General features: G+C 33.6%; 15 protein-coding genes and 1 pseudogene across 22 annotated transcripts; 3 read left to right on the top strand and 13 right to left on the bottom strand.

Moving 5' to 3' along the window:
* Positions 1-8,970: 8,970 nt before the first annotated feature.
* LOC117916703 (2-methylbutanal oxime monooxygenase-like) lies at positions 8,971-10,972 on the bottom strand. Its single transcript, XM_034832850.1, has 2 exons — positions 9,997-10,972; positions 8,971-9,882 (listed from the first exon to the last, which is right to left on the bottom strand). Exons 1-2 carry the CDS (start codon positions 10,939-10,941, stop codon positions 9,232-9,234), a joined length of 1,596 nt encoding a protein of 531 aa, XP_034688741.1. The 5' UTR covers positions 10,942-10,972; the 3' UTR covers positions 8,971-9,231.
* An 8,937-nt stretch (positions 10,973-19,909) lies between these two features.
* Positions 19,910-20,311, bottom strand: LOC117917034 (4-hydroxyphenylacetaldehyde oxime monooxygenase-like). The gene has a single exon (XM_034833262.1). It carries the CDS (start codon positions 20,309-20,311, stop codon positions 19,910-19,912), a length of 402 nt encoding a protein of 133 aa, XP_034689153.1.
* Positions 20,312-25,753: 5,442 nt separating this feature from the next.
* On the top strand, positions 25,754-30,484 carry LOC117916154 (zinc finger CCCH domain-containing protein 25-like). 3 transcript variants are annotated; one of them, XM_034832042.1, is made up of 5 exons: positions 25,754-26,052; positions 26,207-26,316; positions 26,412-26,599; positions 29,294-29,715; positions 29,797-30,484. In XM_034832042.1, exons 1-5 carry the CDS (start codon positions 25,880-25,882, stop codon positions 30,110-30,112), a joined length of 1,209 nt encoding a protein of 402 aa, XP_034687933.1. In that variant the 5' UTR covers positions 25,754-25,879; the 3' UTR covers positions 30,113-30,484. The 3 variants fall into 3 exon arrangements, with proteins under 3 accessions (XP_034687933.1, XP_034687934.1, XP_034687932.1); XM_034832043.1 differs by having other exon boundaries at positions 29,294-29,706; positions 29,788-30,484; XM_034832041.1 differs by having other exon boundaries at positions 29,294-30,484.
* Positions 30,485-31,350: 866 nt separating this feature from the next.
* LOC117916155 (putative serine/threonine-protein kinase) lies at positions 31,351-34,570 on the top strand. 4 transcript variants are annotated; one of them, XM_034832047.1, is made up of 7 exons: positions 31,351-31,990; positions 32,143-32,282; positions 32,611-32,723; positions 32,868-33,078; positions 33,272-33,524; positions 33,632-33,782; positions 34,134-34,570. In XM_034832047.1, the coding sequence occupies exons 2-7, from the start codon at positions 32,207-32,209 to the stop codon at positions 34,485-34,487; spliced, it is 1,158 nt and encodes a 385-aa protein (XP_034687938.1). In that variant the 5' UTR covers positions 31,351-31,990; positions 32,143-32,206; the 3' UTR covers positions 34,488-34,570. The 4 variants fall into 4 exon arrangements, with proteins under 4 accessions (XP_034687938.1, XP_034687936.1, XP_034687937.1 ...); XM_034832045.1 differs by having other exon boundaries at positions 31,352-31,990; positions 32,086-32,282; XM_034832046.1 differs by having other exon boundaries at positions 31,352-31,990; positions 32,108-32,282.
* Positions 34,571-34,932: 362 nt separating this feature from the next.
* LOC117916153 (pentatricopeptide repeat-containing protein At2g29760, chloroplastic) lies at positions 34,933-37,864 on the bottom strand. Its single transcript, XM_034832040.1, has one exon. It carries the CDS (start codon positions 37,655-37,657, stop codon positions 35,426-35,428), a length of 2,232 nt encoding a protein of 743 aa, XP_034687931.1. The 5' UTR covers positions 37,658-37,864; the 3' UTR covers positions 34,933-35,425.
* A 9,394-nt stretch (positions 37,865-47,258) lies between these two features.
* On the bottom strand, positions 47,259-48,243 carry LOC117917035 (UDP-glycosyltransferase 71E1-like). Its single transcript, XM_034833264.1, has 3 exons — positions 48,170-48,243; positions 47,502-47,953; positions 47,259-47,419 (listed from the first exon to the last, which is right to left on the bottom strand). Exons 1-3 carry the CDS (start codon positions 48,241-48,243, stop codon positions 47,259-47,261), a joined length of 687 nt encoding a protein of 228 aa, XP_034689155.1.
* Positions 48,244-49,581: 1,338 nt separating this feature from the next.
* Positions 49,582-51,254, bottom strand: LOC117915794 (UDP-glycosyltransferase 71K1-like). The gene has a single exon (XM_034831482.1). It carries the CDS (start codon positions 51,152-51,154, stop codon positions 49,745-49,747), a length of 1,410 nt encoding a protein of 469 aa, XP_034687373.1. The 5' UTR covers positions 51,155-51,254; the 3' UTR covers positions 49,582-49,744.
* Positions 51,255-65,003: 13,749 nt separating this feature from the next.
* Positions 65,004-66,688, bottom strand: LOC117917036 (annotated as a pseudogene).
* A 1,860-nt stretch (positions 66,689-68,548) lies between these two features.
* On the bottom strand, positions 68,549-70,211 carry LOC117915886 (UDP-glycosyltransferase 71K1-like). Its single transcript, XM_034831627.1, has one exon. It carries the CDS (start codon positions 70,174-70,176, stop codon positions 68,698-68,700), a length of 1,479 nt encoding a protein of 492 aa, XP_034687518.1. The 5' UTR covers positions 70,177-70,211; the 3' UTR covers positions 68,549-68,697.
* An 18,945-nt stretch (positions 70,212-89,156) lies between these two features.
* LOC117915865 (UDP-glycosyltransferase 71K1-like) lies at positions 89,157-90,745 on the bottom strand. The gene has a single exon (XM_034831600.1). The coding sequence runs from the start codon at positions 90,662-90,664 to the stop codon at positions 89,255-89,257; it is 1,410 nt and encodes a 469-aa protein (XP_034687491.1). The 5' UTR covers positions 90,665-90,745; the 3' UTR covers positions 89,157-89,254.
* A 2,534-nt stretch (positions 90,746-93,279) lies between these two features.
* LOC117917150 (UDP-glycosyltransferase 71K1-like) lies at positions 93,280-94,986 on the bottom strand. The gene has a single exon (XM_034833400.1). It carries the CDS (start codon positions 94,947-94,949, stop codon positions 93,504-93,506), a length of 1,446 nt encoding a protein of 481 aa, XP_034689291.1. The 5' UTR covers positions 94,950-94,986; the 3' UTR covers positions 93,280-93,503.
* Positions 94,987-113,203: 18,217 nt separating this feature from the next.
* LOC117915569 (pleckstrin homology domain-containing protein 1-like) lies at positions 113,204-114,049 on the bottom strand. The gene has a single exon (XM_034831154.1). It carries the CDS (start codon positions 113,966-113,968, stop codon positions 113,537-113,539), a length of 432 nt encoding a protein of 143 aa, XP_034687045.1. The 5' UTR covers positions 113,969-114,049; the 3' UTR covers positions 113,204-113,536.
* A 932-nt stretch (positions 114,050-114,981) lies between these two features.
* LOC117916219 (probable NAD(P)H dehydrogenase (quinone) FQR1-like 3) lies at positions 114,982-117,828 on the bottom strand. 2 transcript variants are annotated; one of them, XM_034832141.1, is made up of 5 exons: positions 117,590-117,828; positions 116,743-116,843; positions 116,529-116,622; positions 116,158-116,423; positions 114,982-115,454 (listed from the first exon to the last, which is right to left on the bottom strand). In XM_034832141.1, the coding sequence occupies exons 2-5, from the start codon at positions 116,766-116,768 to the stop codon at positions 115,205-115,207; spliced, it is 636 nt and encodes a 211-aa protein (XP_034688032.1). In that variant the 5' UTR covers positions 116,769-116,843; positions 117,590-117,828; the 3' UTR covers positions 114,982-115,204. The 2 variants fall into 2 exon arrangements, with proteins under 2 accessions (XP_034688032.1, XP_034688033.1); XM_034832142.1 differs by lacking the exon at positions 117,590-117,828 and adding an exon at positions 117,466-117,576.
* A 394-nt stretch (positions 117,829-118,222) lies between these two features.
* Positions 118,223-123,950, bottom strand: LOC117916218 (anthranilate synthase alpha subunit 2, chloroplastic). 2 transcript variants are annotated; one of them, XM_034832140.1, is made up of 11 exons: positions 123,659-123,950; positions 123,184-123,368; positions 122,779-122,968; positions 121,898-122,049; positions 121,322-121,437; positions 120,977-121,223; positions 120,832-120,888; positions 120,450-120,602; positions 119,141-119,221; positions 118,891-118,977; positions 118,223-118,695 (listed from the first exon to the last, which is right to left on the bottom strand). In XM_034832140.1, exons 1-11 carry the CDS (start codon positions 123,891-123,893, stop codon positions 118,372-118,374), a joined length of 1,827 nt encoding a protein of 608 aa, XP_034688031.1. In that variant the 5' UTR covers positions 123,894-123,950; the 3' UTR covers positions 118,223-118,371. The 2 variants fall into 2 exon arrangements, with proteins under 2 accessions (XP_034688031.1, XP_034688030.1); XM_034832139.1 differs by having other exon boundaries at positions 123,184-123,377.
* A 5,856-nt stretch (positions 123,951-129,806) lies between these two features.
* On the top strand, positions 129,807-133,100 carry LOC117917037 (60S acidic ribosomal protein P0-1-like). Its single transcript, XM_034833265.1, has 6 exons — positions 129,807-129,924; positions 129,985-130,181; positions 130,726-130,794; positions 132,301-132,399; positions 132,472-132,864; positions 132,954-133,100. The coding sequence occupies exons 1-6, from the start codon at positions 129,807-129,809 to the stop codon at positions 133,098-133,100; spliced, it is 1,023 nt and encodes a 340-aa protein (XP_034689156.1).
* Positions 133,101-133,789: 689 nt separating this feature from the next.
* LOC117915902 (cell division control protein 6 homolog B) lies at positions 133,790-140,640 on the bottom strand. The gene is made up of 17 exons (XM_034831645.1): positions 140,364-140,640; positions 140,085-140,187; positions 139,760-139,980; positions 138,952-139,026; positions 138,770-138,879; positions 138,478-138,584; positions 138,280-138,339; positions 137,843-137,916; positions 137,366-137,416; positions 136,904-136,953; positions 135,978-136,110; positions 135,329-135,418; positions 134,811-134,873; positions 134,632-134,727; positions 134,441-134,530; positions 134,215-134,328; positions 133,790-134,118 (listed from the first exon to the last, which is right to left on the bottom strand). The coding sequence occupies exons 1-16, from the start codon at positions 140,535-140,537 to the stop codon at positions 134,296-134,298; spliced, it is 1,530 nt and encodes a 509-aa protein (XP_034687536.1). The 5' UTR covers positions 140,538-140,640; the 3' UTR covers positions 133,790-134,118; positions 134,215-134,295.
* Positions 140,641-143,341: the final 2,701 nt, after the last annotated feature.

A 143,341-nucleotide genomic window follows, 5' to 3' on the forward strand; every position in this document is an offset into this window, starting at 1 on the left:
ATGAAGGAAAAGAAAATAAAAACCAAAAAAAGAAAAGAAAAAGGAGAAATGATATTTTGGATAAGTCTAAAAAATCAACTCCTTGAAATAGTTAATTATTGATTTTAAGTCATCATTTTTTAAAATATATATCATTTACATTTATTCAATCATTTCACCTCTTTTTCTTACTTTATAAAACATACAAGGATCTATAATATAAAGAAAAAGTGACAAAGGCAACATAAATAATGTCTTTTTGTTGGATTTAGGATATAGTTAAAAAAGGATAACAAAATCAACATAAATAAAGATGTTTTCTTGCAAACCATGTGAACATAAATGAAGAGACGTTTTTGTGAATCACGGGGACATCTTTCACATTACAAAAAAGTACTATTTAATAAAAATAAATGCAGTATGGTATGATTGCTTGATCACTATAGTAAGCCATTTATTAAAACCAAATTCTCTATTAATAGATAATGAATTTAATACCATGTTTAGGAAAATAATAATACTCTATTAAAGGGACATGGTTAATAATTTTCACTACATGAAATATTATTGATGGATGATGGCTAGGCTTTTAGACTATCTCAAAAAATACTTCATATGATGATTTTAAACTATCTCAAAAAGTAATTAATCTACATGAGTCTCATAAAGCATGCATCTTCAAAGTTATTTGGATGTTGATTAGGTATAAAACTGGATGAAGTGTCAACCTCTAGATCTTCAAGTTTTTCTATACATCGATTAGGTTAAAAATGACAATACTAAATCATCCACCACCGTTACATTATTTATTCTGTTAGTAATCTCATTTCACGGTATTGTAAAAAGTAAACATTAATTGTCTAATATTTTTTGAAAATAGATTTAAATTTTTAACAATTTGGCTATTGTAAACCTAAAATTGAACCAGATTGATTCAATCCATGATTTTTCATTTAAAAAAATAAAAAATAAATCAAATCAATATGAAAGTTATACAAATAAACTCATAACATGTAATATCCATTTAGTTATATTATGGATTCAACGTATATTCTTCACATTTAAATGGATCCTAAACTACACTTACATAGCTTTTTTGTATGGGTTGATTCATATAATTGAAATAAACTATAACAATAATTATTCATATCATTGGGTTATAATAATACAATTTGAAATGAGTTGTAATAATATGAGGTGATTTATTATAATAATATTATTTAAACTTTTTGTCTACAATATTCAATTATATAGTTGTTGGTTTTAGTCCAAATTAACAATTATTATTAAACCAAACTAAATTGAATTGATCATTTAAATTTCTAAGTTCAATTACTCAATTCTTAATGCATAAAAACTTATTATAACATTGGTTCCATATGCCTTTATGCTAATTCATTTCATAGATCTTGTCACCAAACGGCCAAATTAAAAAGGGAGCTGCCTTTTGATGTGTGAGCCAGGTATCTCTAAAGGGACCTACCATCTTGTGGGCGAATATCATACCAAATCAAAATTCCAATTGCCTAGTTCAATCAAATGTTATCAAGCCGATTAGTTTACCACTTTTTACGCTATGTTGGGTTTTAGGAAATTTGAGGGAATATGTAAGAGAAATAAAAAAATAAATAAAAGAAAGGAAAAAAAAAAAGATTTAGTATTTAATTTTTTTTCATGATTCTTTAAACTCATTTTTCTTCATTACGTATAAATTAAATAATTTTAAAATACATAAATTTCTATCACTTTTTAATTATATTTTATTTTTCTTCATATTTCTTTTAATAAAATCAAATATGTAAAAATCATTTTTCTTAACAATTTTTTTCCTTTATTTTTCGATATTTTTTAAGAACCAAACATAGGTGTTTTATTTAGCCTTGGTTAGAGTCATTTATCTAAATATCTATACCAACAACATCATAGATGAACAATTTTTCTCATATACGTTGATGTGAAAGATATAAAATCACATGTGTTTCAAATAGAGAGAAAAGACGAAAACACATGACTTGTTCAACCATATATATCAAGACTCCATAAAAAATAACATGTATTTCACATATACATGCATGTGGAGGAATCTCTCACATCAACATATATATCAAGACTTATTTAGCCATATCAATTGAAGAAATTACAATGGTAGAACACTACCAAGTTGGAGAAACATGATAGACCCATAGTTCTGGGAAAGTGTCCAAAGGGAACGGTAAGACCATTAACTTAGTTGGTGCAAGTTGCCTATGATGGCAAGTTTTGAAGGGCTTGGAGGTGTAGTTGCTCTTTCTACTACAGCTCTGTTTTCCCATTTTTGAACGAGAATGAAACAGATGACAGAAAAAAGGACCACACTGTGTAACTAGGGTAAAATCATAATTTAATTAATTAAGAAAATAAAACTTTGGGTTAATTAAATATAGTAAGGCTTTAATGTTGAGCTTTGGGCTTGAGTTGTAAGGATAGATTTTGGGGCTTTGAAAAATAATAATAAATCAATCAATCAGAGGATGAAATTGTCTTTTCCCATTAGAAACCTAAATATATAGATTGGGTTATCCCTTAAATATGCATAAAAGTTAGATCATAGAAGTGTTTTTTTGTATGGTTTTGAGGTATAGAAGAATTGGACTTAATAAAAGGTTAAATAAATTATTTAAATGATTGGATGCTAGAAAAACATTAGACTAAAAGTCCTTAAGGAAAAAAGGTTGAATAATTGTTTTAAAAAACAAGTTAAGTGAATAAAAGAAATGAAAATTGGATATTTCTCTTGGAATATTAATTTACTAAATTTTGGTATATAATTAAATAATAAATAAATATATACTTAGGGTATAATATTTATCAAAACTTTAATTTGAAGGATTTCTTTAAATCTCTCAAGTGATTCATAAGAAATTTCTGCAACATTGTTCTTTGGATTTACGAACTTAGTAAGGGTTGATAGTGCAAATAAGTCATTATATAATTCTCTACCTATTTTCATCTATTTTTAGAAGTATCAAAGTGTTTGAAATTTCCAAAGTAAATCAAGGAATAATTTTCTGAAATATATTTTGATTTGTTCCTTAATTTATTCAATAAATTGGGAATATCTTGTGATTTGTTTATTGTCTTTTAAGTGAATTTTAATGTTTAATTTATTATAATGATTTTGGAAACTCTAGTAATCAGTGACCCTAGTCAATAGAAAATAAGTTGTTAACCTTTATTACCCTTAATGGAGGTAGTAATGCAATGCAACCCTAGACAATAATGATGTTATTGGCCTTTGATATGCCATTTATTGGAAACCATTTTATCCACTAGTAAAAGGAACATTTTGAGGCTAATCACCTCATGCAAGTGTTGTGCCAACGGAAACTTTAATGCAAACAACATTAGTTCAAGAACATAAAAATAAAACAATTCATACAAAGGTACACAAAGTTTTAACATGGTTCGACCAACCATGCCTATATCCATAGATGATAGAGAATCTTTTCATCATACCATAGAGAATATTAGAAAGCACGAAACTAGATACAATTATTGGGTTTTCGAAACATCTCATGTTTCCTCACTCCTTGTATTTACACCTTAAACTATGAGTCCCTCGTTCCACCAGATGTCTCCTATTCTTCCTTACATTTCTATCTATCTCGTACAAGTCTCTACAAACACATCTCCATCTCATGACCTTTTCTCCTGATGACCTAAAATATTTATAAAGACATTCTTAATAAATTTCCTCATTAACTATAAGGATATCTAATATTACAATGATACATCAACTTAAGAAATATTTTATACAATATTCTTTATAAAAAAAAGAATTTACACTAATTAGAAATTTGGGACACTTTTCAACAATCTCCACCTTGGATCAAATTCCATTAAGTCAATCTTCCATATTTCCATGATATACTCTTTTTGTATTATATCTATCCCAACAAAAGAGCAATCAACTCCACTTTCAATCAAAATTCCTTTATAATCTTTTGGTTTTTTAGAAATCTTAAACTCAGGCTCACAAAAAGATAAAACAATCAACACAAAGGTACACAGAGCTTTAGCATGGTTTGACCAACAATATCTACATTCACAATTGAGAGAAAAACTTTTTGTTGTACCATAGATAATATTACAAAGAATAGAACCAAATACAACTATTAGGTCCCCAAAACATTCCATACTTTCCCACTATTTATATCCACACCCTGAACTATGAGTCATTCCACTCCACCGAGTGCCTTCTATTCTTCCTCACATCTCTATCCATCTCGTATAATCTTTATAAACTCATATCTCATTCTTTCGTATTTCTATAATATAACCAAACACGAAAAAAATAATTTTTCTCAATATTTTTTTTCCTTCCTTAATATACTTTTTGAGAACCAAATATAACCTCAATGTTAAATAAGCCTTGGTCCAAGCCATTTCTCAAAGTGACTGTACCAACAACATTAATTATAAACAATTAATTTTTCTCATATTCCTCCTAGTTTCCTGCCATGGATTTCATTTCTGTGCTAGAATTTTTGCTGTTATATTCAAAGGAAAAAGGTAAATAACTAATTCATGGAGTTATATTTAAACCTTTTATAGTGGTAGAAATCATGCTTTTATAAGAAAGAATCATGACTCATGTGTTAATTTGATATTTATATGGTTTTTTTCAGTTCTTTTTTCTTATTTCTTCTTGATATAACATCACGTGGATTTCAAAAAGAGAGAAAATATCACAAACTTAAACACATGTGTTGAGGAAAAGATCAAGGGAAACTTGTGTTTTGAAGCTGCTATTTGGGAATTATATGGTTTTTGGAACCCAACAATGGGAAATATGAGAATCAGCTTTTAATATGAAAAGTATTATTATTTTGTGAACTCTGAGCTAACTCTGTCTTCTATGCCCAAATTGTCCCTTCATTTCTCTAGCTCAGCATCCTTAGCACCATCCCAACCTCCATGTCAACAAGACCATTGAAATTTAAAAAACAAAAGAAAAAAAAATACTAAATTCTGAATTTTTAACTTCTCAAAAAAAAAAAAAAAAGACCTAACCCGAACACCCAATTTGAATGTTTTCCTTTCTTATTTTTCTTCACTCCCAACAACCCAAAATTTCTCTCATTTTAGTTCAAAAACCCAAATCCAAAACTCCAAGGTGGTGTCAAAATGCGTCTTTTGGCGTGTCTCTGACTGAAACGCCTTAGTTGGGCGCTTGCCTTGAGCCCTAACCACAATTGACTCTTGTCTAGGAGCCATGGGAGTCCAAGAGAACTCGGGAAAAATGAAATGGAGCTCAGGTGGAAAGAGTAGGTACCCAAAAACTGAAACCCTAACCTCCAAATGCTTCTTAGTCTCGCAAATTTGTGTCCAAAATAAATCTATCAACAAGAAATAGGACCAAACATCTCTTTTAGACTACTAAATCGGTGAAGACCTTGAAGAACTAGAGGAAGCGATGCAGAAAATGAAATGCGGGAGACTCTTAAAGTATTGGATCCCGACGAATCGGTTGACCGGTCATCGACCAGGAATAAAAGTCTACTGGAAGAGAGATAATGTTTGTTCCCCTTTGGTATTTTGGTGATTGTACCTTAAGTACTACCTTAATAGCCCTTAGGTACTACCTTAACTAACCTTAGGTACTACTTTAGTTAAACTTACGTACTACCTGTGTGAAGGCTCAGAACTTCACTTGTGGATATTACTTAGTTCATTTGTGACCCTTAGAACATGCCATTTTGTGATTAATAAGTGTGGTCAGTTGGTTTACCTATGATATTTTGGTGACTGTACCTTAGGTACTACCTTAATAACCTTTAGGTACTATATATCTTAATCCACTTTAGGTACTACCTTAACTGATCTTAGGTACTACCTTATTTAAATTTGCATACTACTTGTGTGAAGGCTCAGAACTTCATTTGTGGATATTACTTACTTCATTTGTGACCCTTAGAACATATCATTATGTGATTAATTAGTGTGGTTAGTTGGTTTACCTATGGTATTTTGGTGACTTTACTTTAGTTACTAATTTAATAGCCCTTAGGTACTACCTTAATCTACTTTAGATACTACCTTAATTTACTTTAAGTACTACATAAACCGACCTTAGGTACTACCTTAACTGATCTTAGGTACTACCTTATTTAAACTTACATACCACCTGTGTGAAGACTCAGAACTTCATTTGTGGATATTAATTATTTCATTTGTGACCCTTAAAGCATGCCATTATGTGATTAATTAGCGTAGTTAATTGGTTCACCTTTGGTATTTTAGTGATTATACCTTAGATACTACCTTAATAGCCTTTAGGTACTACTTTAATCTACCTTAAGTACTACTTTAACCGACCTTAGGTACTACCTTAGTTAAGTTTGATTTGTTATATTCTGATTTTTTTACTCAATAATAATTGTTATTATCCTAAAATGTGGTATACATGTGTGAATTATGTACGTTTTGTACTATCTTTTGCAAAAGTAATTCATAATACCAACTATGACAACTACAATGCTAGCTATTTACCCCATTTGCTCAAATTTGACCTATTTCAACCGAGTTATGCTTTAGAGATTCATGGAACTGAGCTGCTAAAGCTAATCCGCTGCTACAAGAAACTTCAATGACTGTGGGTACTAGCTTTTAACCTAACTATCATCTCTAAAAATCAATACTCTTTCTTTATTGAGATGTATGACAAGTTCCTATGATTTATGCAAATATTGGATTGCACTGGAGAGACAAAGGACTAGGAGTTGTAGCTTCTACTTCTATGGACTTTGTAGATGTAGTCTGACCCTTCCACATTTTTATTGTTATCTAGTAGTTGTACTTTGTTTAGGTGAATTGATTCTTATATTTTTAGTTAATCCAAATTTAGGGATATGTTGTTTAATTTACCAAAGATCTCTTGTTTGTAATTCTCATTATCATATATAGATGTTGGTTAAGATTTGCCTATTTCCTCAACAACAATAATGGAATGAATCTTGTGTAACTTGTAACAATATTTTTGTGTAACCTTATAAATAATACTTTTGAGACCAAGAAAAATTATTATCTTAATAGGGTTATTGATTTATCAATAAATGAATATTTATTAATTTATAAAAAGTATTATATTTTTATTTTATAATATTTATACATGTATGACTTATAAATAAGGTATTCTAATTTTAATAAAAAAAAAATAGATACCTCAAAGATAGGTAGACTCATCAATGGACCCTTTCTCCTCTTGTTTTCCATCTATTTTTTCATGTCCGTCATAGAATAATAAGATGGTTAAATATTTTTTATTTTCTATCCAATTATTCTTTTGATTTTGGAAAAAATTATCTTTATCAATATTAATTTGACCAGAATGAAGACAAATTTACCCAAGCATAGAATTACGACCAAAATATAAAAATAATAATAGAAATAAAAAAAACCTCGTATGGTTTGAAGCATCTTGTTTTGGTAGTTACCCATTATTAAAACCCATGAAGTCTGGGTAGCAAATGAAGGAACTAAATCTTGTAGCAGAGATGATATTGATCCTTCAAATGATTCACATACATGAATAAATATGGGTTGGTATAAGAAACAATAGTTGTTTCATCATGGACAGTTTTTATTATTTGTCTTTCTATGCTTTCATGATTTAGCCACAAATGTATTTTTTTCTTTATTTCCCGTGTTCACCTTCAGCTCATTCAATTGTCTAGGAGCGGGTTGGTGTCATTTTCAGTTTTAGACATAAAACCGGTCAACCGATTAACCCTTCTCAATCAAGGTTGGTCAAAAGATGCAAAACATATTTTCTCTCTTCCAATAGCATTAATCACAAAATGACATGCTCTAAGGGTAACAAATGAAGTAAGTAATATCCACAAATGAAGTTTCAAGCCTTCACACAGGTAGTACGTAAGTTTACTAATGTAGTACCTAAGGTCGGTTAAGGTAATACCTAAAGTAAATTAAGGTAGTACCTAAGGTACAATCACCAAAATACTATAGGTGAACCAACCAACTATACTAATTAATCACAAAATGGCATGCTCTAAGGGTCACAAATGAAGTAAGTAATATCCACAAATGAAATTCCGAGCCTTCACACAAGTAGTACACAAATTTAACTAAGGTAGTACCTAAGGTTTGTTAAGGTAGTACCTAAAGTTGGTTAAGGTAGTACCTAAGGTCGGTTAAGGTAGTACCTAAAGTAGATTAAGGTAGTATCTAAGGGCTATTAAAGTAGTACCTAAGGTACATTCACCAAAATACCAAAAAAGAACAAACATTCTTTCTCTTCCAGTAGACTTTTCTTCCTGATTGAGGATTGATAAACCAATTCGTCGGGACCCAATACATTAAGAGTCTCCCGTGCTTCATTTTCTGCATCGTTTCCTCTAATTCTTCAAGGGCTTCACCGATTCAGTAGTCCAAAAGAGATGTTTGGTGCTATTTCTCACCGATAGAGCTATCTTGGACACATATTTGCGAGTCTAAGAACCATTTAGAGGTTAGGGTTTCAATTTTTGGGTACCTACTCTCTCCACCTAAGCTCTATTTCGTTTTTCCTGAATTCTCTCGAACCCCCATGGCTCCTAGACGAGAGTCAGCTGTGGCTAGGGCTCAAGGCAATCGCCTAGCTAAGGCATCTCAATCAGAGGCATGCTGAAAGGTGCATTTTGACACCACCTTGGAGTTTTGGATTTGGGTTTATGAATTGAAATTAGAGAAATTTTGGGTTGTTGGGAGTGAAGAAAAATGAGAGATTTTCCAAATGAGAGAAGAAAGTATTCAGATTAGGTGGTCGGGTTGGGTGTTTTTTTTTTCTTTTTTGAGAAGTTAAAGATTCATAATTTAGTGTTTTTTCTTAATTTTAGTGGTCCTGTTGACATGGAAGTTAGGATGATGTTGAGGATGTTGAGTTGGAGAAACAGAGGGGCAATTTGGGCATAGAAGATAAAGCCAGCTCAGAGTGCACAAAAACGATAATACTTTTCATATTAAAAGTTGATTATCATATTTCCTATTGTTGGTTCCGAAAACCATATAATTATGAAATAACAGCTCCAAAACACAAGTTTCCCAAAGCTCAAAGCAATCCGACGAGCAGCTTTATCATAAGAAGGGGAACTTCTGGATAGAGGATCTAATACAGTGATTAAAGAAAGATAATATTATTCTTCCCCAACTCATCATCATTGATGGAAGAGTGATGAATGCTGGAGACTACTACCCTCCTACCACAGCTTTCAGTCACATAGGCTCAGTGCAACTGCAACCACATCTCCTAGCAACAAGGCAAAGAGGTTTCTTCCTGCCAGCAGTGATGCCACCCAGCTCTTCTTCAAGGCCAAGGTCCTCTATCTTCATCCCACTGGGAAGTTCCCAATCAAAACAGTAGACCAGATTTGCTAATGTGAACTCTGCGGTGATGACTCCCATGTTAGCTCCAGGGCAAATCCTTTTGCCACCCCCAAATGGCAATAGCTCAAAGTGCTTCCCATAAAACTCAATCTCACAGTCCTCAAACCTCTCTGGGTAAAACACATCTGGGTCCTTCCAGCTTTTGGGGTCTCTTCCGATTCCCCATGCATTGACTAGGATCCTTGTTCCGGGGCAAATGTCATATTCTCTGCTGCTGCTTTTGTCGTGGATCTTGAAGTAGTCCATTGTTTCACGGGGGATTAAGAGTGGGATTGGTGTATGTTTCCTCAGAGCTTCTTTGATTACCATTTTTAAGTACTTGAGATTCTTAAGATCATCTCTTTCCACTCTTGGTTTGCTTCCAATGCAGCTCCTGACTTCAGCTTGTAACTTGTTCATCACCCTGGGGTTTGCCATGAGCTCTGACATTGTCCATTCCAAAGTAATTGCGGTAGTGTCTGTGCCACCAAGAAATGTATTCTGGAAAATAGAATACATTTTGGTTATCTTGATGCTTGAAAATTAACAACTAAAAAAAAGATAAATAAAAATGCAACCACCCAGAAAACAACAGCAGAAAAAGAAATTAATTACCATGAGCATGGCCTTGATGTGATCATTGGTGAACTGAAATGGACCTTTCGGATCTTCCAAGAGCCGTATGAAGACATCAACCAGGTCTTCTTGTTCTGGTTTTGGCCTGGTAGGATCAAGATGATCATTAATCACCATTTGGAAGTAACCATCAAGGTTTTGGAAACAGTTCTTGCGCTTGGCTCGGAGTCCAGACATGGCATCTATGATCCACCCTCCTGTTGGGAAGAAGTCCTCAGCTGAGAAAGCCTCCAATACTCTCATAGCCTCCACAAGAACATCATAAAACTTCTGGTTCCGAAACTGCTTCCCTTCATAACTCTTTCCAAAAGCAAAAGCACCAAGAATGCCATCCGCAAGATGGAATACCTTCTGTGTCACATCAACTGGGACAGGTGAAGCTTGGGAGATAGAGCTGATCAAGCGACCAACCTCTACTTCCCTCGCATGCCAAAGCGACTCTGCCCTCTTCGGGCTCAGAAGCTTAGCACTGAAAAGCTTCCTCATCTCTTTCCAGTGATCTGAGTATGGGGCGAAGGCCAGGTCCAGAAAATTGTAAGAAAGCAGCTTTGACCCTGGAGACGAAGGCCTGCTGCAGCAGCAGTTGTCTCGGGTTCTCAAGACTTGTTCAGCCATATCAGCTGAAGAGATTACAATGGTGGGAATGCTACCTAGTTGGAGAAACATGATGGACCCATGTTTCTGGGCGAGTGTCCAAAGGGAGCGGTGATGCGGTTTGCTTAGTTGGTGCAAGTTGCCTATGATGGGAAGTTTTGGAGGGCTTGGAGGAGTAGTTGCTCTTTCTAATACAGCTATGTTTCCCCATTTTTGAACGAGAAAGAAACAAAGGACAGAAAGAAGGACCACACTGAGTGTGAAAAGCCAGTCTGTTACAGAAGATGGAGAAAAGACCTCCATTACAGCTTCTGCGATTTCCATGGCCATGAAGCTCTATGAAACTGGTGAGTGATGTTTGTGCTTGGTGTCCCTTAACAATGGAAGCCCAGTTATTTATAGTCGCTAAATTTTCCTCCACTTAGCTAACAATAATTGAGGGAGCCAAGCTTGAGATAAGAAAAGTAGGCGGCTCTATGAAACATGAATTTTTATATTTTGTTTCGACTAAACTAATTTTGGGTTTTTATATTATCATTGATCACTCATATAGTTGTTGGTTTTAGTCCAAATTAACAAAAGAAAAAATAGTTCTTTTTTGTTATAAAATCGAAACAAAGTAAATCGAGTACTTAAATTGATTATTATTATTAAACCAAACTAAATTGAATCGATCATTTAATTTTCTAAGTTCAATTATTCAATTCTTAATGCGTAAAAACTTATTAGATGACTTGGTTTGAATTTGATACTCAAAACCAAACGATGCACTTCCATCACCAAGGCTCCTATGATATAACATAGCATTATAACATTGGTTTCATATACCTTTATGCTAATTCATTTCATAGATCTTGTCACCAAATCACCAACTTAAAAAGGGAGCTGCCTTTTTATGTGTGAGCCAGGTATCTCTAAAGGGACTGCCATCTTGTGGAGGAATATCATACCAAATCAAAATTTTAATTGCCTAGTTCAGTCAAATGTTATCAAGCCGATTAGTTTACCACTTTTGACGCTATGTTGGGTTTTAGGAAATTTGAGGGAATATGTAAGAGAAATAAAAAAACGAAAAAATAAAAATAAAAAGCAGATTTAGTATTTAATTTTTTTTTCATGATTCTTTAAACTCATTTTTCTTTGTTACGTATAAATTCAATAATTTTACAATACATAAATTTCTATCACTTTTTAATTATATTTTATTTTTCTTCATATTTCTTTTAATAAAATCATATATGTAAAAATCATTTTTCTTAATAATTTTTTCCTTTTTTTAAAAACCAAACATAGGTGTTTTATTTAGCCTTGATCAGAGTCATTTATCTAAATATCTATACCAACAACATCATAGATGAACAATTTTTCTCATATACGTTGATGTGAAAGATATAAAAACATGTGTTTCAAATAGAGAGAAAAGACAAAAACACATGACTTGTTCAACCATATATATCAAGACTCCATAAAAAATCACATGTATTTCACATATACATGCATGTGGAGGAATCTCTCACATCAACATATATATCAAGACTTATTCAACCATATCACCTGAAGAGATTACAATGGTAGAACACTACCAAGTTGGAGAAACATGATAACCCATATTTCTGGGAAAGTGTCCAAAGGGAACGGTAAGACCATTTGCTTAGTTGGTGCAAGTTGCCTATGATGGCAAGTTTTCTATACATCGATTAGGTTAAAAGTGACAATAGTAAATCATCCACCACCGTTACATTATTTATTCTGTTAGTAATCCTCTTTCACGGTACTGTGAAAAGTAAACATTAATTGTCTAATATTTTTTGAAAATAGATTTAAATTTTTAACAATTTTGATATTGTAAACCTAAAATTAAACCAGATTGATTCAATCCATGATTTTTCATTTAAAAATTAAAAAATAAATCAAATCAATATGAAAGTTATACATATATACTCAGAACGTGTAATATCCATTTAGTTATATTATGGATTCAATGTATATTCTTCACATTTAAATGGATCCTAAACTACACTTACATAGCTTTTTTGTATGGCTTGATTCATATAATTGAAATAAACTATAACAATAATTATTCATATCATAGGGTTATAATAAAACAATTTGAAATGAGTTGTAATAATATGAGGTGATTTATTATAATAATATTATTTAAACTTTTTGTCTACAATATTCAATTATATAGTTGTTGGTTTTAGTCCAAATTAACAATTATTATTAAACCAAACTAAATTGAATCGATCATTTAATTTTCTAAGTTCAATTACTCAATTCTTAATGCATAAAAACTTATTATAACATTGGTTTTATATACCTTTATGCTGATTCATTTCATAGATCTTGTCACCAAACCACTAAATTAAAAAGGGAGCTGCCTTTTGATGTGTGAGCCAGGTATCTCTAAAGGGACCTACCATATTGTGGGGGAATATCATACCAAATCAAAATTTCAATTGCCTAGTTCAATCAAATGTTATCAAGCAGATTAGTTTACCACTTTTACACTATGTTGGGTTTTATGAAATTTGAGGGAATATGTAAGAGAAATAAAAAAATAAATAAAAGAAAGGAAAAAAAAAAAAAAAAAACAGATTTAGTATTTAATTTTTTTTTTCATGATTCTTTAAACTCATTTTTCCTCATTACGTATAAATTCAATAATTTTAAAATACATAAATTTCTATCACTTTTTAATCATATTTTATTTTTCTCCATGTTTCTTTTAATAAAATCAAATATGTAAAAATCATTTTTCTTAACAATTTTTTTCCTTTTTTTTCGATATTTTTTAAGAACCAAACATAGGTGTTTTATTTAGTCTTGGTCAGAGTCATTTATCTAAATATCTATACCAACAACATCATAGATGAACAATTTTGCTCATATACGTTGATGTGAAATATATAAAATCACATGTGTTTCAAATAGAGAGAAAAGACAAAAGCAAATGACTTGTTCAACCATATATATCAAGACTCCATAAAAAATCACATGTCTTTCACATATACATGCATGTGGGGGAATCTCTCACATCAACATATCTATCAAGACTTATTTAGCCATATCAACTGAAGAGATTACAATGGTAGAACACTACCAAGTTGGAGAAACATGATAGACCCATATTTCTGGGAAAGTGTCCAAAGGGAACGGTAAGACCATTTGCTTAGTTGGTGCAAGTTGCCTATGATGGCAAGTTTTGAAGGACTTGGAGGTGTAGTTGCTCTTTCTACTACAGCTCTGTTTCCCCATTTTTGAACGAGAAAGAAACAGAGGATAGAAAAAAGGACCACACTATGTAACTAGGGTAAAATCATAATTTAATTAATTAAGAAAATAAAACTTTGGGTTAATTAAATATAGTAAGGCTTTAATGTTGAGCTCTGGGCTTGAGTTGTAAGGATAGATTTTGGGGCTTTGAAAAATAATAATAAATAAATCAATCAATCAATCAATAAACCTAAATATATAGATTGGGTTATCCCTTAAATATGCATAAAAGTTAGATCATAGAAGTGTTTTTTGTATGGTTTTGAGGTATGGAAGAATTGGTCTTACTAAAAGGTCAAATAAATTATTTAAATGATTGGATGCTAGAAAAACATTAGACTAAAAGTTCTTAAGGAAAAAAGGTTGAATGATTGTTTAAAAAAACAAGTTAAGTGAATATAAGTAATGAAAATTGGATATTTCCCTTGGAATATTAATTTACTAAATTTTGGTATATAAATAAATATATACTTAGGGTATAATATTTATCAAAACTTTAATTTGAAGGATTTCTTTAAATCTCTCAAGTGATTCGTAGGAAATTTTTGCAACATTGTTCCTTTGGATTTACGAACTTAGTAAGGGTTGATAGTGCAAATAAGTCATTATATAATTCTCTACCTAATTTTCATTTATTTTTAGAAGTAGATCAAGGAATAATTTTTTGAAATATATTTTGATTTGTTCCTTAATTTATTAAATAAGTTGGGAATATCGTGTGATTTGTTTATTGTTTTTTAAGTGAATTTTAATGTTTAATTTATTATAATGATTTTGGAAACTCTAGTCATCAGTGACCCTAGTCAATAGAAAATAAGTTGTTAACCTTTATTACCCTTAATGGAGGTACGTAGTAATGCAATGCAACCCTAGATACTAATGATGTTATTGGCTTTTGATACACCATTTATTGGAAACCATTTTATCCACCAGTAAAAGGAACATTTTAAGGCTAGCCACCTCATGCAAGTGTTGTGCCAACGGAAACTTTAATGCAAACAATGTTAGTCCAAGAACATAAAAATAAAACAATTCATACAAAGGCACACGAAGTTTTAACATGGTTCGACCAGCCATGCCGACATCCACAGATGATAGAGAATCTTTCCATTATACCATAGAGAATATTACAAAGCATGAAACCAGATACAATTATTGGGTTTTCGAAACATCTCATGTTTCCCCACTCTTTATATCCACACATTGAACTATGAGTCTCTCGCTCCACCAAGTGTCTCCTATTCTTTCTTACCTTTCTATCCATCCCGTACAAGTCTCTACAAGCACATCTCCATCTCATGACCTTTTCCCTGATGACCTAAAATATTTATAAAGGTATTCTTAATAACTTTCTTCATTCTATAAGGAAATATAATATTACAATGATATATCAACTTAAAAAATATTTTATACAATATTCTTTACAAAAAACGAATTTACACTAATTAGAAATTTGGAACATTTTTCAACAATCTCCACCTTTGATGAAATTCTATTAAGTCAATCTTCCGTATTTCCATGATATACTCTTTTTGTATTATATCTATCCCAACAAAAAAGCAATCAACTCCACCTTCAACCAAAATTCCTTTATAATCTTTTGGTTTTTTAGAAATCTTAAACTCAAGCTCATAAAAAGATAAAACAATCGACACAAAGATACATGAGGTTTTATCGTGGTTTGACCAACAATATCTACATTCATGAATGAGAGAAAAACTTTTTGTTGTACCATAGAGAATATTACAAAGAATAGAACCAAATACAACTATTAGGTTTCCAAAACATTTCATATTTCCCCACTCCTTGTATCCACACCCTGAACTATGAGCCGATCTGCTCCATCAAGTGTCTTCCATTCTTCCTCACATCTCTATCCACCTCATGTAATCTCTACAAGCTCATCTCTCATTATTTCGTATTTCTATAATACAACCAAACACGAGAAAATTATTTTTCTCAATATTTTTTTTTTCCTTCCTTAATGTACTTTTTGAGAACCAAATACAACCTGAATGTTTAATAAGCCTTGGTCCAAGCCATTTCTCAAAGTGACTATATCAACAACATTAATTATAAACAATTAATTTTTCTCATATTCCTCCTAGTTTCTTGCCATGGATTTCATTTTTATGCTAGAATTTTTGTTGTTATAATCAAAAGAAAAAGGTAAATAACTAATTCATGGAGTTATATTTAACTCTTTTATAGTGGTAGAAATCATGCTTTTACAAGACGGAATCATGATTCATGTGTTAATTTGATATTTATATGGTTTTTTCAATTCCATTTTCTTATTTCTTCTTGATATAATATCACGTGGATTTCAAAAAGAGAGAAAATATCACAAACTTAAACACGTGTGTTGAGGAAAAGATTAAGGGAAACTTGTGTTTTGGAGCTACTATTTGGGAATTATATGGTTTTCGGAATCCAACAATGGGAAATATGAGAATCAGCTTTTAATATGAAAAATATTATCGTTTTTGTGCACTCTGAGCCGGCTCCATCTTCTATGCCAAAATTGCCCCTCCGTTTCTCTAGCTCAACATCCTTAACACCATCCCAACCTCCATGTCAACAGGACCATTGAAATTAAGAAAAGAACACTAAATTTTGAATCTCTAACTTCTCAAAAAAAAAAAACACCTGACCCGACCACCAAATTTGAATGTTTTTTTCTCTCATTTGGAAGCTTTCTCTCATCTTTTTTCACTCCTAACAACCCAAAATTTCTCTCATTTCAGTTCAGAAACCCAAATCCAAAACTCCAAGACAGTGTCAAAACGCGCATTTCGGTGTGCCTTTGGTTGAGACGCCTCAACTGGGCACTTGCCCTAAGCCCTAACCATAGCTGACTCTCGTCTAGGAGCCATAAGAGTACAACAGAATCTGGGAAAAACAAAATGGAGCTTAGGTGGAGAGAGTAGGTACCCAAAAACCTAAACCTTAACCTCCATATGCGTTCTAGACTCGCAAATCTATGTCTAAAATAGCTATATCAATAAGAAATAACACCCAACATCTCTCTTAGACCACTAAATTAGCAAAGCCCTTGAAGAACCAGAGGAAACGGTACGGAAAATGAAGCGTGTGAGACTTTTAAAGTATTGGGTCCCCACGAATCGATTGACCGATCCTCAACCAAGAAGAAAATTTTATTGGAAGAGAGAGAATGTTTGATTCCCTTTGGTATTTTGGTGACTGTACCTTAAGTACTACCTTAATAGTCCTTAGGTACTACCTTAATCTACTTGAAGTACTATCTTAATCGACCTTAGGTATTACCTTAATTAAATTTGTGTATTACTTGTGTGAAGGCTCGAAACTTCATTTGTGGATATTAATTACTTCATTTGTGACCCTTAGAGCATGTCATTTTGTGATTAATTAGTATGATCAGTTGGTTCACCTAAAGTATTTTGGTGACTATACCTTAGGTACTACTTTAATAGCCCTTAAGTACTATCTTAATCGATCTTAGGTATTACTTTAGTTAAACTTGTGTACTACCTATTTCAAGGTTCGGAACTTCATTTATGGATGTTACTTACTTTATTTGTGACCCTTAGAGTATGTCATTTTGTAATTAATCAGCGTGGTCAGTTGGTTGCAATTGATTATTGTATTTTTAGTTAATGCAGATTTATGGATATGTTGTTTAATTTACCAAAAATCTCTTATTTGCAATTCTCATTATCATTTATAGATCTTGGTTAAGCTTTGCCTATTTCCTCAATAGCGACAATATAGTTACCAATGGAATGAATCTTGTGTAACTTGTAACATCATTTTTGTTTAACCTTACAAATAATACTTTTGAGACCAAGAAAAATTATTATCTTAATAAGGTTATTGATTTATCATTAAATGAATATTTATTAATTTATAAAAAGTATTATATTTTTATTTTATAATATTTATATGTGTATGGCTTATAAATAAGGTATTCTAATTACAATAATAATAATAATAAATGGATACATCAGAGATAGGTAGACTCATCAATGGACCCTCTATCATCTTGTTTTCCATCTATTTTTTCATGTCTATCATAGAATAATAAGATGGTTAAATATTCTTTATTTTTTCAATCCAATTGCTCTTTTGATTTTGGAAAAAATTATCTTTATCAATATTAATTTGACCAGAATGAAGATAAATTTACCCAAGCATAGCATTACGACCAAAATATAAAAATAATAATATAAATAAATAAATAAAAACCTCATATGGTTTGAAGCATCTTGTTTTGGTAGTTACCCATTATTAAAACCCATGAAGTCTGGGTAGTAAATGAAGGAACTAAATCTTGTAGTAGAGATGATATTAATCCTTCAAATGATTCACATACATGAATAAAAACAGGTTGGTGTAAGAGATAATAGTTGTTTCATCGTGGACACAGTTTCCATTATTTGTCCTTCTATGCTTTCATGATTTAGCCACAAATGTCCTTTTCTCTTTGTTCCCCATTTTCAATTTCAGCTCATTCAATTGTCTAAGAGCGGGTTGGTGTCATTTTTAGTTTTAGATATAAAATCGGTCAATCGATTACCCCTTCTCAACAGAGGTTCGGTCAAGAGATTTAAAACATCTTTTCTATCTTCCAATAGCATTAATCACAAAATGGCATGCTCTAAGGGTGACAAATGAAGTAAGTAATATCCACAAATGAAGTTTCGAGTCTTCACATAGGTAGTACGCAAGTTTAACCAAGGTAGTACCTAAAGTCGGTTAAGGTAGTACTTAAAGTAAATTAAGGTAGTACCTAAGGTACAATCACCAAAATATCATAGGTAAACTAACTGACCACACTAATTAATCACAAAATAGCATGCTCTAAGGATCACAAATGAAATAAGTAATATCCACAAATGAAGTTCGAAGCCTTCACACAGGTAGTACGCAAATTTAACTAAGGTGGTACTTAAGGTTGATTAAAGTAGTACCTAAGGTCGGTAAAGGTAATACCTAAAGTAGATTAAGGTAGTATCTAAGTGTTATTAAGGTAGTACCTAAGATACAGTCACCAAAATACCAAAGGGGAACAAACATTCTCTTTTCCAATAAACTTTTCTTTTCGGTTGAGGACCAGTCGATCAGTTCGTCGGGACCCAATACTTTAAGAGTCTCTCGCGCTTCATTTTTTACATCGTTTCCTCTGGTTCTTCAAGGGTTTCACTGATTCTATGTCTAGAAGAGATGTTTGGTGTTATTTCTTGTTGATAGAGCTATCTTGGACACAGATTTGCGAGTCTAAGAAGCATTTGGACATTAGGGTTTCAATTTTTGGGTACATACTCTCTCCACCTGAGCTCCATTTTGTTTTTCCCGAATTCTCTTGGACTCCCATGGCTCCTAGATGAGAGTTAGCTGCGGCTAAGGCTCAGGGCAAGCACCTAACTAAAGCGTCTCAATCAGAGGCACACCGAAAGTCGTGTTTTGACACCGCCTTGGAGTTTTGGATTTGGGTTTATGAACTGAAATGAGAGAAATTTTGGGTTATTGGGAGTAAAGAAAGATGAGAGAAAACTTCCAAATGAGAGAGGAAAACATTTAGATTAGGTGGTCAGATCGGGTGTTTTTTTTTTTGAGAAGTTAAAGATTCAGAATTTAGTGTTTTTTCTTAATTCTAGTGGTCCTGTTGATATGGAAGTTGGGATGATGTTGAAGATGCTGAGCTTGAGAAACGGAGGGGCAATTTGGGCATAGAAGATGAAGTCAGCTCAAAGTGCACAAAAACGATAATACTTTTCATATTAAAAGTTGATTCTCATATTTCTCATTATTGGGTTTTGAAAACCATATAATTCTCAAATAGCAGCTCCAAAACACAAGTTTCCCAAATATCAAAGCAATCCGACAAGCAGCTTTATCATAAGAAGGGGAACTCTGTATCATGGATAGAGGATCTAATACAGTGATTAAAGAAAGATAATATTATTTTTCCCCAACTCATCATCATTGATGGAAGAGTGATGAATGCTGGAGACTACTACCCTCCTACCACAGCTTTCAGTCACATAGGCTCAGTGCAACTGCAACCACATCTCCTAGCAACAAGGCAAAGAGGTGTCTTCCTGCCAGCAGTGATGCCACCCAGCTCTTCTTCAAGACCAAGGTCCTCTATCTTCATCCCACAGGGAAGTTCCCAATCAAAACAGCAGACCAGGTTTGCTAATGTGAACTCTGCGGTGATGACTCCCATGTTAGCCACAGGGCAAATCCTTTTGCCACCCCCAAATGGCAATAGCTCAAAGTGCTTCCCATAAAACTCAATCTCACAGTCCTCAAACCTCTCTGGGTCCTTCCAGCTTTTGGGGTCTCTTCCGATTCCCCATGCATTGACTAGGATCCTTGTTTCGGGGTAAATGTCATATTCTCTGCTGCTGCTTTTGTCGTGGATCTTGAAATAGTCCATTGTTTCACGGGGGATTAAGAGTGGGATTGGTGTATGTTTCCTCATAGCTTCTTTGATTACCATTTTTGAACGAGAAAGAAACAGAGGACAGAAAGAAGGACAACCACACTGAGTGTGAAAAGCCAGTCTGTTATAGAAGATGGAGAAAAGACCTCCATTACAGCTTCTGCGATTCCATGGCCATGAAGCTCTATGAAACTAGTGAGTGATGTTTGTGCTTGGCGTCCCTTAACAATGGAAGCCCAGTTATTTAGAGTCGAAAAATTTTCCTCCACTCAGCTAACAATAATTGAGGGAGTCGTGCCTGAGATAAGAAAAACAGGCGGCATAGGGATAATTAATTTATTTAAGTCACACGGTGTTATTTTGCTGTCAGCGCCGGAGAAAGCGAATGATTTTTGAACAAAGTTGTGTTTAAATGTCCCATTCTTGGAATGAGGAGCCCTCACGTTAAAAATCTTTAAATTGCGATGTTGGCACTTTTAATATAAAAAGTATTTTTTAAATAAAAAAATTATTACATATGAAGAAATTTACAAAACATTTCTAACAAATTTAAAAATCATTTATGATTGAAAAATCAATTATAATGATGCCAGAAGACGTATTTCATAGATGATACATAAATCACTTTTAGTTATATAAATAAAAAAATTTAATTTTTTTTTTTTTTACATCTTCACAAATGTTAATTAATTGATTGGGTAAAGCATTTCTCTTTAGTCATATAAATAACAACACAAAATGATTTATAAAGGTTCATTTTTTAAGTGTGTTGATAGATGTTTTGGTAATGCAATCATATCTTAAATCTATTTTTTTCTACCCTTAGAAAATAAATCAATTAACAGGTGACCATTAATATTCTAAACTCTCGTATACAAATCATTGATATGCTTGCAACTTGAATGGTTCAATTCAATTGATCGATTCATTCAAATTCAAACCCAACTTCTTTTTTATAGTATGTTTGGACAATGAATTTGTAATTTCACTTAGAATTAGGTAAAATATATCAACTTAGAAAATAATATGTTTGAGCTCTCATGAATCACACAAAATTATTAATAAGGACATAGATGTTAAAATCAACCAACATGAAGGGTGCATTTCATTAACCTTACATCCATCATACCTTTTCAAGCATGTTTTAAAAATGGGTACATATACTCATGATACGTTACTTTTATGTAAATAGTATATATACACCACCCTTTCATATGTGGGTCAAAAGAAGTTAACGTCTGTTTTATTACTATTTTGAAAAACAGTTTTTAAAAACAATTTTTGATGTTTTCAAAAATTAAATTGCGTTTGATATTTGAATTTTGAAAAACATTTTGTTTTTAAAAACAGAAAAAACATTTTTGATTGAGTTAATAAAAAAATATTTTTTTAGAACAAATGAAACAAAAAAACATGTTTGAAAGTTGTTTTTTTTTTTTTTTTAATTTAATGTTTTCTTCATAACTCTTCTCTATTTATAGAACAAGATATAAATAAAGAAAATTTCAACAAAAGATAATAATAAGAAGGTGATGGATTTGAATGGAAATCAAATTACATTTTTAGTTTTTATTTTATTTTAAATTTTGATTATATTTTTTTATTTTAATTACAATAAATAAGAAGATGAAATATTTTAATAATAAATTACTAAATATCACATTAACGATGAGATAATCTCTTTCAATAAATGGTTAGATTTTTTTAATAAAGAAAATAAAAGGTTATAATTCAAACTTACAACTTTTGTTACCACTCTAAATTGATTCTAGAAACATTTGATACAAATATCTAAAGGAAATATTGATAATTATGTAAAATCAAACATATTTTATTATTTTAAATACTAGTAAGAAATATTATTAGTTTAAGGATTTATGATTTATAAGGATATATTTTTTTAAAATTTTCTCAACTATTTACCTTTTTTATCTCCTATTTTCTACTAAATCTTATCCCTCTGACACCCTTTCTAATTATTCTGATTTTTAAAATAAAAATAATAAATTTCTTTTAGACATAAAAATAATTTGATAATTAAATTAATATATAAATATAAAACATTTTCAACAAGTTTATTTATTTATTTTTTAAATTATATTTTCTTTGATTAACTTAATATTTTAAAGATAAAAAAATTATATCCATTTTTCAATTGATTTTTATAATTTTAAAAACTATATGCATTTTTTATTATAAAAATTATTTTTTTAATCATTTTTTATTTTCCTTTCAAAAAAAAAAAAATATCCTTTTCAGACCTACCTCTTACCCTAATTTTCCATTTGTACATTCTTCTTCCTCTTGAGATCTCTCTCATCCATCTCTCCTCTCACGATCTCTCCCTCTCGTTCCACATAATCCACACTCCTCTCTTCTTCTTTCATCTCAGCACCTCCATTTCCCCACTTCTCTTATCTCTCTCACACGCATATATTCACCTACCTCCGTTGCCCATGTGAAGTTCAGATTATAGTATTACCACCATCACCAATAGTGTAGCCGATCAATTTTCTCATTTAGAGAAGGAAATTGGAAAAGAAAATTTTGAGAGCACAAATTTGATGACTTATGGGTTTGTTCTCTATGTGTGGATTTGAAATTTGATTAAATTTGTTGTAAGATACATTTTTTGAAGGTTTGTGATTTTTTTTTTTTTTTTTGTATTTTTTTTCTTTAGTTCACAGTGTAGAAAACAAGAAAACAAATTGAGATTGTTATCCAAAACCACCAAATTAAAAACACATAAAACAAATTTAAAAACATGGGAAATAATTACAAAATCAAAAAACAGTTTTCGAAAACAATAACCAAACAACCCTAACTTTTTCACTTAAAATATATAAAATCTCTATTATGATGGTAGACAAAAACTATTGGTTTGCCTAATAAGCTTCTTTACACAAATTGCACATATTACGTTTTATATTTTATCATGTGGAATAGCACTACTCAAATGCCTAATTATTGGAATGTTAATGAATGATAAGAGGCTTTTGTTCCAGAGAGATGTTATTGCCACACCTTTTACATAGGCTCATTACACATTAGGTGTCTCTTACACTTCAAGACAAAGAGGTGTCTTCTTGCTAATAAAAAGAGCACCAACTATTTAACCACGGTCTTGGTTAACCTTGGTTTTAATGATAACAAAATAAGGTTTGAGTGTAATATTGGATTGTAAACCCTGAACAAGTTTTGTTGCTCTTCGTTTCGGACATCGAGGATCGAGATGTCTGGTCAACTCATGGGGATCGAGTTGCCCATCAACTCACGAAGGTTGAAGGGGACAACACCCCTTAGAGAAATTTTTTTGTGTTGATTGATAATTTTGTCCCTATTATATATATTTAACTTTTTTATGTTTAAGATTTTGTTTTTTCAGTTACTGCAATTAAGAGATTTTTTTAGAATTTCATCATTATAACTCTTTCTTTTCATTTTGATTAATGGATTGTTAAGTGTTGGTGCACTTCGTGAATGTAGGGATCACATTGATTGTCGAATCACATTAAAAATCTTATATTTCTCTTTATTTTTTACTCATGTGTATATGTGGTTTAGTTAACATGTAATAGTTATATTTAAGTTTTATAAGCACAAGAAATCCTTGGAACCATTAAGAAGAAGATATACATGAATTAAAAGAGGATTTCAAGAAAGGGTGTTATCAAGCTTATCATTATAATATTTTATGTAAGACAATAGGTGCATTAAGATAGGGCCGATTGCATAGTTTTGTTAAAATACTAAAACATTTGTCCATAAGTTTTTAATTGATTTTACTTTTTTATCATTTGAATGAAAGTTGATTTGAGGATGGAAAGACCTACCTATTAGGAGAATACCTTGAACTTCAAGCTTTTCATGAAAATCTTTTAAGAATTATTATATATAAAAAAAACTGACTTAATCAAAGTGCCTTAAACTTGTAAAATTCTCAAGATATCAATTAAGCTTTTGTTAAAAAGTAGTCTACATATTCATATGGGTTAGTTAAAGAAGATCTTAATTAGTCCCAAAAAAATGCATAAACTTTCAAAAATATTGGATTAAAGTACATGTGGATGACCAGGTAATCATCCAGCAATCATGTGGATGTTTAAGTGATCATCCACTTGCTATGTTTTGGTAATTTTTAACTATTCGAAGTCATGTGAACGACCATGCGGTCTTCCAATTGGCAATGTGAATGATTAAGTTGATGTCCATATATGTTTTTTAGCCACCAATGACTCTTTACACTTCATTAAATGCTACAACGGTTATTGTGCATATGACCATGCAGACGTTCACTTTTGGAAAGCCCATTTCTAATGGATAGTTTGATTTTTTAACACTTACATAAAATCCCTATACTTCATTTATGAAAGAGAATTTAGTTTCAAATTATTATTTAATCATCTATAAAATGTTTAAGAAAATATTTTGAGTACATTGGGATTAAACTTGCACTCCAATATTCTTAGTCCACCTTTTAAAGTCTAGTTTTCTTTATATCCTTGAACAAAAATTTGTAAATTAAGAATTCATGTTAAAAAATTAATTTTTTATAAATTGTGTGGTAAGCTAAAATATGAGGTATCACTTAAAAGAAAAATCTAAGTGTAGGTACATTTAGGATTTGTCAAAGTATGGGGGACCATTTAAAAGATATGATTAATAATAAATAAATTTAAAATTTAAAATTCTTATTAAAAAATTTCATTTCATTAAGAATGAGTAAAAGATATGATATCAATCATTATTAATTATTGAAAATTAATAACTCAAATTAAGTTTTAAATATTAAATTATTTAATATTTTAAAAAGTATCTTTAGAATTACTATAATAAATTTGAATTTTACAATAGTAATAAGCAAAAGACTAAAAATAAAATAAGTGTAAATAACAAATTCACATGTGGGTTTTTATCAAAAAATATTATCACTCTTAAAAACATTAAATAATATTCTTAGAATTTGATAGAATTACTATATTAATTTTGAGTTAGAAAATTTTATTTGAATTAATAAAAAAGAAAAAAATTATAAATCACTATGAAAAATAAAAATAAATTCATATATAAATTTCAACTTTTATCCAATATAATAAACTAAATAAAAGTAAATTAATGACTCTTATATATTTATTTTGGAATAAATGAAATTAATATATCAATAATCAATTCATTAATTTTATAATAAATTTATATTTAAAATATAATTTTTATATTTATAAAAAAAATGCAATACGATATTTTACATTCAACGAGTAACTATCATATATTAATAACTTTATAATATTATTAATAATAAATTTATATTCATTTATCTTTCAATAATTTCTGAAGGGTTAAAAAATATTAGTTGAATTTTAAATTTATTATATTCATGCATACTTAATAAATGAATTTTTCAAAATGCTAGGTTTAGGGTTTTAAATCCGTCTCCCCCAAAACTTCCTTTTTATTTCAGTCTTCGATGTTCAGAACTTCCTTCTTCAAACTCTACCATATCTTGTAGGGTTTCGAGTCTCAACACCTTCCAAAACCCTAATTTTCAAGTTTTGGATCGTAGCAATGAACCCTTTAACTCTTGTGAAACGGATTCAGAAGATTAATTCACAAGAAGCTGCCTTAGGGATTTCGGAAAGCGCTTCATGGCACGCCAAGTACAAGGAATCGGCCTACGTGTTCGTTGGCGGCATTCCGTTTGACCTTACGGAAGGTGATCTCCTCGCAGTTTTTTCCCAGTAAGTGTCCTCATCGAGCTCAGTTTTTCTTACGGAAATTGAAATATTTGATGGTTGTGAAATGGAATTTTTTTTCAACCAATTGTATTCCTCAATTCATCATTTACTCGGCTCTTGTGGGAACTGAATCATTTTTTTATTGGGAGTTTTATAGATATGGAGAGATTGTTGATGTGAATCTTGTTAGAGACAAGGGGACGGGAAAATCCAAGGGTTTCGCCTTTGTTGCATATGAGGATCAAAGAAGTACAAATCTTGCAGTAGGTCAGTATGTTCATAATCATCAAATATTGTTTTCGGTTTGCTTTTTATAATTACACAGCTGCAATGCTCATCCCGTTTTGGACTTTTTTCGGCAGATAATTTGAATGGTGCACAGATTCTTGGGCGAATTATAAGGGTTGATCATGTGAGCAACTATAAAAAGAAAGAAGAAGAAGACGAAGAGACAGAGCGGCAGAAGAGGGAGGCTCGGGGCGTGTGCCGTGCTTTTCAGAGAGGTGAATGTACTCGTGGAGCCGGGTGCAAGTTTTCGCATGATGAGCAAGTATGTTTTGTAGTCCCTGCAGACCAACATCATTTCTCTTCTATTATCTAGATTTTTCTTACTTTATCTGCATTTTGACCACATTAAGAGTAGAAGTAACTAGCTTACTAGGATTTCTACTGGTTTTATTAAGTCTGTTCATGAATGAAAAGTGGATTGTGCTCAACAGAACATAGAATGAATAAGCTTATTTTGGAACTAGGGATCATTTTCATTTTCATTATTTTAGCTGACATCATAGAACCCTGGTGATAGTCTCTATCATCTCTGATCATTATTACATATATAGCCAAGCAGTTGCATGCCTGCAGTCTCTAGTTCTTATTATGTAACTAGCCTTTCACTAAGGGTTCCCGTCATTGTTCATTTTTATAAAACATATAGCACATGTGGTTAACGAAGAATGATCCATTTATGACCTGGGTCTAGTTTCCCTTTTATAGTGCATTTTTGTCACTTTTGATGGTATACTATAGTGTTCAATTTCATTTTTATTGTTTTTCCTCCTTTATGGTTGTTCTTTATATGATTTATTCCCAAAATGTCTAAGCATGTGTCGAACTTTGCCATTCAGTCAACAGGTCTTTAGCTAGAGATATGACATTTTTTTGTAATGGTCAAAATTCAGAGAAAAATATGATGAAATTTGTCCTGCTGCACAGGATTTAACCTTTTCATGGTTGTCGAAATCATGGAGGTTGGTTTTGCAAGGATTGGAGGTAAATGTGTATTTGATTTGTGACAAATTCATCACAAGACCTATTTGTTGCAGAGACCAAGAGTTAGTTCCTCAAGTATATATATTGTTGAAAATATTTGTGCTTGTGTGCATTTAGTCCACTTTATGCAGTTCACAAGGGAAATGAATGAGGAAATTTCATAACTAGGTTGAGGGGATGGGAGTTTTCAGACCATGGTATAGAGAATGATCCAGTTTACTGTCAGATAAGGGTACTGATGCAGAAATGTGGTATTGTGTGCCGTACCATGTTGGGATTTTGGAGGGATTCAATTTGAACTCATTTTAATATAAAGGAAGATGTTAGATTATGCATCATATTGAAGGAACTCAATTATCTCTATTGCTGTTTTTTGACTATTATGTTTCCTGGAAAGGAACTTGTTAGTGTTTGACAATGAAAAGTTATTGATCCAACGATTGAAAACCTTTTTTTGTATGTAATTTGTGGTCTTGGTTTAACGTGTCTATAGTTATGAGTCCTAATTCTCTTGTTAACTTCATTGATTGGTTAGGCTCAAAGTAAGTACAGGTAATGTTTTTGCTTCTTTCCTTTTCCCTCTGGGTTGAGCCTTTAGGCTTTTACTGTATACTTTTTGTTTACTTTGAAGGCGCTATTTTTGGCGTCTCCTCTTTCCTATATATACTATTTATCTTTACCTATCAAAAAAAAAAATTTATGTTTCCTGATCCTCCCAATTATGTTTGTCTAGTCTGCTTTAAGTAGTTTAGAAGGGTAGTGAACATGGAAATTTCATAACTAGGTTGAGGGGATGGGAGTTTCAGACCATGTTATGGAGATTGATCCAGTTTCCTGCCAGAAGGTTTCTGATGCAGAAATGTGGTATTGTGTGTTGCATCATGTTTGGGATTTTGGAAGGATTCCATTTGATCTCATTTTTATATAAACTAAGATGTTAGATTATCCATAACATTGAAGGAACTCAATTATCTCTATTGATGCTTTTTACTGTTGTGTTTTCTGACGCCAATTGCTTGAAGCAGGATTGTGAATACATTCTGTGAACTTGTGTTGTACTTGGTTCTTGCATTGGACTACACATCCTGTTGAATCCCATAGTCCTTGGTTGATACCCCTCAGTATTGGTTGATTGTTAAACAATCAGCATGTGATGTTTAACGCAACCAGTTGTGTCACCTAAGTTGTGTTTGACTTTACTAGTATCCCAGGTACCCATTGATCTGGACCTTTTAGTGGTTAAGCACTAACTTGTTGTGGAGTCAAAAAGTTGGTGTGGATTTGATTAATTCCTAACTAGAACAATCCATATTTTATAATATAAGCTGGGGGATCATGGGATGTTTATGAAGACCAAAAGCTTGGTTTCAACTTTACTATGATTGGCTTGTAATGCGGAGTTGTACTGCAGTTCAGCTTGATTTGAAAAATGGTGTGTTGAAACCAACACTATGTTGGTTTCTGCTTGAACAAGATAACTTGAGGTGATTAGACTTGTTCTGGCTCATTGCACTATCCACAACCCCAAAAGTTCATGGTTGCTGTCAAGAAAACTGAAATGCATTGTACTTGAGAATGCTCACAATTTGTGAATTATGGCTCATTCAAAATGCTACCCTTCAGATTGAATGATTTAGTTTGATGAGTTGGATCATGAATAATCATACAGGAAGACAGATGTGATTTCGTATATTATTTGAAGCTAGGTTTTTTTCTTTGTTATTTTTGTTTCATTTGGTTTCTTTTTCTTTTTTCTTTTTTCTTTCCTTTTTTTTTTCCATTTGTTTTTTTGTTCTTACTCTCCTATCTCTGAATTTTCTTTCCCTTTTTTTTTTTCTCAGGATTCCATATCTTCATGCAGTCTGTTATTCTCAGTTTATTTCTTTGTATGATGCAATTCAAAAATTGAACTGTTTATTGGCTGCTCTATAGTCTCTGAAGGTGCTTATCCATGCCTTTTGTTTTGTAAATCCAGAGAGCTTCAAACACTGGTTGGGGTTCAGAGGATAAAAGTTCCAGGTGGGGACACGACAAGTTTCAGGGTTCAACAAAGAGTGATGGAAGACCTAACAGCATACCAACAAATCGTGTTCATGAGCCTACAGTTGGAGAAGGGCATAGATTTGGCAATAAGGATGCAAGAAGTTCCCGAACAAAGGGCAGTGAGGGGGGAAGAGAAAGCCATCATAGAAGAAGTGAATTGGATATAAGAGACCAAGATGGCAGAGGTCTTGAGAGACAAATGGAACAGAAGGAGAAGGAATTGAATTACAAGGAAGACCAGGATAGGCAAACTACTGAGAGGAGGTCTGGAAGGTCTGATTCAAATCCAAGTGAAGATCATGATAGGAGGGGGGAAGACCAGGATATTAGAGCTACTGAAAGAAGGTCCAGAAGGCATGATTCAAATCCAAGTGAAGATCATGATAGGAGGGGGGAAGACCAGGATATTAGAGCTACTGAAAGAAGGTCCAGAAGGCATGATTTTGAGTCGAATCCGAGAGAAGATGATAGGAAGGAAGAAGACCGGGATAGGCGAGCTACTGAGAGAAGGTCCAGAAGGTCTGAATTTGAGTCAAATCCAAGAGAAGATCATGATAGGAGGGAGGAAAAGAGATCAAGAAGGCATGAGTTGGAATCAAAGCCAAAAGAAGATCATGATAGAAGGGAGGAAAAGCAATCAAGAAGACACGAGTCAGAATCGTATCTAAGAGAAGACCACCGAGATGAGAGAGGGGACAAGCGGTCAGGCCATAGCAGAGATACTGCTTCCCATCGTCATAGAGAGAGATGATCATCCGCATAAAACAGCCATAACATTCCTGAGTGAAACTCACATAGATAGGATCCTCTCTGGTCTTGGAAGCAGAAGCTGTTAGTTTGCTGGGAAGCACTTGTGTGCACCATGATTATCTTCATCCTGTCGTGAAGCATGTGAACCTTTCTGGTTGCCCAAGGCTCCTTATTTTGTTTGGAAATGATTAACCAGCAACCATGGTTCAGCTTCACTGACATTTACTACCTATAGAGGTGTGTCCTCATCAGATTGTTTTGTGGATATTTTCATTATTAATTGATGTACGCTTTAAGTGCAGTTCTGTATGAAAACAAAGTGAAAATATCAATTTTTCTTTTATCAACCATGGAACATTTGGGTTCCATATTATGTTGTTGGACAATGAGGTACCTTTTCAGCGACAAGCCTGGAGAGCTCACGCCAGAGGCAATAGGCTACAAGGCATCATGAGCCTCCTTTGTGCTGAGACCCCGGGAATGTAAAGTGGACCATGACTGGGCCCAGACCTGAAGCAACCTTGGGCTTCTAGTCTATGTGATCTTATTCCTTAATGAGGACCCAAGGTGTCAGGGTCTTGAATAGTAGCCTTATTTACATTGCCTTATAACGGCTATACGACTATAACCCCTCGATCCATCACCATTCACCTTTAAAAGTTACCAGACTCTGGTGTCCCAAATTAATGTGTTCAGTCACACTTAGAAATCACCCCCACAATTTGGTATCCCCAATTCATTGGCCCAAAGCTTTGAATTCTTCATCTAGCGTCTCAAAATCCTCTTGATTCAACTTCAAAGAGGCTTCAATGGTTGTAAGTTGTCACTGGATGTGGCTCAGGGTGGTATCATATGCCTCATTCCTTGCCTTACAACTTATAGATTGAATCTTCCTAGAAGATCAAGTTAGCTGATCTAACTCCTATTTTGATTTGAAATGGTCACCGGTCTGTCTTGCACAGAGTGCCATCCTATGATAAAATATAACAAAAGACCTTTTATCATACGGTGACACTGACCCAAGCTGTTGTGTCCTTGTCTGAGCCAACTCATGTTGCATGGTGATGAGTCTTCTGTGTCCTCTTTTTTTGACTAATTTTGCTTTGCTTCAAAGAATGTCCAAAACTTCTCTACCCAACTCCTTACTTTTCGTACTAAACCTATCCACTTGACTCAAGGGAGCCAGCTGGTCATACAGTGTATTAAGGATCAATATGGGGTCATGCATGAACTCAGGAGAGAACATCGGCCTTCAACAAAGATGAAGATACCCTTCAACACTTGTGACCCTTTAACATAAATCATTCTAATAGATGACACCAGAATAAAGGTAGTGGTACAGTTTTGGTACCAATTTTTCATGATAAAACTAATTGGTTATCTGTTGAACTGCTCAACTACTGAAAGGGAAACCAAGGTCTTTGCAGCCAGTCCAAACGTTTTTTCAAAAACAAAAATTACGCTGTAAAGTCCTTCACCCTTTAACCGTTTTCACATGAGAGCTCATTAATGAACATGAGAAGGGTTATGGCTCTTCCATCACCATCACTGGTCTTTTATCATCGATGTCCCAGCAACTTGGGTTCATGCGTCAAGCACTTTTAGCCCTCCTAGCAGGAAACTTATCCAAGACAACTCATTTTCAGATGGTTTTGGAGCCTTCATTTCAGACCAATGATCATCCCTATCTCCTTATCCTCTTCTTCCTTCTTTAAACCATCACATTTACCTTTAGCAATGTCTCCGTCATGCTCTCCCTTTTTCAAGGTTTCAGTAATGCGTGGTTTGCTTCTCGTGTTCAGTTTTCACAATTCTAATCGTGCATGTTCTCTTTTTCTTGCTGATGTGATATCTTTTGTGGGCGTTTAGTCATCCTGCAGTAAGTTTCTAGCTTTCCGACTCGGTCTACTTGTGTATGAATAATCACACTAGCTTTTGATTTTTCTTCTATGGCTTGTTCTTCCTTTGGAAAAGTCGTCTATTTTTGTTTCTTCAGTCTTTACGACACTTCCTCACTGCTCCATGTAAAAGGCATTTGAAGGAAGAGATGTTTTGAGGGATTGGGGGGTAGCTAGAGAGCTGTAATCGGATAGCAATGCATTTTAGCTCCTTCAGTGTGATGAAGTTGTGTAAAATGAAGAATGGTGATCACCATCAGAAAGAAGCAGAAGGTATGAAATTCATCTTACTTCTCTTCTGGGCCAAATTGTGACTGGAATTTTCATCATGGTTTGTTTGCAAATAACAAATTCTTTCTAAAATGATTACACCAATTCGGGAAGTCTTGCCGTAACTATGCAACTAGATTGTTTTATAACATTTTTCAGAATTAATGCCAGTTGGCAAATGATTCATCAATTCATCGCATTCTAGTTTTCTTGGTTGGAGTAAGCTCCTTTTGATTTTATGGACTGTTGGACATTGATTTTGTTCTCACTAGCAGTTCACCTAGTTTTATTATTGTTGCTATTTCATTTTTGTGTATTTGTTTTTAAGCAGAGATTGCTGGTAAAAATGTGAGGCTCTTTTCCTATAATGCATTGAGATCAGCAACACGGAACTTCCATCCATCTAACCGAATAGGCAGAGGTGGCTTTGGAATTGTTTATAGGGTGAGGCTGATCATCTTTCTGTATCCTTCATATCTATGTTTTTGCCTCGATCAGAACAGAAATGGAATCACTGTCGGTACAATTTTGGTATTGTCTATGAAGATTTGTCCTTGAATTACTGTATTTTTTTGCTTATGTTCTTAGGGAGTTTTGAGGGATGGAACTCAAGTTGCTGTGAAGTCTCTCTCTGTTGAATCTAAGCAAGGAAAAAGGGAGTTCTTAACTGAGATTGACATGATTTCAAATATACAACATCCATGCCTTGTTCGACTTATTGGTTGTTGTGTTGGGGGTGGTAGTCGAATGCTGGTCTATGAATATCTGGAGAATAAAAGTCTTTCAAGTGCTTTACTCAGTAAGTCCATTAACTTTCACAGCCCAGAAAAATTTGAATTTTAAGGTCCAATGTCTGTTGAAGACAATGACTTAACACATGCTTATGTTTGTGAGTTGAATTACTCCTAAGAAAATCTTTGTTGTCTTTACCTTGTCCTTTACCTAAGAAAATGAGAGGACTCCAAGATTAGGCTAAACCAACTTATGCACAGCATCTGCTATTTCAGGTTCGAAGTCTAAACGAATTGTTTTAGATTGGCCTAAGAGGGCTGCAATCTGTACAAGCACCGCTCACGGTCTTGCATTTCTTCATGAGGAAGCTGAACCCCGAATTATTCATCGAGATATCAAGGCCAGTAATATACTTCTTGATGGAGACCTTAATCCTAGAATTGGGGATTTTGGGCTGGCCAAACTTTTTCCAGAAAATGTCACTCACATTAGTACTAGAGTGGCAGGAACCATGTAAGCATATACTATGCACCATAGGACTGAGAAACAACGTCCATTTGTTTACTATTGTTATTGGTATTACCCCTACTGTAATGTATCTCCTATCTGTATGCATGCAGGGGATACATGGCACCGGAGTATGCATTGTCAGGAAGGTTAACAGAAAAGGCTGATGTCTACAGTTTTGGTGTGCTCATGCTTGAAATTATTAGTGGTAGAAGTAGTAGCAAGGCTGCATTTGGGGAGAATCTTCTGGTCCTAGTGGAATGGGTACGTATCCATTCTTATCCAAAAAACCATGAGAAGTTAAACTTTCTTCTTTACCCTTTTCAGATGACATCATTCTCTGTTTCTGTAGAGATTCAGTCTTTCAGATACAAAAATTTTCTGGGCTTTGGTCTTATTCAACTGTTTTACATGATACAACCAAATGGAAAATTTTAAACTCTTCAGCCAAACTAATTTGATTCTATGGAGTGAATCAGGGACACAAGATATATGATTTCATAGCCTATAACTATTGGGATTGCCGAATTCACTCTCCAGCTATACATATTTATGTTGTTTTTAAGCAATATATGATGCCTGAGTGCCTGATGAGTTGGGGTGCTGATGATACAGACATGGAAACTGAAGGAAGACAACAGTCTGTTGGACATGGTTGATCCAGAACTGGTTGAGTACCCTGAGGATGAGGTTTCATGTTTCATCAAGGTGGCACTGCTGTGCATCCAAGCGGTGTCTTGGCAGAGGCCCACCATGACGCAAGTTCTGCAAATGCTCTCCAAAGAGGTCAGCCCGGATTCAATGGCGCTAACACGGCCAGGCTACTACAAGCATTCAGATGGTGGGATTGGCCATTCATGGATGACTTCTTCTGAGGTACCAAAAAGAAAGCAACTGATAAATCCCCTTGTTACTTCGACCCGTGTAAGCAGCTGTTCTGTAAGCATTACACAGGTGCTGCCTAGGTGAAAGAATTTAAGACTAGTTCCCTGTGAACAGGATCTCATTCATTTGCTTCTTTCATTAATGATTATTTCTTTCGCTATTGGAAAGCTAGGTTGATCAAAAAGAAAAAATGAGAAAAGGAAAAAAGTTTTGGCCATGTATAATCGTTTCTACTAGTTCTCATTCTTGGCTTGTTTGTCACCTTAATGAGCAGAAACCGCTTTCTTTGATTCAATCCCAAAAGATTTCATCAATTAGAGGAGCCTCTTCTTCTGTCTATTCCCCAATTGGCTACTAGCCTGCTCATGAAGTAGGATGCGTTGGCCTACCTTTATCCTGCTGGATTTCCTAAGCTGATGAACAAACATATGAAGTTATTCACATAATCACAAAATTTGGTGAGGGTCGTTTGTGTTGGTGCCACTTTTCTTCTACACAAGCATCTGATGCCAACTTTACTAAAAAGGGCTTTTCAAGTGCAACAAATCTCTTTTACTAAAAATAGCTTTTATGCAATGAAAAAGTTAAAAGACATGTTAAATGACATTTCACTTCTAATAAAGTGCTTCTTGAAAAGAATTCATGGGAAAAAAGAAGCAACACAGGAGTTACTAAATCAACAACTCATCTCCTCCAAAAATTAGCTTGACCTAGTATTCCTTTGGGTCACCATCCAACCACCAACCAATCTAAAGCTTAATGGAGGACTTCAGGGTAGAATCTTCCAGATGACACCAGTGGAAGAGAAGGCTTGAATCATACCTTTCACCTTTAGCTTTATAGAAAACATGGGATACCATTGTTCCCCAAGACTTCAACTGAACTTGGGCTCTTGGTGCTTCTCGAATGTAAATACTCTTCCGAGCACTAGTAACATCATAATGGGACTGGGTGAAATCTTCATAACTAATTCTTCCATAATCGACAACAATCCATACTCTTGAAGAATAATTCTTTCATAATCACCAATAATCCATACATGAGCAATGCCCTTCTCTGAAATGGTGGAACCTATACCGGTCTCTCAAAAGAATCTCTCTATCATAAAGCTTGGACACAAGCTTCGCAACTGAGTGGCAGTCCCCACAAACTCGGAGATTCTTCACAATTCGAATTGGTTGAGATTGGCCTGTACTAATAAGCCCAAAAGCAATTGCTAACTTCTCACTGTGAAGGAATAGTGCCTGCTCTTTCACATCATCTTCTTCAACAAGCTGTAGTAGGTGGGACTTGTTTGGCACATATCCAATGGTTTCTAATCTTGCCACAATCTCATCCAGCTTCGCATAGATTTTCTTGGATGAAGGATGGGAATTATCTCCCACTAGAAACTCATGAACAATACCATCAACCTCTATTGAGCTACAACCTGGTTCTTTCTTCAGTCCAACATCCCTCATAAGCTTCCTTAACCCAGAAACTCTATCCCATTTCCCTGCTTTAGCATATATATTTGATAAGAGTACATAGGCTCCATGATTTCCAGGCTCTAACTCAATCAGTTGGCTACAAGCCTGTTCAGCAAGTACTACATTTTCATGAATTGTACAGGCTCCAAGCAGGGCCCCCCATACAGAAGCAGCTGGGGCCATTGGCATTTTCTCTATCAATTCCACAGCTTCTTCCAACAGGCCTGCTCGACCAAGAATATCAACCATACAAGCATAATGCTTGACTCCAGGCAAAACCCCATAAACTAGCTCCATTTGATTGAAGAAAGTCCTGCCTTCCTCCACTAATCCCGCGTGGCTACAAGCACATAGTATATTAGTAAAAGTCACAGCATTGGGCTTGACCTTATCCTCTTGCATTTTTGAAAACAAATCTATTGCATCCTTGCCATGCCCATGCATTGCCAAACCTGCAATCATGGCACTCCAAACAAACACATCTTTCTTTTCCACTGAATGAAATACCACGAGTGCCTTCTGCAGATCCCCGCACTTACAGTACATGTCAATAAGTGAGGTAGTGAGATGGCAGTTTAACTTCATTCCCTGCTTCTTTATGTACACATGGATCCATCCACCTAAATCCATTGCTCCCAACTGAGCACAAGCCGAAAGTGTGCTAACAAGAGTGACCTCATCAGGTTTTGCAGTTTTGCTCAGCTGCAATTCATGGAAAAGCTTCAAAGCCTCCTTTGGCTTACCACACTGTTCATAGGCAGATATGAGGGCATTCCATGCAGCAATATCTTGATTAGGCATTGCATCAAAAATACCCTGAGCCGCATCATACTCCCCTATTTTAGCATACCCAACGAGCATAGTTGTCCATGAGACAATATCCTTCTCCGGCATCTTATCAAACAATCTCTTTGCATCCTCAACACTCCCACACTTTGTATACATATCAAGCATAGCATTACTCAAAGTCAAGCTCTCACCAATCCTGTTCCTCTCAATATACGAATGCACCCACCTCCCAAACTCAAAGTCCGACTTCTTGGCACAAGCTGACAAAACCCCCACCATTGTTATGCCATTAGGTTTCACATTCTGCGTCTCCATTTCCCGAAACAACTCCAATGCCTCCTCCGGACAACCCCCCTGCACAAAAGCTGTAATCATCGAATTCCAAGAAACAACATCCCTCCTAGGCATATTCACAAAAACTCTATACCCCAAACCCAACTCTCCACACTTGGCGTAAAAATGAATCAGAGAATTAAGAATGAAGACGTCCGAACCCAGCAACACCTTAATCACCATTCCATGAAAAGCCTTCCCTGTAAACAACTCCTCAAGTTCCGACGCGGCTTTGATCAGAAAAGGGAAAGTGAATTTGTCAGGAAAATCAGGAGATTGATGAAGCATTCGTAAGAAGATTAAGAGGCTCTGATGGGGATTAGAACTGGAAGCATAAGCGCGAATGAGAGTGTTCCAAGTGTAGAGATTTGGGTGGGGAATTTGGTCGAACACTTGCTGGGCATAATCGAGGCTGGGGAAGGGAGAGAGAGCGGCGGCGGTGATGAGTCTACTGGCGGAGAAGGGGTCGAAGAAGAGACCAGTACGGAGCATCTGGGCATGGATTTGCTTCAATTGTTTCGTTTCGGAGCATTGGTCGATGAGTGAAAGTGTCGGGTGGTTGGCGAAATATCGGTCGTTATTGAGGGTTATGGAGTTGGGGTTTGGGGTTGGGAGGGAGTGGGAACGTGGAAGAGAGACGAGACAGGGGTCTGGGATTGCCATGCATCCTCCTTGTTCCAAGTTCCAACCACCGTTTCGTTTTTCCTTTAACTAATTTTCTCTGGTCCGGTTTTTGGTGGACATCATCTTTGTTATTCAAAACAGGTCAGTGCGACACCGTTTCGTCAACCGGAGAAAACGAAATTTCCAACACATCTGCTACAATATTTGAAAAAATAAAATCTTAAAACACTTTTAAGCGCATCAAATAACCAACGAAGATGCATATGCACACAAAGTATGTCATTAAGATTTTTGGATGACGTATGCCAACATAGCTTTGTAATCAACTACAATCAAAGATGAAACCATTATGATAGCTCCTTGTTCTCGTCGAGGTATCAATATCAAAATCAGGAATGGATTATGAATATAGAGCAAAACAAATTCTAAATAACTTTCTATTCTTGATAATGTCGACAAAGAAATAAAAATATTTATATTAATCCGTTCAAATCAATTTCGTAATTTCAACATGCACGACACAATCTTTTATTCTATCCACCCCTAATTTATATTTTTATCAAGTCCAATATACTTGTGGTGTGGTAGACCACATTCGTACATGTCTCGCAACGCCCAACACCCAGTCAACTCAACCATTTAACAATGAACACCTTTTTTTTATTCTCAAGTTAAGGAGAAAAACCACGTGATTAGATTAAGCGATACACTAGTCAATGGGGATGATATCAGTGATCAGCCGTCCAAGGAAATTAGAGGAAGATCCACCCTCCATCATAGCCTTCCTACTCATCTCTCCCATTTCCTTCACCTTCCTCACCATGCTATCATGCTTCATCACACATCTTATCGTACCATCTATCTTTTTGGCTATTACCACTTCATCCCCACGCTATCTATGGTCTAGTCTCATCTCCACTACTAATCCCAGTTCCTTCACCAGTCCAAAGACATTCAACTGTTGTTCTTGTTGTAAACTTCAATATCAACCCAAAACCAAAAATCTCATGTTAAATCATAAAGAAAACATGTCGATTAGATTAGAGAATGTAGACAAACCTGAATCCATTGTCGGTCTTGAAGAAATATGGTTCTTCTAAGACAATAGAGGAGGAAACCACCTTTCTGTTTTCTCTCTTATGATGGGAGGCAGGAGAGGGAACGTTTTGTATTTTTGGAAAAGAAAACTAAAGACACCAAAAATCAATTTCCTTTTCCCTTTTATTAATTTCCTCTATGCCTTAGGGACCATACCCATTGGGCTGTTGGGCCACATGTATCTTAGGTCCATCATGTAAGACACATGTGACTTGGGCTCTATACATAAGGTGACCCATACTTAATAAATATAAATTGAATATGTATAGATAGCTTAATCATAAACAATTATTAATATATGTGAGTCCATAGTTATTCTAACAATCTTCCACTTGGACCACATATATTACCGAATAATGTTCTTGATAATACTTTATTGAGCTCATCTTTGCTATCTTATCCAAATATCCTTAAACAATCTGGTCTACTAATTATGTTAACACGGGATTAAAGCAATCTTCGTTAATCATAACTATAACTAGACTCATCAATGATCACAACATTAACAAATTGGCAACATCGATCAAGTATGGATGTGTAGCATGGAAATTATATAAAATGAGATCTTTAATATGTCTATTTCCAATTGGTCCTACTTTATGACTAAAAATAGTCAAATTCCATTTTCAACACTTAATGCTAAACTGCTTCTGAAAGTCATCATTTCAATTCAAAGTATTCAAATTTAATAGTCTTTAAAACTAAAGTTTGTACAGATAACACAAACATAACAATACATCAAGAAAACAAACACAAAACCCAAATACAAACTCCCACTATACTGACGTATCATTAATATGTACAACACCCATATGTGTGACATGCTCATGAAATACTTTGGTTGGCAAACCCTTAGTGAGCGGATCCACAATCATGAAGTTTGTGCTTATGTGTTTGATTGATACTTGAAGACTCTGAACTCTTTCTTTTACAACCAAGAACTTGATGTCAATGTGTTTGGACTTTGACGAACTTCGGTTGTTCTTATAATACAATTCAGCAACCTTATTATTACATCTGATTCTCAATGGTTTCTCAATCTCATCAACAATGCGCAACTCAGTGATAAAATTTCGAAGTCATATCCCATGGTTTGATGTCTCATAGCAGACTATGAATTCTGCCTCCATAGTGAAGGAAGCAATAAATGTTTGTTTAACGCTTTTCCATGAAACTGCTCCTCCAGCCAACATGAAGATGTAGCCTGAAGTAGATTTCATGTTGTCAAGACATCCCGTGAAATTGGAGTCCAAATATCCCACGATCTCTAAATTATTAGATGTTCGATATGTGAGGATATAATCTTTAGTTCTCTGTAAATACCGCATAACTCGTTTTGCCTTTTTCCAGTGATCCATACTTGGGTTACTTAAATATCTGCCCAATATTCCAACAATGTACGCAATATCCGAATGCGTACAAACTTGTGCATACATGAGACTTCCTACTGTCGAGGCATAGGGAAACCTCTCTATATCATTCCTCTCAAGTTCATTTCTTGGACATTGGTGCAAACTAAATTTATCGCCTTTTGTCACAGGTGTGTCTCCTGGTGCACAATTGCTCATGCCAAACCTACTTATCTTATCAATGTAGGACTTTTGTGATAGCCCAAGTATACCTCTTGAACGATCCCTATAGATCTGTATACCCAGCACAAAAAATGCATTACCAAGATCCTTCATGTCAAATTTACTGGATAGAAATCGCTTGGTTTCATGGAAAAGTTCCATATCACTACTTGTAACTAGAATATCATCTACATATAGCATCAAGATAATGAATTTGCTCCCATTGAACTTGAGATATATGCATTGATCAACAATATTCTCCTTAAAACCAAATGAAGTAATCACCTGATCAAACTTTCGATACCATTGTTGGAATGTCTACTTTAAACCATATATGGACCTTTTTAATTTGCATACAAGTTGCTTTGAATCGTTAGACTCAAAGTTCTCCGATTGCACCATGTATATTGTCTCATCAATGTTACCATTAAGAAACGCAGTTTTAACGTCCATTTGATGCAATTCTAAATCATAATGAGCCACAAGTTCCATGATGATTCTAAAGGAGTCATTTGGCAAAACCAGTGAAAATGTCTCCTTATAATCAATGTCTTCCTTTTGAGTAAAACCTTTTGTGACTAGGCGTGCCTTATACCTTACAATGTTGCCTTTTGAATCTCGTTTGGTCTTAAAAATCCATTTGCAACCAATCGATTTTACACCTTCAGGCAACTTTACTAAGTCTCAAACACCATTGTTTTTCATTGATTTCATCTCATCCTTCATGGCTTCTATCTACTTTTTAGAATTAGAACTTTGTTTGACTTGACTAATTGAAATTGGATCATCTTCATACAACATAATCATCTGAAATTGTACTTCTCCTTTCTCTAGTGGATCTTCTCAGTGGCATTTGTACTTGAGGTTCTTGAGGTTGTTGAGTTACCTCTTCATGAACTTGAATTGGTTCCACAACTTGAGTAGGAGGAATTTCAGGTGTGTCTACAATTTGTATTATTGGTTGTATATTCTGGATAGTGTCATCAAACATAATATGACCATGTCCAGTTGCAATAATAGGAATATTAACAGACTCCTCTTCAAAGACCACATTTCTTAATGGCTTTCTCTCACTTAACTCAACATCCTCAATGAACTTAGCATTGCCCATTTCAAAGAAAAACCTAGTTAAGGGATCATAAAACTTGAAACCTCTCGACCTTTCAGAATACCCTACAAAGTAGCAACTCATAGTTCTAGAGTCTAATTTTTTTTCATTTTTTGCTTGTAAGGCCTAGCCTCAGCTAGACAACCCCTGACATACAAATGCATAATACTAGGTTTCTTGCTAGTCCATAGCTCATATGGGGTTTTGGCTACTGCTTTGCTTGGGACTCTGTTCAAAATGTAAATTGCAGTTTTGATAGCTTCGCCCCAAAATGATTCTAGCAAAATAGAATGATTGATCATACTCTTTACCATATCCTTAAAAGTACGATTTCGTCTTTTTGCTACACCATTTTGGCTTGGAGCCCCTAGCATGGTGTACTAAGGGACGATACCACACTGCATCAAATATTTGGTGAATGACCTTGGATGTTGTTCACCAAATCCTTCATATCTACCATAATATTCACCTCCACGATCAGATTTAACGACCTTTATTTTCTTGCCTAGTCGGTTCTCAACTTTGGCTTTAAAATTCTTGAACACATCCAATGACTAAGACTTCTCATGAATCAAATAAAGATAGTCATAACGTGAGTAATCATCAATGAAAGTGATAAAATATTGTTGTCCATTCCAAGAAGGAGTAGGAAATGGACCACAAATGTCCGTATGTATCAATTCCAAAACGTCACCACACCTATTAGCATTTTTTTTCCTCACATTTGTTTGTTTACCCTTAATACACTCTATACTGGATCAAGAATTCCTTCTAACACAAGCCTTTGAATACGTTGATTTGAAATATGACCTAAATGTCTGTGCCATAACATTGATGAATTCTCATTTGTTAACTTTCGCTTAATGTCATAATTACTTGAATGCAAGGTTTCATTACCATTAGAAGCATTTATGTTCAATTTGTATAACTTATCTATTAGACTACCAGTACCAATAACACTTGAATTTAGATAAAGACTAACCATTCCATTTCCAAATGAACAAAAATATCCATATTTGTCCAAACATGAAACAGAAATTAAATTTCGTCTAAACGTCTCCTCTAAATCCAAAATACAACCGGAATCTAACTGTAATCTAAAAAGACCAATAGCCTTCACTGCAGCCTTGTCATTTCCCACATAGATGTATCTTTCACCATAAGTTGGGATTCGACTCCTTAGGCAACCATGCATCGTGACACTTATGTGAGTAGTTGCACTCGTATTTATCCACCAAGTGTCAATAGGTACTATAGCTAAATTGATTTCTAAACAAACAAAATTGAGAAGTGTACTTTTCTTTTCACGCCAAGCGGCGTATTTATTACAAGCCTTCTTCATATGACCAACCTTCTTGCAAAAGAAACAAGTGATCTCCTTATCTTGTTGCTTTTGCACCTTTTGCTCAGATGTCCCAAAATATGCAGTTTGTTTTCCCTTATTGTCCCTCTTTCCTTTCTTATTAGTACCATGTCCTTGAGATGTGGAAGCCAAGTGAGCACTTTCTATCTTCTCTTGTTTCAGTCTCTCCTCCTCTTGCACACACTGAGCAATAAGCTCATTCAGAGTCCATTTTTCCTTTTGTGTGTTGTAACTCATCTTGAATGGACTAAATTGTGTAGGCAGAGAGATCAAGACCAAGTGCACGAGTATGTCTTTTGACAACTCTAACTTTAGTGTCTTGAGTTTAGTCACAAGATTAGACATTTCCATAATGTACTCCATTATATTCTCTTTCCCTTTGTACCGCATGGAGACATGCTTACTAAGAATAGTGCTTGTCTCGACCTTTTCATTTGCAACGAATCGGTTTGCTATCTGGTCCAAGAATGTTTTGGCTTGGGACTCCTTAGGTATTGCACCCCTTATAGCTTCCTAAATTGAGTGCTTCATTATTATTAGACTCATCCGATTGGATCGCTCCCATTTTTCCATAGCAGCCCTTTGCTCAGCAGTGCTAGCATCAGTAAGGTTTGCAGGGCGATCCTCCCTTAATGCATAGTCCAAATCCATGCACTCGAGCACAATCATAACGTGTTCCTTCCATTTCTTGAAGTTTGTGTCATTAAGCATAGGAATGTTATTAACATTAGCAGATATAGAAGATGTTGAACAATAACAATAAAGCTCACAATTAGTCACAAAAATATCATACATATATGAATAAATAAAAATTTAACATATATATATATATATAATGCATGTGGGCCCATCACAAGATACCTAGCACAAACATTTATATTTAGTCTTTGGACAAAAATATCAACTTGTAATTGGTATTCTTTTACAAAATTAGTTCATAAATATTGACTATAGAACCAAAGCAATATGTTTGTCTTTAGACTAACATATAGTATGCAAGGTAAACTTTATATGTCACACATTTATGACTACTTTATTTATTATTATATTAAAATAATATTCCTTTGGGCTAATTATTTTACACAATAATAACATGTTTACATATTTCAAAAATAAATAAAATTATATAATAAAAGTTACTTTGGCAACAAATATACATAACTCATTTATTTTAAAATATTAAACACAAATATAGCAAGGCAAGGTGTATCTATATATATATATATATTGTCCTTAGATTTCAAGAGTCCAGGGCTTTTACGTGTACTCTTTGTTTTAAAGAGGAAAAATTAAAAAAAAAAAAAATCTTGTCTTGTTGTCTTATTCCTAAAGTTATATAGTAAATATATCCAGGTCGAAAAGTAAATGAATTATAGTTCCAAGGATATGCAATGATGGTTTAGACTATTCCATAGCCATAATCTCTACACACTTTTCAACTATTATTCAGACTATTTCATAGCCATAATCTCTACACACTTTTCAACTATTATTGAATCGTATCCTCAAAAGTGGCGTTTGTCTATTCAGGAGCCACGTGTCCAAACACAATTAGAGAACCATGCAATCGACACTGCAAGCACCACCAAGGTTTTCCGGCGTAATTGATTACTACTCAAAAAGTGCTATTTGATAGCTTGTAATTAATCCTTTTAAACACTTTTGAGTAGTAGTTAGTGCCTTTTAACCCAATTAGCATGTTAAGGCCCCTTTCAATCAATTCTAATCAAATTGTGTAAGTTTTGGTGTTTTTGTTAGTAAATTGATCACCAAAGCATTATGAGATTGAGGAGAGTTTTATGGAATCCTTGGCAAGCAATGGGAAGCTCAAATTCATGAAGAACCAAGATTTGGAGCTCCATAGCCCTTTGCTAAAGTCGTTCAAAGTATGCAAGGAGAGAAGCAAAGAGGAGAAAAGCAAAGAAGAAAACAGAGGACAGCAGCTGCAGTCTTCTTTTGCACTTTTGGAGCACTTCCCGAAGTCCATTTTCTACATGCTATATACCATTTCAAAGCTCAGGAAGTCAAGAATCCAATGCTTCAAACCATGTGCAATTTGGATCTGAAATGAGGAAGTTACAGCCATTGGAAGCCAATCACTCCAAGCTGAAGGAAGGCTTCAGAAAAGTGCTGCGGAATCAGCACTTTTGTTGCGGAATGGTTTCGCAGCCTTTTTGCACAGTGCCATGGATTTCCCCTGAAGCTTCACGCCGCGATGGAAGCCAAACACCACATGATGGAAGTCCACTTTGCTAAGGTGTTGAAGCAGCTGGCTGCTATGAAGAAATTTCGCAGCCCTTCTTGTGCACCTGCGAAATCTCGCAGACCTCACTTGTCACCTGCGAAGTGGTCCTGAGTGCTTCCCGATATTTGTAACCGACACTTGGGGATATTTTTCATTAGATTTTTGTTGCCTAAATGCCCAAATTCTCCTTGTAAACCACCAGTGATAGAATTCCTTAGTTTTTAAGTTAGGAATTTGGCAAAAATATCAAGGTAATAGCTATCATTGTAATTGTGGTATAAAGGGAGCCCGAGGAGCCTGTGCTGTTGGTTGGATCCTTTGTACAGTTTTGGGAAGAAAGAAAAATACAGAGCACTTGCTCTGTTTTTCCTATATATTCTTGTCTTCTCTTTCATATTCTTTTTCTTGCTAGCCAAACATTCTCTGAGATGTTTTCTCAGAGGATGAGAGGCTAGACTCTTTGTTTCTTGGAGCTAAGGTAACCGGGTAAGTTTCCACATGCATAAATTGGAAGTTTTGTTGTTTTAGTGTTTAATGAAGAGAAAGTGTGCCTGTTGATGGTTTTTATCTTTTTAGTTAACTTAAAACTCCTTTAAATCACCTGGGCCAACACTTGGTAAGGCAAGTGATCTCCATCCATGGAGATTCACTAGTTTACCCCTTGCGAGCCTTTGGGAGGTGACTTGAAGGTAGGATTTTCTAGAATTGCCAACACTTGGTAAGCTTTTGGACTCCAAGGAGACATCCATTAGTTATCTCTTGCGAGCTTTTGACGGGTAATCCAAGGTTAAAGATCACCTTGAATGGCAAGTGCTAGGTGAGAGGTATGAGCCATTGCAAGGTGCATCAGTGAGAGGGATTTAGTGTTTGAACCCATTAATGGGAAGCATTTGTGCAGCACCTGTTAGAGAATTGACTTTATGTTAATTCTCTAATATGAGGAAAAGAAACAAGTGACCGGAACTCTCCTTTTTGTATGATGAATCTGAGCCTAGTGATCTGAAACTCCAAGAAACACTTTTCTTTGTAAGTAAAATCAGCCATTGTTTTTTGTTAGCTTAAAACCTTTCCTTTTTCATTCAAGCATCTTTATGTTTTCCTTTAAAGCTAACCTTGAAATGAAAATGCACCAATTCAGCTTTGAATTAGTATCATTTGTGAAGTGAAAACCCATCCCAGTGAACGATTCTAGAGCCACTATGCTATAGTAGCTTTGTCTTTGCTATCCTAGTATATGGTGTAATAGGTTATAAATTTTGTTGATTAATCCCTCAATCAAGGAGCACCAGCTGGACACGAATCAGCTGAGACACCAATTAGGCATGAATCAGTAATCGCTGATTAGGTTCGCCGGCGCAATCACTAGCTGGGTTTGCCGATGCAATCGCCGGTTGGGTTTGTCGGCGCAATCGTTGGTTGGGTTTTTTTTTTAATTTTTGTTTTAGATTCAGAAAAAGAACCCAACCTAGAAAAAATTCCCAGATTTTGTCAAGAAATTTCTTGCCATAATATGCCATATGGGAGAAAAATCATGTAACTTTGAATCAACATGCATTTCTTAATGATTCAACATGTGTGGCTCTGATACCACTTGTTGTAAACTTCAATATCAACCCAAAACCAAAAATCTCATGTTAAATCATAAAGAAAACATGCCGATTAGATTAGAGAATGTAGACAAACCTAAATCCATTGTCGGTCTTGAAGAAATATGGTTCTTCTAAGGCAATAAAAAAGGAAACCACCTTTCTGTTTCTCTCTTGTGATAGGAGGCAGGAGATGGAACGTTTTGTATTTTTGGAAAAGAAAACTAAAGACACCAAAAATCAATTTCCTTTTCCCTTTTATTAATTTCCTCTATGCCTTAGGGACCATACCCATTGGGTTGTTGGGCCACATGTGTCTTAGGCCCATCATGTAAGACACATGTGACTTGGGCTCTACACATAAGGTGACCCATACTTAATAAATATAAATTGAATATGTATAGATAGTTTAATCATAAACAATTATTAATATATGTGAATCCATAGTTATTCTAAGAGTTATGCATACATGGGTCAGGTTGCCATCGGCCCATCGGTACACTGTTCCATATGTTCTCTAAGATGGAGTTCCACCCGTAGTAGGATACGAACCCTCCTATAGCTTTGTGGGCCAGGACTTCCATTTGCGGTGCCCAACCACAAATCATTCTCCTCTCTCCGATTCGATCCAGGAACCCCTCAGGCAAGATCTCGCCGAGTTCCATGCCATTAGAGCTTCCACCAAGTTTGCCATCCAGCCTCAGCAGATGCCCAGGAGAGCTTGTGGCCGCTACGCTCGAGCCCAAGCGCGATTTCCCTCACTTGGGGCGCGTCGAAGTTACCCATGCTTCCAAAGCAGAGGAACACCACAAACAATTCCAGCTGAGCGTCTAGCCACCCAATGATCTTACTGTGGTCAACCCAGTCTGAACCGGAATGAGCCGTACCCCCAAAGTTAAGAACCGGTCCTACCGTGTACACCGGGGGGAGGGGGTTTGACCATCAGCGAACGACTCAACGGCGTAAGGCTCCAACTCAGAAACATATTTACTATAATGCCCTTAGCCTCTTTGAACCTCTGTGCAAACTTTATGAAAGCAGCGTAACCACCATGCTTGTTACTCACGGCTTCAGGCAAAAAGCGAATAGGGACTGGGTTAACGAAACTCGGGAGCTCCAGATCAGGATCCGAGTCTTCAAACTCAGTGCCGATTTGGCTATGGCGAGTTGGGGGGGAGAGCATGAGGCCAAGAAAACCAGCACCGAAGGTGAAGTATAGGTAAGAAGGGAGGCCTAGTTGGTTGGCCACATCAATCATGGGAAGCCAAAAGAAATCAAGGACTAACCCGGCGAGTAGGACTGACTCTGGGGAAGAGCGAGATGACATGAGGTGGGTGATGGCGTATTTGACGTGAGAGATGTAGCTTTCAATGAAAAACAATGTGTAGTGTTCAATGGATTTAAGGAAGATATCATGGGGTGATGGGATGGAGGGTGATCGATATGAGGGAGGTCAATGAAATGGAGACAAGTTTCAGGGGCAAGAAGAGATTTGTTGTATATATCCGGATAAGGATTGAGTGATCAACTCATTTGGAGGATGGTAACAGAAAAAGTGATCGTCCGTGTGAATTAAGCACTTTGCGAATTCCACGGCGGATATGTGGTGGCCAGCGGCGGGAGTTGGGACGAACACCAGCTCTGTTTTCTTCATCTCCGTTGTCTGCTCTTTAATCTTTCTACTTCCTACCCCAGGTGCAAGAATATTTAACCTCCATAATTTCTGCTAAATCACATGATCATACCTCCACACATTCAAGATAGCGCAATCCCTTGTCATAAAGAGGAAAGAAATTCCTATATCAAACTTCAGAGATATTTTATTTAGAAGGCAAATTGTCAAAGCCCTTAAATTCTAGGTATCAATATTGACAATATCACGGTCCCAAATGTGTATGGAAGAGGACCCGCAACCTAAAATATCTAAAGAATGATGTGACACTCTCTGGACTTCATTGCATAGGCAACAAGAACGGGGAAGTGGATAAGAAACGAACATGAGAGGAGGGTGCGGTTCCTCTCCCTGCCAGCAAGACACCAACAAATTGAGCTCCATTGGTTTCTTGTAACATTACGGTTCATGATTCGTCTTTCAATCCCTTAGGTAGATATTCTATAGTTTATTTTCATTAAAAATAAAAATAAATAGCATGTGGAAGGGACATGTCTTTGTTATTTAAATTAATTATGGTTATAATTGAGGGTTTGGCTAATATATTAAAGGACTTTTTTTTTTGTACCTAACAAAATCAATCATATGGTGTGAAGTATATATTTTTAGGTTATATTTTTTACATCCTTATTTAATTTATTTGTATCTTAATATTTTGATCTTAATAAGTTATATCCTTATTCAACCATTAGATTTTATCATATATATATATATATATATATATATATATATATATATATATTATTCATTAAACACCACTACGAAACTATAGTATTTTCCAATAATTTAACCAAGTGCCTTATCTTATTGATAGTTAATTAAAGTGAAATGACTCATTACCTAAATTGTATAAAACATGTATGCAAGAAGAAATATTTGAACATTTTTTTTCAAATGATTATTTTTGTTAGATTTAGAGTGCGTTTGATAGAAATTCTAAGAAGCGTTTATAACATTTATAACACTTGAAAATTTTCATCTTTCAAGTGTTAAAAATGTTATAAATACTTCTTATAATCACTGTCAAACGTATTCTTAAAATACACTTTGATGGTGATTTTTAAAAATGTTTCTAACCATTTTAATAGTTAGAAAATGTAAAAATACTTTCTAAAATCACTATCAAATGGGTTCTTAGTATAAGGTGTTTTATATCTGGTTTGTTTGTAGTTATAACATAAGAGTACGTTAAGTTAAGGTGGTGGTGATTTGTTTTAAATTTAGAATTTGACTATTTTAAAAACAATAGATTAAAATATAAAAATAATAATTAAAAATAAAACACCTAGATATAAAATTAATTTTTAAACATACAAAATATAAGTTAGAAAGCATTCCAAATTCCAAATAGGTCTTTATTCTAAAAAATAAAATACAATTAAAAACTGTTCTCAAAAATAGTTTTTTGAGAATAATTTTATGGAGGACCCTTAGTCACTTCCAAACATGTGGAATTGATAATAGAAAGATAAGCAAGTACTAGTTACTGGGTATTTATCATCGCATGGATCAACCGTTCAAACGAATTGTATGAAGATCCACCCTCCATCATAGCCCTCCTACTCTTCTCTCCCATCTCTTTCACCATCTTTCTCACTGTGCTATCAGCCTCCATCACACGTCTTACGGCTCCATCTATCTCCTCCGCCATCACAACATCTCCGTCGTACCTGGAGTCTAATCTCATCTCCACTGCCAATCCTAGTTCTTTCACCATCTCAAATTCATTCAACTTTTGTTCTGCGTAAAGTGGCCATGTGACTATTGGCACACTGTTCCACACACTTTCTAAGATTGAGTTCCACCCGCAGTGGGATACAAACCCAGCAATGGCTTCGTGGGCCAGAACTTTCACTTGTGGTGCCCAACCGCAGATCATTCCTTTTCCTCCGATCCGCTCCATGAACCCTTCTGGCAACATCTCATCCAGATTCGTGCCTTCACTCGGGCTACCGAACTCCCCATCTGGCGGTGGCCGACGTAAAGACCACAGGAACCTGTGGGTGCTGCGCTCAAGTCCAAGCGCGATCTCTCTCACCTGGGGTACATCAAAGGTGCCCAGACTCCCAAAGCATAGGAACACCACAGAGGATTCCGGCTGAGTGTCAAGCCAGGCCATGACCTTATCATGGTCAGCCCGATCTGCACTAGAATGGGCCTGACCCTCGAGATCAAGCACTGGTCCGACCGTGTACACTGGAGGAGCTTGGCCGTCGGAGAAGGAACCCACTAAGAAAGGCTCCAACTCAGTAAATGTATTGATTATAATGCCCTTAGCCTCTCTAAACCTCTGAGCAACCTTTATAAAAGAGGCATAACCACCATGCTTGTCCCTCAGTGCTTCAGGCAAAACGCTAACCGGAACTGGGTTTATGAAACCTGGAATCACCAACTCAGGATCCGCGTCCTCAAAGGCAGCGCTGATTTGTGTATGGCGGGTGGGAAGGTAGAGCATGAGGCTAACAAGAGCAGCACCAGAGGTTAGAAACAGATATGAGGGAAGACCCAGTTCATTGGCCACATCAATCATTGAGATGCATACAAAATCAAGGACTACCCCAGCGAGAGGCCGAGTTGATTTGAGGTTGATGATGGCGTCTTTCACATGAGGAATGTAACTCTCGATGTAAACTGACAGGAATTGTGCAATGGATTTTTTAAGGTAAGGTGGAGGGGGATCCTGTGGAGGGAGATCGATCAAACGGAGACCGGGTTCAAAAGCAAGGTGTGATTTGTTGTATCCATGCGCGTCGGGGCCGAATGGGGAGTTGATGGGGAGGATGGTGACTGAAAAACGATCATCCCTTTGGATTAAGCGTTTTGCGAATTCTACAGTTGATACAAGGTGACCGCGGAATGCTACTGGGACAAACACCAGCTCTGCTTTCTTCATTGCAATTCTCAGTTGTCTAGTCTCTTCTTCTTACTTCTCTCCGTGCAGCGACCTTCTTCCTTGATATTTTTCCTGCTAATCGGTTGTTCCCACTTCCCACCTTTATTGACTTTGACATGGAGAATTGTGCTTGGGCCACATAATTGCCCAATGTCCTCCCATCACACAAATTCGAATTCAAAACTTAATGATAAAATAGAAAGGTGAATAATATTTCTATGGGGAACTATGTAAACATGACTTGTTTACAAAATCCGGATGAAAAGAAAACCCCAAGAGTGCATTTTAATGTCTTACCTTATATTATCCTAAAATGCCCTTATATGTGATGGTACATCATTCAATTAGCAAAGGTACCTTAAGTTTAAAAGAGTGTTACTTTCATAGCAAAGTAATATTAGTAAATTGATAATTATTTTGTAAATTGATCATATTTACATAATTCCCTCTGGTTCAATTAAAAAAATCCCCTAAAATACCCTTTTTCCTTAAATAAAAAAACCATATTCTCGTTTTTTTCTATCTCTCCATTCTCTTGTTTATTTAGTAGTAAGACCAAATTGAATGATTTTCTAATCATTTTTCTCTAACAAATTAAATATTAGAGATAAATGATTGCAAAAATTATTATCAAATACATTTTAAAAGTAAATATTTTTTAAACACTCATCAAATATTATTATTTTTTTTTCAAAAAATACATAATATATAATAAATATTTTTTTAAATACCTTAAAAAATTTTAAAAAAAAAACCTTAGAAACTTACTTAATGTATAATAAATATTATTCATTATTTCAAACCTACATTATTTCGATTTTTTCTTTTCTTTTTTTTTTTTGTGTTTCTCACTTACAAAATAATAAGCATGTTGTACATTTTTTTTCATATATATTAAAAAAATTAAACACCTTATAAAATATATTTTTTTTTCTAACTTGCAAATTAGACACATGATATTTATTATTTCTCAAATTGTTACGAAATATATATATATATATATATAGTAATTGGCAAAATTAAAGTCTTTAAGATATTCAAAATTTACCCTCACATTAAAAAAAGATGAAATTAGATTATAAATTATTTATAATTTTTTGTATTCAATTTTAAACTTTTTTTTATAAAACTAATATTTTTATTATTGAATGAATTTTATAATAAAATTTCATTTTAAAAAAAAAATAAAATAAAAGCACTTCTTTTGAATTAAATCCTTTTAATATAAATCATTGATACAGTAAAATCAAAATTATAAAATATCAATTTCAATTAATTTATAAAATTCAAATTTAATAAATTTATTTTAACAATTTAATAACTTTTTTATTTCATATTTATCCATTTTATAAAATAAGAATTTTTGTTAGTAAATTTTTTATCCTTAGTTCTTTCATGTAATAAATAAATATTTTAAATAAAAATCTATTTTTATTTATTTATGAGAATTACACTAAATCAAAATGCATTTTTAATTGATTTATATTGAAATTAATTATTTTGTTTTTAGTTATCTAATATAATAAAATTAGAATTCAAAATATACTCAACTTCCTTATATCATAAGAATTAATTTTTATTAAATGATTGATTAAAAACTAAAAATTATTATTCTATATTTTAAAATACTATTGATATAAAAAATGAATATGAAATTAAATAATATATTATTTTTATTTATTATAAATTATATATTTTAATAATATAAAATATCACTCTTAATCTCCCATTACTAAATTGTTATCATGCAAAATTCAATATAAATACAATTTTATTTAGTTATGAATAAAATAAAAAAAAGCCTCCAACAAGAAAGTAACAAGTTTTTTACCTATTTCATTTGTAAGCTCCAAATCAAATGTCACAATTAAATATACAAATTCAAGGGTCAAAATTCTAAATTTAGTATACATCGGGAGAACTATAAAATTCTCCTAGCAACCACTCTTCATTTTATGTGTTAAGTGACATGACAACTCTTTGAAGGGTATTTTGATCTCTCTATAGATTATATCCTTTATATCAATTATACGACTTAAAAAGACATTTGGCCCACTATCACCAAATGGACTCTGTGAAGCACATGGTGTCGATAGCTCCTACATAATATTCATTATCCAATAAGTGGCCTATTGAACATTGCATGGTTGATATTATCCGATACCTTCTTAGGTTTTTCAAACTATGATTTAAAAATTTATCATTATTGATATGATTGTTTTTGAAAAAATGGTTTTGTAGACCCCCATTTGGGGCCTTTTCTTGCAGATGCTCATTTTGCCATGTGGAAGAGCCTTGCTCAACCACGTGTCTTCTTTTGAGAGGACAATGCAGAATCATATGGTGTTTTTGAAGTGCCAATGGAAGGTTGACAGGTGGCATGAGGTTCTGCAGGTTGTTAGAGGGGCAAATCCGGGAGAGAGAAAAGGGATTCTGCATAGTAGTGTTGCTTTTGGGGGTGGCTGTTTCTGCAGGTTGTTAGAGGGGCAAATCCGAGAGAGAGAAAAGGGATTCTGCAGAGTAGTGTTGCTTTTGGGGGTGGCTGTTTCTGCAGGTTGTTAGAGGGGAAAATCCGGGAGAAAAAGAGGGTGATATTGGCAGAGAGCAGAGCTTTTGGGGACGGAGGGTGAGAGAGAAAGCTGAGAAAAACAGAGCAGGTTTGCTAGAGATGGAAGAGGAGAGCATGGTGGGTAGTAGCGGGAGAGTTTTAGAAAAGAGGATTGCTAGAGAGTGAGGTTTTCTTTTTGGAGGATTTTTGGAGTTTTTAGGAGCAGCCGGCTGTAGAGGAGAGTTTTGAGAAAGGTTTGGCGAGTTAGGAAGGAATTTGGGTTCTTCTCCTATAGGAGTTACAGAGGAAAAAAGGGGCGTTCATAGAGGAAGTTTAAAACAGAGGAGAGGGGTTGCAGCTGGCTTGAAACCAAGCAACATTTTGATACAAAGGAGTCGTCCGGGTTTAGTTATCTAAAACTTTAAGTTTTCTACTGTGTTTTGTTTCTTTCTCTTCTTTCCCTTCATGTATTATTATTGAGATGCGTTGTTGATCTTGGGAAGATTTATGTTTTGTTCTCCATGGCTGATGGTTCCCATTTTTGCCCTATTTTGTGTTCGAAAATGATTTTACCTCCTTCATGACATTTAAAAAAAATAAAATAAAATCCTTTGATCCACCTGTTTTCAAGCCCATTAACGAGGAAATGAAGTGTGGCTTTTTAATACTTCAGATTATTTTCTTCCTTTTCGCTCTGCAATCACTAACCTACCCCACCTAAATACCTATAAACCCATTCATTCCACTTACATCCGAGAACCATTGTGGTTTTCTTTTATTATTATTTTCTTGCTTTGGAATCATCACATGGCAATAAAGTCAATGGAAGATTTTTTTGTGGGCCATCCTGGAATGTACATGCCCATTTTTATTTTGGTCTTACACGTTTTCATTCTAACCTCCAAGTTTTACTTTAGTTTATCTCATTATTATTATTATTATTATTATTATTATTATTTTCTAAATTCCATCTTCATATAAATTTTTCAAAAAGTCTAGTTACTAAATTTAATTTTTAAAATATCATCTAAAAATAAATCTTCAAAAAATAATAACAATAATTATAAATTCCGGTTTTCAAATTCTAATCCCCAATTCCCATAATTCTAATTTTTCACACTTATTTATTTAATCATTATTATTTTCGTTATTATTATCATTATTTTATTTATTTGTTTGTTTATTTCCTTTAAAAATTTCAATCATTAAAATTTAATTTTTCAAAATTTCAATTTCTTTCAAATTTAATTCCTAAAGATCCAAATTCCAAACAAACTCTAAAACTCCAAATTTCTAGTGATCTTCGATATTCTAATTTTTCAATTAAATTTCAAAAATCTAATTTTCTCCCGAATAGTTTTAATTCCGCTCTGACTTTCAAACAATCTTCTGCTCCTCTTGACTTTAATAAGCATGAACGAATTTTCCGTAATTCCGAATAATGAAATTTATGGGATTAATTCATGCAATATAAATCGGGCTTTGGTGGGGGCCCCACATATGTGATTTATGATTGATTGATTGATTGACTGATTTGATTATGATACATGATTGATATATCCTGCTCTCTGACATGCATGCTATTGTTCTTTAATTGTGCACTAACCCCCTCTCTTGATAGCGCATGATGGTTCGTTGCCCAGGTACACACTCATTCTCACTCTGGTTAGTCTATATGTATTTTTTGACTCTCATATGTGCATGATCGCTCAAGTATTCATTGATTTTTCTCATTGATTGTCATGTAAGCTTCATTTTATTAGTAGAGACCCGACTTTAGGGACTTAGAGGGGTGCTACGGTCTTTACCGTACCTTCCCGATAAGTAACCTGACCCCCGAACCCGATCCGGTTTTTCACAGACCACCTTTTCCAAAACAAGGAGTCACACTTAGGGTTTTTCTTTCTTATTTTGTTTACCCTTTAAAAATAAAACAAAAATAAGTGGCGACTCCAAGTCATTTTCTTAAATCAATAAAAAACAATCATTTTTCAAAATAAAAATCGAGCTCGCCATCGAGTGGGAAACGCATGAGCACGAAATGCGGGGTCCACAGGTTTAAAAAATAAAACGAAATAAATAATAATTTTTTAAGAATAAATTAAAATTATTTTCACTTATTTTAAAAATCAAAGAAAACTATCAAGGTATAATTTTAACAAAAATTATAAAAAAAAAAAATAGATAAAGTAACTCAATTATGATCTCTCTAAAATATTTTTTTTCTTATTTTTTAAACTTTTCTATTTTTTTATTAGGTAAATAAATTTAAATCAAAGCATATTTGATACATAAAATTTACTAATTTTTAAATATAATTTAAAATTAAAAATCCAATCCAAGTTAAGAAACTTATGACAGATCAACTAATATTAAAAAGAGGAGATCGAGGAAGAATATTCAATTGTTTCCTTTCCAAGCATCGGTTGTGGCTGAGAGGGAGTGGTGATACGAAAGAGAGACAAGGCAATGGTTTTCCTCCTCGTTCCAACTTCCAATACACCAATTGGTGTTTACCAAACTTAAAAAATCGAATTGAATTGAGTTTAACTAGGGGTCTCCAATGGGCGGGCCGGGCCATGCAAGAATGGTAGGCCCACGGCCCGGCCTATGAGCCCGCGGGTTGGCGGGCTGGTGGGCGGGCCTTTTTATTAAAGCCAAAATGAAACAAGGGAAGGGAGAGGGGGGGATTCGAACCCCTCCCCTCATGGTTAAATCTTGAGGCTTTAACCAACTAAGCTACATACTTTTTATGTTTATTAATGGACTTAGTTATATGTATATAAAAATAAAGTATATTATTTTTAAAAAAAAAATTAAAGGCTCCAACGGTCACATGACCGTTGGAGCCTTAGCTCCATCCCATTATTCCCATATGACCGTTGGAGCTAAGCCTCCAACGGTCACATGGTCATTTTTTATTTTTTATTTTTTTAAACCTTCCTATAAATACATCTTCTTCCTTTTCATTTTTTCATCAAATTATCTCTATTTCTCTCACATTCTACAATATTTCAAATTCTTTTATTTTTCCATCAAATTATACAATATTGTTGGTGGTGCAAAACAAGCATTGGTGGCTCCAAGAGTTCAAATTTGCTAGGAATTTCTGCATCGGTTCTCTAATTGAGTAACATACTTCACCCCTACTACTTTATTTTTTTGTTACATTTTTTTTTATATTTATTACTTTATTATTTTTTGCATAATATTTTATCAATAATTATAATATGACAAGTGCTTCTTCATCTAGTCCATGTGATGAAATATCATCAAACAAAAAATTTACTTCAAATATATTTTTTTGATAGAATAGAAATAATTTTAGAAAATAATAAAAAAGAAATAAAAGCAAAATGTAAAATTTGTAATAAATTTCTTACTGGTGGCTCAAATGCAGGCACAAGTCATTTAAAAAGACATCATGAAAATTGTAAAACTAAAAATAATGTAGATATTAGAAATTATATGCAATTAGGTAAAAATGAAAGTGGAAATTTAAAAACATTTTCTTATGATGAGTCTAACTGTCGTGAAGAAATGATTGATTATATAATAAGAGCAGAACAACCTTTCAACATGATGGAAACTCATGATTTTGTAGGAACAATTCAACGAGGTATTAATCCTCAATTTAAAGGTTGGTCTGGAAATACAGTTAAAAGAGATATTATGAAAAAAATTTATACACAAAAAGAAATTTTAAAAAAAAATTTTGCAAATTTTGAAGGAAATATTTGTTTAACATCTGATATTTGGACATCTTTAACTCACACTGGTTTTTTATGTATAACTGCTCACTACATTGATAATGAATGGAAATTAAATAAAAGAATAATTTCATTTAAATTAATAAATGCTCCACATAGTGGTAAAAATATAGCATCTTTAATAAATGATGAAATTATAGATTTAGGCATTCGTGATAAAATATTGACAATAACATTAGATAATGCTGCTAATAATGATGCAGCAATACATAGACTAAAACTATATTGGCAAGTAAAAGAAGATCATGCTAAAATATTTCATGTGCGTTGTTGTGCACATATTTTAAATTTAATTGTAAAGGATGGATTAAAAAATGTTGATAGTACATTGGAAAAAATTAGAGGCATTGCATATAGTATTAATAGTTCTCAAGTAAAACATGAATTATTTTTTCATTGTTGCAAAATGTTAAATATGAAAAGAAAAAATATAAATTTGGATATGACCATTAGATGGAATTCCACATATAAACTTTTACAAAATATTACAAAATATAGAAAAGTAGTCGAATTATATGAAATACAATTAATTAATAATGATTGTGAAGTAGATATTTATGCATTAAATGATTATGATTGGCATATTGCAGATCTTTTAAGAGATCTTTTTGAAATTTTTGATACTTCAACAAACATTTTTTGTGGTGTATATTATCCAACTTCAAATCGAGTTATTACGCAAATAACTAATATTTTTCTTGTATTTCAAAAATATTTAAGTTTTGAAATATTTAATGATACAATATTTGCAATGATAGAAAAATTTAGAAAATATTGGGGAGAAATACCCTTAATTTTTTATATTGCTTTAATTGTGGACCCTAGATTGAAATTTGAAGCTTTGGATGAATGGTTAAAAGTTATTTATTTTAATGACCAAATAAAAATTGAAGAAATTAAAAATGAAATAAATTCATTATTATATAATTTATATAACTATTATAAAGAAAAATATGGTAATGATATTAATACTATTAAATTACCACCTACATCTACAAACTCCTCATCTTTTTATAAAGGAGCTCTAGAAATGTTGAAAAGTCGAAAAAAGACAACAAATAGTTCTCCAAATAATACATCTGATTTAGATAAATATCTTAATACTGATACAATTTTATTTGAAGATCAAGAAGATTTTGATATTTTAATATGGTGGAAATCACATCAACACAAATATCCTGTGCTTTCTATAATTGCTCGTGATGTACTAACAATTCCTGTGAGTACAGTTGCATCAGAAGCTGCTTTTAGTGCAGGTGGAAGAGTAGTTAGTAAAAAACGATGCAACTTAGCGCCAGATGTTATTGAAGCAGGGATATGTGTGAAAGATTGGGAAATAGCAGATAAAAGGATGTACGATTCCATTCGAGAAACAGAGATGCTTGCCGATATGGAATGTTTAAAATTATCAAGATCTTCATGGATGCATGATAGTTCGCCATCACCGCCAGAAAATAATGACTAAATGTATATTATATTTTTATTTTTATTTTTTTGGTTGAAAAATACAGATGATTGACAAATAAATAGGTGTCAACCTAGTTGGGATGTATTTATTTTGTAGTGATGTAAACTTTTCCCACATTTTCAAATGTAATTATACATTCAATGAATAAAATTTTGAAATGAATATTTTTTTTAATAATTTTTATTTTTGTAATTTTTTTTTAAAGGGGCGGGCCTACGGGCCGGGCCTACGGGCGGGCTGGCGGGCCGAGCCTAAACTTAGGCCCGCGGCCCGGCCCGCCCAAAAACGGGCTCGGGCCCGGCGGGCTTGGGCCAGGCTTTAGCCCGTCGGGCCGGGGCGGGCCACGGGCCGCGGGCTTTTTGGAGACCCTTAAGTTTAACCAATTGGACCATCGATTGGAGCCTCCTAAAACTGAGTTGAACAAGCTATTATTTACCCCTTTTTCCAAAACTCGGTTGTTAGCCCAAATCATTAAGCTCAAGCCCATCTCTTCAACCTGTGTGTGTATGTATATATATTTGCAAAATTTAAAATGAATTAAATATTTATGTTTTATCTGTAATAAATATCAAAATTATATAAATAAATAAAAATTAATAATTTTGATGAAAGTAATTATTTAAGTATTGAAATAAAAAAAATCCTATATTGACTTCTTTTTTTATCATCTACATTGTTTTTGACTTTCTAATCAATAATAATTTAAAGAGTGAGTCTCCCGAATTTTCATAAAAGTTGCGCCTTCCACTAAAATCACTTTCCTGCAAAATAGTTTTTATTTTATTTATTTATCCTTTTTTTTTCTCCAAATTACCCCCAAATGTACAGTACATCAAAGCCTTTATAAGTATATAAATTATATTAACACACTTCTAGCGTGCATTAAGTCACGAATTATTATTATTATTATTATTATTTTATTTTAGGTTTATTCATCTAAAAACTTAAAATTTCCTAACTTTCAAATTTTCTCAATTTTCATCAATAAATCAACCCATATCTTAATTTTTCAATATTTTGATCTTAAAAGAAAAATTAAATAAATTGACTTTGGTCTAAATTGAAATTTTTTTAAGAATATTGAATGTGTTCAAAACTAACTAACGAATCTAATATATTAATTTAGAGATTAAAATTTTACCTGAAAAAATCCGACCTTCAAACCTTCAGTCCTATGTTTTACAATTTTTTTTATTTTTTGTTAATAAGGTTTTCTAAATAGAAAAGACAGAAAAGAAAAAAATATATAATTTATACCTAGGATTGTTAATTACAAAATGACCTTTCTACCCTTACTAAAAATATTTAATTACTTTTTTTTTAGTATTTTACCCCCAAAATTAATTTGGTCATTACATAATATATATATATATATATATATATATATATATATATATATATATATATGTGTGTGTGTGTGTGTGTGTGTGTGTGTGTGTGTGTGTGTGTGTGTGTGTGGGCGCGCGCGCGTGCGTGCGTGCGTGTGTGTGGATCCTGCGTTTCTACGCACGCGCGCACGTGTGTGTGTGTGTGGGCGCGTGCGTGTGTGCATGCGTGTGTGTGTGTGTGGATCCTGCGTTTCTACGCATGCGTTTCCATTATGGCGAGACTCGCTTGTTATTTTTAAAATTGATTTTTAAAAGTTGTTGGAGTCACCACTTATTTTTGTTTTATTTTAAAAGGGAAAAACAAAATAAGAAAAAAAAACCCTAAATGTGACTCCTAAAGAAAAAACAGGTCTGTGAAAAACCGAGTCTAGGTTTAAGGGTCAGGTTGCCTATTGGGAAGATATGGTGATAGATCATAACACCCCTCTAAGTCATAAGAATTAGGTCTCTACTAATTAAGTTAAAGCAAGTGTGACAATTGATAGATTAAATATGGATACTAAGATAATATCAATCTAAAAATAATCAAATGAACAAGAAAAGCAATGTAGTGAGCTAATTGTTTCATGAAAAACAAAGGTTAGTAAATGAATACAGAATAATCGCATATGTCACAAAGCAAAGCAAGTCAATCAAACATAGCAATCAATCAACGAACGAGAAAATCTCTTATGTTAGGCCCCGCCAAAGCCCGATTTATTTTAGCATGAATTAATTCCATAAATTCCATTATTTTGAATTACAGAATTTTATTCATGCTCATTCAAAACATGAAAATTGAAAATTATTAAAAATCAAGCAAAATTTTTGAAAGGTGCTTGTTGTAAAGAAATATGGCAACAAATTTTATTAAAAAGGGAAAATATTTCAAATCAAGGAAAAAAAAAAAGATGCATGCCTAGTGGAAAATGGTAGCAATTGATTTATTAAAATTGGATTTATTTAAAATAAAGAAAGAAAAATTGAAGAATTAAAATTATTTTAAAACAAGATTTTTGAAAATCAGTTTTTGAAGGCATGCATGAAAATATAGGGAGTGAGACGCGTAGGCTTTAAGAGTGGCCCCCCAAAGATGGCCATGCATGCCATGCTAGAGAGAGAGAGAATGGGTCCCAAAGATATAGAGAAGTTAGTAGAAATGAGGGCTTGTCCTTTTGAGTTTGATCATTCATTTTGTCTTCTCTCCTTGTGCCACATGAGAATCCAAGCTTCTACCATCACAAGTTGACATAACATCCTCCTCGATTGGTGAGCAATTTCTTAAATTTTGTAGGCTCGGAATTAACTACATATCCTGCTTAGGCATCGGGTTCAGTTCAGAATAATGATTTCCTTTTTTACTGCAAAAACCTCATCCCATACACCAGAGGAAAACTCTGTTGAGACCCCATTGATCACGTATGGGCTATATGCAGCCACATACCCATAATCTGATCCCATCTCATCTCTCAACTGCCACCCAACATATCCAACAAAGAATATGAAATCCTCAGGCTTAAGCACCCTTTGTTTCACCAGTTTTCCAGCTTCATCCAGACTCTAGAGACCCACCGAAGCGCAAGGAACAATCAACAAAGATGGTTTTCGAGTCTAGATTAGTAGCCTTCGTCCAAAGCAAAATCAATTGGAGATTTACTGGAAGTCTCTGAATAGGTAATAATGTCATGTTAAACAATAGCCAGTGTCGTGTGGAAAATGAGAAGTGCTTGGTGGGCAATGTGGGTTAGGTTGATGGTGGTAAGTATGGTATGAAGGATAAGTCGAGTGTGGTGTGGTGACCAATTCAGTGGGTACGAAGGATCGGGGCAATGGTGAATTGGCTATAAGGTGTTTTTTTTTTCTTTTTAGGCACAGAGTAGGTACGAAGTTATGTGGCTTAGGATTCAAATTCGATAAATGAGGTATTTTGGTGGAGGGTTATGGATAGGCTTTGGGGTGGCTATGAATGCTATTGGTGTCAAGCCAACTAGAGTCAAGTCTATCCGACTTCACTGGAGTTAGGCGGACTTCTTCTCTTCTTTGTGCTTTTTGAGGAGTTCGTCCAACTGCACTAGAGTCAAATAGACTTCTTCCCTGCATAAAAGGATGTCTGGACAGGTGGTCCGGATAGGTGACCAAAATTCTCTATTGTACCAAAATATTTAGCCTTTTTACATAGTAACTCTGGTCAAGAAAAAACTAGAGAAAGAGTCACTACGGCTTTTGTAGTATTCCGGGTATCGTCTCCAAGGACTGACTTATGAAAATTGTCAATACTAGAATAAATGAATTGTTTTTGTTTAAATCCTAAAGTGAAAAACAATATGTGAATAATGTGAAACTAAGTAAAAGAAATTAAATTAATAAAAAAAATTAATATTAATTTTAAATTCAATTGATTCAAGTTTGGGGTTTTCCACAATCCAACCTATGGTATAGAAATTAGATAAAACAAGGGTCTTTTAAGTAATATAATCTTAGGGTTTTGGGATCCTTGGCCACTCGCGATCAAGTTGAGTTCTATAACTCAAAATTGCATCTGAAACCTAATTTTTCCTTTTTAAAACAGATTACTAAAACCATCAAATGAATGAGATTGATTACCAATTTAAGATTTGGCTTTTTAACCATTCCTACTCCTTATAGCTTTGTTTAGGGGCAAATAACGGTAGGGAAGACGAGGATAACTAATGATCAAGAATTACCAAGAATCACTAGTATCAAGTAATAACCTACTGTATCATTTCCTAGCCCTTAGGTTTTCATGCTTCAAGCCCCAAGTTGGCTCTTAGCCTCTCATGGGGGTGATGTCACATTCACAATCCATAATAGGGTAAAAATCCATAATTTGAATCAAAAGAAACTAAAAACAATATATTTTATAAAGAGGAAAAATAAAACAAATCAAAGTTCTCATCTTCTTCCACCTTCAATGTCAAAAACTCCGGAAAAAAAAAAAAATCCAAGATCCCTAAAACCTAGAATTGAGAGAGTTTATATAATATCATCAATTACTTAACATGTGGCACACTCTCATTGGCCACTTATTACAAAATAAATTCCTAAAAATGATTAAAAATAATAATAAAATGGTGATTTCTAGTTATGTGGGGTCCACTTAGGGCGGATGAAGTGCCTTAGATGCAATTCCCGAGGTAGAGGAGGCGGAACATCAAAGTGGCAGTGGGTGAATTCGAAATTGGTGTCATCTCAAAGTGGATTTCGAATTCATAAGTTGAATTTCGAAATCATTTCGAAATGACCCTCCAACTTGGTGCAGTTGTCTTCAAATGGCCATAACTTCTTCATTTCAGGTCCGATTTGCACACCGTTTGAAGCATTGGACTCCTGACTTCCCGATCTTCCAAACGATATATATTATGTATATAATGGTCTCCATAAAGTGCTCTAAATTTTTCCTCAAAGTCAAATTATATAATACCATCAGATTTTTGAGTTCTAAATTTCCATGCAGCTGAATCTTGCTTCATGCCTCATTTCCCATGCTTTCTTGCCTTCTTTCTTACTCCATAATGGTCATTTCTCATCTTCCAAACTCATGATATCCTCGTCTTGCCTTTGCTTACGTTCTATGAGTCTTGACTCACTTATTTCCTCATTTAGCCCTTTCTTAATCTTTCAAAATCTAAAGTCATTCAATTTACACCATTTTCTTCTCTTGAACCTGAGATAAGTCTCCAAAGTACAAATTAAACTCATGGCTAAGGCCTTAGCATTAATTTAGGTCAAGTTGGGTGATTTGAATGTCCTTTGGTGCACAAATCATATCGAATATGTGCCATTAGAGCACATATTTTGGCTCCAATCAGCAGATCCCTTTGAAGCTTAAGTCAAGCAAGGATAACTTTTAACTATTTTGTGAGAGAGAATGAGCGTATATGCGTGTGTACCTTATTCATGATTTTTAAGGGGTTTATATAGAGCTTATGACATCATTGTTGTAGTGCTAACTATGCACTCTAGCCTTTCTTGTAATGATGATTGCCCTTAGGGCGGCTGGCCAATCATATCAAATAAGGACGGCTAACTAGTGCCAACTGCTAACATACCAAAATCTCGAACTATGTAGCTAACTATCCATTTAGCCTACCAATGTATGGGATTGTATGTAACAATTAATTGACATTGACTATTGGGTGTAAATAGAGTCTCGTCCGTCACTCAGATGTCAGGTGTCTAGGCTAGTGCTCAAACATCAGGCGTGGTTGATCACGCACGCTAGAAATCTTGAGGACTTGACCGGACTAATTTTCCAGTCTAAGAGTCTAGTGAGCCCAGCCTATCTAGTCTGTCTGGGCTTGTGGAAGAAAGGAAACGTCTCACTTCTGGTGTTAGACAGAACTTATCTTGGTCCAAACGGGGTGATCCCAGATGGGTTATGTGTTTGTCATAGTCGGCCAAGGGGTCTTAAGTTTGAGAAGGACATGTGGAGGGATGCCCCCCCACACATGTCATACGAACATAGAAATGAGAAAGACGACAATGAGACCTGATAGAGATGCAACTACTGGTTGTTGTTACTCAGGACATGAATGGGTTCTATACAGAGGCTTCAATTCCGAGAAGCGAGTATAAAAAGCACTCTAAAGGAGCCCAAGATGAGTAGAGCTAATTGGGGATGGATGGGCTTCTACACAATTTGGTATGGATCTGGATTGGGAAGATACGATGAATGCTAAACTCGTAGATGTGCTGTTATGGAATCGGGATGAATACAGGCTCCAAGCAGGGCCCCTTATATAGAAGCAGTTGGGGCCATTGGCATTTTCTCTATCAATTCCACAACTTCTTCCAATAGGTTTGGTAGACCAAGAATATCAACCCTACAAGCATAATGCTCGACTCCAAGCAAAACCCCATAAACCAACTCCATTTGATTGAAGAAAGTCCTGTCTTCCTCCACTAATCCTGCGTGGCTACAAGCACATAGTATATTAGTAAAAGTCACAGTATTGGGCTTGACCTTAGCCTCTTGCATTTTTGAAAACAAATCTATTGCGTCCTTGCCATGCCCATGCATTGCCAAACATGCAATCATGGCACTCCAAACAAACACATCTTTCATTTCCACTTAATGAAATACCACAAGTGTCTTCTACAGATCCCCGCACTTACAGTACATGTCAATAAGTGAGGTAATGAGATGGCAGTTTAACTTCATTCCCTGCTTCTTTATGTACACATGGATCCATCCACCTAAATCCATTGCTCCCAGCTGAGCACAAGCCGAAAGTGTGTTAACAAGAGTGACCTCATCAAGCTTTGCAGTTTTGCTCAACTGCAATTCATGGAAAAGCTACAAAGCCTCATTTGGATTACCACACTGTTCATAAGCAAATATGAGAGCAGTTCATGTGGCGATATCTTGATTAGGCATTGCATCAAAAATACCCTAAGCCGCATCATACTCCCTTATTTTAGCATACCCAATAAGCATAGTCGTCCATGAGACAATATCCTTCTCTGATATCTTATCAAACAATCTTTTTGCATCCTCAACACTCCCACACTTTGTATACATATCAAGCATAGCATTACTCAAAGTCAAGCTCTCACCAATCTTGTTACTCTCAATATATGAATGCACCCACCTCCCAAACTCAAAATCCGATTTCTTGGCACAAGCTGAAAAAACCCCACCATTGTTATGCCATTAGGTTTCATATTTTGCATTTTCATTTCCCGAAACAACTCCAATGCCTCCTCCGGACAACCCCCCTCCACAAAAGTTGTAATCATCGAATTCCAAGAAACAACATTCCTCCTAGGCATATTCATAAAAACCCTATAACCCAAACCCAACTCTCCACACTTGGCGTAAAAATGAATCTGAAAATTAAGAATGAAGACATCCGAACCCAACAACACCTTAATCACCATTCCATGAAAAGCCTTCCCTGTAAACAACTCCTCAAGTTCCAACGCGACTTTGATCAGAAAAGGGAAAGTGAATTTGTTAGGAAAATCAGGAGATTAATGAAGCATTCGTATGAAGATTAAGAGGATTTGATGGGGATTGGAACTGGAAGCACAAGCGTGAATGAGAGTGTTCCAAGTGTAGAGATTTGGGTGGGGAATTTGGTCGAACACTTATTGGGCATAATCGAGGCTGGGGAAGGGAGAAAGAGCGGCGGCGATGATGAGTCTACTGGAGAAGAAAGGGTCGAAGAAGGGACCAGTACGAAGCATCTGAGCATGGATTTGCTTCAATTGTTTCATTTCGGAGCATTGGTCGATGAGTGAAAGTGTCGGGTGGTTGGTGAAATATCGGTCGTTATTAAGGGTTATGGAGTTAGGGTGTGGGGTTGGGAGAGAGTGGGAACGTGGCAGAGAGACAAGACAGGGGTTTGGGATTGCCATGCATCCTTTTGTTCCATCGGATTTTTGATAAGAGTATGACAGTTTTAAAAAATAATTCCTAAATTATCGTAGTGGGAAAAATAATTCCAAATTTACCATAGTAGGAAAGAGAAAATTAATTGTAAGTGAAAAATTGTCTCTTTAAAAGACGATTTATGAACTTTTAAAAAATTTATAAAAAAAAAAAAAAAAATCGTCTTTCCAAGACATGATTTCTAAAATTCTACTTTTTTATATGAGAAATCGTCTCTGAAAGAGACGATTTTCACATGAGAAATAAATTGAAGTGAAAAATCATATCTTGAAGAGACAATTTTCACAAAAAATAATAATAAAAAAATAAAACCAAGTGAGAAATTATTTCTTAAAGAGACGATTTCCATACAAAAAAAATATATATGTGATAAATTCTCACTTTAAAAAAAAAAGGGAAATCATCTCTTAAAAAGACGATTTTTACACAAAAGTGGGAAATTCTCACTTAAAAAAAAAAACAAAACAAAACCTTAAAAAATCCACTTTTTCATTCTTTATTCTATTTATATAATAATACAATTATTATAAATATATATTATAAAATTAATTAATTTATTTACTAAATTCAATATATAAATAATATACTAAATAATTATTTAATAAATTAATAACAAATTTTTTTAAAACTCATTTTTCACATAAATTGATAATGGTTTTTTTTTTAATTCCAAAGTAAGAGAAAAAAATAATAAATTATTTATCTTACATTAAATTTAGTAAATAAAATTAATTAATTTTATAATATATATTTATAATAATTGTATTATGGTATAATTATAATAAAGAATGAAAAAACGGATTTTTGAAGGAGTTTTTTTTTTTTTTTTTTGAAGTGAGAATTTCTCACTTTTAAAAGTGGTATGGAAATCGTCTCTTGAAGAAACGATTTTCCACTTGGGCTTTTTTGATTTATTATTATTATTATTATTATTATTATTATTATTATTATTATTTTATTTTAAGTGAATTTCTCATTTTTGTGTGAAAATCATCTCTTCAAGAGACGATTTCCACTTGGTTTTTTTTTCTTTTAATTGAGAATTTCTCACACATATAAATATTTTATTTTTTATTTTTTTTGTGGAAATCGTCTTCTTTTTTTTTTTTTTATTGAAACCGTCTCTTGAAAAGATGATTTTTCGAACTTATAAATTATTTTCTCTTTCCTATCTGGACAAAACTACGGTAGATTTGAAATTATTTTTCCTATTACGATAATTTAAAAATTATTCCTTAAAACTACCGTAATCTTATAAAAATCCTTGTTCCAACCACAGTTTCGTTTTTTCCTTTAACTAGTTTTCTCAGTTCCTGGTGGACATCATCTTTGTTATTGAAAACAGGTCAATGCGACGCCGTTTCATCAACCGAAGAAAACGAAATTCCCAACACATACGCTACAATATTTGAAAAAATAAAATCCTAACACATTTTTAAGCGCATCAAATAACCAACGAAGATGCATATGCACACAAAGTATGTCATTAAGATTTTTGGATGACATATGTCAATATAGCCTTGTAATTAACTACAATCAAAGATAAAAGTATTATGATAGCTCCTTGTTCTCGTCCAGGAATGGATATATGTCGTATGGAATTTTAAATATAGAGCAAAACAAATTCTAAATAACTTTCTAGTCTTGATAATATCGGCAAAGAAATAAAAATATTTATATCAATCGGTCCAAATCAAGACGCAATCTTTTGTTCTATCCACCCCCAATTTATATTTTTATCAAGTCCAATATACTTGGAGTCATACCCACTTGGAAGTTGGAACTCCTTAAATCAGAATTGATAAGATAAAATGATGACTTGACAGTTCATCCTCATAATATCTAATATATAATTGTGGTATGGTGAACCACATTCGTACATGTCTCGCAATGCCCAACCCCCACTCAACTCAACCATTTAACAATGAATTCTCAAGGTAAGGAGAAAAACCACGCGATCAGATTAAGCAATACACTAGTCAATGGGGATGATATCAGCGATCAGCCGTCCAAGGGAATTGGAGGAAGATCCACCCTCCATCACAGCCCTCCTGCTCATCTCTCCCATTTCCTTCACCTTCTTCCTCACCATGCTATCATGCTCCATCACACATCTTATTGCACCATCTATCTCTTCCGCCACTACCACTTCTCCCCCACTCTGTCGATAGTCCAGTCTCAATTCCACTGCTAATCCCAGTTCCTTCACCAGTCCAAAGGCATTCAGCTGTTGTTCTGCATACATGGGCCAGGTCGCCATCGGTACACTGTTCCATATGCTCTCTAAGATGCTGTTCCACCCGCAGTGGGATACGAACCCTCCTATAGCTTTGTGGGCCAGGACTTCCATTTGCGGTGCCCAACCGCAGATCATTCCCCTCTCTCCGATTCGATCCAGGAACCCCTCAGGCAAGATCTCGCTGAGTTCCGTGCCATCAGAGCTTCCACCGAGTTTGCCATCCGGCCCCGGCAGACGCAGGGCCCAGAGGAACCTGTGGCCGCTGCGCTCGAGCCCAAGCGCGATCTCCCTCACCTGGGCCGCGTCGAAGGCCCCTATGCTTCCAAAGCAGAGGAACACCACAGACGATTCCGGCTGAGCGTCTAGCCACCCCATGATCTTACTGCGGTCAACCCGGTCTGAACCGGAATGAGCCTGACCCCCGAGGTCAAGAACCGGTCCCACCGTGTACACCGGGGGGGTCTGACCATCGGCGAACGACTCAATGGCGTAAGGCTCCAACTCGGAAAACGTATTTACTATAATGGCCTTAGCCTCTTTGAACCTCTGTGCAAACTTTATGAAAGCAGCGTAACCACCATGCTTGTTACTCACGGCTTCAGGCAAAACGCGAATCGGGACTGGGTTGACGAAACTCGGGAGCTCCAGATCAGGATCCGAGTCTTCAAACTCAGTGCCGATTTGGCTATGGCGAGTTGGGAGGGAGAGCATGAGGCCAAGAAAACCAGCACCAGAGGTGAGGTATAGGTACGAAGGGAGGCCTAGTTGGTTGGCCACATCAATCATAGGAAGACAGAAGAAATCAAGGACAAACCCGGCGAGTGGGACTGAGTCTGGGGAAGAGCGAGATGACATGAGGTGGGTAATGGCGTCTTTGACGTGAGGAATGTAGCTTTCAATGAAAAGCAGTATGTAGTGTTCTGCGGATTTGAGGAAGAGATCATGGGGTGGAGGGTGATCAATAGGAGGGAGGTCAATTAAATGGAGACGGGTTTCAGAGGCAAGAAGAGATTTGTTGTATATATCTGAATGAGGATTGAGTAATGAAGGCATTTGAAGGATGGTAACAGAAAAGCGATCGTCCGTGTGGATTAAGCGCTTTGCGAATTCTATGGCGGATATGCAGTGACCAGCAGCGGGAGTTGGGACGAACACCAGCTCTGCTTTCTTCATCTCCGTTGTCTGCTCTTTAATTTTTCTTCTTCCTACCCACATATACAAGATGCCACAATCCCTTTCACCGCATCATACCTCTTACCTTGCTGATATTTTTCCTGCTTGATGGTCCCACGACTCCCACCTTTATTATCTGCTGGCCGTAATGGTGTTGATATGGCTGATATTATCCCGTACCATCTCAGGTTTTCCAAAATTCTTTTTCTAATAAAATAAATAATTTAAAATTTTATGCATTATTCATGGTTGTTTTTTAAAATAATTTTTCCAAGAATAAATTAAAATTATTTTCACTTATTTTTAAAAATCAAAGAAAACGTGTGAGAAAAATTGGGATGTTTCACTGAAATATCGACGAAAAATGGAAAAATAGGTGCGCCCAATTTTTCGCCGGAAAATCCGATATATCGGACGCTCCTGCGGTCAACGCTGCCCAGCTACCTACGCGTCAAATTTAAAGTGGCTGCCATTTTAAATTAAAGTAGTGGCGAAAGGGACGCGGCCCAGCTACCCACGCCCTTCAAATTTATAGGGGCTGCGAAGGGGATTCGAACCAGGCCAAAAGGCCTGTGCTCAAGCTTGGTTGTAGACCAAGTTCTTATTTCTTAATATCCGATAATAATAAATATGTTAAATTTCATTATTAAAAAAAAATTAATTATTTTATTTTCAATTTTATTTAATTAATTAATAAATATATGAAAATCATCATTATAATTTTTTTAATAAATATTTTTTAATATCATTTATATAATAATAAAATATTAAAAAATTCATATATGCATCATCATTTATTTTACATTAGAATACATTTTGAATTAAATAAATTATAGTTTAAATGTTAAATGCATCATCATTTATCTCATTAATCCTATTTTTAAAAAATTAATATCATTTCACTTTTAAAATTTTTTTTGTTTATCATTTTGAATTTTTTGTTTTAAATTATTAAAAATATGAATTTATTAAAAAATACTAAAATATAAAAAAAAATAATTAAGTTGTAATATTTTATAAATTAAAATTAATTTGATTAGATAAAAAATAAATTATTAATATCAACATATCCTTACTTACCAATATTTTTCTCTTTAACCATACATAATATCAATTTGTGGACCTCGCATTTCGACTCATGTGTTTCCCACTCGATGGCGAGCTCGGTTTTTGTTTCGAAAAATGATTTTATTTATTAAAATAATGACTTGGAGTCGCCACTTATTTTTATTTTATTTTTAAAAGGGTAAACAAAATAAGAAAGAAAAATCCTAAGTGCGACTCCTGGTTTTGGAAAAGGCAGTCTGCGAAAAACCGGATCGGGTTCGGGGGTCAGGTTACTTATTGGGAAGGTACGGTACAGACCGTAGCACCCCTTTAAGTCTCTAAAGTCGGGTCTCTACTAATAAAATGAAGCTGACATGACAATCAATAGGAAAATCAATGGATACTCGAGTCGATTATGTACATATGGGAATCAGAACATGCATAGAGAATGACCAGAATAGAAACGGATGCATACCTGGGCCACGAACGAGCAATGCGCTATCATAAAAACAGAGTCAGTGCACAATATAGAGCACGAAATATATCACATGCGTTACCAAACATAAATTAAAATTGTTCGAAGAAAAACTAACTTTTTGAAAATCGAAGTCTTTATTTGAAAATTGGATTTTTAGAAATTAAATATAAGAATGAGAATTTTAGAAATTAAATTTGAAAGGAATTGGAATTTCAGAGAACTAAATTTGGGAATCGGAATTTTGAAGAATTATTTAAAGACGAAATTTTAATAAATAAATAAGTGAATAAATAAATTAATGGAACAATAATAATGATGAAATAATAAAGATTAGGTAAATAATTGCAAAAAATAGAATTTTAGAGATTGGAGATTGAATTTAGAGATTTAAATTTTGGGAAATTATTTGGAGATGAGATTTTAAATATATGAATAAGTGAATAAATAAATGAACGGGATAATAATAATAACGAAAATAATCATTAAACAACTGAATGTGAATAGTGGAATTTTTTAGATTGAAAATTAAATTTGGAAAACGGAATTTTGAAAAATTGAACTTTAATTATTGGAATTTGTAAAATAAATTAATGGAATGATAATAATAATAATGAGAATAATATTTAAACGAATGAACGTGAATAGTAGGATTTTTAAGATTGAAAATTAAATTTGGAAGTCGGATTTTTGAAGAATTGAACTTTAATGATCGAGATTTTTGAAAGAAATGAATAAATAAATATGAAATAATAATAATAACTAACAAAAATGATATTTAAACGAATGAAAGTGAATAATGAGATTTTTGCGATTGAAAATTAAAATTGGAAATCGGATTTTTGAAAAATTGAACTTTGATGCTTGGAATTTTTTAAAAGAAATAAATAAATAAATAAGAAATAATAATAATAATTAACAAAAATGATATTTAAAAGAGTGGAAGTGAATAGTGGGATTTTTAAGATTGAAAATTAAATTTGAAAGTCAGATTTTTGAAGAATTGAACTTTAATAATTTGACTTTTTAAAATAAATAAATAAATATGGAATAATAATAATAATAACCGAGATAAGGTTAAAACGAATGAACGTGAATAGTGGAATTTTTGAGATTGAAAATTAAATTTGAAAATCGGAATTTTGAAAAATTACTTGAAAGTGGAAATTTGAGGATTAAGTCTAAGAAAAGGGCATTTTGAAGATTTATTTGAGAATGAAATTTTTGAAGATTTGATTTGAAAGGAAATGGAGTTGCATTTGAAGGTGATATTTTAAAAAAAAAAGATGAAATTCGGAATTATGGAACTTTTGGGATATTAGAATTAAAAATTGAATTTTGGGAAAACTAAATTTATAGTTAGAGTTCTAGAAAATTATTTCGAGAATTAAATTTTGAAGAATTAAAATTAAAATATTGGAATTTTGGAAAATTGAATTTTAGATCTGAAGTTTCGTAAGCTGAATTTAAAAATCGCATTTTACGAGATTATTTTGGAAAGGATACGTGTATATATATATATATTCTTAAATAAAATAATGAATAAATAAATAAAATAAATGAATGAATTCAGAATGTTGAGATTTTTAAAAGAATTATTTGATAACAGAACTTTCAAAAAATGAAAATTTTAACATGAAAAAATGGAATTAAGAAGATGGCACCTGGGAGAAAAGAGAAAAAAACTAATAATAAACCCCTTGAGGCCTATTGGACCCATGCCACTAATGACTAAAAAATAATAAACTCATGTCTTTGACTTTCATTCACCAATTTCTTTAAACATGCCATCAAAACAAAAGGGCTTCAGCAAATATTTGCCCGTTATCACTGTTGCTCCAACCTGAACTCAAAGAATAAATTTGAGTTCCCTCTACAGAAACATCAAATAGAGGTTCCCGGTCAAAACTAGGTTCATTAACCAGTCCAAAGAATACTCTCACTGAATAATGCCCCTTGGGGCACCCTATTGATAATGCATAAATTTTCAGGACCTCCAGATGGAGGAAAATAACGGAGAGTTTTAAGAGGAGGAGAGATGAGACCGGGAATTATTGCATTAACATTTCAAGAACCATCTGAAAAAATGAGACTGTGTTGTTCGGAGACGACAGCACTCCTCCGTCGTCCACATCCTCGGCAACCGCGACAGCCACCGGAAACCAGTTCACGTTCCGCGCCCTCTCAGATCCATCTGATGAACTATGTTCAGACATCAGATTATCAGCGAGCCACGGAAAGCGAAACTGTGAAGAAGGATGGTGGCGAGAAACATGGGGAAATAAAGAAAAACAGAGTATGTGCATAAAAATATAATATCATTAAATCTGACTCCACTTTACCAAGGTAAAAAAGGGCTTATCAAACAGAATGGTGGGAGGGTTCGAGCGATCTCGACAAACAAGCAAATGGCATAGCCATTACACAACTCATATATAGCATGGTCATCATACAGCTCATATGGGGAAAACAGGGACCAAGCAATACATGGAATGAGGAGCAGATTTAACACATTAAATAATCCAAACAAGCATCCAAAAATCATAAAGAGTTGAGGTATGGCTGAAAATAGAACAAAATGAGTTAAAAATGGAGAACCTAAGGTGCGAAATAATCAAACCTGAGCGATTCTTCCCTTGCTCTTCTCTTACAGTTTTCTTGAAAGGCTCCTCTCCAGTTGAAATGAGCAAGGAGATTGTTGCGTTTCCCCTCCCCTATCGAACGCTTCCCCAAGTTGAAGGATCTCTTTTCCCAAAAAAAAAAAAAAAAATCATCTCCCATGTCCTGTTTTTCTTTCCCGCCCATTCCTTCACATCTCTCACCTGGCGGCCGTGAACTGATCAACTGTGACAATCCGCCGATCCATGTCTGATCTCTCGGAAAAGCAAACTAATCTCCCATCTACTCTAACCCAATATGACAAATCCACACTGAGAATGAAAAACCAATCCTAAAGAGCATGAAGCACAAGATACCTGAATAGAATCCATGGCATCTGTGAACTAGTCAACTGTGACAGTCTGCTGATCTATGTCTGACCTCTCGGAAAACCGAATTGAGCTCCACAGTACTCTAACCCAAGATGGTAAATCCGCACTGAGAATGAAGAACCAATCCTGAAGAGCATGAAACACAAGATATGGTGGGCACAGGGAAAACATGGAAGAAATGCTAGTCTGAACTGGAATGAGTAAGACATCAAAGTGCAGAAGGACTATCCGACTATAACTCAAACCCGTACTGATCTCTGTGCACTCTCAATTGGAGACTAAAAGAGGGAATACTGAATCCCAACTATAACCAAAGAGGCTCTGAAGGCCCTTAGATGCACCCACGTGCAGGTAGGGAGTCCTAATAGAAGGATCTACTGCTCAACCTACGAGGTCAAAGTGGCTCTAAATGGATATCGGTGGACTTTAAAAGATCCCTAGCAGAAGCGATCATACCCTCCGGCGGTATGCAACCCTCTGCACGCCTCCAAAGAGACGGGGCGCTTCCATGCAAGGTGGTCATCACCTCCACACATGCACTACCTCGACATCCCAGGGGGGGTTCCTATGGTGAAACCTCTCAAACATCCAACGCTCAATGGCCAACTAAAGTGCACAGTGAATGGTGTGGGTGCATCCAATAACCCTAGAAAGCTAAAACGAGAAATGAAACACACTGGTCGCACAAATATCCAAGAAACCTAGCTCAGGGCTATACGGGTCTTTAATGATCGGACTCCAATCGACATCAAAGTGTCGCTCTCCTCCAGAATGCTCCCGTACATCGATATAGCCCGTCGCTAGACCCTACTCCTAATCTCTGGCTCAGTCAGAGAGCAAGCACACAGAAGGTCTCACACTTGCAATAGTGAGAACCGAGATAAAAGGAATGACCGAAACCAAGAGAGTTGGAGGTAAAGGGATAGAAGTGCGACCCACATAGACAAGCAACATGCAATCATACAGAGGGAGGGCAGTCATGCATCATACAGTCAAGCAGAGTACGAGATATATCACTCATGTCCACACACAAACTATGATAGTCAAAATGAATAGTGATACAGACATCATGCTCAAAGACGATCAAGAGAATATATAATCCAGAGAAAACAGCATAGCAAGTCAAACGACGTACAATAGTGAGTCTATGCATGTGAAGTGAGCAGAATAATCAGAGAAGGTGAGCAACCTATGATAATCGGCATGTCGATGTACCAAATTAATCTAGCAATGGAGTATAGAAAAAAAAGCGACATTCGAAGCCCCAAATCAAGATAATCAACCATATCAATGTCACAACACAATATCCAAGCATGCATCGACAAATCCCAATGTGCAATCAAGAGACAGGTACTCACTGATCGACTCGTCAAATGCCATGTTCGCTTCATCTTAAGTTCAAGCTTGACCCTCTAAATCATCCCCAGTGGAGTCGCCGTTTTGTAGACCCCGCATTTCGACTCATGCGTTTCCCACTCGATGGCGAGCTTGGTTTTTGTTTCGAAAAATGATTTTATTTATTAAAATAATGACATGGAGTCGCCACTTATTTTTGTTTTATTTTTAAAAGGGTAAACAAAATAAGAAAGAAAAACCTTAAGTGCGACTCCTGGTTTTGGAAAAGGCGGTCTGCGAAAAACCGGATCGGGTTCGGGGGTCAGGTTACTTATTGGGAAGGTACGGTATAGACCGTAACACCCTTTTAATTCCCTAAAGTCGGGTCTCTACTAATAAAATGAAGCTGACATGACAATCAATAGGAAAATCAATGGATACTCGAGTCGATTATGTACATATGGGAATCAAAACATGCATAGAGAATGACCAGAATAGAAACGAATGCATACCTGGGCCACGAACGAGCGATGCACTATCATAAAAACAGAGTCAGTGAACAATATAGAGCACGAAATATATCACATGTGTTACCAAACATAAATTAAAATTGTTCGAAGGAAAACTAACTTTTTGAAATTCATTTTGAAAATCGGAGTCTTTATTTGAAAATTGGATTTTTAGAAATTAAATATAATAATGAGAATTTTAGAAATTAAATTTGAAAGGAATTGGAATTTCAGAGAACTAAATTTGGGAATCGGAATTTTGAAGAATTATTTAAAGACGAAATTTTAATAAATAAATAAGTGAATAAATAAATGAATGGAACAATAATAATGATGAAATAATAAATATTAGGTAAATAATTGCAAAAAATAGAATTTTAGAGATTGGAGATTGAATTTAGAGATTTAAATTTTGGGAAATTATTTGGAGATGAGATTTTAAATGTATGAATAAGTGAATAAATAAATGAACGGGATAATAATAATAACGAAAATAATCATTAAACAGCTGAATGTGAATAGTGGAATTTTTGAGATTGAAAATTAAATTTGGAAAACGGAATTTTGAAAAATTGAACTTTAATTATTGGAATTTGTAAAATAAATTAATGGAATGAGAATAATATTTAAATGAATGAACGTGAATAGTAGGATTTTTAAGATTGAAAATTAAATTTGGAAGTCGGATTTTTGAATAATTGAACTTTAATGATCGAGATTTTTGAAAGAAATGAATAAATAAATATGAAATAATAATAATAACTAACAAAAATGATATTTAAACGAATGAAAGTGAATAATGAGATTTTTGCGATTGAAAATTAAAATTGGAAATCGGATTTTTGAAAAATTGAACTTTGATGCTTGGAATTTTTTAAAAGAAATAAATAAATAAATAAGAAATAATAATAATAATTAACAAAAATGATATTTAAATGAGTGGAAGTGAATAGTGGGATTTTTAAGATTGAAAATTAAATTTGGAAGTCGGATTTTTGAAGAATTGAACTTTAATAATTTGACTTTTTAAAATAAATAAATAAATATGGAATAATAATAATAATAACCGAGATAAGGTTAAAACGAATGAACGTGAATGGTGGAATTTTTGAGATTGAAAATTAAATTTGAAAATCAGAATTTTGAAAAATTACTTGAAAGTGGAAATTTGAGGATTAAGTCTAATAAAAGGGCATTTTGAAGATTTATTTGAGAATGAAATTTTTGAAGATTTGATTTGAAAGGAAATGGAGTTGCGAAAATTTATTTGAAGGTGATATTTTAAAAAAAAAATGAAATTCGGAATTATGGAACTTTTGGGATATTAGAATTAAAAATTGAATTTTGGGAAAACTAAATTTATAGTTAGAGTTCTAGAAAATTATTTCGAGAATTAAATTTTGAAGAATTAAAATTAAAATATTGGAATTTTGGAAAATTGAATTTTAGATATGAAGTTTCGTAAGCTGAATTTAAAAATCGCATTTTACGAGATTATTTTGGAAAGGGTACGTGTACATATATATATTCTTAAATAAAATAATGAATAAATAAATAAATAAATAAAATAAATGAATGAATTCAGAATGTTGAGATTTTTAAAAGAATTATTTGATAACAGAACTTTCAAAAAATGAAATTTTTAACATGAAAAAATGGAATTAAGAAGATGGCACCTGGGAGAAAAGAGAAAAAAACTAATAATAAACCCCATTGAGGCCTACTGACCCATGCCACTAATGAATAAAAAATAATAAACTCATGTCTTTGACTTTCATTCACCAATTTCTTTAAACATGCCATCAAAACAAAAGGGCTTCAACAAATATTTGCTCGTTATCACTGTTGCTCCAACCTGAACTCAAAGAATAAATTTGAGTTCCCTCTACAGAAACATCAAATAGAGGTTCCCGGTCAAAACTAGGTTCATTAACCAGTCCAAAGAATACTCTCATTGAATAATGCCCCCTAGGGCACCCTATTGATAATGCAGAAATTTTCAGGACCTCCAGATAGAGGAAAATAACGGAGAGTTTTAGGAGGAGGAGAGATGAGACTGGGAATTATTGCATTAACATTTCAAGAACCATCTGAAAAAATGAGACTGTGTTGTTCGAAGATGACAGCACTCCTCCGTCGTCCGCATCCTCGGCAGCCGCGACAGCCACCGGAAACCAGTTCACGTTCCGCGCCCTCTCGGATCCATCTGATGAACTATGTTCAGACATCAGATTATCAGCGAGCCACGAGAAGCGAAACTGCGAAGAAGGATGGTGGCGAGAAACAGGGAGAAATAAAGAAAAACAGAGTATGTGCATAAAAATATAATATCATTAAATCTGACTCCACTTTACCAAGGTAAAAAAGGGCTTATCAATCAGAATGATGGGAGGGTTCGAGCGATCTTGACAAACAAGCAAATGGCATAGCCATTACACAGCTCATATATAGCATGGTCATCATACAGCTCATATGGGGAAAACAGGGACCAAGCAATACATGGAATGAGGAGCAGATTTAACACATTACATAATCCGAACAAGCATCCAAAAATCATAAAGAGTTAAGGTATGGCTGAAAATAGAACAAAATGAGTTAAAAATGGAGAACCTAAGGTGCGAAATAATCAAACCTGAGCGATTCCTCCCTTGCTCTTCTCTTACAGTTTTCTTGAAAGGCTCCTCTCCAGCTGAAATGAGCAAGGAGATTGCTGCGTTTCCCCTCCCCTATCGAACGCTTCCCCAAGCTGAAGGATCTCTTTTCCCAAAAAAAAAAAAAAAATCATCTCCCCTGTCCTGTCTTTCTTTCCCGCCCATTCCTTCACAGCTCTCACCTACTCTCTGCCCCTCTCCTGTCCCATCTGGCCACCCCATCAGCTTAATTCCCCGGGTGGTCAGTAGAGTCCACAAATAAAAACAATCATAAAGAAAAAACCTTACTGTCCGGAGGTCTACACAATTACAGTTAAAAATTAACTTTAACATGTGTATTTTTATTTATTTATGATTTTTTATAGTTTTTTCAAATATTTTCATGAATTTTGAACAATTTTTGTTGATATTTTTTTGTCAAAATATTTATCGAATATTTCTCCAATATTCTCGATATATTCGTAAAATTCAAGTACCAATATATTCATATTTACCAATATTTCAAACCTTGAAGAAAACTATGAAGGAATAAAATTATGATTTTAACAAAAATTGTAAAAAAAAAAAATAGATAAAGTAAAATGGGATATATTTATTATTTTATTCTTTTTATCAATCAATTTTGAAAAATCTCAAATATGATCTCTCTAAAAATCCATTTTTTAATATTTTTTAAACTTTTCTAAATCTTTTTATTAGATAAATAAATTTAAATCAAAACATATTTGATATATAAAATTTATTAATTTTAAAAAATAATTTAAAATTGGAAAGTTAAGAAACTTATGAAGGATACAATAATATTAAAAAGAAAAGGTTGGAAAATAAATTAATATTCAATTGTTTCATCTTTTAATATTGATTAAGGAGTGAAAGCATCGAGTCATTGGCAAAATATCGATCAATATTTACCATTACTGTAATGCCCCAAACCCAATTTAGGGGTAAAATCATAATTTAGAAATTAATAATTAGTTAAAGTAATTTAATAAGGGTAAAAATGTCTTTTCTTATTTGACAGAGATCATAAAGATCAAATAGCTCAAAGAGCAAGGGCTGAAAATTTGGAGGTTTAGGGTTTGAAGATCAATTTTTTTATGTAAGATTTTAACCCTTAAATTAATATTTTATATTTTTTAATTAGTTTTAAAAACTTTAGATATTTTTTAGAAGATCTCAATCTAGATTAGGATTTGTTAAATTAATTTTTAGATCAAAATAGAAAAATAGGAAAATTTAGAAAAACTCAATTAAAAAGAAAACAAAATCAATGAAAAATCAATGGAAGAAAATAAATTTTATATTTAGAAAATAAATAAGTAAATCATGTAGACTTTAGATTTGAAAAAAAAAATAAAGAATTGGAGTAAGCGTGTGTTGTCAAAGTGTTGACTTAGGCATTGGAAAAAATTGTATATGTAAATATATTTTTTATAATAATAAATAATAAGAATAAACATAAGGCTTACAGTTTTATTCTTAGGGCTTTGTGTGTGTAATGAAGATCGGAGGGTAATGGGTTAATTATGTATTGAATTTGAAAATTAATAAAAATTATAATATTTAGTTTTAAGCTAACATATGAAATATTAATAATGATAATAATAATAATAATAATAATAGTTTCCTGTATATGTTTTAAATTAATTTAAGTATGTAAAGAAATAAATAGTGAGGGTAAGAATATGAAAGAAAATGAATTTTACAATAATTTGGAAACTTACTAAATTAATTTATTATTATTTAGTAAGTTGAAAAATAATATTGAGTAGTAATAATATTAGCATGAGAAATTAATTAGAATATCTAATACTAAATAAAATATTTTTAGGATTTTCAAATTTATACATTTGGATAAATAATCAATAATCAATATTGTGTATGATATTATGTTAGGTGAGAAGGAAATTTTTCAGAGTTAAATACTTCAAGATTTTGAGTGCTTCTTCAAGGTAAGGGAAATTAATACAGATTTTTATAAAAGAAAATAATTTTCTTTTTATATTGTATTTTGAAATGTGTAAAAATATTATTTTTATCTTTTCCCATGAATCAAATATGTGTTTTGTATGGAAAGTTTTTTTTTAAGAATTTTCTTTGTTTATTTATGAAAAGTGAAAAATTGAGGAGATATGATATTGTAGACCCCCTTTGGTGGTGAGGACCCGGGAGTTTGTTTTTTTTTTAATTTTCATCATATTATTAGAAGGGGTAGGGGACCCCCAGTAGAGAGATGGGATGTGTAGCAGGTCAAGCTGACAGGGGCCATACTGGTGATTAGAGGGCCATGCTGCTGAGGTGAGGAATAGTGGAGCTGGTAATGGCTTCCGGGGGAAGATAGAAACAGGAGAGAAAAAGGAGAAAGAAAGGAGGAAAAAGGAAGAAGCCATTTGCGGGGGAAGAGGGAGTCACAGAGAAGAGGGCTGGAGGGTTCCATTGATCTTGGAGGAGTTTCTTTTCTCGGAGAGGAGGCTGAACAGAGGTGGAGGTTTTGTGAGATCCAAATATTTTTGCTTGAAGGAGCAACCAGGTAAGCTCACCACGTATCCTTTGCTTTATTTTTACCACTACTGTTTTCTCTTTCTCCTGGAGTTGTTCGGGTTCCGCTTTTATGCTTGTTTAGGAATAACAGGAGTTATATCTGAGTAGCATCAATTTCTGGTTTCTTCGTATGCTTGCTGATAGTTTCACTCATTATACTTCATAATATTGGTTTTAATCTGGAGAAGTTTTGTTGCTTCATTTTGCTATATGTGGAGATGTTAATTGTTGTTGTTGTCTCGTTTGAACTGTTTTGCTACCCTTACCCATGATTCATGTCTAAACCCCATCTTCCCATCTTGTGTGCCCTTTAAACTCATCGCCAAACCCTACACTTGTGTCCCTCGTGTGTCATTACTAAGCTCTCTTGCCTCCTCGGACCTATTTTGCCGAAGCACTGACCCTTCAGGATTATCTTCAACTTAAGAGTGGTGAAGGGGTCTGATGTCCGTCCCATCAGAGCAATGAAGTTCTCCGTCTCACCTGGTGTTCATATTGTCATTCAGTGCAAAGTTGCATCTGGCCTTCCTCAGCTAGTTGAAGGTTCGAAGTGTTTGGCTAAATCAGACCCTATGGTGTTTTGTGCTATTGGAAAACCTTGGGAAGCATCATTGATGGCGCTGGTGAACTCCACCTGGAGATTTGTTTGAAGGTTCTGTGGGATAAATTCATAGGTAATGCTGAAATGGTTAGGTCTGACCTTGTTGCGTCTTCCCATGAGACTGTTTTTTAGAACCCCTGCAGAGCCATGATGAGCAGGACCTCTAACAAGCATGACCGTCTCTATGTGAGAGCCCAACCTTCGGAATAAGGTATTACAGGGACTATTGATGCTAGTTGTCTTGGTCCAAGGTGGGTACTCAAAGCTCGACCCGAGATCTTGTCTGAGGAGTTCATTTGTGGCAAAAATCTTGCAAAGAAAATCTGGTGTTCTGGAACTGGGACCACAGACCCTAACATGGTGGTTGATATGTGTAAGGGAGCTCGGCATTTTGATGAAATTAAGAATTCTGTTGCTGCTGAGTCACGGTGGTTGACAAAGGCGGGCGTATTGGCTGAGGAAGAACACGAGAAGTCTGTGATGTGGTCTTTCACGTAGATGCAGTTCTTATAGGAAGTGATTAAATCGTGCCCATAGCCAAGAGCATGCCCAGAACCAGTCAAACAAAGGAGTTCCGCCTTGCGGAATTGATGTTTTCGTTTAAGCAAGGACGACGGAGGGATGGCTTAGGGAACTTCCAACAGGTGTGTTTGGTTCACTTACGCAAGAATGAACGTGGTGCATCATGAACATCACAATGAGATGAATGCCTTGATTCATGCGCAGATGCCTCCAGCAGCACGCCTTGGCTGGATATCCATGAAACTCTATGCATGCATGACAGCCCAAAACTCATCCGAAGCCTCCCTTGAAGCTCCAAATTCACCCATCCCTGCACGTATCCTATATGCAACAAGCCCCATGAACCCGCCACCACCTTTTCTCACCCCTTGTGCGCGTGAAACCCACTGCCCGTTTCCCCATTGCCATCCACCATGCCCATCAACCTATCTCTCATGTGTTTCCATTGCTCTCATACCCATCCATTGCCCTCATGCACACCTCCACTCCTTCTTGAACGACACCAAACCCATTCCCTCTCACTATTCGGTGCATATTCTCCCCCATGCGTGTCGCAGCCTTTCTCTCTCTACACCACTCTACTCACCCACTCTCCTTCAAATACCCCTCAAGTCCATTATCCTCACCTATGCATGGCCATGCATGGCCGCATTATGTTCTTCATGCCATGCATGAAATCTTGTGTACCCGGCCACCTCAATCACCCATCATTGGACCCGTTTCCTCTACCCTTGCGTGGCCACCCTCTCATGCACATGTAATTCATGCACACAGCTCCTTTATCACCCTTAAATTTTCTCATAAATTCCCTATCATCATGCATAGAAGTGGTCAGCCCAGTCGTACCCATATGCTACTCCTCATTCTCTCAAACCTTCACTTACATTATGCCTACGCCACATGCACTTCCTTCCAACCCATCCCCCGCCTCACTCACCAACTCGTCTTCATCATTTCCGTGTGCATGAATTCGTTCACTCACCACCTTTTCTCTCTCTACACTCTCAACACCCACTGCCCGTTTCCTCACACTCATCCTCACACTCATCACCCAACCACCCCGCATGCCTTTTGTTCTCGGAGGGAGGTTTCTTTTTTTTGTGTCAATGCTACTGCTCTTGGTGTGGTGGTGCAAGTGGTGTTCTCTGGGGTGACGGTGGTGAATGGTATTGATTTGAGCGTTCAGAATACTTGTTGTTGGGTTCGGAATAACAAAGAACAACAAAAGTCTGAGTGAGAGAGTTCGGCTTTTGCTTAAGGAATTGGCGTTTTTGAATGAATTGAGGGCTTGGGTCAGAGCTTCAGAGAAGAGATTTATTCCAAGATAATGCATGGGTCAAGGAGATATTATGGCGATGCTTGGGTCAGCTTCTCATTATACGCAAGGAGGAATGGCTGGGTCCGGGTCTGGGCCACAGTCTGGATTACATGGATCCTCGGGAAATCGTTCGTTAGCTAATCCGAGCATGCCATATCAGCCCAAGTCCACATTGGCCCAATAATTTAGCTCTACATGCATGCTCAGGGATCATAAAGAGCATTCCAATCAGTTCCGTTTTGGTTCCTATCAGCGCCATTCCATCTTAGGCCCACTCATGCGTGCATCCAACCGCATGGCCTCATTCCGCATGACCACCCTCCTAAGCCCACTTCCAAGGCCCACTGGCTCCACTTACTTTCATGCATATATATTTGTTTATTCGTACAACCTCTTCATTCTCAATATCAAGCTTCAATCCTCACCCTTTTAACTTTCAAATTTAATTGTCAAAATCTTCCTTTTCAAAGTTTCATTTCCCAAAATCCTTTTCTAATTTTTAAAAGAGTTTCTATTTTAGAATGTTCCTTTTTTAGCTCCCCATTTCCAGGGTCAATTTTCAAGATTCAAGATTTTAATCTAATTTCCGGAACTCAAATATCTTCCTAAATTAATTTTTAATCTCAAATATTCGACTATTCAATTTTATACGTTTAGATATTATGTCTTTCATTATTATTTTTATCTCATATATCTTTACTTATCTCATTTAAAAACTCCAATCATTAAAATTTCCATTCTTCAAAAATCCAATGTCATAATTTAATTTTTCAATCCCAAAAATATTACAATTCGTTTAAATCTTATTTTCATTAGTTAGAATTATAAATCCCGTTTTTATCTAAACCCTTCAAAAATCCAATGTCATAATTTAATTTTTCAATCCCAAAAATATTACAATTCGTTTAAATCTTATTTTCATTAGTTAGAATTATAAATCCCGTTTTTATCAAGTTATTTAAAGTCTAAACCCTTCAAAAATCCAATGTCATAATTTAATTTTTCAATCCCAAAAATACTACAATTCTTTTAAATCTTATTTTCATTAGTTAGAATTATAAATCCTGTTTTTATCTAGTTATTTAAAGTCTAAACCCTTCAAAAATCCGATGTCCTAACTTAATTTTCAACCCTAAAAATTCCACTATTCCTTTTTTATTCGTTTAAATGTTATTTCCCTTAAGCAGAATTGTCATCCTATATTTACTTATTCAGAGTCCAACTCTCCAAAAACCTGACTTCCTAATTTAATCTTTAATCTCACAAATCTCACTATTTACTTTCATCCGTTCCAATATCGTTTTGATTAATCGGCAGCATTATTCCATACTTACCTATTTATTTCTCTTAAAAATTTCAATGATTAAAGTTTAATTCTTCAAAATTCTGATTCCTAAGTTTAGCTATTCGAAATTCTAATTGTCCTATCTCCGAACTTCATTTTCAGTTTCTCGTGCTCCAATTCCCGTATTTATCCCGCTACTTATCATTATCATTGTCACTATTGTTTTATTCATTATTTCTATGAATTTCGCCTTCAAACGATTTTCAAGATTGCCAATTTTTTATAAATCGACTCTCGTAATCTCTACTTCTCAAATAACTCACAATTCTGTTTTCTTTCAAAATTTAATTCCCAAAGCCTCGAATTTCGCAACTTGGTTTTCCTCAAAGATCCCGAACTTTCAAATAATCCCTCAAAATCCCAATCTCTTTCAAATTTAATTTCCAAAATTCCCATTTTTACATCTAATTTCTACGAATCCAATTTTCAGATAAATTTTAAAGCTCCAATTTTCGAATAAATTTTCAAATGAATTTCAGAAATCCAACTTTCCTTCGAACAATTTTAATCCCTGTTTAGTGATGCATGTGATATGTTTTGTGCTCTATATGGTGTACTAACCCTCTCTATTGATAGCACATGGTGGCTCGTGGCCCAGGTATGTACCCATTTTCCCTCTAATCGTTGTCTATGCATGTCCCGATTCTTATGTGTGCATGATCATTTAGGATATCCATTGATTTACTCATCAATTGCCACGTCAGCTTCATTTTATTAGTAGAGACCCGACTTTAGGGACTTAGAGGGGTGCTATGGTCTTCACTGTGCCTTCCTGATAAGTAACCTGACCCCCGAGCCCGATCCGGTTTTTCGCAGATCACCTTTTCCAAAATAAGGAGTCGTACTTAGGGTTTTCTTTCTTATTTTGTTACCCTTTAAAAATAAAACGAAAATAAGTGGCGACTCCAAGTCATTTTTCCTAATCAATAAAAATCAATTTTTCAAAATAAAAAACGAGTTTCGCCATCGAGTGGGAAACGCATTGAGCCGAAATGCGGGGTCCACAGATATTTTGTTTTGTAAGTTTGAATTAATGAAATAAAATATTTGACTTTGGATTATATGACCCTTGTCAACGGGTTATAATTGTTGACATTTGGTTTTATTCGCCTTAAATAGAACAAATTTGAAACTAGTCGCTCATTTGTAAAGTCTCACTTAACCGAGCACCATTTGTTATTTGATAACTAGAGTACAGATATTTTGAATGTATTCGATTTGGTTTAAAAAAAAAAATTGTTTTGACATGGATATGAGAAAGTTTCGTTGAAAAGTTTGAATGTATGAATATTTTGAACTCGAAAGTTTTTATGAAAACATGTTATATCTCATATTTGCAAGCATGATTGAAAATGTTTGATCCATAAAACTATATTGATGTTCCTTATTGAGCTTTTAGTTCATGCCCCTTCGTTGATAATTTTTCAAGTACTCTCAGTTCGGGCGAAGAGTGATGGCTAGGCTAGGAAATTTTTTCTTTGTTAGGATTTTGGTTCAAACTTTATTTTGGACATTGTTTCGATGTTAAATGTTAATTCCTTTTTAAATTATTTGAATTGAGAGTTATTTGGACAATAACACTTTGGTTGATGTGTTAGTTTTTTTTAAAGTTGATACTTGGAGATTTTAGAATTTTGTCATACTACTCTGAACAGGAATTTGGTAATTGGTAAATTTTCAATTACAATATGAATGTTTGTGTCATTTCCACTTTGAGCTTTTGGGCTTGAGGTGTGAAATGATCGTCATGCCCTTAGAGTGTGTTTTGGGGCGAGACAACTACGAACTTAAAGTTAAGATTTGGGGTTGGGGTTTTCATCCTTCTAATATGTATTTGTAAAATTTAAAATGAATTAAATATTTATATTTTATCTATAATAAATATCAAAATTATATAAAATAAAAAATAAAAAAACTAATAGTTTTGAAGAAAGTAATTATTTAAGTATTGAAATCCAAACAAATTTAAATAATAAAATTTTATTTTATCTTAATCATTAAAAGTACATATTTAATGAAATCAAATTGACTAATAAGTTAGTAAATTATTGTGTTAATTTTATCATAATCTAAGCAATTAATATTTATGATGATAAAATGATGAAATATGTTTAGAATTTTAATTGTTTATATGTTTTCTAATTTCTTATAATTATTTTTAATTCTAATGATATATAAATTATATATTTATAATGTTATTAATTTAATCATAAGTCCGACTATTAAATCATGAATCAATAATTTTTTCAATTCTAAAAAAAATTGGATTTTTCTTATAATAATTTTCTCCACCCTGATTTTTGTGAAGATCTATTTGATAATTCACAACATGACAATGCAGCGTCTTTCAAGATGGCATACCTCCACATGATCATACTTCCACACATTCAAGATGGCACAATCCCTTGTCATAAAGAGGAAAGAAAATTCTATATCAGACTTCAGAGATATTTTATATAGATAGCAAATTGTCAAACCCCTTAAATTCTAGGTATCAATATTGACAATATCACGGTCCCAGAAGTGTATGGAAGAGGACCCGCAACCTAAAATATCTAAAGAATGATGTGACGCTAAAGGTGTCTGGGCTCTGGACTTCATTGCATAGGCAGCAAGGACGGGGAAGTGGATTAAAAACGAACATGGAAGGAGGGTGCGGTTCCTCTCCCTACCAGCAAGGCCCCACCAAATTGAGCTCCATTGGTTTCTTGTAACATTACGGTTCATGATTCGTCCTTCAATCCCTTAGGTAGATATTCTATAGTTTCTTTTCATTAAAAATAAAAATAAATAGCATGTGGAAGGGACATGTTTTTGTTATTTAAATTAATTATGGTTATAATTGAGGGTTTGGCTAATATATTAAAGGACATTTTTTTTTGTACCTAACAAAATCAATCATATGGTGTGAAGTATATATTTTTAGGTTACATTTTTTACATCCTTATTTGATTTATTTGTATCTTAATATTTTGATCTTAATCAATTATATCCTTATTCAACCGTTTAAATTTTATCATATATATATATATTCAATGGTTCAGATATTTTATTCATTAAACACCACTATGAAACTATAGTATTTTCCAATAATTTAACTAAGTGCCTTATCTTATTGATAGTTAATTAAAGTGAAATGACTCATTACCTAAATTGTATAAAACATGTATGCAACATGAAGAAATATTTGAATATTTTTTTTCAAATGATTATTTTTGTTAGATTTAGAGTGCGTTTGATAGAGATTTTAAGAAGCGTTTATAACATTTATAACACTTGAAAATTTTCGTCTTTCAAATGTTAAAAATATTTCTTATAATCACTGTCAAACGTATTCTTAGAATACACTTTGATGGTGATTTTTAAAAATATTTTTAATCATTTTAATAGTTGAAAAATATAAAAATACTTTCTAAAATCACTATCAAATGGGTTCTTAATATTAGGTGTTTTATATCTTATTTGTTTGCGGTTATAATATAAGAGTACGTTAAGTTAAGGTGGTGTTGGTTTGTTTAAAATTTAGAATTTGACTATTTTAAAAACAATAGATTAAATATAAAAAAATAATTAAAAATAAAACGCCTAGAAATAAAATTAATTTTTAAACATACAAAATATAAGTTAGAAAGCATTCCAAATTCCAAATAGTTCTTTATTCTAAAAATTAAAATACAATTAAAAACTGTTTTCAAAAATAGTTTTTTGAGAATAATTTTATGGAGTACCCTTAGTCACTTCCAAACATCTGGAATTGATAATAGAAAGACGAGAAGCAAGTACTAGTTACTGGGTATTTATCATCGCATGGATCAACCGTTCAAACGAATTGTATGAAGATCCACCCTCCATCAGAGCCCTCCTACTCTTCTCTCCCATCTCTTTCACCATCTTTCTCACTGTGCTATCAGCCTCCATCACACGTCTTACGGCTCCATCTATCTCCTCCGCCATCACAACATCTCCGTCGTACCTGGAGTCTAATCTCATCTCCACTGCCAATCCTAGTTCTTTCACCATCTCAAATGCATTCAACTTTTGTTCTGCGTAAAGTGGCCATGTGACTATTGGCACACTGTTCCACACACTTTCTAAGATTGAGTTCCACCCGCAGTGGGATACAAACCCAGCAATGGCTTCGTGGGCCAGAACTTTCACTTGTGGTGCCCAACCGCAGATCATTCCTTTTCCTCCGATACGCTCCATGAACCCTTCTGGCAACATCTCATCCAGATTCGTGCCTTCACTCGGGCGACCGAACTTCCCATCTGGCGGTGGCCGACGTAAAGACCACAGGAACCTGTGGCTGCAGCGCTCAAGTCCAAGCGCGATCTCTCTCACCTGGGGTACATCAAAGGTGCCCAGACTCCCAAAGCATAGGAACACCACAGAGGATTCCGGCTGAGTGTCAAGCCAGGCCGTGACCTTATCATGGTCAGCCCGGTCTGCACTAGAATGGGCCTGACCCTCGAGGTCAAGCACTGGTCCGACCGTGTACACTGGAGGAGCTTGGCCGTCGGAGAAGGAACCCACTAAGAAAGGCTCCAACTCAGTAAATGTATTGATTATAATGCCCTTAGCCTCTCTAAACCTCTGAGCAACCTTTATAAAAGCGGCATAACCACCATGCTTGTTCCTCAGTGATTCAGGCAAAACGCTAACCGGAACCGGGTTTATGAAACCTGGAATCACCAACTCAGGATCCGCGTCCTCAAAGGCAGTGCTGATTTGTGTATGGCGGGTGGGAAGGTAGAGCATGAGGCTAACAAGAGCAGCACCAGAGGTTAGAAACAGATATGAGGGAAGACCCAGTTCGTTGGCCACATCAATCATTGAGATGCATATAAAATCAAGGACTACCCCAGCGAGAGGCCGAGTTGATTTGAGGTTGATGATGGCGTCTTTCACATGAGGAATGTAACTCTCGATGTAAACTGACAGGAATTGTGCAATGGATTTTTTAAGGTAAGGTGGAGGGGGATCCTGTGGAGGGAGATCGATCAAACTGAGACCGGGTTCAAAAGCAAGGTGTGATTTGTTGTATCCATGCGCGTCGGGGCCGAATGGGGAGTTGATGGAGAGGATGGTGACCGAAAAGCGATCATCCCTTTGGATTAAGCGTTTTGCGAATTCTACAGTTGATACAAGGTGACCGCGGCCTGCTACCGAGACAAACACCAGCTCTGCTTTCTTCATTGCAATTCTCAGGTGTCTCTTCTTTTTCTGAATTCCTACTTTTCTTGATGCAGAACTTTACCTTCTTCCTTGCTGATATTTTTCCTGCTAAGGGAAATGATTTATGGTCTCGTCGGCTGGTCCCACCTTTATTGTGGTTTGGCTGTAATGGTGTCGATAGCTCCTACACAATTTTCAATATCCAATGAGAACTAGGTGAGAGTTGTGCTTGAGGTGAAATGTGCCTAAGTCAAAATTGTCCAAACATCCTTATATCAATCTAATTGATATTAAGGATATAAAATAATAATAAACTAATATATATTGTATGTTTACTATTAAACAAAGTAAAACATTAGGGGCACATTTTGATCTATTAAAATAAATTATTTTCTAATTTAAATAAATAAAATGAAATAAGTAAATAAATTTTGAATTATTTCTAATTCCAACATATCTTATATTAATATTTTTATGGTTGAATAAATTTTTTATTCTTTTTTTCTTTAATTTCAAAAATAAAATAAAATGAAATAAATAAATTTGATATTTTATAACCTATCTTATATTTATATTTCTTATGGTTAAATAAATTTTTTATTCTTTTTTTTATTTCCAAAAATAAAAGAAAATAAATAAATAAATTTGATTTAAATAATAATTTTTGTCTTATTTTTAATTACATTTTATATTAAAAATAAATAAATATCATTTTATTTGTTTTAATTATTTTAAATGTCAAACCATTATGAATATAGTTTATGGTAGACATAATTTATGTATATATATGAAATTTATTTAACTGTATAAGGTTGTTACATTATTTGTATAAGAAAAATACACTAATTATACAAAGGGGTGTATAAGACTATCATTTATTAAGGATTTTGTCCTTTTTGAAAATACACTAATTGTACAAAGAAAATTTTATGCATTATTCATATGGTTGTTTTTGAAAAATAATTTAAAATATAGAGCAAAATAAATATAATTTTTCCAATAATAAATTAAAATTATTTTCACTTATTTTTAAAATTCAAAGAAATCTATGACAGAATAAAATTATAATTTTAACAAAAATTATATAAAAATATTGATAAAGTAAAATGGGATATATTTATTATTTTATTCTTTTTATCTATTAATTTAAAAAATTCTCATATATGATCCGTCTAAAATACATTTTTTTCTTTAATCCTTTTAATTCTTTTTAGATAAATAAATTTAAATCAAATCATATTTGATTCATAAAATTTACGAACTTTTAAAAATAATTTAAAATTAAAAATCCAATCCAATTAATATTAGAAAGTTAAGAAACTTATAACGGATACAACTAATATTAAAAAGAAGAGGTTGAGGAAGAAAATTCAATTGTTTCATTTTTGAATTTCGATTAAGGAGTTATAGCATCGAGTCATTGGGGAAAGATCTATATTGACGATTAAGGGGTTAAGGTTCAAGGTTGAGAGGGAGTGGTGATGTGAAATAGCGACAAGGTAATAGTTTTCATCCTCTTCTAATACACCAATTGATTTTTATCAAACTTAATAAATCGAATACAATATATATATATATATATATATATATATATATATATATATTTGTAAAATTTAAAATGAATTAAATATTTAAGTTTTATCTATAATAAATATCAAAATTATATAAATAAAAAAATATTTATTTAAGTATTGAAATCCAATCAAATTTAAAGAATAAAATCTTTTTTTATCTTAATAATTAAAAGTACATATTTAATAAAATAAAAATGACTAATAATTTAATTTTTTTTTTTTTTGTTATCTTTACCACAATGTAAGGTATTAATATTAATGATGATAAAATATGTTTAAAATTTTTAATTGTTTATATATTTTTTAATTATTTTTAATTTTAATAATATATAAATTATATATTTATAATGATATTGATTTAACCATAGGTTCAACCATTAAACATAAATCAATAATTTTTTCAATTCTTAAAAAATTGGATTTTACTTATATTAATTTTTTCCACTCTTGATTTTTGTGAAGATCTATTTGATAATTCACATGTAATTACGATGTCATTTCATTAATTGAACAAAAATGTTGTGGATTTGCTCAAACTCTGAAATTAAATTAATTTAAAAATTTTATTTATTTACTTTGGAGGAAAGAATGAAACTACTTATAATATTTCAAAAAGTAAAATCTTAAATCACTTTTAAATGCATCAAATAACCAATAAATGTGTACACAAAATATGTTATAAGATTTTTTTTAAGGCGTGTGTTAAGGCAGCTTTATAATTAAGCACAAACAAAGATAAAAAACACGGTGATATCTTCTTGTTTTCATTGAAATGTTTGTATCATACATATATGTTTGTATATTATTGAAAATTTTGATATATTTTAATCTATTTTTTTTATTTTTATATTAATAAAAAAAATTAAAAGACATTAATTCTTTCTTTAAATTTTTCATGAAGGGTAAGACCGTAAAATGCCTTGTGTTTGGACCGGCCAATATTTGATCCGACCCAAAATACAAGCCAGTTATGCCAAAATTTGTGGCACCTGCCCTACTAATTTGTATTGTTCTCAAACCCAATCTAATCGGGGCTCATTACATTACGTTATAAGCATAGAATTGATAAAATGATGACTTTGTACTTCATCCTCATGATATAATAATTGCGGTGTGGTCAGTGGTGGGCCAGGCTATGAGAAGTAATGATTGTGTCTTGGCATGTCCAACACCCAATCCACTCAATTATTCCACCGCCTCTCTTCTATTTTATTATATTCATTTATTTAACATTTTTTTATTACGAAGGAAAGAAGAAAGCCCACGTGATCACACAAAGCAATAAACTAGTTAGTGTTAGTCGGGAACTGGGGATGATTAATGATATCCGCGATCAGGCGTCCAAGGGACTTGGAGGAAGACCCACCGTCCATCACAGCCCTCCTGCTCATCTCTCCCATTTCTTTCACCTTTTTCCTCACCATGCTATCATGCTCCATCACACATCTTATTGCACCATCTATCTCTTCCGCCATTACTACTTCTCCCCCAATCTGTCGATAGTCCAGTCTCATTTCCACTGCTAATCCCAGTTCCTTCACCAGTCCAAAGGCATTCAGCTGCTGTTCTGCATACATGGGCCAGGTCGCCACCGGTACACTGTTCCATATGCTCTCTAAGATGGAGTTCCACCCGCAGTGGGATACGAACCCTCCGATTGATTTGTGGCTCAGCGCTTCCATTTGCGGTGCCCACTCGCAGATCATTCCCCTCTCTCCGATTCGATCCAGGAACCCCTCAGGCAAGATATCGCTGAGTTCCGTGCCATCAGAGCTTCCACCGAGTTTGCCATCGAGCCTCAGCAGACGCAGGGCCCAGAGGAACCTGTGGCCGCTGCGCTCGAGCCCAAGGGCGATCTCCCTCACCTGGGGCGCGTCGAAGGTCCCCATGCTTCCAAAGCAGAGGAACACCACGGACGATTCCGGCTGAGCGTCAAGCCACCCCATGATCTTACCGTGGTCAACCCGGTCTGAACAGGAATGAGCCTGACCCCCGAGGTCAAGAACCGGTCCTACCGTGTACACCGGGGGGGTCTGACCATCGGCGAACGACTCAACGGCGTAAGGCTCCAACTCGGAAAACGTATTTACTATAATGCCCCTAGCCTCTCTGAACCTCTGAGCAACCTTTATGTAAGCAGCGTAACCACCATGCTTGTTACTCACGGCTTCAGGCAAAACGCGAACAGGAACTGGGTTGACGAAACTCCGGAGCTCCAGATCAGGATCCGAGTCTTCAAACTCAGTGCCGATTTGGCTATGGCGAGTTGGGAGGTAGAGCATGAGGCCAAGAAAACCAGCACCAGAGGTGAGGTATAGATAAGAAGGGAGGCCCAGTTCCTTGGCCACATCAATCATGGGAAGACAGAAGAAATCAAGGATTAACCCGGCGAGTGGGACTGAGTCTGGATTTGACATAAGGTGGGTGATGGCATCTTTGACATGAGGGATGAAGCTTTCAAAGTAAAGTAGTATATAGTGTTCTACAGATTTGTGGATTAGATGGGATGGAGGTGGATCTACAGGAGGGAGGTCAATGATACGGAGATGGGTTTCAGAGGCAAGGAGAGATGTGTTGTATGGATCTGTATGGGGATGGAGTGATGAACGCATATGGAGTATGGTAACAGAGAAGCGATCGTCTGTGTGGATTAAGCGCTTTGCGAACTCTACGGCGGATATGTAGTGACCGGCGCCGGGAGTTGGGACGAACACCAGCTCTGCTTTCTGCATCTCCGAAAATCCTATGGTACCTCCTTCAGTACCGTACCGAAAAGTTTTTAAGCCATCGCATGTCCAAGATTACGTCATCCATTTTAAATTTGAAATAAAAATTGCACTTAACCGGTTAAGGGAAGAACCGGTTATGGCCTTCACTCGTCTCCTTTAATTTCTTCGTCCATTCTTAATAATTTTGGTTTTAAATAAAATAAATATGAGAGAAATATTGAGATAAAAATAGAATTTAAAAAAAATAAAAATGAAATTGATATAAAATTTGAAAACATATTTTTATTAAAAAAAATCATCATATATCATGAGTACATTATTTTATTTTTAATAAATTATTAAACATTTAAATTCAACATAAAAATGAATATGGTAATTTTTAATATGAAATGTGTATTTGCTTTAAAATTCAACATTTTAATAAGCATATGTAAAGTTTAGGTAATTACATCATTTTAATTATTTTTGTACTCTCCAAATTTTACATTTTTTAAATTTAAGGTTTTCAAATTAAAATTATAGTAAAATAAATTACTAATACTCTTTTGAGTTAGCAATGATAGTATTTTGGAAAATAAATATGTAATTTCAAAAAATTAAAAATTAAAAATCAATGTGAAAAATGTGATGAAAGTACCAACATATATTTATCACTTTTTTGGTACCGTTCTCATATTTTTCATACCTTAATTATTTATATTTTTAAAATTTCAGATTTACTTTTTAACTTGAAATGACAATAACATAGTTTAATAATATTATTTTGAGTTATTATTGATAGAATTGTTAAAAAAAAAGAATTAAAAAAAATTAAAATTGGAAATGATGTAAATTATCCTAAAAAAATTTAAAAATTAAAACAATAAAAAATTAAAGAGTATATGAAAAATGTGAGGAAATATATAAAAAAATATAAGGAATCCTTACACTCTTCGTACCCTTCCTCACAATAATATTATTTATTGATATTAATTAAGTTTAGAAATGATGAAAATTATTTTTTTAAATTAAAATTTAAAATTTAAAATTTCAAACACTAAGTTATGGGTATGAAGAATGTGAGCAATCTTCACATTCTTCATACTTCACCTCACATTCTCTGTACCCTCGAAATTTAACAATTTTTCGAATTTTTCAATTTTTTTCCACTTAGAAATACAAATTATATTATTTATTAATACTAATCAAGCTTAGAAATGATGAAAATTATTCTTAAAAAAAAAAACTTAAAACACTAAGTAATTATAGAAGGTGCGAATAATGTGAAGAAATTATACAAATAATGTGAGGAAGCCTCACATTCTTAGCACCTTTCATCACATTTTCTTTACCCTTGAAAATTTTACAATTTTTTAAACTTTTAATTTTTTTTCTACATGGAAATACAATAATACTATTTATTGATATTAATTAAGCTTTGAAATGATGGAAATTATCCTTAATAGAAGTTTAAAAATTAAAATATTAAAAATTGAAAATGGTACGAAGAATGTGAGGAATGGTACGAAAAATGTAAGGAATCCTCACATTCTTCGTACAATTTCTCACATTCTTTATACCCTCGAAATTTTACAATTTTTCGATTTTTTCCACTTAAAAATACAATAATATTGTCTATCGATACTAATTAAACTTAGAAATTACGGAAATTATCCTTTAAAAAATTAAAAAATTAAAACACTAAAAAATTGGGAGAGTACAAAGAATGTGAGGAAAGGTATGAAGAATGTGAGAAATCCTCATATTCTTCGTCCCCTTAAAATTTTACAATTTTTCACATTTTTGAATTTTTTTTTCCACTTGAAAATATAATAATATTTTTTATTGATATTAATTAAGTTTAGAAATGATGGAAATTATCCTCAAAAAAATTAAAATTTTAAAACACTAAGTAATTGTAAATGGTACGAAGAATGTGAGTAAGGGTACAAAAAAAATGTAAGGAATGGAATGAAGAATATAAGAAATTCTCACATTCTTCGTACCATTCCTCATATTCTTCGTATAGTGAAAATTTGACAATTTTTTATATTTTTTATTTTTTTTTCTACTTGGAAATATAATTATATTGTTTATTGATGGTAATTAAGCTTAGAAATGATGGGAATTATCCTAAAAAAAATAAAATTTGAAAAAAGTACAAAGAATGTGAAGAAGGATACGAATAGTGTAAGAAATCCTCATATTCTTCGTACCCTTCTTCACATTTTTTCACATCCTTGAAATTTTATAATTTTTCAAATTTTTTTCCACTTGAAAATACAATAATATTGTTTATTGATATTAATTAAGCTTAGAAATAATGGAAATTATCATAAAAAAATTAAAATTTTAAAACAAAGTAATTGTAAAGGGTATAAAGAATGTGAACAAAGGTATAAAGAATGTGATGAAGAGTACAAAGAATGTGAGGAAAGGTCGAAGAATATAAGAAATCTTCACATTCTTTATATCATTCCTCACATTCTTCGTACCTTGGAAATTTGACAATTTGTCATATTTTTAATTTTTTTTCCACTTGGAAATATAATAATATTGTTTATTAATACTAATTAAGCTTAGAAATTATGGAAATTGTCATAAAAAGATTTTTTAAAAAAACTAAAAAATTGGAGAGAGTACGAAGAATGTGAGGAAAGGTACAAAGAATGTGAGAAATCCTCATATTCTTCATACCATTCTTCACATTCTTCGTATCTTTGAAATTTTACAATTTTTTTATTTTTTCAAAATTTTTTTCCTCTTGAAAATGCAATAATATTGTTTATTGATATTAATTAAGCTTAAGCTTAAAAGGGATCAAAATTACCCTTAAAAAAAATTAAAATTTTTAAAAACATTGAGTAATTGTAAAGGGTACAAAGAATGTAAGTAAGAATATAAAAAATGTGAAGAATGATACGAAGAATGTGAGGAATGATACGAAGAAAATGCAATAATATTGTTTATTGATATTAATTAAGCTTAAGCTTAAAAGGGATGAAAATTATCCTTAAAAAAAATTAAAATTTTTAAAAACACTGTGTAATTGTAAAGGGTACAAAGAATGTAAGTAAGAGTATAAAAAATGTGAAGAATGATACGATGAATGTGAGGAAGGGTACGAAAAATATGATAAATTCTCACATTCTTCGTACTATGAAAATTTGACAAATTTTCACATTTTTTTTTTATTTTTTTTCTACTTGGAAATATAATAATATTGTTTGTTGATACTAATTAAGCTTAGAAACAATTAAAATTATCCTAAAAAAAAAATAAAAATTGGAGAGAGTTCGAAGAATGTAAGGAGGGATACAAAGAGTGAGAAATCCTTATATTCTTCATACTCTTCTTCACATTCTTCGTACCCTTGAAATTTTACAATTTTTTTTCCCACTTGAAAATGTAATAATATTGTTTATTGATATTAATTAAGCTCAAAAATGATGAAAATTATCCTTAAAAAAAATAAAATTTTAAAAGACTACGTAATTGTAAATGGTATGAAAAATGTGAATAAATGTACGAAGAATGTGAGGAAGAGTACAAAAAATATGAGAAATCCTCACATTTTTCGTACCATTCTTCACATTTTTCGTACCCTGGAAATTTGACAATTTTTCATATTTTTTTAATTTTTTTTCACTTAGAAATATAATAATATTATTTATTGATGCTAATTAAGTTTAAAAATGATGGAAATTATCCTAAAAAAAATTAAAATACTAAAAAATGGAAGAGGATACGAAGAATGTGAGAAATCCTCATATTTTTCATACCATTCTTCACATTCTTCGTACCCTTAAATTTTTCAATTTTTTGAATTTTTGAATTTTTTTTCCACTTGAAAATACAGTAATATTGTTTATTGATATTAATTAAGCTTAAAAATGATAGAAATTATCCTAAAAAAATTAAAATTTTAGAACACTGAGTAATTGTAAAAGGTACGACAAATGTGAGTAAGGGTACAAATAATGTGAGAAATGGTACGAAGAATATGAGAAATCCTCACATTCTTCGTACCATGGAAATTTGACAATTTTTCATATTTTTTGAATTTTTTTTCATTTCTAAATATAATAATATTGTTTATTGATATTTAATTAACCTTAGAAATGATTGAAATTATTCTCAAAAAAAATTTAAAATTAAAATACTAAAAAAATTGGAAATAGTACAAAGAATGTGAGGAAAAGTACGAAGAATGTAAGAAATCCTTATATTCTTCGTACATTTCTTCACATTCTTCGTACCTTTGAATTTTTACAATTTTTCACTTGAAAATACAATAATATTGTTTATTAATATTAATTAAACTTAGAAATGATAGAAATTATCCTAAAAAAAATAAAATTAAAACACTAAATAATTGTAAAGGATATGAAGAATGTAAGTATGAGTACAAAAAATGTGATGACAGATACAAAGAATTTGTACTATTAAAATTTTACAATTTTTTGAATTTTTCAAAAAAATATTTCCACTTGAAAATACAACAATATTTTTTACTAATACTAATTAAGCTTAAAAATTGTTGGGAATTGTCCTAAATTCCTAATTAGTAAAATATTCATTTTTATAAAGAATATTATATAGAATATTTATAAGTTGATATATTATTATAATATTAGATTTTTTTTTATAAAATAAGGAAGGTTGTTGGAAATATCTCTATAAATATTATAAGTCATGAGGGAAAAAAGTTATGAGATAGAGATAGGCCTATAGAGACTATAGGATGTGGATAGAGATGTGAGAAAGAATGGGAGGTATCCGGTGGAGCGAGATGACTCGTGGTGGGGAAACAATGGATGTTTTAAGAACTCAAGGAACTCAATAATTATATTTGGTTCTATCCTCTGTAATATTTTCTATTGAATAGTAAAATGATTCTTTCTCATTCGTGGACGTAGGCATGGTTGGCCGAACCACGTTAAAACCTTGTGTACCTTATGTGTGATTGTTTTATTTTTGTGTTGTTGAATTAACCTTATTTGCATGAAAGCTGTCACTATCACAACAAACGATATCAAAGCTTGGGTTGAAGATTTATAGAAGAGCAAAAGATTACAGATCACACAAGACGAAGACAAAAGGAATTTTAGTTGAAGGTGGAGTCGATTGCTCTCTCATGGTGATATGATACAAAAAGCTTGTGTCAATGAGAGATTGAAGATTGACTTTATGAAATTTGGTACAAAGTGGAGATTGTTGGGAATTGTCTTAAATTCCTAATTAGTAATATTCATTTTTATAAAGAATATTATATAAAATATTTCTAGGTTGATATATTATTGTAATACTAGACTTCCTTATAGAATAAGGAAGGTTGTTGGAAATATTTCTATAAATATTCTAGGTCATGAGGGGACAAAGTTATAAGATGGAAATGAGTCGGATAGAGATGTGAGAAAGAACGAGAAGTACCCAATGAAGCAAAAGAGCTCATGATAGGGTATGGATACAAAGAGTAGGGAAACATGGGATGTTTCGGGAACCCAATAAATGTATTTGATTCTATCATCCTCTATTGTATAGTGAAATGATTCTCTCTCATCCGTCAACATAGGTATGGTTGGTCGAACCACGTTAAAACCTCATGTTCGGTATATATGATTGTTTTATCTTTGTCTTATTAAATTAACCTTGTTTGCATGAAAGTTTCCACTATCACAACAAAAATGATGAGATAATAGGACGAGATGGGCAGGTTTTTTTACGGCGAGATGGGACGGGAAGAAGGGGGATTTTAGGGGAGTTTGGCAGAAACCAGAAGAGGGATTTTTTTTCTTTTGGGGACGGAACTAGAGAGGAGAGGTGAGGAAAAAATGCAGCAATCTCCTTGCTCATTTCAGCTGGAGAGGAGCCTTTCAAGAAAACTGTAAGAGAAGAGCAAGGGAGGAATCGCCCAAGTTTGATTATTTCGCACCTTAGGTTCTCCATTTTTAACTCATTTTGTTCTATTTTCAGCTATACCTTAACTCTTCATGATTTTTGGATGCTTGTTCGGATTATTTAATGTGTTAAATCTACTCCTCATTCCATGTATTGCTTGGCCCCTGTTTTCCCCACATGAGTTGTATGATGACCATGCTATATATGAGCTGTGTGATGGCTATACCATTTTCTTGTTTGTCGAGATCGCTCGAACCCTCTCACCATTCTGGTTGATAAGCCCTTTTTTACCTTGGTAAAGTGGAGTCAGATTCAATGATATTATATTTTTATGCACATACTCTGTTTTTCTTTATTTTCCCCTGTTTCTCGCCACCATCCTTCTTCGCAGTTTCGCTTCCTGTGGCTCGCTGATAATCTGATGTCTGAACATAGTTCGTCAGATGGATCCGAGAGGGCGCGGAACGTGAACTGGTTTCTGGTGGCTGTCGCGACTGCCGAGGATGCGGACGACGGAAGAGTGTTGTCGTCTCCGAACAGCACAGTCTCATTTTTTTCAGATGGTTCTTGAAATGTTAATGCAATAATTCCCGGTCTCATCTCTCCTCCTCCTAAAACTCTCCGTTATTTTCCTCCATCTGGAGGTCCTGAGAATTTCTGCATTATCAATAGGGTGCCCCAGGGGGCATTATTCAGTGAGAGTATTCTTTGGACTGGTTAATGAACCTAGTTTTGACCGGGAACCTCTATTTGATGTTTCTGTAGAGGGAACTCAAATTTATTCTTTGAGTTCAGGTTGGAGCAACAGTGATAACGAGCAAATATTTGCTGAAGCCCTTTTGTTTTGATGGCATGTTTAAAGAAATTGGTGAATAAAAGTCAAAGACATGAGTTTATTATTTTTTATTCATTAGTGGCATGGGTCCAGTAGGCCTCAAGGGGGTTTATTATTAATTTTTTTTCTCTTTTCTCCCGGGTGCCATCTTCTTAATTCCATTTTTCATGTTAAAATTTTCATTTTTTTGAAAGTTCTGTTATCAAATAATTCTTTTAAAAATCTCAACGTTCCGAATTCATTCATTTATTTTATTTATTTATTCATTATTTTATTTAAGAATATATATATATACACGTACCCTTTCCAAAATAATCTCGTAAAATGCGATTTTTTAAATTCAGCTTACGAAACTTCAGATCTAAAATTCAATTTTCCAAAATTCCAATATTTTAATTTTAATTTTTCAAAATTTAATTCTCAAAATAATTTTCTAGAACTCTAACTATAAATTTAGTTTTCCCAAAATTCAATTTTTAATTCTAATATCCCAAAAGTTCCATAATTCTGAATTTCATCTTTTTTTTTAAATGTCACCTTCAAATAAATTTTCGCAACTCCATTTCCTTTCAAATCAAATCTTCAAAAATTTCATTCTCAAATAAATCTTCAAAATGCCCTTTTCTTAGACTTAATCCTCAAATTTCCACTTTCAAGTAATTTTTCAAAATTCCGATTTTCAAATTTAATTTTAAATCTCAAAAATTCCACTATTCACGTTCATTTTATTTATTTATTTATTTATTTTAAAAAGTCAAATTATTAAAGTTCAATTATTCAAAAATCTTACTTCCGAATTTAATTTTCAATATAAAAAATTTCACTATTCACGTCCATTCGCTTAACCATTATTTTTGTTATTATTATTATTATTATTATTCCATATTTATTTATTTATTTCTTTTAAAAGTTCAAATCATTAAAATTCAATTCTTGAAAAATCTGACTTCCGAATTTAATTTTCAATCTCAAAGATTCCACTATTCACGTTCATTCATTTAAATATTATTCTCATTATTATTATTATCATTCCATTAATTTATTTTACAAATTCCAATAATTAAAGTTCAATTTTTCAAAATTCCGTTTTCCAAATTTAATTTTCAATCTCAAAAATTTCACTATTCACATTCAGCTGTTTAATGATTATTATCGTTATTATTATTATCCCGTTCATTTATTTATTCACTTATTCATACATTTAAAATCTCATCTCCAAATAATTTCCCAAAATTTAAATCTCTAAATTCAATCTCCAATCTCTAAAATTCTATTTTTTTTTGCAATTATTTACCTAATCTTTATTATTTCATCATTATTATTATTCCATTCATTTATTTATTCACTTATTTATTTATTAAAATTCCGCCTTTAAATAATTCTTTAAAATTCCGATTCCCAAATTTAGTTATCTGAAATTCCAATTCCTTTCGAATTTAATTTCTAAAATTCTCATTCTTATATTTAATTTCTAAAAATCCAATTTTCAAATAATCTCTAAAACTCCGATTTTCAAAATGAATTTCAAAAAGTCAGTTTTCCTTCGAACAATTTTAATTTATGTTTGGTAACGCATGTGATATATTTCGTGCTCCATATTGTGCACTGACTCTGTTTTTATGATAGCGCATTGCTCGTTCGTGGCCCAGGTATGCATCCGTTCCTATTCTGGTCATTCTCTATGCATGTTCTGATTCCCATATGTACATAATCGACTCGAGTATCCATTGATTTTCCTATTGATTGTCATGTCAGCTTCATTTTATTAGTAGAAACTCGACTTTAGGGACTTAGAGGGGTGCTATGGTCTTTACCGTACCTTCCTGATAAGTAACCTGACCCCCGAACCCGATCCAGTTTTTCGTAGATCACCTTTTCCAAAATGAGGAGTCACACTTAGGGTTTTCTTTCTTATTTTGTTTACCCTTTTAAAAAAATAATAAAACAAAAATAAGTGGCGACTCCAAGTCATTTTTTTAAATAATAAAATCATTTTCAAGGTAAAATCAAGCTCGCCATCGAGTGGAAAACACATGAGCCGAAATGCGGGGTCCACATACACTAAAAAATTGGAGAGAGCTCAAATTATGCTTAGAATTAATTGAAATCATACAATTTCTTTTTCAGCTTCAATTAGCCATTGTATTGGTTTTCCTACTTTTAATATTTCATTCAATCTTATCCCAACAAAAATAATCAAATTTACAATAAAAAATTAATAATAAAATTTTCAAATACTAATTAACAAATGAAACTTATTTTAAAATTTATTTAAAAAAAATTCCAACTCCAAATAGTTATGATATTCTTTAAAAAAAACTAATTACACTCACATTTTTCCTACCTTCTATTTTTTTTTAAATTAATTTTTTTTGTCACTTCTAATAGTTTCAATATTGCTTAGGCATACTAATCATCCTTAGAAATGATAGAAGTTAGACACAAAAAAAAATTGAAATTAAAAACACAGAAATTTTTTTTCACATTTTTGTACCATTCCCACAATACTCTCCAAAATTCTCAAATTTTTTATTTTAAGATTTTTTTTCCACCTCCAAAAAATACTTTCAATATTTAATCCCATCCTTCCCATAAAAAAAATTATATTACAATTAATAAAAAAATTAATAATACAATTTTTAATTAATAATTGATTGATCATAATTCTAAATTTTAATTAAAAAAATACTCATTTTAATTTAATTATAATAAACCCTTATATCATAAAATAAGTGGCAAATTTTATTTCACAAAATTATTATTTTTACAAAATTTTAAATATTTTACAATTTTTATAAAATAAATTGTTCAATAATATAGTTGGTGGTTGTAAAGATAATTTAAATGTAAGCATGAGATTGCTTAAAAAGACAGTCACCGGTTGGTAACTTGTAGTATTGGTTTTTTTTAATTTTTTATTCATCCATACCTTACATGTGGCTTATTCTTATTGGTTAAAAAATGGAGGTATGGTAACAAAAAGCACTTGTCGGTACCATTGAATGACCCGCTCTTGAATTTTTCTTCTTCCTATCGCAAACGCGGGTTGTTCTATGGTACCCACTCTTCATTTTGGGGGTACCTACCCACATTTGACCCCAATAAAAATATGACATGTGTAAAGTACATATCATTAAAAAATTTATAAAAACTTGTCAAACAGGTAAAGATGACTTGTTGGTAAGAAATAATCACATGCATTTTATATATATCTAAATATTACAACTTTTTTATAATTTATTATTAAATATCAAATATAATTTATTATTTAATGTATTACCTAACTCTATCTAAAAAAAGAAAATCTTATCTACTACTCTTATACTCTCATTATTCATATATATAAAAAAAAATAGTAATTTAATATGAAAATTAAATAATTTCAACTACAAAATTACAAAATATGTAAGATGTATTTTGATGAATCAAATTTCAAGATCAAGTTCAAAACTTTTTGAGAGAGAAAATTTAAAATTTGTATTATATGAAGAAGATGAAGGATTTCAAGTGATTACAAGTGTCAAAGGTAATATTTGATATTTTTTTATCCAAATATAATTGTTGTAGGAAGAAATGTGATGTTAAATAACGATTTTAGAATTTTTTATGAGTTTATTATAAAATTTTGTTATCAAATTGTTATTAATATTATTATATAATTTTTTTTTTTTTTTTTGTTCATAGATTAAATTTGAAGATGAAGCTTTATATGTCTTGAAGGATGTCAAGTGATTACAAATGCTAAAAGGTAACATTTGATTTTTTTTTTTTCCCATTTACATATAACTATTGTAGGTAGAAATGTCATGTTAAATGACATTTAAATTTATAATGATTTATAATATCTAGATTTTTTAATTTTTTTCTGAGTTATTTTTAATTAAATTGAGAGCATTTAGTAATTTGTTATGAAATTGTCATCAATATTTTGTAAGAGAGGGTATGAACTTTCTAAGAGTGGGTACGAACTTTCTAAGAGAGGATACGAACTTTCTAAGAGAGGGTACGAACTTTCTAAGATAGGGTACGAACTTTCTAAGACAGGGTACGAACTTTCTAAGACCGGGTACGAACTTTCTAAGATAGGGTACGAACTTTTCTAAGAGAGAGTACGAACTTTCTAAGAAAGGGTACGAACTTCCTAAGAATTGGTACGAACTTGCTAAAAGAAGGTACGAACTTTCTAAGAGAGTGTACGAAGTTTCTAAGAGAGTGTACGAACTTTCTAAGAGATGGTACGAACTTTCTAAGACCGGGTACGAACTTTCTAAGAGAGAGTACGAACTTTCTAAGAGAGGGTACGAACTTTCTAAGAGAGTGTACGAACTTTTTAGGACCGGGTACGAACTTTCTAGGACCGGGTACGAACTTTCTAAGACAGTGTACGAACTTTCTAAGACCGGGTACAAACTTTCTAAGAGAATGTACGAACTTTCTAAGACAGGGTACGAACTTTCTAAGAGAGAGTACGAACTTTCTAATTTTTTCTGAGTTATTTTTAATTAAATTGAGAGCATTTAGTAATTTGTTATGAAATTGTCATCAATATTTTGTAAGAGAGGGTACGAACTTTCTAAGAGTGGGTACGAACTTTCTAAAACAGGGTACGAACTTTCTAAAACAGGGTACGAACTTCCTAAGAGTGTGTACGAACTTTCTAAAACAGGGTAGAGAGGGTACGAACTTTCTAAGAGATGGTACGAACTTTCTAAGATCGGGTACAAACTTTCTAAGACCGGGTACGAACTTTGTAAGAGAGGGTACGAACTTTCTAAGACCGGGTACGAACTTTCTAAAAGATGGTACGAACTTTCTAAGAGATGGTACGAACTTTCTAAGAGAGGATACGAGCTTTCTAAGAGTGGGTACGAACTTTCTAAGAGAGGGTACGAGCTTTCTAAGAGTGGGTACGAACTTTCTAAGAGATGGTATGAACTTCCATAATTTCTTTAAGAGTAATTTTTTTAATTTCTTTTAATAGTAATTTCCATCATTTCTAAGCTTAATTAGTATCAATAAATAATATTATTGTATTTCCATGTGGAAAAAAAAAATTGAAAAGTTTGAAAATTTGTAAAATTTTCGAGGGTAAAGAGAATGTGACGAAGGGTGCTAAGAATGTGAAGATTCCTCACATTATTCGTACCTTCTACAATTACTTAGTGTTTTAATTTTTTAATTTTCTTAAAAGTAATATTCATCATTTCTAAGCTTGATTAATATCAATAAACAATATTATTTATATTTTTAAGTGGAAAAAAAAATCGAAAATTTGTTAAATTTTAGGGGACGGAGAATGTGAGGTAAGGTATGAAGAATGTGAAGATTTCTCATAATCTTCATACCTTTTCTCACATTTTTCATATTCTCTCTAATTTTTTAGTGTTTTAATTTTTTAATTTTTTAGGATAATTTACATTATTTCCAATTTAAAATTTTTTTAATGCTTAATTTTTTTTAACAATTCTATCAATAATAACTCAAAATAATATTATTAAACTATGTTATTGTTATTTCAAGTTAAAAAGTAAATCTAAAATTTTAAAAATATAAATAATTTAGGGTACGAAAAATATGAGAATGGTATGAAAAATGTGATAAATACATGTTTGGTACTTTTATCACATTTTTCATATTGATTTTTAATTTTAAAATTTTTGAAATTACAAATTTATTTTCGAAAATACTATCATTAGTAACTTAAAAGAGTATTAGTAATTTATTTTATTGTAATTTAACTTTAAAAACCTTAAATTCAAAAAATGTAAAATTTGAAGAGTACGGAAAAAAATTAGGACGATCTAATTACTTAAACTTTACATATGATTACCAAAATGTTGAATTTTTATGAAAATACTTATTTCATATTAAAATATTACCATATTCATTTTTATGTTGAATTTAAATGTTTAATAATTTGTTAAAAATAAAATAATGTAATTATGATATATGATGATTTTTTTTTTGTTAATAAATATGTTTTCAAATTTTATATCATTTTATTTTTTATTTTTTCCAATTATATTTTTATCTAATATTTATTTTATTTAAACCCAAAATTGTTGAGAATGGAGGAAGAAATAATGTCACAACCGGTTCTTCCCTTAACTGGTTAAGTGGAATTTTTATTTCAAATTTAAAATGGATGGTCAAGATGTAATCTTGGACATCCAATGGCTTGAAAAGCTTTTTGGGTAGGTACCGAAGAGGTACCCTAGAATTTTCCCGCAAACGCAAGAATAGTCAACCTCCTTAATTTCTCAGCTAATATGTCAGTGTTCTTGTCTGTTGGTGCCTGGTGCCTAGTTGTTTGGCGTTGCTTTGACAATTTGCCGACTGAGAGTGAGCAAAAGTCCAATTGCAGTCGGATTGGGCATTATAAAGGGAAGGTTATGATTTGAGATATTTTCTTTAAAAAACAAAAAAAAAATTAAATATTACTATCTTGGATGTGAAGGAAACTTCAACCACTGAAGCCAAAGATGTACAACACAAAGAAATATTTGAACATAAATAATTTTTTTACTAGATTTATTATAGTAGAGTTGCTGGTGCATGTTTATTTTGAATTTAGAATTTGATTCAATGATTGGTAGTTTTAAAATGCAATATATTGCGAATTTTGTTTGTTATGGCTTTTGGCTAGTTGATATCAATATCAACCTTGCATTCAATGACAAAGATGATATTTTAATGACTTGTGCTGATTTTCTTTTCTTGTTTCATAATCTTTTGGTTTGTTTCATATGCAATTTTAGTAATTACACATTATATAATATAATACTTTCTCCTGACTTCAACTTGCAATGTGGTAGGTGGTTAACTTGTTTAGCAATTATGCATGATGTACAAAATATTTATATTAAATATATAACACTGTTCATTTATATGATAAAAACCTTATTTATTTAATTTTTTAAACATTTCTATAAACCTTTGGTAAAATAAAATAAAATAAAAAAGTTACACCTCTCACTCTCTTCTAATAACTTCTTTCTCACCATGCTATCTTCCTCCATCACACATCTTACGACTCTTATCTCCTTCGTTGTCACAACATCTCCATTGTACCTATAATATGACTTCATCTCTACTGCATTCGACTATTGTTCTACATACATTGGCCATGTGACTTTTGGCACACTGTTTCACACACTTTCTAAGATTGAGTTTCACCCATTGTGGGATACAAACCCTCCTATGGCTTTGTGGCCAGACCTTTCACTTATGTTGCCCAAGCACCAACTCAATCACTTGGGGATATCAAAGGTGCTCATACTAAGGTTGAAGTTATCTCACATAGGAAGAAGACAAAGAGGGGGAAGCTTTCTTGTGCCAAAGTCTCCAACCTATTCATTAAAAAAAAAAGGCTTTTATTTTTGTGTAAACTTTTATGTTCTTTTTTTCTAATTGAGAGAGGTTTTAATTTTGTCTTCATGGTGAATTTTTTTTAGTCTTGCTTCAAGAATGTTTCCCTCATAATTAAGAGAGTTTTATTATGTAAATATTTTCTACCCATTGTTTTATTTATTGTTCTATTTTTTTATTATTTTATTTTTAAATTATCACTACATATATCATTTTATAACAATGGTATTAGATCCTAAGTTTAAGACAATAGATGGTTACTTGTGTGATTAGTACATGTCTAAAAAAGTTCTATCAAAAGGGTGATAGAGCCTAAGAAAAGCAAGTTTTAAGGGGGATCATTGTGTATTTAACATAGGCACTTACTACTATTTTGGGTTATTGTTCACTGCAAAAGTGAAACAAATGGCGACAAAATTTGAAATAGAAAAATTCAATAAGAGCAACTTTGGGCTATGGAAATGAAAATGAAAGTCATCTTGAGGAAGAAAAGTTGACTAGAAGCAATTATTGAAAGGTAAAAAAATGTTGAAGACAAAAAGTGAGCAAATAGACGGGATGTCGTTTCAAGCTTGCAATTAGCAATAACAGATAATATACTATCAAGCATCTCAGAATTATAGTCAGCAAAAGAAATTTGGGATACTTTGACAAAACTATATAAATCCAAGTCATTGCACAAAAAAATCTCATTGAAAAGAAAACTCTACACTCTTCAGATGTCAAAATCTACTTCAATGATTGAACACATTAACACCCTGAAAACTCTATCCTCTCAACTATCAACTATGGAGCATAATATTAAAAAAAAAAAAAAAAGGACATGTTGAACTTCTACTCCAAAGTCTTCTTGATTCATATGATTATCTTATCATAAATGTGGAAAATGGTGCTTTGAGGATAGTGCTAGTCTTTAATGATGTTGCGGCCACTATACTTAAGGAAGAAAGTAGGCGTAAAAACAAGGAAGACAAAATATCATCTTCTTAGTAAACTGAGCCTTTATTTATTTCTAAAGAAAGATCAACAAAACATGATTCTAGTAAGAGTCTCAAACAAAATAAGTCAAGGTCCCAAGATAAGAAGAAAGTTAAATGATATCACCATAGAAAGCAAGGGCACGTAAAAAATGAGTGTTGACACTACAAAGGGGTAGAGAAAAACATGAAAATGAAAGAATCTATGCCATTAAATACTCAAAGTCGTGTAGCAAGTACTTCCGATGAAGGTCAAATCTTATATAGTGAGGCAACAACAATTGCGAAAGGCAAAAAAAAGATTTGCTAAAGTTTGATTGACTTAGCAACAACATGACATATGATTTTTCATGAGAATGGTTTTACCAATATGAACTCATCTCAGGAGGATTAGTGTACATGGTTAATGATCATGCCTGGGAGATTGTTGATGTTGGCTCCATCAAAGTACAAATGAATGATGGTGTGATTCGTGTTATTCTAGATATACAACATGTGAAGGGCTTAAAGAAGAATATGTTATCAATGGGACAACCAGATGATCTTGGATATGAATTCCATGCTAAAAGGGGAATCATGACGGTTATCAGAGGTGCACTTGTGGTGATGAAGACAAAGAAGATTGTTGCAAATCTATACACGTGCTTGACAATTGGTTCTGGGTAGCTTTAGTGAGACGAATAGCAAATTGTGCAATGGCTTTTAATTCTGAGAATTTGTTCCAATTTCTAACTACTAGTTTCCTGATTCTAATTATCCTATTTTGGAGACCGAAAGTAAAAGTTCTACAATATGTCATGAGAAATAATTGATCCAGCGAATTGTGCTTGATCACATCCACAAATTCCACACTACATGTATCTAAGGATTACTCTCTTCTCATTCCATTTCTGTATTCCTGTGACTGCAATGGAATGGGGATGGAGTATCAGGCTGTCATATCCACCACTACAAGGGAAAAGGCGCTATCTTGACTATCATGTCACCTTCATACAGTAGAGAAATCTCTCCTCCCAGCATAGGGAATCTACCCTCCTACGGAGCTTCAATCTCTAAAAAGAACCTCATATTAAGGTCAGTTTCCTTGATAAACCCACTGTTGTTGTTCCATCTGAGATGCTCAACCTCAGCAATGATAATCACTTTCAAAGGGCAGATTCCAATAAATTTAACTTCCTGCTCAGATATGCAGGCTGATGATTCTGTAACTTCTAGATTTCCACTTGGGCTTGGCTATGTGCCAACATAGAAATTTAGTAGCTTGTTTGTTTCTCTAAATAATCTCATATGAAGCATCTCACATCTTTTGGACGGTGTGGAAAGAAAGGAATAGATTAGCATTTAGGGGGGGGGGAGCTAGCTATACAGAAAATTAAATATTCTTTTGTTTGTAATATGTGGGGGTGGGCAAAGTTGTATAATGGTGCGGAATCCCGCTCCCTTATAGGTTTCCTGGAGTGGCTAGCCTCCAGTTGAGGGCTGGTGGGTTTTTTGTTTGTTTTTTGGTTCTGTGTTGTGAGGCCGTTGTCGCCTCGTATACTCCCTGTGTACTTTGCGGCGTTTGCCTTTGCTTATATATTTGTGTTTACTTATCGAAAAAAAAAAAATGAAGCATCTCACATCGGCGCACGTTCACAAATTCACTTGCCTATGGCAAATCCCAGTTGTTTTTAATCTAAGTTCCAGCATCAAACTATTGGTAACTCCATGGCTGCTTGATCAAGCACCAATTCAAAAGTGCAGAGATCAAAGTTGGCGTGCAAGTTTGGAGGCAAGCTTCCCTATCTAAAAAATGACAACAGGATAGGAAAGGCTCAATTACTGACTCACCACACTACAACTGCAGTCGCCAACCACTTCTTTATACTTCTTCGACGCCCCTCAGCTATTAAAGGTAATGTTCTCCCAAGATGAAGACACATCTCTAAGATGGACATCTATAGATGAACGCCCCTCAGCTATTAAAGGTAATGTTCCCCCAAGATGAAGACACATCTCTAAGATGGACACTCACACACTCACATTCACTGCAATATGTTCTTAGCCTTGAAATTTGAGATTTCAGTTATCTCTCTTGTTCATTATCCCAGAACCTTTTTAACTTGCCAATGGGACACCCATAAGGTGCACTGACACTACTCTCACTTTGCAGGTCCGCTGGTTTGCATACAGAGGCGTGGGAAGGATCTAGTAGTGTCAAGGAATCATTCTTACGCACCAATTCCAAAGGTGCATATTTCAAGCTCAAGCCTATCTAAAAACCTATACAGTAGTTCTTCTCAAGCACCAAGTTCGAAGGTGTAGATTTTGGGACTCTTGTCTAGAAACCAATACAGTTGTTCCTCAAAACAAATGAAAGTTCGAAAGAAGGTCGCCTATCTAAAACCCAATACAGTAACTCTAATCCAGCACCAAATTCAAATATACATGGAAGTCTACAAGCAAGTTGCCTACCTAAACTTCGATTCAGCAATTCTTCTCAAAGAGTCAAGGCTATATTCGCCCACTTAGAAGAGAAGAACCAGTTAGATATGTCACTCTGATAAGTATTTCACCTTTTATTTCCTTCTTCTTCTTAGAACTGCGGTTTGCTTAAATATCAAGATGAACCTTATAACTTAGCAGTCTAAATATATCTTAATGTAATTACAGCGGTTTTAAAAATGTCCATGCCACAGCTTTGGAACTATCCTGTTAGAGATGTTCACAAAGGCCAACATACTCACAGTATGTTTAAGAATGGTCTGACAGCTACACAGATTTGCTAAGAAGAAGGCAAACATGGCAAAATCGCATACGATTAGGGAAAATTCCATCGGTATTAGGATTTGAAATGATAAACTACCAGTCAAATTGTGCCTCTTCTTCTAGACCTCCAAAGGAGCACCAAAAGGGAAAGAATCCTAAGATTGCAGCTAAGCCTCCACAGATTTACTGAGATGAAAGAAAAAATGGCAAAAACACGTACAATTAGGGAAAATCCTCTCGGTGTAAGGATTTGAATTATAATCTACCAGTAAAATTGTACCTCTTGTTCTACACCTCCAAAGCAGCACAAAAAGGGAAAGAATCCTAGGATCGCTGATGAACCTCCAACACAATAGATTCGTGCGTTAACAGACCGATAAAGAAGTACAATCCAATAACAGAAATGGAAAAACACTCTACGCTGAACTAAAGCAAATGAATTCATCACAAAAAAGAAAACTCAACAATCTCTCACTCTAAAAAACCACAGAACTAACACAGAATTTGCATCGAATAAGAAGTTGTAAAAGAAATCAAACAAAAGGAAACGATAAAAGATCACAAATTCCAAAGCCCTTTGAAATCGATCCAAACCCGTAGAAAGGAGAGCGCCACAATTAGAACAACAACTGACTCAAATTAAAGAAAATTACAGATCCAACAAGAAAAGAAAATACAATTTTCTTTACAAATAGAGCCACGAAAACGATATTATGTACACACGCGTATAGAGGATTAACGAGATGGAGCGCACCTCTGGTGTATACAAGCACAAACACAGATCACCGTTTGCAATCATAATCGACGACTTCGGAATCCGTGACGGATCTCGAATGCTGGACTATGGAGCGTCCGATGGAGTTTATCCATTCCTCCTTCTCCTTCTCGGAGTCGGCGATGAAGTACATGGTGTCCCGGTTGGTGGAGAGCTCGAAGGCGAACTGCTTGTTGAGGACGTCCTCGGCGCCCTTGACGGTGAGGCAAGTGCCCACCGGGATGACGCCACGTGGCTTGGAATCGTGGGTGACGTAGGAGTCCTTGAACCAGAAGAGCTTGCCTCGTTTCAGGACGAACCAGCGGCGACGCCAGGTCTTGATGTACTCGCCTTGCTTGGTGAGCCAGCCGGCTCGCTCGGGGGTCGACCAGAAATCCACGCCCTCGTAGTCCTCTGGCTTCGGGTCCAGCCCAGCCGCGGCTCGCCACAGGCCCTCCATTTTCAGCTTCCGATGGAAAACGAAGATGTTAGGTTCTCAGAGTCAAAGCCAGGGCAGAGGAGGTGAAACTTCGGTTTAGGCAACACGACGTCGTTTTGACAAGGAGGTTACCAAAAATAGCCGAATTAGTTGGGCCGGGAGGAAGTGTCTTAATTAATTTTCAATTTTGTCAGTCGGGAAAACGATGTCGCTTTAGATAGTACATGTCATTCTTAACCAGTCAGTTCGAATAGTGGAAAAGTGAAAAAAATATGACAGATTTTTTTTTTTTCACTTTTTTTAGAATTATATACCAATAAAAAAATTATAAATTATTTTTGTCGTATTTAGTTTTTCTTCTTAGCTATCATAATGAATCAAACAAAATATTTCAAATGTCTTCTAACTTAAGAAATAATCTCAATTTTGTAAATCTGAACTTCAAAAATAAATCATTTTTTACATAAATATCCTTTGATCTTTAGATTTTTACATGCATATTTTAATATAAAAATATATTTTTTTTTTTTTACAAGAAAAAGGGGAATTTGATCAAAAATTAACTTTTTTGAACTTAAAAGATATAAAAAAAAATTAGATTTTGAAATTAGGATTATTCATCCTTTTAATGAAATAACTCTTCAAATAAAGTCTTCATTTGGTTGATGAGACAATATTTTTTTGATAGGTGGGTGATAGGTGGGGTTATATTCTTTTGGCCAATAATCTAGGCGACTAATGAGAGAAGCAAGAGAAAATATAAAAAAGCAGGAGATTCCCCCTCAAATTCGTATCAGTCCAAACAGGGAGTTGGTGAGACAGTAAAGAAGTGCCATTGAGAAAAGCCCAATATATATTGGGTTGGGCACAGCCTGTATAAAGAATCTGTCCCTATAATTTATAAATCATTCCCTATCATGCATTTTCTAGGCTTCCCAGCTGTTTTAGCTTCATGAAAACTCAGCAACTCATTGGGCCAATCAGACACCCTTTTAAGATAAAAATCTCTATTTTTAAAAAATAAAAAAAAAATAGAAAGTAAATGAATAAGCTAATTTGTCCTAAAAGCATTGAAAGAGGTGTTTAACGGGGCTTACAAAAGATCCTATTGCTTGAGAATGGTGTGTTACAGATCTCATTTTTTTTGTAAGGTTCCTTCAGAATTGTCCATAAGTTAATAGCATATCAATTCTGAAGCTGTTAAAGTTTGTATTTTCCTTCAACTTCTAGTACAGTATCATCCACAACGGGATTTTGCTACGCTGGGGCTGGAGGGTGGGGCAAAACTTTGAGCTTTTTAACGATTTCTGCGACATATTTACCCTGGTAAAAGGCTTGTTGGAGTTCCAGCTCTGTGGGCTGACGAGATCCATCTCCTGCATATGTCCCAGCGCCATAGGAAGAGCCACCCTTCACCTCATTCATCTCAAACATCCCTTTCCCAAAGGTGTACCCAAGAGGAACATAGATCATGCCATGATGTGCTAACTTCGTAATGGTTGTTAATCTGCAGAGACGGATTAGAAGGAAGATTAGAACACTGAAAATCAACTAATTACCAGCTTTTGCTTAACTGGAGAACCAGGAAAAAAACTGAGACAAGCAATAGTTCATTGGTAATTAGCTTCACTTTTAGACTCCCTCATGGTCCAAAGCATTAGTCACCAGCCTTTTCCTTTGATATGTTCCAAGCCATAATACTTCCAAGATAAACCCTAAAACCCTAAACCATGAGGAGAAATAATGTTTAGGAATTGAAATTTACGAGTCATTAGATACTTGTGGGAGTGACCAAGGTTTGTTCCCATAGGTGTTTTAGAACTTATCAAAAGGAAAAAGAATTACTTGCTGGAATGAGAAACGATGGAATGAGAAATCATCATTAATTAACCAGAAGGGATGTAGTTATTATCTTGAAAATTCCAAAGAAAATTGTGTAGGAGAAAGCTTGGAACTGGCAGACGCAGAGTAACAAGCAATTAGAAATTTCCATTCCTAGTCTTTTGCACCTTGACATTACCCAATATTAAGAAGGGGGTTAAATGTGAGAAAGCTACATGGAGCCTCTTAAGGGAACATATACGAGACAGTTCAAAAAGTTGCAAATTCACCTATCAAATGGATCAAATATAGAAGAAAATTTACACTAGCAATATCAGCATACTTACATCATAAATAAGAGCTAGCAAAAGGAAGAGGAAGAAACTCACGCAGAATTCTCCTGCCCTCCCCCATGGAAACCAGTACTCCAAAAGATTCCAGCCGGCTTGCCTGCAAGAGCTTGAGATGCCCATAGCTCATCTGTGGCATCAAAGAAGGCCAAGAATTGTGCTGGCATCATGCCAAAACGAGAAGGAAACCCAAATAGAAAACCATCAGCCTCTGAAAGTTGTTCTGGTTTGATCTCTGCAACATCATTTGCTTTAGGAGGGGCCTTCATCTTTTCTAACACCCGATCAGGGAGTGTTTCAGGTATCTGTTCCACCCCAATCCAGTCAAAAGTAAATTAAAACTACTATAAGATTTCTAGCCCTCCTATTCTTATCTCACCGACATTTTGCCTGAGATATCCAAAAACTACCTGCCAAAGTGTTGCTTCAACACCATGAACTGTATTAGCTCCCCGCTGTACTTCCCGTGCCACAATCTCCACATGCCCATATAAGGAGTAGTACCTGCACAGCAAGGAGATACAAATGGTAATTGTTTAGGGAAGGAAGGAAGGAAACCAAATTATTCCAAATTCAAATCAATGGTGTGCATGTGCAAGTAATGACTGAGACAGAGGCACCTACACTATGTAGACCTTGGTGGCTGCCATAAGAGCAATCTGAAGAAGGGTTTTGATCTGAGCTCACCAACAATTTATGCAAGTATGTCCAGTCAATAGCATTCCCTGTTGAGACAATGAAACCTACATAATTCACATAATGCATGTACCACCAAGCTGTGTGATTTCTTCAGCTGCGGGATTGAAGTCTAATATGCAATTGGAGATCTCAAGTCCAATTTCTCAGGTTTTTTTTCCCCTCCTTTTTTTTTTATTTTATGCAGGAAATTGAATGCAAACAAACAGAAAAAATAAAATAAAATAATAATAATAATAATAATTGAGCACAAAAGCCATAGACCCCATTGACACATTATATTGAAGGTGTCAAATCCAATTCCAAAGTTGGTTGTCTTTTTTTTTTTTCCATTATATACCACGGACAGGAAATTGAATGTAAACTGAAAACCCCCATATGCTCAAAGACAATATAACTTCAAATCCCTAGACCCATATATACATTTGGGGGGAAATTGTAAGCCCAGATATCAGATATAGAGAGCGAGGGAGAAGTTGACAGGGTAGATTTTCAAGTTCCCCAAATTAGAATTATAAATCAAATCCAATTCTGAAAAACGAAGTGGATTCACCACTCAAATGAAAGAACCCTACAACCATCTTTCCTGAACAATACCCAAAACAAACAGGAAAAGAAAACTATAAAACCCTGCATGATTCAGCAGCATACATTCATTCCAGACATTTCATCAAACAAAAAGAGCCCAATAATCGGATGACCCTTCTTGAAAAGGACCCCACCAATTAAAAAATTAAATCAAAGGAGCAGAAGCAGAGAGTTATGATAGGTGAACCTTGCAGATCCGAAGGAGAGGCAGCCAAGAAATTTCAGAAGGGACGATGGAGACGGAAGCAATAATAATTTCTTCAAAGCAAGTACCATGTCAGATGATACGTCAAGGCTTATCACATGTGCTTCTTTGGATTTTTGCTCTTATGCACTCCATTCACTATCTTACGAATTGAATGGATGATTTTACTCCGGGAGGCGAGGTAATAGACTAACCTTATCACATGTCCTCAGTACCAGTGGCCTGGCTTGTGCACATGGGACAAAAGGGTAGCCTATACACAAAGCAACCAAGAGAAAAGTTAGGCTATCAATTTATGTTATAATTAAAGTACATTTTTTACATTGGTTGGTGGCAAAAGTACAACCCAAAAAAAAGATGAATGGTTGGGGGCAAAATTGCGGTTTGTCCAACTTTGACTTGCGCATGAAAGGGTTGAGCACACCAGAAGAAGTGTGTAATTTACTAATTTCACTCAACATATTAGAACACAAACTCAAGTAGCCAATGTGGCTGTGTATGTGCCTCTACAGTTAATATGCATGAGAGCAAAGCACTTTCTGGCTTCATTTGATGCAAGAAGAAAGCAATTTTTTTTTCATATTTTATGTAGAGTTGAGGTAAAATCTCAAAAGCAGACACAAGACAAGATAAATAGCTTTATTTGATCTAAAAATTCAACCTGATGAACACTGTACAATTTAGGATCATGAGATCCAATTGAAAAGTTTCCTCCCTCTAGTGCTACTTGAAAATGGATAAAAAGGGTGGACAAAAAATCTTAGTTATTTTTCAATGAATGAAGACTCCGCAAGATCAATGGCACGGGCAAGGGCAGCAGCTTTGTTTTCACACTCTTTCTGCTCATCAGCGGGAACACTATCAGCTACGATACCAGCCCCAGCTTGAAGGTGGGCAACCCATTCTCGCCGCTTGTTCATATCCTTGTATGAGAACATTGTGTCAAAACGGCTTCCAGATGGGAACACGATGGTTCTCAGAGCAAGGGCAATGTCCATATCACCCGAAAAGGAAATTCCCCCGAAACCACCACTATATGGCCCACGCCTTGTGACTTCCAGCTGATCAATCAACTCCATGGCCTTCACCTGTATTGTAGCAGAGCTGACAATGTCATCCACATAAAATGGACCCTCATGAAAACAGGTACATAGATCATGCATTAGCGTACTTGTGAAAGCCTGGATGGACTTGGCAATTTATTTTCTCACAACTCAGGACCACAAACAACCAGACACCACAAATGCGTAATTAGAGAAGGAAGGAGGTTGGTGCGTGCATACCTTTGGTGCCCCACTAACTGTTCCAACAGGCAATGCAGCACGTAGAGCATCCCAGCTGGTTAAATGATCAAGTAATTCTCCAGTAACCTGCAAAGCCGGTTAAGGATTTTATTAGTAATGAATCAGTTGTTATACTGAATAACAAACTAATTTGTTTCTCCAGCATCCATTGCCTTTTATATTATGTTATCAAATCCTATGATGATATGTAAAAACAGCCTTGATAAATTATTACAAAATTTATATTTACCGTGGAGCTGATGTGCATGACATGGGAGTAGCGCTCAATATTCATGAGCTTTTCAACAGTCACAGAACCAGGTTTGGACACCTGTAAGAACAGCTAGTATTAGCTACAAAATTATGGCCATTAAGCATATGCTCTGAAAAAGAAATTTAGACAATTTTAATATATATATACACACACATATAAGATTAAGATATGTTAATTGTAAATAAAGTGTCATCAGAGAAGCAACTTCAGATATCTTTAAATGGTTAAATCCATAACTGGTAATATGGTACTATTGCGATCCATTTCCATAAGAATCTATCAACATACAGGAGTTTTTTTTGGTGCAACACACATCAGTATGACACTATTTGAGACTTGTATACATCCTCCATACTCAAGTGAGTTTTACAAGGAGAATCAAGATGCATCTTCGAAGTCTATAGCATTCACATAGACATTAAGACATGACAATAGAAATTGGTTCTATCTTAAGTCATTCCCGTCATTTTTCTTCATTTACAAAGCTCAAAGTTTTAAAGAAGAGAGTCCAAAGTTAGGCAACCAGACCAGATTTTTCAAATCAGCCCCTCCTATTCAAGGTCTATTCAAGATGCTATGGAATGTAATTGTGTTAAAAAAACTCCTAAATGACCACACAGAGATAAACCCGCTACAAAAACCCACCAACCACACCTGAAGAACCAAATAAGAAAATCACTTAATAACAACTAAACTTTCCTTTTTTGACAAGTTGTTTTTCTCGATCCTTGATGGGACTAGAACCTATAACCTCACACATCTCTAGCCCAACTCCTAGCCACTTGAGGCTTGAGCCAAAGCTCAAGGACTTATAATAACAACTAAATAATAATGACCAATTGATGCATGGTTGTTGCCCTTCAATCATGTGACCAATAAAGTAGACCACACAAAAACAACATATCTTTGAAGGCTTATCTGATGCCAAATCCATGGGTAGCCAGAAAATTTACAATTTTAGTAGATTGAGCTTTACTTTATGTCTCTCAAATTTTCAAAATTAGAAAGCCACTTATGTTTAGTGAGCCCAATCATCACTCTCCCATAAACCATTCATTGAAAATACACCATTGCAAGATATATCTTGGATTTGCAATTAGGAATTTACCAGGAAACCATTTGGATTCATCCAAGAATTTTTGACAAACAAATTTGAAAATGGAAGCAGAGTAGCGTGTTAAGGGGAGTTGAGAAACTATTTCCAACCTAAAATTATAGAATACTCTAGAATCATTCAGAATTATTGAATTATTATGAATAAATAAGAAATTAGGGTGCACTTCACCTTTCCAACATCATTCCTTCCCAAATCAACCAACATAATGTGTTCAGCACACTGCTTTTCATCATTCCGAAGCTGGTTTTCCAACATGACATCTTCTTTAGGTGTCTTCCCTCTTCTAACAGTTCCGGCAAGAGGTCGATTAATAATCTTGTTCTGCAAATAAGAATGGAAGGGGGCCAATCCTTGATAGTCAGTGCCAATGAAAATGAAAATCTAAATAAAAATATGAAAAACCTCATTACCTTGCAGGAAAAGAAAAACAAGGGTTGAAAACAAATTTTTTTGGAATGGTATCATTAAATGTCACCATCATCAGAATTAAGAGTGGTGGAAAAATAACATCACTGACTTGATTAATCCTAGGCTCATTGTAATAGTTAACCTTTTTCACACGCGTGAGAATTTCAGGACTGGAAGCAACTAGAATACACCCTCTCGCCTGGTAACAAGAAATAAATAAATGAAAGGTCAGACTTTAGCATGAAATAAACACTTAAACCCAAAAATAAATGGAAGAGCAAGCACACCTGTAAATAAGTCATATATGGACTTGGATTAACAATTCTCAATGCTCTGTAAACTTCAAATGGGTCCGCAAATGTCCGTCGTTCAAAACGCTGACTTAATACAATCTGGAATATATCCCCAGCCAGGATATGTTCCTTAGCCTCCAATACTGCTTTCATGTATTCATCACATGTCATTGTTGACTTCTCCAATGAAGGACCAAAAAGGCCAGTTTGTAATTTTATTGAACCTGCAGCCAGCTTCGGGCTGAATTTGATAACCATCAAAACATGATAAAAATGAACTTTGAAGGAATATCAATGTTAAGAACGATACAAGAATGATGGGTAAAAATGAATGCTTACGGAACTATATCATGCACTCTTGAAACTAAAGTTTCCAATTGGTTCATTCCATCATTGAAAGCTTCCTCAACAGAAGAATATTGATCTAATCGCACCCAGTGAATCACAAACACTTGCTGAGGTCAAACAAATTACATCAATTAAAAAATCTTTAAAAAACAAATGAAAGAAAATCAATTTAACAAAAGAAACCATCTTATCCATTCAAGATGAACTCCATAGTTAAAAGCTGGAGAACACTAAGAAGATGGCAACCTCTTCATAGACACTCATGTATGAGAACTTCCCCAGTATAAAAGAGTCTCTGAATTACAACATTGTATCAGTGTTTTTATTGATATGTATTTGACACAAAGTACAGATGTCCAACTTTTTATTTCAGTCTGAATGAGCCCTAAAGAACATTTAGGGGCAAAAAGAAAGCCTTCCATTCAAATTAAAGAAATGCCTAAATGGAAGATAACTCTAAAACATACATATATTCAGAATTTTATGCAAAGAATGCAAAGAATAGGATGCTGTGATTAAACATATGTTTTAAAATAAATCAATGATTCATGGATCAAGTGAGACTACCTTCTTCACATGATCAAACACAAGCACATCCTCATAGAGGCCTAGATGAACATCAGGTAGGTTTCTATCATCCTTAGGGGCACTCAAGAATGGCAGCTTTTTCTTTTCCACATAACGCACCGTATCATATGAGAAATAACCAACCCACCCACCTGAACAGAAAAGCAGTAAATCAATAAAGATAGTTAATTATTTGATAATGAAGTTTCCATTTTGAGGACGAGCTGTGTAGTAATATATCAATCGGGAAATCTCTTAGGAATCTACAAAACCAACAAACTTGCAAAATATTTTTTTCCAATCAGAAAAAGAAAACACAAGGATGGACAAAACAAATGAAAAGACTGAGTCCGACCAAGAATTTTATCTGGTTGGTTCAGATAGTAGATATAAATAAAAAGAAAAAGACAAAACAAACAGAAATACAATTATTATCCTAACCATACCTAGGTTAAATTCAATAATACAATTATTATGATAACATCATCACAAAAAGATAAATCAATGTTTGTAAAATCCTCCATGCCCTCCTAATATTGCACATAAATTCTAGCAGTGTGTAATACATAACAGGACCTATACAGTTGTAGGAAGGGTTATAGCTGGACTAAAATGTGCAGTTGAACCCACATAGATGGAGTAAGGTTTTGTTGGATTAAGATGAAACAATAATCTTCTCTCTCCCAATATTGATCTTCTCTCTCACGGTTTGTATTTAAATTATTCTTAGCTGCCCTCCACATTCCCAAACAGCAGCAAGCCTTTGCTCGGATGGAGACAGATGTGTTTCTGGATTTACATTAATTAACAAAATCATGAAGGATTAAAATGATATTCATTGGGATTTCTACAAGCTCAAGTTAACAATTCAGGGGTCTTACCACAAAATGCTTCAGGAAGTTCATCTAAGAGTTGGGGTTTCCACCCCTCCATCATTCTCCGAGGAATGGACATTGGATCCTCCACAATCTCTTCTGTCCTAGAACCTGCTCCATGGTCCATAATTGTAACCATATTCTCTTTTGCCACAATTTCTATGGTGGGTTGGGCTCCAATGACACTATACCTTCCCTAACATAAACATTTAAAAACGCAAATCAGAAAATGCCCAGATTTAGGCTAAAAGAACACATCAATATGCTTTTACATATGCATGCCTAACTCCACTTACGCAATCCTGATCCAAAATTTCCAGGTGTTGCGCTATCCTTTACCCTTCCAACATTTTCATAATATCCGTACAATTGCTATTCCTTATGTATAGGTGCAAAGAGTAAAGGTCTTACAACATTGGAAGACTGAAAACCAGGCTCCACCGACTCAAACAGAAAGCTGGGTGCGTCTCTGTCGTCTTCCTTAACCAAGCATCGATAAGCCAGAACTGGAGTCAAGTGATCAGAAAAGATGGATCGATAGAGAGGAATTAAATTTCCCTTCTTCGCAGCTTCAAAAAACTTCGCTGAATGGTCGACTGCAAACACTGGATCGCACCAATTAAAACTCACAACAATTCATCAACAAAACCAACACAATTCCCTGTTTGGTCATTGAGAAACCACAACAAAAACAGAACAAAAAAAATAATAATAATAAAATATAGAAAACAAAACTCCGCATCTCATATCAGGAAATGCAGCCTCTTCTCCGGCCCTAAACAACGAGAACCCAAAAATTCAAAAATCCAAATCTCCTTTCCCTTACCCACATTTCCCCACTAGCCAAACACAGCCACTCACTTCTGACACTAAATCAGAGGAATACCTAGTGAAGGGGACGAGTGAGACAAGCACGCGACCGCATGCCAACGACGCCCTGAGCTGACGAGAGCCAGAGAACCCGATGTCAGAGCTCTCCCGTTATCCGAAACTCCATTCAGACCTCTCCCGTTGCCAAAAACAACGTTCGTAGCTCTGCCGTTAGAGTTACCGCAAGTCGGAGCAGCATCGAATCTTCGATTCGCCGGAAGGAAACGGTGAGAAGCGGCTAGGGTTTCCATGGAGAGAAGGAGAGAAAAGCAGAGAAAATTTAGAGACTGAAGCTGAGAAAAATGTAGACTGAACCGCTATTTATGGTTTGAGCGACTTGATTTATAGGTCCTTCTTCTGACTCTTTCATTTCATGTGTCTGTAGAGACAATTTTGAATTTCGCCTTCCAAAACAGTAATCCAACGACGTCGTTTTTATGTTTTCTTTTTTTAAAACGACAGATTTATGACATTGCGAAAAAAGCATGGCATTTTTGTTTTTTGACTTTTTTCTATTTTTATACTTCCTTCACTCAAATTAGAATTTTCTTTTGGATTTTAGGAATAGATCTGAGGAGATGATACTTGTGATCCATTTGGATTTTGGAATCCACGAAGAAAAAAGAAAAATAATTAAGGTAATGAGAATTACAATATTAAAAAACCTAGAAAAACAAAAAAAAAATAACTACAATTAACCCCAGATGCTCAACAAAGGAAAAAAAAATTATAAGATATGATTTTTTATGATTGGATATTAAAAAAAAAGAAAAAATATATATTTTTTAGAAGAAATAATGATAAAAACATTGAAAAAAAATTCGAGACTTTAGAGTATGTTTAAATGATGAAAAATTAAAAATAAATAAGTTTTTTTGATATATTTTTAGAAAATCATTTCACTTTAGTTTTTTATATTTTTTTAATTATATTTTATTCTCCTTATTAATATAAGAAATCTTTCTTTAAAAAAAAAAAAAAGAAAGAAAGTGAAATTGAGAGAGAAGTGATGGTGAACTAAAGTTCTACGTATCTTTTCAGTGCTAGGACGACCAATGGGAAAAGCATGAAAATCATGGGCTGTATCATTCTCAAGTCAGATTACCAAATTACGATGTAAGACTAACAGAACGAGCATGTGAATTGCATTGGTCTGGGCCCATTTCCTCCCAGTCCAGATTACCAAATTACAATGTAAGACCAACAGAACGAGCATGTGAATTGCATTGGCCTGGGCCCATTTCCTCCCAGTCCATATAACTGGCCCAGCCATCCAATTGTAAACCAGAGTGGACGTTGAAGAAGACAGGAGAACCAACTTCATCCATTTAATTTTTCAAAATGAAAATTTCATGGTTCGTGGATTATCCTCAAACCAAACAGTGCGCAAATATCTTTTTCAATGACAAAATAGTGGCCAAAGAATTTATCATGTTGGGTGTTACGACCAATAATTGTTTGTTCTTAACAATACAAGTATGCAACACCTCCACAAAGAATAAGCAAAACGAAAAAAATAAAAGAAAGTTAAATATAATTAAAATTATTAAGAGATTTATATATTTTTAAATTATTTAATTTACATATAAAAGTGTTAAATAAATAAAAAAATTTAAAATAATATATAAAAATTATTTATTTACTTTTTTTTTCACTTTTTCTTTTCTTTTACTTTTTGTCACTATTTTTTTTTTTTTTTAGACAATTGTGTTTTCAACTGTTGATAATTAAGATAAGGTCCTCCAACCACTCATAATTGATGATAAGGATATGAGATAGTAATCGACAAAAATACTCACTTGACTTATTTTTGTCTTTATTCTACTACTTGTCACTATTCTTTCTTATTTAACCATTTTTGGATTTTTCATTATTTTTTTAAACTCTTTTATAAATAATTGAAAATTTAACATTATTTTTTATTTTAAATTATAAATAAAAAAATTATATTAATGATTTAAAGACTATTTTGGAAAATACTTTCTAAAAAAATATTAATTTAAATAAATAAAATTATCTTTTACATTTTAGAAGTAAATAATTTAATGATTAAAATACCATTTAAAATAAATATATTCACTATTTTAATTTTTTTTTCTCTAAAAATTATTTTAAAGTTTTTTTTTACTATTATTAAATAAAAAGTTTAATTTTTTTTAATCTTCTTCCTTCCTTATTTTAATAATTTTTTGAACATGACTTTTAGTAATAAGTTATATGAAATGTTACGACCAATAATTGTTTGTTCTTAACAATACAAGTATGCAACACCTCCACAAAGAATAAGCAAAACGAAAAAAAAAAAAAATTATATTTGAGTTTCAAACAAAACTTTTGCATTGTACTTAAAGCTAAAGCTATGTTTGATTCTCAGAAAATACTAAAAAAAATAAAATGTTAAGGAAACTGATTTTTTTTATATTTGGTTTTTCTATGAAAAATGTAAAAGAAAGATAAATATAATTAAAATTATTAAGAGATTTATATATTTTTAAATTATTTAATTTACATATAAAAGTGTTAAATAAAAAAAATTGAAATAATGTATAAAAATAATTTATTTACTTTTTTTCCACTTTTTCTTTTCTTTTACTTTTTGTCACTATTTTTTTTTTTTTTTTTGGACAATTGTGTTTTCAACTGTTGATAATTAAGATAAGGTCCTCCAACCACCCATAATTGATGATAAGGATATGAGATAGTAATCGACAAAAATACTCACTTGACTTATTTTTGTCTTTATTCTACTACTTGTCACTATTCTTTCTTATTTAACCATTTTTGGATTTTTCATTATTTTTTTAAACTCTTTTATAAATAATTGAAAATTTAAAATTATTTTTTATTTTAAATTATAAATAAACAAAAATTATATTAATGATTCAAATACTATTTTGGAAAATACTTTCTAAAAAAATATTAATTTAAATAAATAAAAATTATCTTTTACATTTTAGAAGTAAATAATTTAATGATTAAAATACCATTTAAAATAAATATATTCACTATTTTAATTTTTTTTTCTCTAAAAATTATTTTAAAGTTTTTTTTTTACTATTATTAAATAAAAAGTTTAATTTTTTTTAATCTTCTTCCTTCCTTATTTTAATAACTTTTTGAACATGACTTTTAGTAATAAGTTATATGAAATGTTACAACCAATAATTGTTTGTTCTTAACAATACAAGTATGCAACACCTCCACAAAGAATAAGCAAAACGAAAAAAAATATATATATTTGAGTTTCAAACAAAACTTTTGCATTGTACTTAAAGCTATGTTTGATTCTTGGAAAATATTAAAAAAAATAAAATGTTAAGGAAAATGATTTTTTTTTATGTTTGGCTTTCCTATGAAAAATGTAAAAGAAAGTTAAATATAATTAAAATTATTAAGAGATTTGTATATTTTTAAATTATTTAATTTACATATAAAAGTGTTAAATAAATAAAAAAAATTGAAATAATATATAAAAATTATTTATTTACTTTTTTTTCACTTTTTCTTTTCTTTTACTTTTTGTCACTATTTTTTTTTTTTGGACAATTGTGTTTTCAACCCGTATAGGGTTGATAATTAAGATAAGGTCCTCCAACCACCCATAATTGATGATAAGGATATGAGATAGTAATCGACAAAAATACTCACTTGACTTATTTTTGTCTTTATTCTACTACTTGTCACTATTCTTTCTTATTTAACCATTTTTGGATTTTTCATTATTTTTTTAAACTCTTTTATAAATAATTGAAATTTTAACATTATTTTTTATTTTAAATTATAAATAAACAAAAATTATATTAATGATTCAAAGACTATTTTGGAAAATACTTTCTAAAAAAATATTAATTTAAATAAATAAAAATTATCTTTTACATTTTAGAAGTAAATAATTTAATAATTAAAATACCATTTAAAATAAATATATTCACTATTTTAATTTTTTTTCTCTAAAAATTATTTTAAAGTTTTTTTTTTTACTATTATTAAATAAAAAGTTTAATTTTTTTTAATCTTCTTCCTTCCTTATTTTAATAACTTTTTGAACATGACTTTTAGTAATAAGTTATATGAAATGTTACAAATTTGTTTATTAAGGATTTTTTTAATGATTTGAATTAGTTGAAAATTTATTAAAATAAGAAAAAGAAAAGGAAAGAAAGAGGATGGATAAAGAGTTTTTATATTTTTTTGGGAACCAAACATAGTCTAAGTATGCAACACTTCCACAAAAAATAAGAAAAAAGAAAAAGAAAAAAAAGCTTTCCATGTTTGAGTTTATTCAAACAAAACTTTATTCATAAAAATAATTGAAAATTGTTTTAAAAATATTTTCAAAAATTGTTAGAAAAAAAAAAAAAAAGCTTTCCATGTTTGAGTTTATTCAAACAAAACTTTATTCATAAAAATAATTGAAAATTATTTTTAAAAATTGTTCTTAAAGAATCGGTTTCTAAAATATTGTGAAACATGCCCTAAAACTTTTTTTTTTTTCTTTTTGAAGTTTAGAAGAATTTTTTAATGTCTCAAAATAATTTCATGAAAAGTGGTTTTTATTTATTTATCTTTTTTAAATTCAATATGAAAGTTATTACTCCTTGTCACTTTTGGTTTTCATATCCTTTCTATTAGTCCAAGGTTTCTTTTAAACTTGATTTTAATGATAATAAAAAAAGGTTGAGAAACTCACAATTTATTTGAGCTTAAAAAGTTTAATTTCTAAAGAAATTCAAAGTTAAGAGCCAAATGAGGATTAAGATCCAACCATAAGGACTTTAGTACCTTGAAGAACCCTTAGGAGCAAATTTGTGAGATTGAGTTTGGTTCATGCACTTAAGCAATTATATCCATCCAAAAATGTTTGAAAAATTGAAATAAAATCCTTCAAAATTGGGTGATTTTCTTGTAGAAAGAAAAGCCTACCTAAAAATCTTCAAAATTCTCTTTAAAAGGTTTTCGAACATGTTAGTAGTTTATAGTTGGACTTTTCCCTTTGCTTAAGTAAAAGATAAAAAATTATTATTATTATTATTTTAAGAATACATGAAGACTATTGGATAGTCGGTTGTGAGCAATTAGGTTGTTTTAGATGTAAGAAAATAAAGTAAATAAAATCTCATAATTATAGTTTAATGAACCAAAATGAATCTATAAAAGTCATTTTGTGTCATTATAATAAAGATCACCTTATGTGGATTTTTCACAATGTTGTATCACCTCAGTAAGTAGCACTTTATCACCCTATATTGATATCGACACTTTGTATTGTCTCTCTTTTTATTTTATCTCACTTAATATTTGTACAAATGATTAAAACTTCACAAAGTTAGGATGAGTGAAAAGTCAATACCTTTTATATCATATCACATCACGTGACATTCCATCAAGAGTCACAATGAATACTTCCTACTAGATTATATACATCCACATTTTTCAATTTCATATAATATTTAATGGTACATGAAAACTTTAATATAGGTACTTGACTTTGTTGCCCACTTCGAGTCCTTCGAATAATCCAATTTTTCATCCATAGCGACAAAAAGCTAAAAGATCCACTACTTTAATTATCGTTTCAAAAATAGATAATTTTATATTTAAATTGTATACAAGCGCACACATATTTATGAATAGGAAATATTATGCGAGTATCTATAGGAACTAAATTATCAGTAAGCTCTCCAAGCACATTGAAATTCATCTGAGATTTGCTCCATCAATTGGAACACTTAAGAGGAACGAACTCCTGTGTCGTTTCTTCAATTTTGCAATATCTTGTATTTCTCCGTATACTTTATACAATTAATCTTCTTGCACACATTAAATGTATAATAATGGGAAATATAAATACATTAAATTCATAATTTTGGTCATGAATCTTTATAATATTCGGATTAACTTCACGTGATCATGAAGGCTATAATAATTCCAACATTAGAGTCTCTCCTGAAGATATTCCAAGCAATTAACTAGCAATATTGAGGCAAAGCCTCAATCAAGCCAAACCCCTCTGGTTAACCTAGATTGGATTAATATGACTTTACATTTTAGCAAAAAAAAAATTATACCACTCCATGCATGTGAAAGAAAGCAATGTTGAAAAAGGATCATTCATTTTTATTTTCCTTTAAATCGAACACAACAGCCGTCCGATCGAGGAACGAATGATCAAATCCAGACCGTACGATCCCATAAAGTCTGACACACCCACTGTACTCACGCATAAAAACACTGTTCATGTTAACGGCACAGAGCAGTGGCTACCTCCTTCTTCTTCCCGAGGTTTAGCGTTTTAGGGTTTTAGGTGGGTTTTTCTCAAGCTCAACAGCAGTTCATTGACAGCGGTGAAGCTTTCCAGGGCAGAGAAGAAGGTCCAGTACGACAATGTGGGTTCGAAGCAACTCCAGGACATTCGCAGGGCGTTACGTGGTCATTCCGTGGTGTTGATGGGAAAGAACACCATGATGAAGCGCTCCGTGAGGCTTCACGTTGAGAGGACGGGTAACAAGGCCTTTCTCAGTCTCATTCCTTTGCTCGTGGTGAGTTTTATGCAGGTCAAACACGGTGTGCTTTCCTTTGCTTTGGTTGGTTGATGGGAAACTGCCGGGAAAGAAGCTGAAAGTCTGGTTTTAGTTTTTTATTTTATTTTTTGGTTACGTTTATTGTTTGGATTCCGAGAAAATGTAAAGAAACTACGTGGTTTCGCAGAAAAGTAGAGAAGATAAATCAAGCATAAGATTCAACATTTTCATTTTCTTTGCTTTTGTCTTTTTCTCCCTTCAGGCTCTATGTTTTTCCTGATGTGGGTCTCCACTCTCTAGCAAATTCTTGCTGCTCTGGAAAGAAACTGTGTTGTTATTTTATTTTCTGGGTCATGTATATTTATTTTTAAGGATCTGAGAAGATCAGAGTATCCGAGAAAATGGGAAGAAGCTACCTGGCTTTGGAGAACTGATAAAACATAAGATTCAACATCTTCATTTGCTTCCTTTTTTTCCTCTTTTCATTTCCTATGTTCATGGGTCTCTCGGAATTTTTGTTCTCTTTTTCTACTGATTTTCATATTGGGTGTTGTTGAAATAGGGAAACGTTGGGCTAATATTCACAAAGGGAAATTTGAAGGGAGTGAGTGACGAGGTTGCCAAGTACAAGGTATGGCTATGGGTGCTGCTGTGAGGCTGAATATTTTAGCTTTTAACGTATTCAGAACTTCATGATTATACAAAACCCCGTTGGTAATATACGATTACTATTTGTATTTTAATATTCTCAACTCTCGTATGCTCTATGATGATATTTCATTAATTTTCTTTGTTTTTGTTTATTTGCTTTCTATCTATGGAATTGTATAGTCTCCATCCTTATTCATTATGTGCTTATTTGGCTCGTTTTTCCTTTTTTTTTCCTTCTGGCAAGTTTGTTAGTGACTTTTTGATAAGTGTTTTGAAAAATGGTCCTTAAAAATAATTTTTAAAAACAGTTTTACAATGTTTTGTAGCACAAAAATATGTTAGGAAGTTTAAGATATTTTTAATCTATTTTTGATATTTTTAAAATAACTTTTATGTCTAGTGTTTTATTTTAATCAATTTACATGTTTGTAGAAGGGAAAATTAGAAATAATTACTTTTTAAAACAACTCTAAGAAAATAAATGAAAATAACTAAAAGATTTTTTCTGAAAATATCATATTTTTTGTTTTTAAGAACAGAAAATAGTTTTTGATTGTTTGAAGAACAAAAAATTGTTTTAAAAAACAATTACCAAATAGTCTCTCCACAAGGGTTTTGTCTTTTAAGCTCACGGGGTTCAAGAGTTACACCTCATTTAAGAGATTTCCACATTAGTGTTAAATTAAAATATCAATATGTTAGGAAATATTTGATTTTAAAAATAAAAAAAAATTAAGAAAAAAATGAAAGGGAAAGAAAAAAAACAAAATAAAATAAAAAATAAATTTAAGGTTTATAAATTATTTTTATATATTAGTGGAAAACTTACTTCACTTATTCTAACTTTTCTATATAAAATTTAAATAATTTGAAAATGTATTAATTTTTTAACTAAAACCAAAATATAACAAAAGAATTTTTCTTTCAAATTTCTTCTTTTATGGGCGCGTTCTCGAACCAAACATAACAATGTTGTTGATGGGAAAACAAAACATAGGCAGGTGATTTTGTGGGTCATGATGGGTGAACCAGGCTACCATATAGGAACCAAACTCAAAGCATGACATGCAAAAAGCTCAAAGATTTTATGTGGAAAAATATTGTCTACTGGGTGGAAGATAAATGGAAACAATGTACCCAGTTATATTCTCCAAACGTTTGTGAGGGGAGAGAACCACAATCAGCCAACTTTACGATAGAAGGCAGGAGCAACACCTGCTGCCAAAAAAAAAAAAAAAAAGACCTTGGTTGTGATATTCTTTCTTTCCTGGCTAGTAAATATGGTGAATCTCACTTTCTTGTCCTTTTCTTTAAATCATCCATAATTCAGGTGGGTTATATGTTAAATCAAGTGGACAAAATTTCCTTAGACTTTGAAATAGTACTTCACTAGTAATTTTGTTTGCATTTATGGTGTAGAATGATCTCTGGCGTGTAGTTTGATATGTAATCTTTAGCTTTGGCATTTACTTATCGCCATGAACAGGTGGGAGCTCCTGCTCGCGCTGGCGTTGTTGCTCCTATTGATGTTGTTATTCAACCTGGAAGCACAGGACTGGATCCTGCTCACACTTCCTTCTTTCAGGTCTGCATTCATACTTCACCCCCTCCGACTTCTTTTCGGCCTATAGCTTCACAATTTTGCCTTTTTTTTCAGGTGCTTAACATCCCAACCAAGATCAACAAGGGTGCAGTGGAGATAGTTGTCCCTGTGCAGCTTGTTAAGAAGGGTGACAAAGTGGGTTCATCTGAAGCTGCCCTTCTTGCAAAGTTAGGGAAGAAGCCATTCTCTTATGGTCTTGTTGTCTTGTCTGTTTACGACAATGGGTCGGTCTTCAGCCCTAAGGTGCTTGATCTCACAGATGATGATTTGGCGGAGAAGTTTTCTGCTGGGGTCTCAATGACAGCCTCTCTATCACTGGCCATCTCATACCCTACACTTGCTGCTGCACTCCATGTGTTCATTAACGCCTACAACAATGTCCTCACTGTTGCGGTAGTTGCAGAGTATTCCTTCCCACAGGCTCAGCAAGTGAAGGAATACCTAAAGGTACTTGGCATCGAGCATGGCCCTGAAAATTCTATCTTGCCTTACAATGTGTCCATATCCAGATGATTGTTTGAACAACCAAATTGCAGGATCCAAGCAAGTTTGCGGTTGTTGTGGCCCCAGTTGCAGTTGCTGATTCTGGTGCTGCCCCGGCTGCGGCTACCAAGGAGGAAGAATCAGTTGAGTCGTGCGATGAGGGATACTATGATTTGGGTTTGTTGGATTCAGCTTACTAGTATAGCAGTCTGCAGCATGCAGAAGCAAATAGTGGAATACTAGTTTAGTGGGTCTTCAAAATACTTGATTAAAAAGCAAAGTGGAATAAACTTTCTTGAAGTAATGAAATATGAATGTGGTTAATTTTCTATTAGTTTTTTCAAAACTAAACATCATTATATGATTCTCTGGCCTTATAATCTGGTCAGCAACCACAGGTTTATTTTTTGTTTTCTGAATGTGCTTTCTTTCTCTTGCAATTGAGCACAAAAACGTCCAATGTACAGAAATTGATGAGCTTGTTTGGGTTGTTGGAAACTATATTTGTCTGAATATAATTATGCCCAAAGTCATCTACCCCACCGAGAGTCATATATAATTGTGATGTTTATTGCATTGGGAAATGGTCAAAGCGTTTGCCTTGGGGGGCACACTCATCATTTTCTCATATAGTCCTCTACCTCTTTGCTCTCGTCTTCGCAATCATTATGATTGTACTCCATTTTCCATCCACTAAACGTAGTATTCCTGACTCATAAAATTTTGATTCTCAATTATAAATTTATAACTTTAAATCATTCTCTGATCCCCGATAAGGTTGTGAGCGAATTTGCGAATATTGGAATTTGGGATCTAGTCACTGCGCTGCTACTGCTAGAAGAAAATCAATTCCAATCTCAGGACTTGATCAGTCACATGCACCCAGGGAAAAAACACAACTATTAAGTGCTATTTTATACACTTTTTAAAATTTTTTGTAGCTCTTGAATAGTAAGGATTCTACAAATGCTTTCTATCAGCATTAAAAATGTTATTGATGTTACATATTGTAATTGGTTTAAAATTTTGAAATTTTACTTTTTTTTCTGAGAGTATCTTATTTTTCTTAACGGGAAAATATGGGGGATGATTGAAGTATCTGCAGTAGCTCTTTGCTTGCATCCGGCAGATATCCATTCAGATCTGCCATCCATCCAAACGTTTGGTTTCTTATAAACCAGAACCTTTGAAGAATCGAAGTTTTGCCAAGGAACTGATCTGTATTCAAAGATTGAAAGAAGGATTTTAGAATTGAGGTTCACATCGAAAGGAATAAAAATTTATGAAAGAGTTATGAGGCTCACGGTTTCTAACCTTCAAATTTGGAGTAGGCAAAGAATTGAGAAATGAAGCCGACATCAAAATAAATCATGAGTTGATGTTCTTTAACCAGGACTACTGAAGACAGCTCCGGAAAAATCGAATGCCCTGTTCCAGAGAAAACTTTCAAGCCTCAACAAGGAGACGGAAGCTAAAGAAAGAGAATCCCAAGAAAATGAAAAGCAGAACCTCTCAGGAGGCTTCAATTTTGTGCCCCTACCTGCAATGCAAAAGCAATATCTGCTTCATCTACTTTCAATGTTACTCTTTTCAATTTGTCTTCTCGAGCTTGACCTAGTTTAAGAAGGCCCTGCAGTTTGAATCATGTGTTATTATTTTGCCCGTTTCATTTTTTCAAGTTGGTAAAGATGGTATCAAATCCGATTGTGAAAAGAAGTAAATAACTTTTACCTGGTCGCTTAACACCCTGCACATACTTGAAAGTTCCAGAATTCCAATTGGTGGGACTAGAACTGATTTGCATATGTCCACATAAGATTTATTCAGCTGCATCCATGTAAGAAACTCAAAAATCAGCCAATTGCTAGGTGTTTCATGAGTCTTGAATTACCAAAGGTGAGAAAATGTACCTCCCCTACAGTTGTATCCTTCTTTCCCCCACGGAAAAGCTTCACAGCAGAGCATAGTATAATCTGCACCAAAAACAGGTTAATGTGAATATTATTGGAATTGAGATTCAAAGTGAATGCTGTGAAAAAAAGAGAGGCAAACAGCATAAGGACAAGAGTTGAAAATCTAAATGTAGAAAGAAAAGAAGCAAAACATGCAGATTTTTATAGAAAGCTCTGCTATTTCCAAATGAAATACACCAGATTTCACATGTTGTATTCAGAAGCAAGAAACCGTGTGTTGCAAGTTTCTCCTCGTGACTTACAACTTGAAATTTTACTGGCAACTTGTCCAAGGTTCTTGTTGAAGACCGAGTAAATGGAAAAAATAGAAAGGTAGACAGCATCAATACCTTAAGCTTAAATTAGGGACCATACAAGCAACAACATCTAGGACACTATATTAATCAATGAAGTATAAATTAAGTAATATAAGCTCTATAATGATAATAATACAAGAAATAGTAGTACAAGTTTACCTGTTGGTGCTGTGGCAGAGATTGTATAGTGTCTACTATTGGTGATCGAAAAGTCTTCGACAAAGCAGTAGCCATGTGGTCAACCCTCACCTGTAACAAGTTTCTCAAACTCTAAGAACAAGAGGACAAGTACTATCATGGAGCAGATAGTAGTGAGTACTAGGTCACAGAATTATTCAGTCATGAGAATAGTTCAGGAATCAATCAGTAAAAAGTCGTGAAAAAAATTAGAGAAACTAATGATAACAACAAAATATGGAAAGAATTTTGTGAAAAAACTTGACAGAAAGTAGGAACAATAAAAATCAAAGAGAAGATAAATGGCATATGCTCAATATAAAATTATCTTCAATTGTTGGGGCATCTTGTGAATAATGTTGGGATTTATTCTCTGTTAATAAAATCTATGAAATAATTAAAAATTGTTAAATGTCCATTCAATCAAAGCGCCATTTTCTCATTGTGGGTTGGAGCCAGGTCACAAGAACAACTGTGAGAAATGCTCATTTTTTAAAATTGGAATATTCACCACTTTTTCAAAGTAGTTGTTTAGTTGGATGTAATAAGTCAAATAGTCATGAAAGCATGCTTGTGTATCAACAACTATAAGCATGGAAGATGATACATGATGTCAGAAATGAAGACTTACAATATTGATTTCCTGATTTGTTAAAGAGTCAAGAGCTGGAAGTGTTTGCTGATCAAAGGCTCCCTTCTCTGATGATAAACTTAGGCTATTTATGGATTCTCTCAGCTCTGCTTCTACAATCTCAAGTACACTCCTGGAACAAAATTTTAAAAAAAAAAAGGTTGGTGATCAACACAGTTTGTCTTCTATTCTAATCAAAGCAAGGTTCTTTTGCATCGGGATTCATTTTATTCGGTATATTGAATTTATTTATTTCTCACATCAGGGTTTAAAATGAAACATGCATCATAGGGCTAGTTGTTCACTTCATTGTAAAGACTGCTCAACATTTTATAACACAGGCCCGCAAAAGACCAAAAGGTGACACATTTTCAATGATGTTTCATCTTTTGGAATAATTTTCCCACTTAAATGAGAGCACAGGAAGGTGTTAAATATCAACTTACAAATTAGAAAGAGGAATGCACCCATGCAAAGAAAAAAGGCCCCATGAAACTCACAGCAAACAAGCTCAGAGAAAAGGAAGAACAAGTAAATGTGGCAGCTTGGTAAAACCTGTCAAGAAGGGCTTCATGCCAACCACCGACATTCAAAGGATTCTAGTGCAACTCCTAAATTTCTTTTTATTTAGTGGCAGAATATTTAATTAAGCTCCACTATTAAGTATCCACTGCATCCATTCCAATGCAATATTCCCACATGGGTAATTGAACATTTTTAAGCTCACCAACACTTAGATTTAACTTTTTAGAGTACATTTTACCAGCTTAACTGAGCTCTAGACTATTCCCAAATTATAGGGTTGCCTCCTAAAGTCCTAGTTTTCAAATCTGTAAGAAGTAACCAGGGTAAAATTCTGACACTTGCATTCCAGTTCAATATAGGCTACAAATGAACTCATGCAACAACTGCAATAAAAAACTGACCTGCATACACTAAGTGCTTTCCTCATATCTCCAGATGCAGCTCCAACTTTCTGTCATTTTTCAAACAGAGTCAGTCTTTAAAATAGCTTCCTGAACAAATAAGAATGTTCATTGGTTTTGGATAGTTCAGAAAGGGTGATGATGCAAAGTAATCCTTTTGAATACCTATGCCACAATACAATAGGGTCTAAATTTACACATGCCATGATGTGAAAAATAAGCTTTGATTCAGGTATCCTGTCAGGACCCAAAAATTTGACCAATTGTTAAAACCAATGGCATGGTTTACACTCAACCAAACTGCAACATCCTTTATATTTAAACAAAAAATGAATAGTTACTCATCAGTAACCATTTCAACCTACTAACATTTCTTTATCTGCTCAATGGAAATATGTTGAGTGAAGAGAAGCAAAAATGAGTGATTACAACACATTAGATAATGCATGATAGAGGACTTACTCTTGCACAAAGTTCCAATGCCTGTGGTTGAAAGACAGGGAAAGGAAGTGCCTATTGGAAAAGAATAACCATCAGTCACAAGTTAATAAGAATTTTATTTCTCCTTCAGAATTTAAAGATACATAACCACTTTATTTTTGCCTTTCCAATTAATCATTCAAAGTTATAATATTTTCTAAAAACTTTAAAATTTCTATATCATAAATAAAGAAAATGCCATCAAGGTGAATCCAATTCAGTTTCTAGTGAGAAAAATGGAGATCATTGAGATGATCAGTGTTTTCAGTTCTCATGCAGCCAGTAGTTGGAATGAGAGAAACATGTTATTTCATTGATCTAGAACCTTCTTTTGGGACCATAATGATCACAAACTCAGAATTCATTGAAGTACATGCAGAAATATAAAATCATCGAATCCATTAGATAAAAGCATTTTTGTTTATTATTGGAAGATAAGCAAGGGAACATAGAAATTACCATTAACCTCTGTTGAAGAATCTTGAGGATCTGATCCTTAGAGTAAGCCCGGAAAGTTACAACCATAGGCTTGCCTGGCACACGAAAGCGGTAGAAACATCCAATGAATACTATTAATACTGCTATTTTGTTGGTCAATGAAGCTAGAGTGCATCAATCTGGCAAGCTATAACAATTGACTACAAACTTCATTCTTAGGTGCTAACCTCCAATAAGACACCTAAAAATAATCCTTGCTAGTGATAATTCATTACAAAATTTAGATGACAATTAAGATAAGCTGGGTTGCATAAAATTAAATAATTATCTAACTAACCTTTTAAGCACTACCATTTTCCTGAATTTCTAGTTAGCTTCTTCAACAGGATCTTAAAAGACTTGATTTAATAAACAATATGGTAAAGATATAATCTGATGAAACCAAGTAAAGAGCTCACAATTCAACGACTGAAGTTTTGGAAGAAAACGATCTGCTAGATCTATAGCATTTGATACTCCTGCAAAATCAAAAGATGGCATGAGAACCCCCTGCACATAAATTTATCATAGACTTTAACCCCAAAAATTCACCCTGTGCAAGAAAATCCCATATGAATGAACAAAAGACTTAATAATACATTTGCTACAAGTTATACCAATTAATATGCAACTGGAGAATGGTAAAGTTGTAAGCATGAATAGATCATGAAGCACAGTTCGGTCTCTTGTAATCAAATAATCCAATTCATCAGCAATTATCAGCCTGTCAAAAAGAACAAATAGCTGAGTACAAGAACACTTTGACTATGCTCACATCATGAAACAAAGCAAAGAATTCATATGATGGTCAGTTCAACATGTACCAAGCAAGTACATGAAAGGAATCATGTGTGCTAGTGTAAGTAATGCAAACTTCATTGAGTACACAAAGCAAAAAAATTTCCTTACATCATCTTCATCCCAGATGACTGCTGCTTTTTTGAATAAATGTTCCGAAGATGCTGCAAAGGGGAGGTAGAGCTCTTGGTTTTCTTTCTTGGTTGGTGTTTTTCAAGTATCTGCCATAATAAAAAGCAAATGAGCATATAGAATTCCAGGTTATTCAGTGGAGTAACGAGCATCTGGTATACCTTGCTGAAAATCTCTGAAGTATTTGTTAGAGAAGTACAATTGATGGATAACAAATCAGGTGGCTGAAAACCTGCCTGCAATAGGGATCAATAGTCCCATTAGTACTGGTGTTAACAACTAATTACAAAATAGAAGAGACCAACATTCAGCATTGTCAATTTCCTTTCCGGAACACCCAAAGGTGGATGTGGAGCATTGGTAATGTTGGGAGCACCCATTCAACCAGTCGTATTATGAAATTTTGGCACCTAAGTTTCACAAATTTCCATGTCATCTGAAAAAATAGTCATATCTATCACAGCTGATACCCATCTTGAAAGTCATATCTTTCTCTTTTTAAGATGGCAAATGACTGAGATTCAAGATGAATGCATAAGGAACACCCTAGGAACAAATGACCAGAGTTATTGAAAAGAAAATTGCCCAAGGAAATAAAATCAGCCCGTTTTCAGTAAATGGGATGGGAGTTAAATCAGCATCTTCCTCATTTCTTAATAAGTTAGTCAAAATTCAATGTCCACAGTTGACTTACAAAAGTGTTTGCCAATATCATGAAATATAGTGCGAGAAGTTATTGGTTTTGTTTCTATGAATGATCATGTTTGCCAAGAGCAACAATTTTGAAAAGATCCTCCTACTGAACAGTGAGTGCATGCGCTATACTAAGTTTACCCATTGAGAATAAAAGAGAAAGGATTGGTACAGAATCATTAAACTGCATCATTGTTTGTAAGCCTCTTGGAAGGTGATCATCGCAATTAAATTCATTCCCCCTTTCTAAAGAAACAAGCAAGGTTAATGCCTTACCTGTCCTGCCCAATCAACGAGAGCTCGCCTCACTTTTTCCATGGACAGGGATTTTCCGGTCCCTGGACATCCGCATGCATATAAACTCCCAGCTTTCTCATGCTCTATACATGCCTTACAAAAATCCATAATCCTGTTCTGCTCATCTTCACGGCACACAACAGTGGAAGGCACTGTTGACACGTGCAAGGCCTCCTTCGCGGCACTCATCTGCTTAGAATCTGTACATGGAATAAAAAGTAATACGTAATTAATATCAAGTTGACATAATTAACCAAATCATTACAAAATTGAAACAACAAATATCCCGGCAATCATAGCTTACCTCCTGGATTCCATTTGGATTTATCCAGAAAACTGTCTGACAAATTTTTCATCGGTGACTTATGCAACCTTGTGGCTTTAGCATCAGAATCTTTCTCGATCTCCTACAGAAAAATCAAGGAAAAAAATTATTTCAAGAACCATGATGTAATGCTCGATTTAGCTCAGCTTTAAGTAAAAGCGAGACTGTTATTGAGATCTACGCATCACTTTTTTTTCGTATTCTCTTCAATTTTTCCCAGCAATCAGAGGTATGTATGAGCGAAACAATCGAACTCACTTTTGAAGGAGTTTTTGGGCTACCATTGATGGATCGGCGAGGGGATTTCCATTTCACCGGCGATGGCGGAGAAATCGGGCCACCGGATATCGATCGCCGCTTCTGAGGCGTCGAACCACTACCGGACCTAATCTCGCCGGAACCCTCCGATCTAACTGCTCCTATGGACGGCATCTTAGTCTTCGTCAAGTCGGAGAGCTTTGGATTTTCAGACAATGTGGTTCTTGAGCAGGGGATACGATAACGATGATATAGGGTTTAGACTGGATCTGGCGTCTTTTCGCGGGAAAAGATAGCCGTAGAGCGCCTATATTTCCCGCCACATGCATTTTGAGTTCTTTAACTGGGCTACAAAGGCCAACCTGAATATGGGCCTCATCTGGTTAGTTTAAGCCCATAAGATGCTTCAAAAGCTAAATTCAGGCCCGGTATTCAAACAATCAGGAAGGCCGTGTCTGATTTGAGAATTGATCCGAAAAGACAAAAGTAGCCAAAAGTTTTATTCAAATTACATTTTGAATCACAGAGTAAAGTAAACGTCGAATTGTACATCAAATACAAACTGCAGCAGATGACTTTGTACTTAACATTTAGTATTAACCGCTTTTATTGACTAGGGGATTCGTGTTTTGTATGGACTCCAATGGCGCTATGGTGGGGACTGAGGCAGGTGCAGTGGTCCACCATGGCCATCCCTCGTCGAAAAGGACCGGCAGCCAAGATATTTTTTCCTATCAAATGATTAAATTACCGGCATGTCCTGAGGGGCCATCCAAATAAGGAAATGCTTTTCTCAGCTTTCTTTTCTAATCCATGTATGGACGAGAGGAGAGAATGAATCCAATTCACTGTCAATAAAATGAAGGCCACTAAAAATTTGGGCTGTTTCTCAACACTCATTGATGGGTTCAATTCAGAGAACCCGTAAGAAAGAAAATATCTTTGCTAGTGAAATATTTTTCACGGGTGGCCTAGAAAAGCCTACGATTTTGTTTCTAAAACTATTAAAAATAGTTTTTAAGAATTATTTTTGAAAACTAGTTTTAATAAGGTTGCCAAATAAAGCAAATCTTCTTGAAAATTAAAACGTACGAAAATTGGGGGATTGGGAGAGAAGATGAGGGGATAAGGAGACTGGCGTGGAACTGGCGTCCATAAGCCTCTGTCCTCATCTTGTGCCCATGTGAACTCACTGCTCCAAACGTTTTTCTTTTGGCTATTCCCTTGATGCCAACGCTCCAGTCTACACCAACTAAAAAGATCCAATAGGGAAAGACTCTGATAGACTATGAAGTGTGCGAGTGAGATATTTTCATTCTTCCCCTCATCTCCTCTGGTCTATACGTATTATACAATCTTTTAGCTAACGTACGTATATGCCTGTAGCCACCGTCATAATACAAGTATACAACCCCTGCTCTTTCTTCTCATCATGCCTCATGAGAACGCTTTTTCATATGGACCGTGAAATCAATGATTAGAGGAAAAAAGCAACGCTCGATTAGGAGTCTAATAATACTAGGGCCGTTTAATATCATGCTTCATGGGATAACGTTTTGAACTACCTCGAAATCATTGATTAGAAGAAAAATGTAAATTGTGTTGTTCAAACTCGATATCGTGCAACATAATTTCATGTCATATTAAGTTTATTTCATTTTTTTTAAGAATTCTTTTAAACACAAAGATTATGTTGGTAACTATTATAAGAACAAATTTGTGCTTTTGAGAACACCTTTGGCTATCAAATTTGAGAATTATTGTTTTTTATAATATTAAAAAAATCACTTATTTTACAAGTTTTAGTTTAAAATATAATTGTATAAATATGAAAAACAATTTAAAATAATTGTTATAAATAAAAATTAGTTTTTTAAGTAAGATAACAATATTCAAAGTTTTAAAAATATTTTTATTATAATATTGGAATTGGGACTGAGTATCCAAATTGATTCCGGTCCGGGAGATAAGTTCAAAAATAAATTTATCCCTTCTATAAACCTTATCATCTCTTTGACAAGACACTCTTTGTCTTGTAAAAGGATTAGAAAAAAATAATAATAATAGTAAGGAGTGTTAAAAGATTATTGGAGTATAATAATACATTTAGTAAAGTTAATGATGAATTACGTAAATGATGGTAATCGAATATTGAAAATAGCTTAACCTACCTCGTTAGATACTAATTAATTTTAAGATAAGATGCTCAAATTTGTTTTGAATGGTATTCGAAAGCCGCCTTCCGGGAAATAGTAAGGAGTTGAAAGGTGAGGTGGAAGGGGGCACGGGGGAGTGATGAAAGGTGAGGTGGAAGGGGCCCACGGGGGAGTGATGAATGATGATGACGAGTATGATCGGCTTTAGTAGATAAAACCGTGCAACACATGGACGACAACTTCAAAAGGGTGGCGGTGGTGAGCACAGCCGCACAAGAGGGGTGGACGTACCTCCATGCTCCACTCAAAGATTATGTGCACCTCCTCCTTCATCGGATAAGAAAATGACATTCAACACACCCCACCACTCCATTTATTTATTTATTTATTTAATTTTCTTTAAAGGTCGATTTTAAAGAAATATTAATTAATTAAGATTAGATATATTTTATAATTTTTTTAATTAAAAACTTTTACATGCAAGTAAAAAACTTTAATAACTATCTTATAGAATAAAGTAAGAATGATTTGATAAAAAGTACATATCTTACCATATGAGTTAGTATTATTAAACATATATAATATATTCATTGATATATATTATGTTTATATTTTAATTTATGAAATATATGTTATTTTTAATATTTAAAATAAAAATTATATCACATTTCAATATTTTTCATGATTAAAATATTTAAATTTTATAAATAAAACAGATTTATATAATGTTATTCAATATATAAAAATAACTTATATATCTTATATTTAATACTATGTTGCAAGTATTTAAAAAATAATAATCATAAGTTTAATTTATAAAAA

This window comes from Vitis riparia, chromosome 6, assembly GCF_004353265.1.
Source record: "Vitis riparia cultivar Riparia Gloire de Montpellier isolate 1030 chromosome 6, EGFV_Vit.rip_1.0, whole genome shotgun sequence".
Classification (NCBI taxonomy): Eukaryota; Viridiplantae; Streptophyta; class Magnoliopsida; order Vitales; family Vitaceae; genus Vitis; species Vitis riparia.

Coding starts and splice junctions, on each gene's coding strand:
- LOC117915902 (XM_034831645.1), bottom strand. CDS start 140,537: ATGCCGTCCATAGGAGCAGTTAGATCGGAGGGTTCCGGCGAGATTAGG. Junction 138,585..138,769: donor TCATCTGGGATGAAGATGAT/GTAAGGAAATTT, acceptor TCTTTTTGACAG/GCTGATAATTGCTGATGAAT. Junction 134,531..134,631: donor GCAGGGTGTTAAGCGACCAG/GTAAAAGTTATT, acceptor TTCAAACTGCAG/GGCCTTCTTAAACTAGGTCA.
- LOC117915886 (XM_034831627.1), bottom strand. CDS start 70,176: ATGTGGGTAGGAAGAAGAAAAATTAAAGAGCAGACAACGGAGATGAAG.
- LOC117916155 (XM_034832047.1), top strand. CDS start 32,207: ATGCATTTTAGCTCCTTCAGTGTGATGAAGTTGTGTAAAATGAAGAAT. Junction 32,283..32,610: donor CCATCAGAAAGAAGCAGAAG/GTATGAAATTCA, acceptor GTTTTTAAGCAG/AGATTGCTGGTAAAAATGTG. Junction 32,724..32,867: donor GCTTTGGAATTGTTTATAGG/GTGAGGCTGATC, acceptor TTATGTTCTTAG/GGAGTTTTGAGGGATGGAAC.
- LOC117915794 (XM_034831482.1), bottom strand. CDS start 51,154: ATGAAGAAAGCAGAGCTGGTGTTTGTCCCAGTAGCATTCCGCGGTCAC.
- LOC117917150 (XM_034833400.1), bottom strand. CDS start 94,949: ATGCAGAAAGCAGAGCTGGTGTTCGTCCCAACTCCCGGCGCCGGTCAC.
- LOC117917034 (XM_034833262.1), bottom strand. CDS start 20,311: ATGGACTATTTCAAGATCCACGACAAAAGCAGCAGCAGAGAATATGAC.
- LOC117916703 (XM_034832850.1), bottom strand. CDS start 10,941: ATGGCCATGGAAATCGCAGAAGCTGTAATGGAGGTCTTTTCTCCATCT. Junction 9,883..9,996: donor ACATCAAGGCCATGCTCATG/GTAATTAATTTC, acceptor TCTATTTTCCAG/AATACATTTCTTGGTGGCAC.
- LOC117917035 (XM_034833264.1), bottom strand. CDS start 48,243: ATGAAGAAAACAGAGCTGGTGTTCGTCCCAACTCCCGCCGCTGGCCAC. Junction 47,954..48,169: donor TCCGCCGTGGAATTCGCAAA/GTGCTTAATTCA, acceptor TTTCATTGAAAG/CTACATCTCTCACGTCAAAT. Junction 47,420..47,501: donor CCCTCCCCCCGGTGTACACG/GTAGGACCGGTT, acceptor TTGGGTGGCTAG/ACGCTCAGCTGGAATTGTTT.
- LOC117916153 (XM_034832040.1), bottom strand. CDS start 37,657: ATGGCAATCCCAGACCCCTGTCTCGTCTCTCTTCCACGTTCCCACTCC.
- LOC117916219 (XM_034832141.1), bottom strand. CDS start 116,768: ATGGCAGCCACCAAGGTCTACATAGT. Junction 116,623..116,742: donor GCCACCAAGGTCTACATAGT/GTAGGTGCCTCT, acceptor CTTGCTGTGCAG/GTACTACTCCTTATATGGGC. Junction 115,455..116,157: donor GGAGGGCAGGAGAATTCTGC/GTGAGTTTCTTC, acceptor CCGTCTCTGCAG/ATTAACAACCATTACGAAGT.
- LOC117915865 (XM_034831600.1), bottom strand. CDS start 90,664: ATGAAGAAAGCAGAGCTGGTGTTTGTCTCGGTAGCAGGCCGCGGTCAC.
- LOC117916154 (XM_034832041.1), top strand. CDS start 25,880: ATGAACCCTTTAACTCTTGTGAAACGGATTCAGAAGATTAATTCACAA. Junction 26,317..26,411: donor AAGTACAAATCTTGCAGTAG/GTCAGTATGTTC, acceptor TTTTTTCGGCAG/ATAATTTGAATGGTGCACAG. Junction 26,600..29,293: donor AGTTTTCGCATGATGAGCAA/GTATGTTTTGTA, acceptor TTGTAAATCCAG/AGAGCTTCAAACACTGGTTG.
- LOC117915569 (XM_034831154.1), bottom strand. CDS start 113,968: ATGGAGGGCCTGTGGCGAGCCGCGGCTGGGCTGGACCCGAAGCCAGAG.
- LOC117916218 (XM_034832139.1), bottom strand. CDS start 123,893: ATGGAAACCCTAGCCGCTTCTCACCGTTTCCTTCCGGCGAATCGAAGA. Junction 122,050..122,778: donor ACTTCCTGAAGCATTTTGTG/GTAAGACCCCTG, acceptor TTTTCTGTTCAG/GTGGGTGGGTTGGTTATTTC. Junction 120,603..120,831: donor TTCTCACGCGTGTGAAAAAG/GTTAACTATTAC, acceptor TCTTATTTGCAG/AACAAGATTATTAATCGACC.
- LOC117917037 (XM_034833265.1), top strand. CDS start 129,807: ATGATCAAATCCAGACCGTACGATCCCATAAAGTCTGACACACCCACT. Junction 130,182..130,725: donor GTCTCATTCCTTTGCTCGTG/GTGAGTTTTATG, acceptor TTGTTGAAATAG/GGAAACGTTGGGCTAATATT. Junction 132,865..132,953: donor AAGTGAAGGAATACCTAAAG/GTACTTGGCATC, acceptor ACCAAATTGCAG/GATCCAAGCAAGTTTGCGGT.